This window comes from Microcebus murinus, chromosome 18 (assembly GCF_040939455.1).
Source record: "Microcebus murinus isolate Inina chromosome 18, M.murinus_Inina_mat1.0, whole genome shotgun sequence".
In the NCBI taxonomy this organism is placed as follows: Eukaryota; Metazoa; Chordata; class Mammalia; order Primates; family Cheirogaleidae; genus Microcebus; species Microcebus murinus.
Window position 1 is genome coordinate 56,991,038 of NC_134121.1, and position 122,117 is coordinate 57,113,154.

A 122,117-nucleotide genomic window follows, 5' to 3' on the forward strand; every position below is an offset into this window, starting at 1 on the left:
TGTTTCATGCAATTGTGGGGGCTGAGAAATCCAAGGTCGAGGGGCCGTATCCGGTGGGAGGATTCTTGCTGGGGGACTCTCTGCAGGGCATCACAGGCGAAGGGGCTGAGTGTGACAGCTCAGGTCTCACTTCCTCTTACTGGACAACCACCAGTCCCACTCCCATGGTAACCCACCTTTCCATTAACCCATGAATGGATTAATCCAATCATGGGGGCAGAGCCTGCATGACCCAATTACCTCTTAAAGGACCCACCTCTCCATACCGCCACATGAGAGATTATTTTTCAAAATGAGTTTTAGAGGAGAGAAATAGCCATAGCAAGAACTCAGGACTCAATCATTATGTGCAACAGGTTATGCTCATTGATAGTTCATAAAGTGAGACCTCACGGATAAGGACAGAGCAGCCCTAAGAGACACATCTACACACTGTCACCTGGGTCAAGGGTCAACTTCACTTGGACTCCAAGATCAGTACCATTTCTCTTGATCCCATGCCAGCAGGTGTCAGGGTGGGCTCTCCGGAGCTCCACCATGGTCATGTTAAACATGTGGTCTTCCTGACCAGCCCTGAAGGACACCCTGTACTCCTTCACCTGCTGCTCTGACCCAGGGATCACCACAAGAATCCTACAGCTGCTCCAGTTAGCCCCGGGACACCACCACTTCCTGTAGGTTTCCCACTCTGGGTTCTGCCGGCACTGCATTGTCACTGAGCCCAGCTCCCCGCTGCTCAGTGCTCCTGGGGAGGCGATCAGATTCGAGGCTCCTGGACCGGCGGTTGGATTCATGGCCGTGGAGTAGCCTGGAAAACACAAATCATGTCCTTGTCACCTCCCACCCCAAGGGCAGGGCCACAGCCTCCTGCATTGGGAGTAGCTCCCAAATCCCAGTGTCACATGAGTTCAATAACACTCAAGGAAGAAATACACCTTCCACAGGACAAAGCTTTTGCCCTTCAATGTTCCACTGGGTCAAACCAACCAGGAAAGTCCCTGCACAGCACAGCCACAGACCCCAAAAGAAATAACAGTGGTGATACTGAGCAATAATAGCTTCTCCTAATTTACCCTTCTCTACCTCCCTATGGCCACAAATATACTATTTATAGTATAGTATATAATATATACTAGATATTATTATGTTATATAAATATAATAGTACATAATATATACTATTATACACTATTTCAAGAATTATCCTTTTGCGACTGTGTTTGTATTATACCCTTCTGATGGGAGAAAATCCCAAAAGACCCGTTTCCACAGGAGAATCAGGGCTGCCTTGACTCTGCACTGTCCCTGGAGGTTCTAGTGGTCTCCATGGCTCTGCCGTGGTGAACTCCGAGGGGGAAGCCTTGAAGTCCACGGAAACAGTGATGCCCACTGATCTCCATGTGCTACACGATCTCAGTTTCTCCACAGATTGCAGTAAATTCCAGTTACCAAATTCCTAGTAAGAGCTACCCTTTAAGGCAAAGCAAGTAAAGTTTGGGTATAAACAGGGCGTCACCCCTTCTATGCCCTTTGTGTCTTGTAAGATTTTTCTAAACTCAATGGCGAACATTCCTTTATGAGCCCAGGGATGTGGAACCCACAGACAGGAAGGACTAAGTATATATCAAAATAAACATAAACCTTTTAAATCATAACAGGATACTTTCTAACTCCAGAACTTTATGCCAATATGTTCTCAATAAAATAGTTAACTTTGTGGGAGAATGATAAATAAACTCAAAAAAAAAAAAAAAAAAAAAAAACCAAATAGACCAGTAAACATTGGGGGGGAATTCTAAGTCATGAAATAATTTATCCAAGTAAAGGCTCTGATGGTAGCTAGCATTACAGGTAATTGTGAAGAAACAAAAATTCTTTTCTCTATGTATGTTCTGATTCCAGAGCATAAAAAAAATGAAAATCTGTCAAATTCCTTTTGTGAAACTAATGTAAACCCAATAACAGAACTTGACACAGACGGCACAGGGACAATGACAAGGAAGAGCCGCACTTAGGAACACAGGTGTGGACTTGAGTCCTGACAACGGGTTCAGCCGCAGACAGGTCTGTGGGCCCCACGCCTATGGTGCCAAAATTGCTGTTTTTGTTCCCAACTAAACCCGTGTCTTAATTCAAGAGTCTCCAATCAAATCCAGACTTCTGGCTGCTCTGGAAAAACTGAAAGATCTGAAATGACAGAGCCACTTCTTGCACGAGGACCCTGGGCTGCAGTGGGGGGTGGGGGTGCTGGGTCTCCCCCACATCTCTTACTCCCGATTGCCAAGGTCCTCACTGCTGCTCAGGGTCTCCCTCACACCGAGGTCTCGTGTCAGTTGCCATTTGTCATGCTTCAAGTGTTATTTTTGCTTCAGTAAGGAAAGATTTCCCTGTACGCTGAATCTTTCGAAGGCGAGGAAAGGAAGGAAGAACAGGAAGAACTTATATATTAAGACGATGCTGCTTCACCCTCTGTAACCTGCCTGGAATGGTAGGAGGTACGTTCACAACCTGTAATGCAGATGTGAAAGCTCTGAATTCCACACAGGCGCACGCGCACATGCACACACACACGCAAACTCACCAACACTCATACTCACGCTCTCAGGCAGGGGTGGGGGCGCATCTTCATTGCCTGGGGAAGGGGGAGGGGACTGTGAAACCTCCATCCTCAGCACACTGGTCACATGACCCATGAGGGAAGAGTTCTCCCCTGGGCCAATGGTCCCTTCACCTTGGACCCCCAGGTCACTTCCACATCTCTCAATCCCACACCAATGTGTCAGCGGCGTCTCTCCTGGACTCCTCCATGGTCACAGTGAACAGGTGGCTTTTCTGACTGTCCCTGATGGACACAGGGTCCTTTCTCCCCTTCTGCTCTGACCCAGTGGTCATTACAGGGACCCTACAGTTGCTCCACACAGCCCCTCGACACCACCACTTCCTGGGTCCTCCGTCTTGTGTCATAGCAACACTGCGTGGTCATCATCTCCCCTGTTGGCCACTCCCTGCAGGTGGACACTGACGGAGAAGCAGCTGCAAACACAAGCCTGCGGCGCATCCCTGCCACCCCCAGCCCGGGGCTGCCCTGGGAGTCACTGGTTCCTGAAGGGGCTGAGCCTGCCAGCTGAGGTCTCTTTCTGTCTTCTTATAAAGCCATAAGTCACACTCCAGGATTAACCCACTCATCCCTGAATCCTTGAATGGATTAATCCATTCCTGAGGCCAGAGCCTGCATGACCCAATCACCTCTTAAAGGAACCACCTCTCAATTACACCACATGAGAGATTATGTTTCAACATGAGTTTTAGAGGGCACAAATATCCAATCCATAACAAGACCTCAGGACTCAAGCATCATCTGGGACATCTCATGCCGAGTGACAGTTCACTCCAGTTGGACTGAAGGGACCAGGACAGACGAGAGTCTGAGAAACACACTCACACATCCACACATCCACACCATCTCACCTGGGTCAATGGTCACCTTCACTTGGACCCCAAGGTCAGTTCCACTTCTCTCGATCCCACACCAGTAGGTGTCAGCGTCATCTCTCCTGAGCTCCTCCATGGTCACCGTGAACGTGTGGTTTTTGTGTCTGTCCCTGATGGACACACGGTCCTTCTTCACCTCCTGCTCCGATCCAGTGGTCACAATAAGGATGCTGCAGCTGCTCCACTCAACGCCTCGACACCACCACTTGTTGTAGTTTTCCCAGCCTGGCTCATAACGACACTGCACGGTCAGTGAGCCCCGCTCCCGGCCTCTTGCTGCTCCTGGACCGGTCATTGGATACCCAGCAGTGGAGTAGCCTGGAAAACACAAATCCATGTCCCTGTCACACCCCGCCCCAAGGGCAGCCTCCTGTATTGGGAACAGCTCCCAAATCTCAGTGTCGCCTGGGTTCAATAACACTCGGGGAAGAAATACACCTTCCACATGACAAAGCTTTTGTCCTTCTGTATTCTACTGGGTCAAAGCCACCAGGAAAGTCCCTGCACAGCACAGCCACAGACCCCAAGAGAAACAACAATATTGACACTGAGCAATAATAGCTTCTCCTAATTCACCCTTCTCTACCTCATTATGGCCACAAATATTTATATACTATTTCAAGGAACGTCCTTTTGAGACTGTGTTCGTATATTCCTCGTTTGATGGGGGAAAATACCAAATGACCCATTTCCACAGGAGAATCATGGCTGCCTTGACTCTGCACTGTTCCTGGAGGTTCTAGTAGTCCCCAGTGGCTCTGCCGTGGTGAACCCCCCTGGGGAAGCCTTTGAAGTCCACGTTAACTGTGATGCCCACTGGTCTCCATGTGCTTTGGGATCTCAGTTTCCCCATAAATTGTAGTAAATTCCAGTTCCAAAACTCCTAGCATGAGCTACCCCTTTAAGGTAAAACACATAAAGTTTGGGTATAAACAGGGTGTCACCGGTTCTATGCCCTTTGTGTCCTGTAAGATTTTTACTAAATTCGATTGCAATGATTCAAGCCAGTTAAAGGGAGAGAATGCCACATGCCTAATTAGCTCTTTTACTTTCAAACCATCTGCTTGGGGCATCAATGGTCTATGTGATATTTGCAGCATGATCTTTTGCTTGAAGGATCTCAAAACAGTGGAAATACCTTAAAGAAACCTCTGTCACAAATTTCTTAAATTCAATTGACCTACAGGGAGACCCATTTACAGAAATGATACATTCTGATGATTTATGTACAGGCAATAAACAATAGCTGTGATTGTTGTGGCACAAATATGAGATGGAACTAGAAGGTCTTTAGAGTTTTCACAGTCCCCTTCTCCCTTTCCCTGGGAGCAACTCACATTCGAAAGAGGAGGTGTATTGTCTCATATGCCGAGAGACACCCAATCACAAGTAAGAGGACAGGCTGTGCCAGAGGGCCTGGGTTTGAATCCTGCCTCTATCATCTACAAGCTCTGTGAACTTGGGCAAACCAGGTTCTCTGTGCCTTCATTTCCTATCAGTGGGGATAATAAGTAAAAGGATGGCCTTGCTAATAAACTAACAGGGAAAATAAACTATCCAACTTGCTGTTTTTAAGATTAATCACATGGGTATTAACTTGCAGTCTTTGAAAATCAACCATCTGCAGAGATTGCTTTCGCATCATTTGAGAAGAGCTGAGCAGACAGAAAGGAAGTGTAAATCCTCTTCTTTTACACTTGCCAGACCAACTTGGCCAGACTACATGGATAAGCCAGTCTCCAGGAGAAGAAAAAGGGAAAAACAAACACTCTGACATCTCACAGCTGTCTCCTGCTAATTAGACTGCAACAATAAATTTTTCTTTTTTTCCCCATAAAAGTCCCAAGCCTCTTCTGCTTGGGGCTCTCACTTCCCCTTTCTTTCTTTTGGGTGTCATGCATTTTACCCCTTTCTCTCTTTTCCTTTCTCTCTCTCCCCCTCTCTCAGAGAAAGTAAAATAAACCTTTTACTTCTTTCTATCCTAATCTTTGCATTGAGAATTCTTTCTCTACCCACTCCCTGAGCTCCCTATCCTAACAATAATAGTATTTACCCATGCAGTATATTATATTTGTTATTATTACTGGTACCCTGGATGAATAAGAACATTAGACTTCATCAGAATGTCTTGCAAAGGCAGAGTTTAATCTGGTAAGAGCTGAAGCCAGTTTCATCTCATGATCAAACGAATGCCTACCGGGAACAGAAATTGGGCTACACACACTCACATTTGCTTTCTATGACATGTGAAGGGAACTAAGAAAACTACACGTATCCCTTTGAGGAAAGATGAGTTTTTGAGGTTTCCTTTGTTAACTATAAGAAAAATTTCTGTAACACAAAAGAAAGACAATAAACCTTAAGGTAAATATATTTAAAGAAAAAAACACATCTAAAATTATTTAGCAGAAATAAAAATATATCCAAAAATTGTTTACAGAAAATAAAGCTTAAAGTTGGAAAGAAAACTTCCTTATCAAAGCTGGTCTGATTACAGATAATATGAAGAACACGTCGACTCATTACATTTTTTAACAAAAATGAAAACATTACATATCAAAACTTGTTGATATGGTCAAAGCTGTATTTGCTAGGGAAAAGTGGCAATTAAAGTTAAATACAGAGTTGCCACATGACCCAGCAATTATATTCCTAGGTATAGCCAAGAGAACTGAAAACATCATCTCCGCACAAAAACACACTACAAAGGTTCACACTGCATTATTGCCAATAAACAAAAGGTGGAAACAGCTCTAAGGTCCATGAACACATGGATGGAGAAACAAAACGCTGTGTATCCACTCTGAAATATTATTTAGCCACAAAAAAGAATGAAGTTCTGATACACGCTACCAAATCGATGAAACTTGAAAACATCACGCTACGTGAAAGAAGCCAGACACAAAGATCATGTATTGTATGATTCCATTCACATGAAATTTCTACAATAACCAAATCCATAGAGACAAGAAGGTGGATTAGTGGATGCCAAGGGCAGGGGGTGTCACATTGCTATGGGGTTTCCTTTTCAGGCGATGAAAATGTTCTGGAAGTGTTAGAAGTGATGTCTGTAAAACTTTGTGAATATACTACAAGTAACTGAGTTATATACATTAAAAGAGTGAATTTTAAGCTGTGTGAATTGTGTCTCAATTGTTTAAGGTAGACAAAAGTGAACTCTTAGCCTTAAACATGCGCTAATGTTGGAAATGAAGAAAATTATCAGAGTGTTTAACTTAGAAAAGATAACAAGTAGTAATGCTAAAGAGATAATAAGAAGAAATTATACATATAAGAAGTAAATAATTAGTAAATAAAGATAGTAACACTAACTGACTAAATCTCAGAACTGATTAGTTTAATGTAGGAAAACAGAAGGGCTTGGGGGCAGAGAGGAGAAGCAACAATAATGTAGAAAATCTTGAGGCCCGCGTAATCAAAATGAGCACCGCTGCCCCCCCATATCTGAGGGGGTTGGTTCCAGTATCTCCCACGGACACCAAACTGCAGATACTCAAGTCCCTTACGTAAAATGGGGCGGTATTTGCGTATGGCCTGCCCACATCCTCCCAATTGCCTGACACCATCGCTGGGTTACTTACAATACCTAATCCCATGTAAACACTACGTACATACTTGTTACACTGGATTGTTTAGGGAGTGATGACAAGAACAAAAAGCACGTACATGGTCGGTACAGGCGCAATGTTTCCGTATACTTTCCACCCATTGCAGGGTGGATCTGAGGATTTGCAAACCACAAACAGGTAGGGCCGACTGCATATCCCATGAGATATAAAAATTTTTAATTGTAATAGAATACATTATAACTCCAGAACTTTATACTAATGTAGACTAACATGTACTCCATAAAATAGTTAACTTCACCTGAAAGGAATGATAAATAGACTCAAAAGCAAGTAAAAAGCCTGAACGGATCTTGCAGCAAAAATTCTAAGTTATCAAACAATTCATCCTAATAGAAAGGCTCTGTTGGCAGCTAGCATTATTGGTAACTTTTTAAAATTCTAAAGAAATAAAAATTCCTTTGCTGTACTTATGTTACACAGCATAAAAAAATGGAAATCCATCAAATTCCTTTTGTGAAACTAACGGAAACCTGATGATAAGAAACCTTGACACAGACAGCACAGGGACAGGGAAGAGCCACAGTTAGGAACACAGATATACGGACTTGAGTCCTGACAGCGGTTCAGCCGCAGACGGGTCTGTGGGCCCCACACCCACGGCTGTCGCTGCTGCTGCTGCTTTTGTTCCCCAAAAAGAAGACAGGGTCTTATATTTATTTTTCCTCAAGAAGACACCCTAGGGCTTATTTTCAGGGGCTGTGTTATTTTTTTTAAGTACGGCACAACAATCTACAATTATTCAAATATAGTTAAGTCATCTTCTTCTGGAACATCATCATAACTCTCCAAACTCCAAATTCCAACCAGAATTTCTTGCAACTATATTTCCTTTAGAACCATTGCCCCAATCTCTCCTGTCGAGCAATAGAGCTCTCATGGGGCAGATGAGAAGGGCTGCTCGTCTTCTTTACCACTCCGCAACGAAATGCTCGGGTCGTGCAGACACGCTGTGTAGCTGCGCCCATCACTGGGTCTTATTTTCGGGGTAGGGCTTATATTGCACAAATGCTTAGAAATCCTGCTAGGGCTTATTTTATGGGTAGGTCTTATTTTCCGGGAAACACGGTAAGCCCGAGTCTTAACTTTGAACGTCTCCACTGAAATCCAGACTTCTGGCTGCTCCAGAAAAACTGAAAGATCTGAAATGACAGAGCCACTTCTTGCACGAGGACCGTGGGCTGCAGTGAGGCGGGCTGGGTCTCCCCGGTATCTCTTGCTCCCGATTGCCAGGGTCTCCCCGACACCGAGCCCTCCTGTCAGTAGTCATTTGCCGTGCTTCAAGTGTTATTTTTGCTTCAGTAAGGAAAGATTTCCCTGTATGCTGAATTTTGCAAAGGTGAGGAAAGGAAGGAAGAACAGGAATAACTTACTGGTTAAGACAATGCTGCTTCACCCTCTGTAACCTGCCTGGAATGGTAGGAGGTACATTCACAACCTCTACTGCAGATGTGACAGCTCTAAATTACACACACACACACACAAATACACACACACTAACACTCACACACAGGATCTCAGGCAGGGGTGGGGGCGCATCTTCATTGCCTGGGGAAGGAGACTGTGAAACCTCCATCCTCGACACACTGGTCACATGAGGGAAGAGTTCTCCCCTGGGTCATTGGTCCCTTCACCTTGGACCCCCGGGGTCAGTTCCACGTCACTCAATCCCACATCAGTGTGTCAGCGTCGTCTCTCCTGAGCTCCTCCATGGTCACAGTGAACATGTGGCTTTTCTGACTGTCCCTGATGGACACACGGTCCTTTCTCCCCTCCTGCTCTGACCCAGTGGTTACAACAGGGACCCCACAGTTGCTCCACACAGCCTCTTGACACCACTACTTCCTGGGTCCTCTGTCTTGTTTCTCAGCAACACTGCGTGGTCATCATCTCCCCTGTTGGCCACTCCCTGCAGGTGGACACTGACGGAGAAGCAGCTGCAAACACAAGCCTGCAGCGCATCCCTGCCACCCCGAGCCCAGGGCTGCCCTGGGACCCACTGGTTCCTGCAGGACCCAGACAGACTCCTGGGGTTGGGCCACGAGTATCCTCCTCTCCAGAGCCTGCTTGTTCTCCCTGATCCCCACACCCGCTGGCTCCTTGAGGATTCCAGCCATGTCCAGATTCTACATGGAGGTGATGAGGGTGGGGCCCTCACAGTGGGATTAGTGCCCTGATGAGAGACTCCGGGGAGCTGCTCTCTCTCTACCCGCCCAGGTGCACACACAGAGGTCAGTGAGGACACAGGGAGCAGGCAGCCGCCCGCAAGCCGGGAAGGGAGCCCTCGCCAGCACCTGCTCTGTGGGCGCCTTGACCTCAGACTTCCCAGCCCCCACACCTGTGAGAAATGCACGTCTGTCTCTCTGTTGTGGCGGCCTGAGGTGACCCTTACACATATGTGCCCCTTCTATCTGCATTAACTTTGAAATTTTGACGATAATCATGTGTGTGTCTGCTCAGCAAACGTTCTGCATGCAAATCTCCCTGTCGGAGTTTTTCCTCCTACATATTTGATAAGTCAGTGGATAAGTAACTGTGGTCATTTTACTTCCCGTGGAACCTCCTTCCCTGAGTAGCTGCGCTCCTTAAAATTTTGTAGAAAATGAACTCGTTCATTAGCTCATTCACCTGTTTATGTGAACGGCCAGGGGTGAGAAACTATTCTAGAAAGGAAGCATTTTTCTTTGTTTTGGTTTTGCCTGTTTCCACAGCACCTAACAGAGAGCCTGTGAGACAAGGAAAACCTGACTGTGGTTTGACGGACAGGGGCAGAGGTGAGTGACTCGGGCCGGCCCTTCTCTCTCAATGTCTCCGTCTCCCAGGCTGGAGCCTCTCTGTCTCCTGCCCAGCACCTGGCATCCCAGCGTCTAAAGCCCCCATGCACTCACCTGAGAGGATGACCAGGAGCAGAGCAGGGCACAGCCACATGGTCCTGGTTCCTCTCCTCGCCTGGGTGCTCACAGGTGCTCAACGCCCTTCAGGGACCTGAAGCCAAGCTGGGAAGAGAATCCCCCAAGCCTGCTCCAATGTGCTTCGAGTCTCCCTTATCACGTCCTTCTATATCTGCAGCCATTTCCCCATTTTCCATATTAGGAAGAAAGGGGTGTCATGCTTTGGAAAGAATGAGTCACACTGTGGCACTAGCTGCATTGACACTTGTGCACCTGGAAAAGAAGAAGTCCCAGTCATGATGGGGTTTGCCCCAGGGGCAAGGATGGGAGCTGGGGGAATCCCAGGCAGGAGACGCAGGATAGGGGCGAGAAGGCCCCAGATGGAGACGTGCTGATTTGCACTTTGGGAAGAAGGCAGCACCCACAGCTGACACCGGCCTCCCTCGCAGGCCCCCCCTGGTGCCAGCCTCCTCTGGGGTCCCGAGACACTCTCAAGCTGAGGCCTGTGCTGGGAGTGGCAGGAAGGGACCTGGCCCTTTCTCTTTGGCTTCATTTGGCTCTGGCTGCTTCCTTCCCACCTGTCTACCTGTCTCCTGCTGCCTGCTTGACCCTGCTTGTTCTGCTGTCCTCCCAAGTGGCCTTCACAGCCTCTCCCGCCCCCGGTCACGCTCCTCCCCTCTCTCCCTGAGACATTCTTTTTGTCTCTTCTTTTTCCTTTTATATGTTTCATATACCTGGGGTGTGTTCTACATTTGGGGAGGCTCTTATAGTGCATTATTTTATGCTTTTATTTTCTCTTCCAACCCTTGTTTCAAATATTGATTTTAGAAATTATATGTTTATTTCCAAAGCTCTCTTTGGGTTCTCCATTGCCGATGTGTTTCAAGCTCTCTTCTCTTCCCTGACTTATGTATCTTTTCACCCTGTGGCCATGTCTCTGTTGTGTTGTTTTGTATTATCAGGTCCTTCTCTTCTAAATTATGGGCCTTCCTCAGACTCCTGATAACTCTCAGATATCTGGTCAGAGTTGGGAATAAGCCAGTACAGAGCCGACTGAGACCTTCACGCAGGCGGGAGTGTGGAGTATGTACGACGGTTCCGTGTCTTCATGCCAAACTCCATGAGCCTTTCATCCCTTCTGGACTTGTAGGCTATGCCTAAGGTGTGCGGACATGGTGGGATTTTCTCAATCCAGACTGAGGAGGATTGAGGTGGGCTCAGCATCGCCTGCACCTGCTAAGGTTTCCCCAGATGTGATATTAAGCCGAAAAACGAGCTGCTCTCTCGCCTAGGAGTCAGCGCCTGCCTGCAGCCGTGCGTGCCCGTGGTTGGGGGCGCGTGTGGGTGGGAGGGCTGCTCACGAACACAGCCCCAAGCCTCACCTGCGACCCCCACGCCTCATCACGCCTCTGCCTCTGGGTTCAGAGGCTCCCCTGAGTTCTACTGGGCAGGGCGGGGAGAATGAATGTGAAATTTTCCATGAATATGAAATATTTTTGGATTCGCTGTCTTGGCCACAGCAGAGGGGCAACATCAGAGGCTGTCTCGGGTGCGGCACTGACTCCACTGAACAACGGTCTTGTCTCTGGCTCATCCAGAGCAGAGATTCAGGCAGGCCGATGTGCAGGCCTGAGCGACATTCCAGAGAGCTGTCACTTCAGTCACACCTTGTCCCACTGCCTGTCTTCCTCCCTGTGCCCCGAGCTCCTTGGAGGAGAGGTTTTCAATTCTAGGTACAAGTCAAGACCAGCTGTGGAGGCTTTTAACCCATCCAGACACCTCCGCCCTGCCAGGAAGGAGTGGGTGTGGGCTGGGGGCTGAGTCCCGTGCTGAGTCCTGAAGTTCCACGGGGATTCGTGCATTTGAGAGAGAGTGTGTGTACGTGTCTGTGTGCGTGTGTGTGTGTGTGTGTGCGCATGTGCACGTGTGTTACGTGTTGGGTAAGCATCTGCCTATTTGTCTATCCACTCACCTATCCATCTCCGTACCTCTCACATATCCTCCGTCTGTCTGTCCCCGTCTCTCTCATATCGTCATTGTCTATCTCTATGTGCCCCTCTCTCTGCCTGCCAAGGTAGAGAAAAGACACTGTCCTAGAACACAGATACCATTTATGTTATCTTTATATTTTCCCCCAACACCCCACCTAGTAACTGTTGGATAATAAAACCTTTCTTCGCCCCCTCCCCGGGGCCGCTGGCTTCACGCCTGGGAAGCAGGCGGTGCTCAGGCCCACAGCTGGAGAATCTGCCGCACCCCAGACTCCTTCCAGGCGCCCCCACCACAGGGCGCCTCCTGCCTTGGCTGTCGTCCCTCCCAGAGCCTGACCCACTGGCCCTCCCCTCTGACGGCCTCCCCTGGGGTCCCGAGTCACTCTGAACCCCAGCCTGTGGTGGGGGTGTCAGGAAGGGAAGTTGCCTTTTCTCTTTGGCTTTACTTTTGTCCCAGTTTCTTTCCCCATCGCTTTGCATGTCTGTCCCTGGCTGTGGACTGTGGGCCATCTCACTGCACCAAAACTGCTTATTCTACTGACTCCAAAGTCACCTTCCAGCCTGTCCCCTCTACCTTCCGATGGGCCTCTCTGCCCGGCACCAGCTGCCTCTCCCCCTCTTCTCTCTTCCTTGCTGAAGCCCCTCCATGCTCTCACCCCCTCTCCTGGCATCTCCTGGAGTCTGTCCTGATGCTCTTCCCTCAGGGGGTTGTCCCTGCTCTGCAGTCTAAAGTTACCTTCCTGCACAGGACTGTCACACGGGCCTCTTGCCTGTCACCCGATTTCCTGGCTCAGAGCTCGGCTTTCATATCCGATGCTACTGCCAATCTCTATGCACCAGCCAGTAGCATAAAGTGTTCTGGTGGCCAGGAAGGGGCTGACCTGAGCCTTCAGGGATGAGCATGAGGCTCTGATTTCTTCAAACAGAGAAGAGAAAATCTTCTGGGCAGAGGGAACAGCTTGTACAAACGATGGAGAAAAGGGAGCTCCCAGCCAGCACAGCTGCCATCAACCGCTCTGGGCTTGAGCTGCTCTTTGCGCTTTCTTCCTCCAGAGCTGCGTGTGCGACAGCAAGCCCAGGGCGCCCGCCCTTCACGCCTCCCTTCCTCCAGCTCACTCTCAACGGGGTAACCCTGTGCGCCTTTTTCTCTCTTAATTTGCAAAAGCATATATATTTTCTCTTGATCGAGTTGTCATTATTTCTCTCTTTTACTGACATTCTTTCTGTACTCTGCTCATTTTTTTCACTGTATTTTATTTTGAACTATTTTTTTTTTTGAATCATTATCTCTCTTTTCTTAAGGCCTTTGTTAGGAGAGACCGCGTCATCTGTAATTTCCCCAAGACTGAGCCGAATGATCCATCCGAAACTCCTCCTCTGTCCCTTAGCATTTATTTCCTCGCCACCTGCAAACGGGGCTAGTTCCCTCGTGCTGGCAACTGCCCCGAGATTGCCCAAGAGCAGCGGGAGGAGCCTCGGAGGGTGTGGGGGGGGGGTTGCTGGTGCCCCGGACAGCACTGCCGGGAACACCGCCCCACCCCACGGCCTGACTCAGTCTCCAGCGTCGGCATACTGCTGATCACAGCACAAGAGCCACAACTTCCCCAGCACGTGACATCACAGAGGAGCTACGAGCAGCAGCAGCAATCAACTGTGTTCACAGCCCCCGTCTGTGCAGCAGAGCCATGCTCATCCCTCCTAGGCATCTTCCCTCCCCCTAGAACTGACTGAGCTGGAATATTCTAGTTGTCTGTTGCTTACATTTTACTTTACGGCGTGAAACAACAATTATTTCGTTACATCGGAGATTGTCTGTGGTCAGGAATTTGGACAGAGTGCAGCAGAGGTGGCCTGTCCCTCACCCACGACGTCTGGGTCGGTGTCAGCTAATAAGAGGTGGAGGGCTGGGTGCTGTCATCGCCTGGAGGCTTCTCCCCCACATGCCTGGAGCAGGGGCTGGGTGACCCAAGACTGACCTCAGGTGAGACTGTTGCCCAGAGACCCTACACGTGGCTTTCCTATGTGGCAGCTGGGTTCTAAGAGGCCACGTGCCCAGAGCTCAGTGGTTCAAGGGACTGAGGGAGGAGCTGCAGGTCTCTCCTGAGCTGGCTCTGGAAGCCACGCGGTGGCACTTTCCCCATGCTCGAGCCACGCATGCCCAAAAAGGGCACATGTTGGTTCTCGAAAGGGGAAAACAATGATACTCTTTTTAGTTATGAAACACAAAGATAGAAAGATGCACATTAAATCTTTGGTATTAAAATTTCATAAGGGGAGGTTTTTAGGGGGAAAAATACCTAAACAGGCTCTGGAGGAGGATGACAATGGGACAAAGGCGGAGAAATGCTGCTCCGGCCCACGGGCTGAAGCATTAATAGCCCACCCAGACTCGGGGGGAGGGCACGTAAGCCCCACGCTAAGGGAAGAAGCATCGAGGCATTTGCAGCCATGGCTTGAAACTGCCTCCTGGGAGCATTGCAACCTAGAGCCTGCATAGCGCGTGTAAGAACGACAAGACCTGAGGGGTGACGCCACCTGGTCCCCCGTCACTGGCCAGGGAGCAGAGCTGGACCTGCGGCCTCCCTGCAGGCCCGTCTGTGCACTTGGAAAGGTCAGTCCCCACGCCTGCTGGGGCACCATATGGCCCCAGGCAGAACTACGGGGCTCTGAAATTTCTGTCCTGTCCTCAGACGTCACAGGCGAGTGTCCATAACTCACACGGACTTGCGGACATGTTTTGTTTTGGTCACAATATTTTCCAGTGGAGTTGGTTGCCTACGTGTGAACATGAAGACATTTCACTTCCGGCTTGTCTTTTGAAAGTGGGAAAATGCCTGAGGACAGCGGGCCTGCAACGCCGCGTGGGGACAGCTGGCCGATCGCTGCCCCTTGGAGGGAGCACGTGGGCTCCAGCTCACCACAGTACCTGCCTCCCCCAACTGTGCTATGTCTTGACGTCACCTGTCGGGCACCTGTGTGCGTTTGAGATGCCACCCCTGCTCCATATGCCGAGGCTTATATGAAAGCAAGAGAAAGTCTCCTCCCTCTCTACCCCCGGCTTCTGCAAAAGCTTTCCCTTCCACCACGCCCCGACTATTTCCCAAACACTTCGTCTGTCTTTAGAGAAGGGACCTTTTGCTTCCTGCCCCTTCCCCTGCAGGTCCAGGTTCCCAGGCTGCAGCCCACTCACCTGGGAGGCCAGGAAGGAGAGCGCCGGGAGCAGCCGCGTGGTCGTGCCCTCTCCCCCACAGCCAGCTCCTGTCCTCTCACGCTCAGATTCCTGGCTCAGATTCAGCACCAAACACAGAGGACTCTGGGCTTTTCTTGACAGCATACACTTTAAACTTCTAATCTACTTCCTTTCAGCCTTCAAGAATTAGGTGGAAAGAGTATGGGGGTTTAGGTGGGTTCTTGGGTCAGCCCCGTGGGGGAGAAGGGGAGAAAGCAGAGGTGAGCAGAGCCCACCAGGCGCGGGGGCATTTGGAGGCTGCCTCTCTCTCCGCTCAGCTCCTTAAACCAAGGTCAGGGACATGGACTTCTCTTCTCTTAGGACAACGTTTTGTCCATCAAGCCCCTTCTCCTCTCATGCAAGCAAAGATCCAGAGACTCCAGCCCACCCTCTTGCCACACTCTGGCACATCCATATTTTCAAGGGAGGATTCAGTTTAGATTTTTAACGTTGGAGCCCTGAACTGCAGTATTCTTGGGAGAACCACTCAGGCAGGCAGGAGTGAGAACTCTGGGTGGCAATCCATCTCCAGGCACAGGTGGGCAACGGGAGCCTTTCCTGGAAATCCCGCCCTCATCCCATTCACAAGACTGCTGCATGGACAGCTTCCTCATTTGCCAGGACCAACTCCTGGGCTGGGGGTCACAGTGGGATCTCCCTGGAGGGGAGACAGACAGACGGAGGAACAGGCTTCAGGACAAGAAGCTGGTATCAAGAAGTGGACCCAAGCTCTGCTGTGGAAGAGCTCTAGCTTAAAGCCATCACTCCCTCCCTAGAGAAACAGGGAGAGAGGGAAGGAGGGAAGGAGGAAACGAGAGGGAAGGAGAGGAAGAAGGAAAAACAGCTCAGATCTGATCAAGTAGCCCGATCGCATGCTTAACAGCATGGTGTTTTAGGACCAGCAGAAACTGGAGCAACTCCTTTTTTCAGGGTTGAGCTTAATTTTCATTCTTTTAAAATAGGTGATAAGAAATATCAAGTCACCAGTGAGCAGATATCACCTTGACAACTTGGAAAAATGAATGCATAAAATCCTGGTTCGTATCATCCCTGCAGTCTACTTCTTACTCCTGCCCCGTTGCTCCTCCTCCCTGCATGACCTCCTCCGTGCTACTGAACTATGGCACTGATGTCTCATTGCTGCTGTTAGGGTCCAATCCTCCCCATGGTCATCAGAATGTTTAAAACCTTCCAGGGGCTCCCTATGGCATCCAAGACACCATTCAAACATACAGATTGCAAAGGAAGAAAGAAAACTATCCCTGTTTGCAGAAGCCATTATTGTCTACATAGAAAACTCCCAAGGAATACACACAAAAACTCCTCCTAGAACTAATAAATTTGTTCAGCAAGGTCACAGAATTCATAGTCAATACACCAAAAAAATCATATTTCTATATACTAGCAACAAGCATGTAGAAACCAAAATGAAAAACACAGTATTATTTACAACCACTCCAAAAAAATTAAATACCTGGGTATAAATCTACCTAGATATGTACAGCATCTATACACTAAAAATTACAAAACACTGATGATAGAAATCAAAGAATATCTAAATAAATTGTGATATGTACTGTGTTTGAGGATTGGAAAACTCAACATAATAAAGATGTCAGTTCTCTCCAAACTGATTTATAAATTTAATACAGTTCTTATCAAAATCCTAGCAATATTTTTTGTGAATAAAAACAAGCTTATTCTAAAATTTATATGAAAACACAAAGGAACTAGAATAACTAAAACAATTTTGAAAAAGAATAAAGTAGGAAGATGTTACCTGATGTTAAGACGTATTATATAGCTATAATAAAGACAGTATAATGTTAGCCGAAGGATAGACACACAGATCAAGAAGAAAATAGAGAACCCAGAACCCCCGTCCCTAATTGGGAATATGCTAGTTGCTCTGTCCTTGGTCCTGAACTCTTCCCTTGAAGATTTCACCTCTCCCTGAGGTCTAGCTAACTTCTCCACACATCTTCTCACACAAATATGCTCAGCTTATTTTTGACAAAGGGGTAAAAATAACCCAATGAAGAAAGGATACTGTTTTAAACAAATGCTGTGGAAACAATTGGACATCCATGGGTTTAAAAAACTGAATCCCTAACTGAACTGCACCTTATACATGAATAATCCAAAATGGATCATGGTGCATAAATTTAAATGTAAAACATAAAAACTATAAATCTCTTAGAATAAAACAACATAGTAATAAATGCTAGGCACCTTAGGATGGGTGAAGATCTCTTAAACATGACACCAAAATCACTATCCTTACAAGAAAAAAAAAACCTAACAAATTGTACTCTATCAAAATTCAAAACTTTTGCACCATGAAAGATCCTGTGAAGAGGATCAGAAGATGAGCCACAGATTGGGAGAAAATATTGGCAAAGGATTTTTATCTAGAATATCTAAAGAACTCTCAAAACTCAACAGTAAAAAAAGAAAAATCAATTAGAGAACAGGTAACTGATGTGAACAGACAGTTCACCAAAGAGGATATACAAGTATAAAATAAGCACACTATCATAATTGCAAGGCTGTGGAAACAGCCCAAGTGCCCATCAATCCAAGAATGGATTAATAAAATGTGGTATATGTATACCATGGAGTACTATTCAGCTCTAAGAAACAATGGTGATATAGCACATCTTATATTTTCCTGGTTAGAGCTGGAACCCATACTACTAAGTGAAGTATCCCAAGAATGGAAAAACAAGCACCAGATATATTCTCCAGCAAACTGGTATTAACTGAGCAGCACCTAAGTGGACACATAGGTACTACAGTAATAGGGTATTGGGCAGGTGGGAGGGGGGAGGGGGCGGGTATATATATATACATAAGGAGTGAGATGTGCACCATCTGGGGGATGGCCATGCTGGAAACTCGGACTTGTGGGGGGGGGCATTTATTGAAACCTTAAAATCTGTTCCCCCATAATATGTCGAAATAAAAATAAATAAATAAAAATTAAAAAATAAAATGAAAAAAAAATAAGCACGCTAAATGATATTCAACATCATTAGCCATTAGAAAAACTCAAAACCACATTGAGCTACACTACACAGCTATTAGGATGTCTGAAATTTTTTTAAAAAATAGTGATAATACCAAATGCTCTTGAAGGAGGAAAAATAAATCTCTGGCTCTAACCTTATCTCCTCTTTAGGGAGAATCCACACATGCTGGGAGGAAGGGCTGTGTCCAGAGGAAGCACTAGTAGGTTTCTTAACACATGTTTGGGACACAAGCTGACACTCTCCCATGCAGTCCCCTGGGCTTGGGTGTCAGCTGTCACCATGCACACAGAGGAAAGAGAAGACCTTCTCTGTGACTGGGCGAGAGGATTTTGGACCTGGGGGAGGTGGGGATTGGAATCTGGGAGCAAAAGATGCGAAGGTGCTATGGAAGAAAAGAGGAGGAAGAAGGAGTGCTGGGGGCGGCAGGCAGGGAACGAGGCTCTCTAACGAATGTTCCAGAAACAACATAAGCACTTCTGTGACGCTTCTGTGCCTGGCCCTTAAAGCCATCCCATGCACTTAACACGTCCAGGAAGATAAAGTAGACAGACCTTCCCTATCCCTCCCGCTAGGTACAACTAGCCCGGACGTTACACATGAAACAAATGTAAGAAGATTCTGAGAGGCAGAGAGAGGGCTGAGCCCCAGGAGCCACGTGGTCGTGAGTCCTCTGGGTTTCTTCTGCTCCGTATACCCAGACTCGGAGACAGCACTGGACGGGAGAGGCCAGCAGCCCAGAAATACTAACAGGCACAGAAATGACAACAACAACAACAGCTCTCGCTAGCCTGGGCTTTCTCTCCAAAGAAGCAAGAAAGGAAGAGCACAGTGAGACAGCAATCTTAGACAACGGCTTCTCTACCCCAGCCAGACACCACAGGAGAAACGGGGGCCCCACCCACCAGCCAGCAAAGGCAGAGTGGGGGACCCCGACTTCCACCTCCGCCTGTAACAGGCACCTCAACCCCTGCCTGAGAAGCAGAAAAGGCTGAGCGGGAAACCTGCACTTCCACCCGCTCAGCAGCGGTGGGAAGCCCGACTCCCTCCCACTGGGCATGTCAGTCAAGGCCACGTGGGGAGCAGTGAGCAAGAAAAGAAACTTCACATCTGAGCAATGTGAGCCCCTTTAAATTATCAGGCGCAAGAGGCATTAAAATGTGACAGCAGTCACATCTCACTCCCCCCTTGAGCTAAACCATTACCTCTTGAAGCCACCCACCGTGGGGGCTCTAGACTGACTCTAAGTAGCCATAAAATGATTTACCCCGGACACCGTGACTCATACTCTACAGGTTAACCACGTACAGCCAGTCACTAACCCAGGTCATGTCTGTAAGCCAGCCAGAATTCCTGCAAAATGACTTTGTGTCAGCCACTCCTTGTCCCATTTTGCCTTTAAAAACCTACTTGTAACAAAGGCTGGGTGGAGCCCACCCCAAGGCAAAGTGGAAGTGTTTTCCTGGGCAGCTGCCCTCTCTTTGGCTCAAGTAAACTCCTTAGAACTGTAAGTTGTGTCTCAGCCACTTCCTTTAGGTAGACGGTAGTTACAAGGCCCTCCGGCCTCTCTCGCCAGGGACACATCCACAGGTCCAGGGAGGTGGAATTACTCACACCCTCACCTGCCCACTGGGGCCCACAAAGCCCCCTGAGCACACACACACCCCCGAGGCTGGGTCAGGGCCCCTTCCGTGCATTTCCACGGTCCCCACCCATTTCTACCGTGCGACACGCTGTCTCGTGTTGCCGCTGCCCCTGTCTGCGGCCAGCAGCGGAGCAGACTGGGGCAGCTCTAGCACCTGCTGCTCCGTGGGACTCATGAGTACATGCTGAGGGAGGGGGGCACAGAACAGCCTGGAAATGGCTTTGGGGAGGTAAAACAATGCTCTGCCAATGTGCTAGACTGTTTGGGACAACCATTAAAATTAAAGGAGACTAGAAAGTAGGGACCAATGAGCAATTTCAAATCTCAGACAGTGACAATGCAAAAGACCTCTCTGCAGACTCAGCTCAGCACTGTCAGGCCCTCACACGAGGAAGAAAGCCCCCAAGGGCAGACTTCAGGTGTGCGAGCCTAGTCCACACATAAACTGGAACAGATCCTTCCCTCCCGGCCCTCGGAAGGAACCAGGCGTCGCTGAGGCCTTGAGCTCAGATTTCCAGACCTCAGACCTATGAGAGCGCAGTTTCCGCTGGTAGCAGCCCAGTCCCCGGAGCTTTGTTGTGGCAGCCCCGGCAAAGTCACGCACGTGTCCACACACAAAGCAGAAGGAACGTCCTCACGCTCTAGAATCAAGCTCCCGCCCCACGTGGCCCCGACACGGAGACCCGCCACGGCCTTGTCCTCAGGAAACGAGCTCAGGAAAACAAAACGTTGTTGCACGCCATCAAATGGGGCAGTGAGCAAGTGACAGCAGATGTGGCACTTCAGATGAAGAGGCCGAGGGTGGGGACGCCTGGAAAACTCTAAGCCAGGCCTGAGCTTCCAACTGCAGCCAAGCGGGGCATTTCCTTCTCCCACACAGACGTGAGCTGGAGCTCAGCCACTGGCCTCACGCAGGAAGGCCTAGGTCGCCTCAAGTGTCCTGGAAGAGGCACACGCACGCAGGCCCTGACTGTCGCTTCGGGCGGGAGGTCCTCTTGCCTGCTCTTGCTGGATCTCCCTGTCTCCATAATTAGACAAGGGAGAAACTTGTCCCCGTTGCGAGATGAGACCAAAGTTACAACTGGACCTCACGATGGCTAGAAGTCGCATTTGAGTTCCCTATGAATCTCTGTGCCAGGAAAAAAATGGTTACTACAAAATAGGAGAGAGGTCAGAACACCCCTTTCCCCTGCTGGATCGGGGCTCCAAGACAGGCAGAAAGCAGAAATCCGCTCTCATTCCCATCTGACTCGGTCTCCAGGGAAGCCTGGCCCGCTCTGGGGCTCCAGGCACAGCAATCCCAGAAGATTCTCGCCTCGGAGCAGAGGACAAAAATGACTATGCCAGTGTTGTCCAAACTGGGAGCTGCAACAATCTGTGGGTGTTGAGCAGACATTTTTCTCATAAACAGGACACGCTGGGATAGACCATCTCGGGTAGTGATGGCAACACTGGAGCTTTATTGCTGTCTCCTGCATGTGCACACAGGACTGCCGATGTAAATCCGATTTCTTTCTGTGCATCATAGTCAAAAACTGTTGAAAGCCAAGACCGAGATCGGGTCTGGGCATTTTACTACAGTGGGGAGCAGAGAGCCAGGGAAACCTCCACCGCCCTGCCTCTTGGGCGCAGAGTCTCCAGCAAGCTCATCTTGGTCCAAAAGGGAGAAGAGGCGCCCGCCCGGCTCACCCTGCGTCTCAGCCCATCCAAGCTGCTGCAACGAACATACCACAGACTGGGCGGCTTAACCAAGCATTGATTTCTCGAAGTTCTGGAAGCCGGAAGCCGAGTGTCAACATGGTGAGGTTCTGGCAAGGGCTCTCCTCTAAGTAGCAAAAAAAGGGTCTACAGAGCTCTCTCTGGCCCCTTTTACAAGGACACTGGTCCCATTCGTGAGGACTCCACCCTCATGACCCGTTCACCTCCCAATCTCCTAATACCATCAGCGTGGTGTCAGCATTTCGACATGCCTGGGGGGGGGGACATAAACATCCAGTCAACTGCCCCTAGAACATGCAGCTAACGCCTGCGTTTCCTTCATTAGTATGATGGACTTCACAATATGCAAGTGTCTGGCAGGGATATGAAACAAGAAGTCTCCTGTGGTTACCGCCCAAATCATCTGTTCACATCAATCTATTTTTCTTTAATAATCCCAGCAGAGCCCAGGTTGAGAATGGAGTGCTGGCATCAGGAAGGGGCAGCTGAGCAGAGGGACGAAGGGCCCAGCGTGAACGGCTACATGGGTGGCGGGTCCCAATGCCCCCACCCCACCCCCCACCCCACCCTGCCACTTCCTCCATTACTCGCCCTCAGCTGACTCATTTGCCTTCATCCATGCAAATGACTTCATCATAGCTCTCGTTTGTCATTTCCTTCTCTTCCCGTTATTTTAAGCTACCTACGGACACAACAGTGACATGGCTAAGCAGAGCCCAGAATGGGAGAGAGGGCTCTGCAGAAAAGATCTGGAAAGTTAGAGTTAGAGATGAGCAATGCCACCGTTATAGGCCTGAAGGTCCAAGGGACAGTGGCCCACGGGTCCAGCACTAAGCAGCCAAGGCCTCTCCTCCCCCTTCATATCCACACCAGTAAGGGCTGGTGAGAGAATTCTGGGGGCTTCAAGGTGAAAAGAGAGCCCCTAGGCCAGTGTTCTTAACTTTGAGGGTGGCAGGTCTTGAGATTATAACAAAAGCTATGGGTCCATGCCCCAGAAAAACACACACACACTAAATTTTGCATGATATTAAACAAAGCTACAGACTTCCTCTATATATCCCAGGTTAAGAAGCCCCACCCTATGCCTGGAGAGTCTTATATAAAAATGCCCCAGTTCCCTGACTTCTCATTTAACCAACATTTATGGTACATCCCACAGGTATAAAGCCCAACAACAATAAAGCTTGCAGTGCTCATAACAGCTTCACAGTTTACAGTTAAAGAACTTGCCCAGATGCTGTCTTGGCAGTTACCATATGATTTGACAAGGTGGACAAGGATGGCCACGTCCACTTTACAGATTGGAAAATGGAGCAAAGCCTTGAGACGTTGAGACATTTTTCTCCAAAAGGCAAAAGCCAGAACTTTCCAGATCAAGATAGAACAGAGCTCCCTAAACACCCCAGATGGGGCTCTGGGCGCTGCCCCAAGCTGCCCTGGTGCTGGCTGCAGTGGCAGTGGCCACGGATGACAAATGGCAATAGATGGTGCATTTAGGAATTTTCCAGGTGGGTTAGCCGATTGACTGCTGAATGCCGGCAGCTGTTCCAGTAGCAGCGTTCCAGCCACTGATCTGAGTGGACCACCTGTCACTGATCATCCGACTCCCACAGCACTAGAGAATGTACACAATTATCATCCCTCCTCCGCAACTGAGGATTAAGTGCCAGCAGGTGTCTTCCCTGGGGTCACGTGGCTCGCAGGTATCAGAGCCAGGCTTCACCTCCAGGTCTGCGGGGCTCCACAAGGCGCTGCTCAGTCGCAGGCTCACACCCCAAGCGACAACCACAAGGATGTCAGTTCCTCATATAGAAAACATTCCCTTGACCACCGGGACTTTTCACGGGATGTTTCCTGAGCCTGGAACGCTGCCTTCCTCTCTTTGCTTGGCTAACACATCGACTGCCACTAGAAAAACTTTTATTCCCTGGGGCCACCGTGTTTTATTAAAACAAAACGATCCCTTTCAATTTGTTATTTTTTATTGTTTTCTGGGTGTGAGTTATATGCAATGCAATCCATGTTTTTAGAATTAAATTGTCAGTATTAATTGTAACAATAAGAACATCAACAAGTAAGATTTTCACAAACCAACTACAGGGTTTTGCTTGACGAGGCCCCGGGGTTAAAACTAGCCTGAGTTAAATACAACTCACATGGCAGCCAGTGTGTTAATTCATACTCTTCCTTCAAATCTCAAATTATTATTCATTCATTTAACAAAATGTTTATTAAACATCTACTACATGCCAAGTACTGTCCTAGGTGCTGGGATACAGCAACAAACAAACAAACAAAAAAATTAAGTTTCTGGCCTCGTGAAACCACATTCTCCTGGTGGGAGGGGGAGAGGAGAAAATAAACAATGTGAAGTGCACCAGGTGGTCCTAAGTGCCCCCAAGAAAAAGAGGGTGGAGGAGGGTGGAAAGGGAGGCAAGCAATACCGTATATCAAGGAAGGTCTCACCTGGTCAGGTGAAATCTCGTTCCAGCAGGGACCTGACAGAGTGAGGGAGCCGGGCTGCCAGCTGGCGGTAAAGAGTTCAAGGCAGAGAGCACAGCAGTGCAAGGGTCCTAGGGCAGGAGCAAAGCGGCCGGCACGGCTGGGGGAGAGGGAAGGAGGGCGAGAGTGGAAGGAGATGAGATCAGAGAGGAAACAGAAAGTTATCATTTAAGGACCCCTAGGCCCCCACAGGGAGTTTGGGTTTCACTCTGAGTGATGCGGGAGCCACCGGAGAATGACATGATCTGACTTACTTTAAGAGGATCACACTGGCCGTTGTGAGGAAACACAGCAGTTGGAGGCCAGGGTGGAAACTGAGAGGCCGTGACGAAGCGATTGCAGCCTTCCAGGTGTGGGAGGACGGTGGCCAGCCCAGGTGGGGGCAATCGAGAGGGTGAGAAGTGGTTGGACCCCATTGATTTATGCACATTTGATTAATGTCTGACTCCCCCTACTGGGCTGCAAGCCTCAAAAAGGCAAGAAATGGGGTTTCTCTGCTCACCATCGCATCTCCTACACCCAGTGCCGGTAAGAGATGCTCTGTAGTTTTGTTGAATGAATGAACAAATACCAAAAAAATACAAACACGCAACTTGCTAAATCAGCCTGGGAAACACAGCCTTCCCTGTTCTCTTGAGGCTCTGCTAGAAGCACACAGTGTCCACTCTGTGCCCAGCACCACCCAGCACAATATTAAAGAACGGCACAACAGGACAGCATGACATTGCCACCTGGGCTCAGGTCTGGGGTCTGCCAGCCACGGCCAGAGACATAATAATTGCTAACAATTTCTGTGTTTACTTTGGGCCGGAGACCACTCTAAACGCTTTCTGGTGGTGCCTTATTTAATTACCATGCAAGTCTAATAAAGCAGTTATTATCATCACCCTTGTTTTTCAAATGTGTAAACTGAGGCCCAGAGAGCCTTATGGCTTTCCCATGACCTCACAGCTGGTCAGAGAGAGGCAGGGGGTCCAAATCTCTCATGGCAGGGTGTGGGCGTCTTCCCAGGTGTCCTAAGCTTCCAGCTCTCTCCCTCCCAGTGTCATTTCCACTGAGCCTTCAACCTACAGAAGCCTCCGTCCCTGGAACCTTCCACCATCTCCCAGTCTCCACTTCCTCCTGGCCTCTCCTTCTTCCTACCTAGTCCGTGTGAACATGTCCTGGACAGTCTACTTCTCCCCCTAAATATGGCACCATGGAACATTCCTATGGCCTCCTGGGAGGGCCACCACTGTTCTGAAATTCCTTTCTCAACCTAAAGCTAGATCTCCAATTCCTCTGAAAACTCACCCACACGCGGGGCAGTTAGAGAGAGAAGCTTCAGCACACCCCAAACCTGAGTCTCTCCCAGCCACCTTCCCATGGCCAAGCGTCAGCCTCCCAGGGCCCCCCACGAGGCACCTGAGTCCAGGTCCAGAGTTCACGGGCCGGTAGGAGTCACAGGGATGTGGGGGACCACGGTCCCCTCTCAGAAGCCCCAAACCAGAGAGAGGCCCCCCGCAAAGTCCTGCCTGACAGCTCCAACCTGCTGCCTGCAGCGGTATGGGAAGCTGTGGAAAGAGCCTGGGACAGACCCCTTATCTTATCTGCCCTACAAATCCAGGGCTGCGCGCCAGCCGGGAGCCAGAGCCCCGATTCTGAGCCTGGTTAGTGTCCTGGCCCAGGCCAGACCCTGGCCGTCAGGAGATGAAGTAGTGGCCATCATCCTTGATTCGATTGCATGTTTGAGGACTAAAACGCCAGGACCTAGGGCGGCAGGAGAGACGGCGCTCTGCAGACGGTGCACGCGAAGCCAGCGGGGACTTTTCCGTGCCAGATCCCACCCTACGCGGAGGGGCTGGGAGCGCGCGCCCCCTAGCGGCGCCCTAGTGACAAGCAGTGGGGTGGGGAAGGCAGAGAGGAGGGGCGGAAAGGGGAGAGGGGAGGGGAGGAGAGCGTGGGTACCGCTCTCTGGGGCCTAGGGGAGGGGAGGAAAGGGGAGACAGGAAGGGAGCCGAGGAGGGGGGGCATCCATAGCCTGGCCTGAAGCCCAGTGTCCTGTGGGTGATTGCACCCCGGCGCGTGGCATTTGCCAGAGAGGGGAAGTTGACGTGTGTCCCCTCTGATCAATTAGAGGTGAGCCAGGCAAGGGGAGGAGGAGTGACCTGGCAAGGGGAGGAGGAGTGAGGACAGTTGTAGGCTGAGCCCGGGCTTGCTGGGCCACGTGAGTGACGGGGGAAGGGGAGCGAGGGTGGGCGCAGGTGTGCCGCCTCCCGAAGCTCCTGTCTGAGCTGCTCCAGAGCTCGTATCCGCAGAGACAGAATAACCCTGTCTCCAGCGGACTCTGCCCGCTCAGAGTGGGAAACCGTCCCGGGCGGACTGGCCAGCCATGCCAAGAGTCCTCTGCTGAACCTGGCAGCGTTCTACGTCCCTAAGGGGCACGGGGCGTCCAAGGAACCTGGTCTTTGCGGTTGGAGTCTCTGGCAGCAGTCAGCTCCCATCTGACCCAGCAGCAGCCGGAAACCCTCTCTCAACCCCACGTGACCCAAGAGCCCTCCTTGGGGCTGCCAGGCCACCAAGCGACCAGGCTGAACTTCAGGCAGCCCCAGCCCTCTCTCCCCCTTCCCTGCCATCCGCCATCTGCCAAAATACAACCTCACTCTGTAAGGACAGACCCTGGAAAATGGTGAATACGGAAAATCAAGCTAAAAGGAAAGTATCACTGGTTCTACCCCTCAAGCTGAGAGCATGGAGGAGTGTAAGGAGGGAGGAAAACAAGAAGGAAACTTGGCTGGAGAGAGGCAGTGACCCAGGAACAGCTGGGCAAGATTTTTGCTTGTTTTCTGAGGCGGTCCGCTCTGTCCCCCCGACTGGAGAGCAGTGACAGGATCACAGCTCACTGCAGCCTCCAACTCCTGGGCTCAACCCATCCTCCCGCCTCAGCCTCCCGAGTAGGTGGGACTACAGATGCACGCCATCACTCCAGTCTAATTTTTTATATTTTTTATAGATGCAGGATCTCACTATGTTGCCCAGGCTGGTCTCAAACTCCTAGACTCAAGCGATCCTCCCGCCTCAGCCTCCCCAGTGCTAGGATTACAGGTTCCAGCCACTGCGCCAGCGTTGGACAGGATTTTGGAAGAATTAGATTCTAATTAGTCCTACTTTACTACTCACCTTGGGCCTTCCCACCTGCAGAAGGCAGTTAGTTACCAGACCTCACTGCTCTCACCTGAGGTCCTGGCCCCCACAGGGGCTGTCTCTAGGTGCTGGAGGGGGAAACAGAGGCAGCCGGCCTCCGGTGTACCCCACATCAATTAAGGCAACGTCCAGATTACATTTTATTTAAACAAGAGGTTCTGCAACCAAAAAAAAAAAACCAGAGTATTAAATATTTTCCACAAAGAGCATATACAACCTATAAGTAAGTCATACAGAATAATAATAAAATGCACACCTATGTGCTCCCCCACCTAGCTTAAGAAAGAGAATAACTTTAATTTAAAAAAAAAATTATTTCCTGATTTAAATGTAACATTTATTCCCCATAGAAAGTTTGCAAGATCCAGAAGACAGAAAACAACTGTCACCACAATCGCATCACCTTACTGCTAACATTCTGGGGACAGCACTGCCCTGTTTATTCTGGGTTATATTCTTTTTGTGAAATTAAAATCCTGTTATACAAATTGTCCCCTTTTTTCATTACGACCATCTTTCTTGGACCAGCCAATTTCTTAGTATTCTCATACTTCCAAGACTCCAAGAAAACAATCCCCAAATATGCTTACTATTTGAACTGAGAGTTGGTTTTCCAAAAAGAAGCAGAAGCAGGAATGGATAGACTGGGGGAAAGCTCTCATGCCTGGCTTCTGCCTAAAACGTAAGCTAGATTAGGAGGTTGATAAGGTGCATCCTGTCGTGCCTGGCCCCGGGCGGATCTGGGAGTGAACGTTGATTGATGTCTGCGTCTCCTGAGGCTAAAAGCACAAGGCAGCGCTGGGGATGAGAGGGGAAACGAAAGCCAGTGCTTTCGTGATTGAACAGACTGCCCTAGAAGCCTTCTCTACAGCCCAAGCCAAGTGCTGGGCCCATGGCAGACTCTCAACACATGACAAGCGTGTTTGCTGCCTGTGCCCTCACCATTGTGTCTGCTCAGTCATCATTTGCCCAGAAGATGAGGCGCAGTTCCAAGTGCTTTGAAGCAGCTGGTGTGGGTACCGCCCTCTGGGGTTTAGCGATCTAGTGGCGGAGGTAGGATATGCAGACAAAGATGCCAGGTAGACGCCCCTTTGCAGCCCAGCTTCCTGTGCACAGCGACAGCAGACTCCCAGAGCCTCACTGGCCCTGGAGGGGAGAGAGGGCTGAGGACACTCTACTGCACAGTGGCAGAAGGATCGGGAGCTTTACCCCTGGAAGGAAGAAACGCTAGCACAAGTGCTATCTCTTGCTCTTACCACTTGGGAACAATAATATGTGTCTCCTTTCATATCATGAGGTGTGAACTTGAGGCTTGGGATCTGGCGGCCTGAGGGTCACTGCTGACCTACCCAACTGCCCTATCATTGGAGAGGCAGGAGGGGAGACCAGCTGAAGATGAGGAAACGCAAACTGTGAGCGTGGTTCTTGAGGAACGTAGACAGGGACGGGGTGGAGGCAGTGGTGGGAGATGGAGTGCGAGAGGCGGGGGGCCAGGGGACAGTCCCCTCCACTTTAGCCACGTGGGTTTATGGGTCAGACCTTCCTTGACGCTGAGCCTTTTGCATGCAATCTCCCTAGATACAACCAAACGTCACATCAATGGCTCGTGCTGTGCAAAACAAGAAACTATTTCTAATAATAATGGCTGATATTTCTTGTCATAAATCACACGGATCTGACTCAAGCTCACGTTCTCACCTATCCTTCCACTCCTTCCCCGCTGGACCACTAAAATAAAGGTGAGATTTTTGCAGCCTTCCCCAAGGAAAAATGACCTCTCCTCTTATGTCTGTCTCCGTTCCACCAACACCCTCTCCCAGCTCTCTGAAAGAAACAAGCCCTAGTTGAGTGACGTTTGGGGGGCATAACCATTAGGTCTGGATTAAGCAGCGATTCTGGACACCTGCAGCCTTCATTCTGCTGCCTGCTACCCCACAAGCCCTCCCAGGAGCCGGATCTCCCCTTCTCTGTGCTTCGTGCTGTAGGAACTGCAGGGCTGGCAATGAATGAGGTCACAACACGCGGGTGTATAAAAGACAGAGTGCTAGACTCTGGGAGCCTATTTTAGGCTGGCTTTATTTAGTGTGTCTCACAGCCCCTAATAACCTGGTAGACCAGGATGCCATAGCTGATAAGACAGCACAATGCAGCTATGACACCCGTGGGGTGGCCTTCTAGAGATGGGACCCAAAGCCCATCCTGAGACTTTGCCTTAAAAGTAGGTTCCCCTCTCAGACTTTTGGGGGGAGGGGGGGAAATGGGCATTTATTGAAACCTTAAAATCTGTACCCCCATAATATGCCAAAATAAAAAAAAATTGTTTAAAAAAAAAAAAAGTAGGTTCCCCTCTTCTCGAATGTTCTCACTCGTCTGTGGGAGCTAAATATTAAAAACAGTTGATCTCATGGAGACAGAAAGTAGAATGATGGTTACTAAAGGCTAGGAAGGGTGGCAGGGAAGGGGGGATAAAGGGATGGTTAATGGGCACAAAATATATTAATTAGATAGCTAGACAGAATGAACAATATGTGATAGCACAATAAAGTGACTATAATTAACAATAACTTAGGGTGCACTTTAAAATAACTAAAAGCGTGAAATTGGAATGTTCCTAACATTGAACAAAGAAATGTTAAATGCCTGACGTGATGGATACCCCGATTACTCTGATTTGATTAATTCACATTGTGTGCCTGTATCAAAACATCACATATGCCCTATAAACATTTACATCTATTGTGTAGCCATAATAATTTAAAAAAAAATTTTTTTAAAGTAGGTTCCCCTCTAGCTTAGCCCCACCAACCTCCCAGGGACCTCAGCCCGCAGAGGGCTGTGAGCATCGCTGACGCTGACGTTCACCTGACTGTCACAAGTCCCCGTCCTGTGTCCCATTCTCCCTGCCCGTGCCTGGTCCTTACAGCAGGCAGATGAAATCAGACCTTGCATCTGTGCCCACATCTGACCTGTCAGGTGTAAAGGAGTGTTCCCCCTGCGCCATGAACTCGCTGTGATGAACTTGACCGTGGCTCTTTGCTTCTTTCCCTCTTTGTCTCTTCCTCTTCTCCTCTAACTCCATTCCACGCAGGCCACGCCCTCTCTCCGCTCTCTCTCTCTGTGACCCCACCCGCTTCTTCAGTCCCTGTCCCCCCATTACCCTCCTTTGCGTGGACACAGCGGAGCAACAGCAGTACCCGGGGCACAGCAGTTAAGGAGACATCGTTGGCGACCCTGGGCAGCTTGCCTGCCACACTCACACCTGGCCCTGCCCCCTCCTTTCTTAGAATCCCTCTTGGCCGGGCGCGGTGGCTCACACCTGTAATCCTAGCACTCTGGGAGGCCGAAGCGGGCGGATTGCTCGAGGTCAGGAGTTCGAAACCAGCCTGAGCAAGAGCTAGACCCCGTCTCTACTATAAATAGAAAGAAATTAATTGGCCAACTAAAAACATATAGAAAAAATTAGCCAGGCATTGTGGCACATGCCTATAGTCCCAGCTACATGGGAGGCTGAGGCAGCAGGATTGCTTGAGCCCAGGAGTTTGAGGTTGCTGTGAGCTAGGCTGATGCCACGGCACTCACTCTATCTAGCCTGGGCAACAAAGTGAGACTCTGTCTCAAAAAAAAAAAAGAATCCGTCTTTACATCATACAAACAAGGATTTTCTCCCATCATTCCCTATTCTTTGCTCTTTTGACTTCCTGGTAGAATGTTTATTCTTTATACACATAGTAACAATATTATTTAGAAAATTCGTTCCGTTGCCATATTAAAAGCCAGCTTAAGTCTGCACAGGGAAATATTACTATGTTAATTAATGTGTTCAATTAACAGTAGTGTGCCCGATCTCCTTTTGGAATCTCCTCTGCAGTGTTCCCACACAGGGAGCACTCCGCCCATGTCAGGAGCTCACGCCGTCCCAAGTCTACAGTAGCAGCTCACGCAGACCGAGCGGCCCAGACGCCAGGGCAAGGGGTTATGGATAGGCCCACTTGATCTGCACGGGAACCCCCAGAGCTCAGTACCATCAGCACCCCCACAGGGAAACAGACTCCAACAGTGAAGCATGTGCCTCTGGTCATTAGCTGTCACAGTAAGCAGAGTGTGCTGGTGCCCGTGAACCCGCGTGCTGGCTCTGAAGGTGAGTGCTCACCTGCCACGCGGCTCTGCCTCCCGGGCTGCAGGCATTGTCCCCAGCTGTGCTTTGAGACCTCTTCGTTCCATATATATTATTCTTAATCCCCAAAGACATCACACATTCCTCTAATTTGAGAATTGCCTATCTTATTCCTCTGTTTCTAGGTATAATAATGTAATAACATTGCATAACATTGCATAAGTTATATATAGCATAGTACAATAATAATGGTGACATCCGGGTTCAGTATAAATGAAGAAGAAAAGCATGCGTGTATATTGAGCACTTACTTCATGTTAGGGGTCTCTCACCGCGTCTATCCCTCACACCCCTGCAAGGTGGGTATTATTACTCCCTATTTTTAAAATGAGAAAACTGGGACCCAAAGAAGTCAAGAAAGTGGTCCAAGTCCCTACCTTGTAAGTGGTGCAGCTGGACCTCAAATCATGTGTGTCAGAACCAAAATCCCAGGTTCATTTCCGCACGTCCTGCAGCTTCCCGGCGAGTGCCCTGCAGCCTCGTGTCCCCAGAAACGTTTGACATATGCATGAGGCAGCACGTGCAGTGGACTTGGAACAAACACTTCTAAGATGGAGAAATAAAGAGAAACTCTTGCACGTGACAACAGCAAACGTGTATATGGACATTCACAACAGTGCCGCTCACGACAGGTAAAAGCCAGGAAGAGCCCATGCATCCTTCATTGGAAGAACAGAAGAAAAAGTGTCCTCTGCACACTCAACAGAACATTGCACAGCAGAAAGCAAGACACTACGGCAGCGTGCCAAAATACAGAAGAATCCAAGCAATATAATCTTGAGTCAAAAAAGCAACTAAAGGCCGGGCGCAGTGGCTCACGCTTATAATCCTAGCACTCTGGGAGGCCGAGGCGGGCGGATTGCTCGAGGTCAGGAGTTCGAAACCAGCCTGAGCAAGAGCGAGACCCCATCTCTACTATAAATAGAAAGAAATCAATTGGCCAACTAATACATATATAGAAAAAATTAGCCGGGCATGGTGGCACATGCCTATAGTCCCAGCTACTCGGTAAGCTGAGGCAGGAGGATCGCTTGAGCCCAGGAGATTGAGGTTGCTGTGAGCTAGGCTGACGGCACGGCACTCACTCTAGCCTGGGCAACAAAGTGAGACTGTGTCTCAAAAAAAAAAAAAAGCAACTAAAATAAAAAATATATATTTTTAGGAATGCATATATTAATAGATGCAATTAAACTACCTAAAAAGGAAAACAAGGGAATGTGGCCCCAGGAATCAGGCTGATTATTACCGCAGGACCGTAGGGGGAGCACATGGTTAAATGTAGGTTATTGCCAAGGTCCTGGCTTTTACTTTGAGTTTACAGGTTCTCGTTACATTGGAATGAATGAATGGATAAATGAGTGCATGAATGAAAGTGGGCCATTCATGGGTGAATGATGAGTGTGTCAGAATTCAATGATTATGACCAACCCAATTCTGCACACCCTGAGATCCAATTTAAAGATAAACTAGGTTAATAGATGAATAAATGATTTGACATTTTGCATTAACAGCTCTAGGAAGGAGGGAGTAAATCCTCCTCTTCCCATTTGATGCTCACCTGTGTGCCGTGAGAAAAAAAAATCACCCAGGATAGCAGAAGGGGCCCAGAGTAAGTTCTGCCTCTTCTGGAAAATGCCTGAAATTAAACCCACTGATCCCTGCAAGCAGATGCCAGGTGGTGTAAGAGGGCCTGCCATGGCCAAGTGAAGTGTGGTTTCAGCAAGGAAAGGCCCTCAAAAAAATATGACTCCTCCCACAAAGAAATGCACACACACACACACACACACACACACACACACACACACACACATGCATGAACACACACCTGCTGCCGCCTATGGAAAAAACCATCTGTAATACCCACAGTCAGTGATGAAACCTAAAGAAAAAATATTTGCCCAAAGGTGCTATGTGCATTTAAGATCATAGTAAGATGTAAACAACAGGCATCTTCTCTCCTAAAAGTATATCTCTTATGTGGAAAGAGGGCTAAGCTGCACATAAGAGAAGAAATAGAACAGAAAGGCGGCTGAGAGCAGTGCAAGTGAACTTTGCTGACTTTTATCATTTTGTCTGATCCTCCCTGAATATTGGGCAGAAGAAGTACCCCTTCTCCTGGGTCTGTTGAGCTTATCGGTTCTCCGATGGCACAGTCACCAGGTTCTGAGACCCTGCTGAGGACGAACGTCCACAAGGAGGAGGCAGTGAGTTGCAAAGAGCTTGGCGCTCCGTAGAGGAGCCTGCCTGGTTGCTCGGTTTCCCCGAGTCTGCAGCTGCTGGACTGTGTGGTACAAGAGGGAGCTGCCATGCTGAGACCATTATAAGGACACCCGACCTGGGGGGTCCCAAGGGTTGTCCTGATGCCACAGTTTCCAGGTAAAAGTGGCTGCTTTCTGTGCCCGGCATAGGAACACTGCTCTGTGCACTGTGACATTCCCATGTTTGTCCTGGAAATGAAGGTATGAGGGCAGATGTGGTGATGTTGCCAGCCACTTCTTGTACACCTCCGGAGGGGCAGACCCCCTTAGCTTCTCCTCCACCTGTCCCTGACCGAGCTGCTGCAAAGGCTGGAACTTAGTGCCAAAGAAGTCCTGTGAGCCTGGGAGTCATTCCAACTATGGAGCTAAAAGCACCGCACGAATCTGCCCAGTCCCTTCCTGAACCTCAGTCCTTGGTTGACGGGTCTCTGCAAGGAGGCAGCTGAGGGAGGGTGGAAAGCATCGACTTGGGGCCAGACTGCTGGGGACTGAGTCTGGGCTGTGCCTGCCATCTGTATGGTCTTGGGGAGTCACTTAATGTCCTGAACCTTGCTTTCATCGCCTAGACATCGGGAAGAATGGCATCCTCCTCCCAGAGGAGTGAGATTAAATTAGATGATACATGCGAAAGAGTCTGACACATTTGTGTCAGAGCAAAGGTTCATTCATTCGTTATTCCTCCTGTATCTCCCAGAAAGCGCCCATGGAAGAAGGCAGGAAAAAACATGGCGGCAGAAACCTGGTGTCACAGGAAGGTGACCAGGCAGCCGCATAGAGACTCTCTTCTGGAGGCTGCTTCTCAATGGACAGAAATGTGGCCCACTAGGGTGCTGGGACAGGGGAAGATATCATTTGGGGTCCTTTCTCGGGAAGGAATAGTTGGTGCTTGGTGGCCACTTCCTGCGGAAGCCCTCCCTGACCCCCACCTTCCTCCTCGCCTCTAGGCAGAGCGAGAGGGTCACCCTTTCCTCCAAACTCGTAGCACACCCCTTTCATATTATTTGCAATAACAGCTCCTGCATGGAGCACTCGGTATACACCAGGCTCTGGGCTCAGTACTCACCACGCGTTCCTTCATTTAACCCTCACGACCGCCCTATGAAAGAGGAAAGTGAAGATTAGCAACGTGACATACTAGACCACATTGCACACGTGAGTCACGGCAGAGCCAGGACTCAGACCCAAGTCCTCCGGGGCCTAGGCTTGAGTTTCAGCCACGGCACTATACTTTCTCTCTTATATGCCATCATGGCCCTTATCCCATGATGTGTGGTATTTCTGTACCTGTTAGTCACAAGTGGTCCTCAGCGTCAAAAACTATGGCTCTTTTGCCTGTTTATCCTGAGTGCTTAGCATAGTGTCCAGCTAAGAATGAATGCATCAGTGAGCAAAAGATCTTCGCCAAACCCCCAAGGAAGGAGACAGCACCATTGTTCCTCCTAGATCAATGCAACTCATAACTGCAACTCAATCTCTGCCGTGGTATGGGGGTTGGGGCAGGGACTGGTGGCTGCGTGTAGCAGCTGTCCCTCCCCTACAGTGTACCCCTCGCTCATTTCAAGAGTCTAGAGCTTAGCTGTGGGACCTGTACCGAGCCCTTCACTAAGGGAGAGATGTTGCTGGTTCTTTAAAGCTAGAAAGGCCATCCTATCTCCCCTTTTCACAACTTTGGGAGGCCGAGGCAGGAGGATCACTTGAGGTCAGGAGTTCAAAACTAGCCTGAGCAAGAGGGAGACCCTGTCTCTACAAAAAAAGAAAAATTAGCTGGGCATGGCAGCACACAACTGTAGTCCCAGCTCCTCGGGAGGCTGAGGCAGGAGGATCACTTGAGGGCCGCAATTTAAGGTTGCTGTGAGCTACAATAAGGCCACTGCACTTCCAGCCTGAGCAATGGAACATGATCTTGTCTCATGAAGTTGTTATTTGAGTACATTCTTAAATAACTTCCTCAAATACTTATTCAAGAGGAGTAAACCAAGAAAATTCAACCAAGTTCATGAGAGAGTAAACTAAGACAGAGGAACAAATGAGCCATGGGAAATACTGAATCCATACAAGAATGGGACTAAAGGAAAATGTCAGTTGCAGCCACACAGCAGGCCCAGAAAACAGCCAGTGTCTGGAGATAGAATACTGTAGCAGCGAGGTTTGTGACATAGCAGAGAGGAGAGCTTGGAAAATGAGCCTTGAACGTATGTTGAAATCTAGAATTCAATTTTTTTAAAAGCACTTAGAAACTCAGGGGGAAGGAAATATAAGAAAGTCATTATCTAAGGTACTTGCACTACACATGAAGCAGGAATGGTGTTATTTGGAGATAGATTTAGTTTAGTTTTTAAATTATACTGTAAACTCCAGAACAACGACTTATAAATTTTTAAGAAGGGCCAGGTGTGGTGGCTCACACCTATAATCCCAGCACTCTGGGAAGCTGAGGTGGGAGGATCACTTGAGGTCAGGAGTTTGAGACCAGCCTGAACAAGAGTGAGACCCCATCTCTATTAAAAAAATAGAAAGAAATTAGCCAGGCGTGGTGGTGCACACCTGTAGTCCCAGCTACTCTGGAGGCTGAGGCAGGAGGATCGCTTTGGCCCAGGAGTCTGAGGTTGCTGCGAGCCAAGCTGATACCATGGCACTATAACACCACTGCACTCCAGCCTGAATGACAGAGCAAGACCTGCCTCAAAAAAAAAAAAAAAAATCATCAAATATCTATTACACCATGTAGAGATTCCAGTAACAATAACACCTTGTAAATGAATTTGCTTTATAGTTTAAGAGAAAAGAAAGATTTTTTACATACATTGTTTCATTTATTCTTCACAAAAACCCAGTGAGGTATACATAGATGCCTGTACCTATTTTACAGATGAGAAAACATAAGTAAACTCAGAAAACATAAGTGATTTGTCTAAAAAGAAATTGAAACCCAGGAGTAAAATGCACCCTTTTAACCCGAAGCCTGGCTCTTTCCTTCCATGTTGACATTGACTTCAAGTGCCACTGGCACTAGGACTGGTCCCTGCTGAGGGGGCCACCTGCTAAGGACAAGGGTCATCATAAAAGGCTGACCCCTGAGACCACAATCCCAGCCCCCAATTCCCACAGTGGTCAGCCTCATGCTGTCCTGCCAGATGGTGATGCAACCCCACCAATCAAAGGTCCCAGCAGCAGGACCCCCCTGGTGTTTAGGGGCTGTAGCCGGAGCTCCCCACCTCCTGCCCAGAGAGCATGATAGCTCACATTATTGAGTTCTTAGTACAGGCTAGGCACTCTTGTAGGCTCTTTACATGAATTAACTCAGTAAATCCTCAGAACAACACCATGAGGCAAGTACAGTTATTATCTCCACTTTCTGGACACTTAGGAGAGATTAGGTCATTTGCCCAGGATTGCATAACCAATGATTTTCAAAGCCAAGATATGCATTCTGGGAGTCTGTGCTCTTAACAAAACCACCATTCTGCCTCTCCTGAGCCAGTCGTTTTTTACTTCTTGGGGTCATTTGTATCATACAGAGTGCAATGAAATCTCTGGACCCTCTCCCTATCAAAATGCAGTTTTGCAGAATGTTGCATATCTCAGAACTTCAGGGACCCCTGAGGCCCATCGTGTACCAACTTCGGACTTGGAATCACGATTTATCTCGTACATACTGGAGGGAATTTTCCAGGGACGAAAAGGGAAGCGCCACAAGCGCTCCCAGCGCTGCGGGACTTCGCCTCTGCAGACGGGGAGGAGAGCTGCGCTGGGCTGCGCAGTGACGGAGGTGCCAGTTCTCTGAGACTCAGGAACAGTGAGCACTGGGACCACAGTGCCCTGGGACCGCAGTGCCCTGAGAACGCAGCCGCCGGTCGCTGAGCCTCCGGAGTCCAATAGCTGAATGAGATACGCACGGACCAGCAGCTAGACTCAAATCCTGAGTCCCTGCCAGCATCCTGGAGTCACGAGACAGAGGATTGGGAGCAGACGGGATCTCGGAACTCTGGTCCCAGGCGCGCAGGGGCGGCACCGCTGTTCGTGGTGCTGAAACGCCGCGGTCACGGGAGAGCGCGGCCGCCTGCCCTCCTGGTACCGCGCCGCGGTCACTGCGGGAACTGTCCGGTGCTGAACGCGGATGCGGCCCGGCCCGCGGGGCTTAGATCGGAGCCTGCCGCGCCCACCGGAGCAAGAACCCGGCTCCTGCGAGCGCTGACGCAGAGCGTGGGGAGAGCGCAGCAGCGAGCTCCCGGCATGGACCTGCAGAGACCCGACTCCTACCAGGGGGGAGCTGGCCCTGACTTCGATGAGCATGTCCTGCATAAGGTAAAAATCTCCCCCATTCCCCTATCCCAACGCTTCCCCTATCCCAGGAGCGCTTTCTGTTCCCCCGACTTTGCTTTGGGACTTAAAGAGAAAGTAGCTCGCATCCGCGAGCCTGGGGAACCTTTTCGGTCTGATCCTGTTCGGTCTGATCCTGTTCGCTGCTCAAAACAGAGATCCGTGAGCGTTTGGGGAGGGGCTGCTGCCCCAGGCTCAGATCGTCAGGAGCTTGTTCCTTCACTTAAATCACCTGTGTCCCTTTCTCCCTCCCCTCACCCGTTTGAGTGCACACCTAGCACCACCACTCACCCAAACCCTTGTGGGAGGTTGCTTTTGACCCTGTTAGATCTGTTGGCAGTGGCCAACGATCTGAATTCCTGGTCAACTCGACAGAAAGTAGAGAAACCGTCTGCAGCAGGGATAAACTGCTGTTTTCAAACCAGACTCCCCTGTGGCTCCAGAAAGCTCCCCTCCAGCAGTGACTCATTCACGGCTGCCTGTAAGTGTATACTGGCTTCAAAGCCGTAACACAGCCACTGCTTCCCCTACCCCAGTTTCTGATGCAGCTCAATTTTCAGCAATGCAGGTTTCCTCCCTGAAGTGGTTGTTGGGGAAAAGTAGCAGCCTCTCTCCAGGTAACAGTTTTCATCCCAAATCCATCACTTTAAAAGAACCAAAGCCTTCTGTTCACCATAAGGAATTATTACGGCTCCTCTTCCCTTTCTCGGACTTGACCATGCGCTCTGCTCTAGCCTTTATTAATATTTCCTACTTTGCTAATGCCAGTTTATCTGTTAGTCCCCCAAAAGGCTGTATGAGATCCTATACGTGGAGATATTTTAATCAAAATGTCACTCTGAAGAGTTCATGAATGCAAGCTTTGAAATAACCCGCTCCATCCTCCTCCTCTATTACACAGTTTACATTTGAGGAAACTAAAGTGCAGAGAGGCAAAGTGGTTTGTCCAAGAAAACAAGCTGGTAAATGGCAAGGCTGGTATCAAAAGCCAAGAATGATGACTCCACGTCTGGTATTCTTTCCTCTGTAGCCTTACTAAACTTCTCATCAAAGTGTGGTCCATGGACCAGCAGCACAGGCATTGCCTGGGGGCTTGTTAGAAAGTAGAATCTCCACTCCCACCCCACGCTGGCTGAATCTGAGTCTGCATTTTAATGAGATCCCTAGTAAATAAATATGCACAATAAAGTTTTAGACACATAGCTCTGTGCCTGCTGATACAAATGAAAGAAAATCAGCTATCGAATGAAGCAGGTCTGTAGATATGATAGTCCATGTGTCTTCTCCCTCCAGGTCTCTGAACCCTTAGGGTATAGAGAAAGATAAAAATTGATAACTGCCCCAATCTGGAAGTTTTAAAGCCATCCCAGTTTGAAGTAAACTAGAATAAGGTCTGTGTTCTTTGAGGTTGTGAATCTAGCCCCAGAAGAAAATGCATGCAAGCAAAAGAACATAATTACAAGTCAATTGCAAAATCGTCCTGGTGACTAGATATATGGGTCACTTCAAGTTTACACCACCTTATAAATATATAAATATTCATTTTGAAAGATTTAAAACTTTTCAAAATATTGATCTGGTGTGGTCTTTCCCACATCAATTACCCACATACGGAATGTACGATGTAGCCTATGAAAACATTCACTTCCTTCGCATTTATTGATCACCAAACTGAGAGAAAGAGCCTGTTGCAGCAAGTACCAATATATTTGCAGACAGATGTCTATTCACTACAAGTAAATACCTGTTCTCTTCAGCTTGGTTGTGAGCATCCTGAGGGCAGGAATTAGACTTAAACTCTTTGTGGTGCCCAGCAAAGTGATATATGTGTGTAAGGAAAGGTTTTTTCCTTTTTATATAGTGCTGATGACCTCCTCCTAATATTATTTTATGATCATGCTTGACTTTTTATTGTGATCCGCTTAAAAGTCTTTTTGTAAATGGGCAGGGCATTGACATATTTGTATTATTTTTAAGTTTGCTGTACAGTAGAATCCAAGGAATTTCTATTGCTTAAGTTAGAACATATTGCCCATGAGAAGAGGGGCTCCCCTCCAACATTAGTTGCTAGGAAGAATCATTTAAATAAACTTTTTACTGAAATATAACAACACCCCTCAAATGGCCTGCCTCTTGTGAGCACACCTTGATGGATTATCACAAGGTAAAGGCACTTGTGCAGCCACCATCAGGATGAAAAAATAGAACCTTGCCAGCTTCCCAGAGCCCCCCATATTCCCCCCGCTTCCCCTCCTCAGAGGCGACCATTATAGAGGAATAAGTATCATCTAATGCTTTGACAGGACAGCCAGATGTTATGTAGGATAGTCCTAGAAACTTGCCAGAGAAGAGGTATCACTGTGTGATAAAAACAAAAAAAAACAGAACTACTCCAGGCTTGGAATAAGTCAAATGTGGATGTGACTTTGACATCTGTAAGCCTTGTTTTTCTTTTTGGTTTGTTTGTTTGTTTGTTTTTGAGTCAGAGTCTCACTCTCTTGCCCAGGCTAGAGTGCTGTGGCATCAGCCTAGCTCACAGCAACCTCAAACTCCTGGGCTTAAGTGATCCTACTGCATCAGCCTCCCAAGTAGCTGGGACTACAGGCATGCGCCACCATGCCCAGCTAATTTTTTCTATATATTTTTAGCTGTCCTATTAATTTCTTTTTATTTTTAGTAGAGACAGGGTCTCACTCTTGCTCAGGCTGGTTTCGAGCTCCTGACCTTGAGCGATCCTCCCGCCTCGGCCTCCCAGAGTGCTAGGATTACAGGCGTGAGTCACTTCACCCTGCCAGCCTTACTTTTCTTAGCTATAATAAAATAGGAATGATAATACCTGACATTGTGTTTGAGTAAGGGTGTGAGATAACATAATATAAAGCAGGTGTGTGATCTCTCAAATATAGGAAGCATTCAATGAACGGTGGCTGTTACTAGGGCTCACATCTTGGGCTCCAAAGCAACTAACTGCAATGGGTGTCATATTCGGTTCACCTAAAATAATGATGCTTTATGAGAAGAGCAGCAGCAGCATATACAGAGAACCTCAGAAACACACACACACACATTTCACAGGCATGAGCCCATGGAAATACTCTCACTCAACCTGCATATACAAAAAGCATGACATCTGTGTAAACGTCCCAGTCCTGATTTCCCAATCTCCTTTCTCTGGAAGGGGAAGTATGGGACACGATGAAACATCTCAGAAAAATTCACTTATATGAAAAACGTATGCCAAGTATCACCCTTGGCATTGGATGGCACTTGCACTTCAGCTAGTCCCGAGAGCTGGAGGCTGACCCAGACAAGCTTGAGTAACTCTTAGAAGATTCCTGAAGTGTGTGGGCTGGAAGCTGGGAACTGCCTGGAAACATTGAGTTCATCCATCACATGCTAGGGGTTTTTAAATAGAGTTGCTCTTCTCATAAATCTGAATATTTGATGCAACTAAATAATTTAACACATGGGAACAACCTTGCTGCTCTTTTCTGCAGAGAACTCTCAGTCCTCTCTTGCTACCGGTGCCGTCTCCAGAGCCACCCAGGGCCATGATACGAGTTAGGGGCTCAGGAAAAGCCCACGGATTGGGTCCCTGCTGCGCCAGGGCCTGACCTTGAGCTCTAAGAAAATAAAAAAGATTTTCGTTTCATTTTCACAGAGAGGGGCAAGCTTTTGCCCCAGATACCGGCAGATCAGGACAAAAGACTTCTGTTCAAGCGCTCACTTCCTAAGTCACCGTCGCCTGCTCTCTGATCTACACCCACACACCAGTCTTGTTTCAAGAGGGACAAGCGACAACTAAGCCAAAGTCAGTCTCCTCTGCAGACTCTCAGAAAGATTGGGGGCAGAAAGCCATTCATGCAGGGCTTGGTCCTTGTTGCATAAAAAGGGATTACCAGGGAGATTAGGACAAAAAGTCCGTGTCCTCAAAGTGTTTCCATTCCCTCTGACTGTGCTGTGACACCTCTTCTTGGTGACGGGCAAAAGCAGGTAACCTCTGCCACACCCCCCGCTCTCCTGCACTCACCCTGCACCTGCACCTTCCGCTGCTCAGCTTGTGATTTCCACGTCTCTCCATGGTCCACAGGCCCCATCTAGTCACTTAGCAAACACGTATTGGTCATGTCCAAAGCATAAGGACAAGGCCGGGCATTATAGAGAACACACCAAAAACTGGCTCCCGCCTCCGATAAGCTTGCAGCCTGTCGGGCACGCACGTACATTGCTGCAATATCGTACAGTCTCAGAAGTGTCCGGAGAAAGGGAGGGGAAGATGCAGACAAATGACCCAGGAAGAAGGGGTCCCTTCTGACCTCAATTTGAAGTTACGGGTTCTCACTTACGGCCTCTGATTAAAGTTGACATCCAAGAGAGACAGAGTTCCACACCCAGCCACGGGGCTGTCACCCCTGACCCTAGCGGAGTACAGCAGCATCGTCCTTCCCTGCCAGAAAATTCCACCAGGGAAAGACAAATAAACCATCCAAAGACCACACCCACCTACTCTGTTTTCCTCCCATTCTTTATCCCACAAGGGGCTTTTCCTCCCCGATTAAACAGGCTAATGTACACAAATCCACAGGAAAATCCATGCCTTGTAGGTGAAGAGATTTTCTTTCTGTCCTGAGCTCAGAAACAAACAAGAGAGCCAAGCAAAGCTAGCTGCTCCGTGTAATGTTTCCATTTGCTTGTTTTCCTCTCTTGCCTGCCCTGAAGGCTGGTGGATAAATAACGAAGTGTGTGCTGCGTCACTGAACGCTGGGGCCGCCTGGGACTCCTGTGGCTCATTGGCTGGCCCTGCCCAGAGCAGGCAGCTGGCGTGGGAGTGGTCCTGGCTGGTTCTCGAGGATATAACTTCAGCAGGAAATGACGGTGACTCAGCTCAAGGTCTGAAAGTCACTTTGCAAACTCTTCAGGCTTTCCTCTCCTAAGCATCTTCCCTTTAATTTGGAGTCCCTGGGTCTGTTGCAAGAAAATGTCTGAGTCTTGCTAGCGTTGGTGCGCTCATGTTTTCTCCCATAAGCTGTTCTGGGAAGGGGCTCCGTTCATTTTCCAGGGCAGGAAACCCAGATTTTCTGGAAAGGAACAGCCAGAGGTGAGCACCAGGCTGGGGAGTGGTTGAAGTGGACGCTTGAAGTGGCTCTAAAATTATCCCACATGATCCCGGCTTCCTTCCTCCCCTTCTCAGGCAAGAGAAGCAGTCCCTAAAGACGGCAAGTGAGAATGGAGATGGCAGCTCCTAACTTGCTCAGGCCACACGCTTCCCCAGCTGGGAGCAGCCCAGGACCCTCCTCCCATCCCAGCCAGAGGAGGTTTCCCGAGGCCAAGGGGGAGAGCTCCAGCCAAACAACCGGAAGTCTTAACCCCTAACTGACCGCACTGGACATCACGCTGCTCCCGAAGGCAGCAAGCTCGTAAGTGGTGCAGTGCAAAGAACACAACTGTTGGGACAAGCAGGGCTCCAGAATTTCCCTAGCAAGTGGCTCCTGTTTCCCTGATCTTGATGCCAAAGGCTGCTCCCTCCCTTCTTATTTGCCTTTCTGCTTATTAATGGACAGTTTTACCGATCAACATGAGGGTGTTATTTAATAATTTGTGTTTCCGCAAATGCCATTTTTGGTGTGCTTTTAGGTATCTTGAACCAAGCTGTCTTTAAGCTCAAATTTCCTCTTGCTTGCTAAGTCCTCTGCCCCAGCCGCCACACACGTGTGCACACTCACGCTCACACACACACACACACACACACACACACACACACGCGTGCACATACACGCCTCTCCCCTTATAAGCTGTAGGCAGGGTTGGTGATAATCTGTTTTTGTTCTCTGTGTCCCTTATCTTTTGTTATGGGCCTCTTAAAAGCAAAGCAAACATTTTCCGTTTGAATTTTGCATCCACATCACACCCTAGCAACTGTTTATTAAAAATCAGTTCTGCTGTTTCTCACAGCAATACCCCCAGGGGACAGTCAGGCACTGGTAGCACCTTCCCCAAGCTCATGTTGAGAAGCTGTGTAACCTTTGGAAAGGAAAAAAGCTGTGCAGTGGCTCACGCTTATAATCCTAACACTTAGGGGAGCCAAAGTGGGAGGATTGCTTGAGGCCAGGAGTTTGAGACCAGCTTGAGCAACATAGCGAGACCCCATCTCTACAAAAAAGTGGAAAAATTAGCCAGGCATGGTGGCACGTGCCTGTAGTCCCAGCTACTTGAGAGGCTGAGGCAGGAGGATCCCTTGACCCCAGGAGTTGGAGGCTGTAGTACGCTATGATGACACTACTGTACTCCAGCCTGGGCAACAGAGTGAGACCTTGTCTCAAAAAAAAAAAAAAAAAACTGTTGGTACAAAGTCCTCATGAGGCAGAGCCCCCCTCCAATCCCTCGGGAACCCCTCCCCTCTGTGGGGGACAGTCCCAAACCTTCATCTTTACCCAGGTTCTTTCTCTTTCTCTGGGTCCCATCTTAGATTTCATTAGATCATAAACTGAGAAGTATTAAAATCATCTCTGCATTGTAACCTAGAGGGACCTAGTAAGACCAATAATTATTTATAATAAATGATCAAAATAAACACATGGTTCACTTGTGCAGCATTTTACAGTTTACAAAGAAACTTACGCTATGATACTTTACACATACCACATGCTTTATCCAGTAGGTATTATCATTAATTTTACATTATAGGTAGGGAAACAGAGGCCAGATGGAAAAAGTGAAATTACTTGCTCAAGGTCACGGCTGGCATTGTGGAAATCCGAATCATTACAAGAGACCATTTCATAGAACTTACGCGCCGTGTGCTCTCCAAGCACTTTACGTCTATTAACTGACCCAATCCTACGACAACCCTATTTTAATCCCATTTTGCAGATGGGTAAACTGAGGCACAGGGACATTAAGGAACTTGCCTGCAGTCCAATCCAAGCAAGATGGAGATGCAGAGGGATAGAGTCAGGAGAGGAGAAGGGGTCACAGACTGTCACTACTTCAGGGTATGGACAGCAGTCCAATGTGCAAGGGTCAGTTTTGTTCACTCGCCCAAGAGCAGCTCCGTCTCTCCAGGCAGGCTGGTGTTAATCAGACTCACGAGACTCCTGTGTTGCCCTAGATGCCAAGCCACATTACAGTCAGGAGACTGTTTGCTAAGCCTGAAATCCAGGCAACAACGAGACTTGGCATTCCAGTCTTTGATGCTGTCAGGCTGATACGGCTTGGTGCTGGGCTACGCTGTGAGGACGGCATCGACCTGCACCCCCTTCCTGCAGCCCCTTCTCCCCCTGGGACTTCCCCCAGCCTGGCCACTGCTTCCCTCGACTGTGTTGAGCCGCGCCTTGGGTCGGGCAGGCGTTCTCTTCTCTCCAGGTCTACGCTTCCTGCAGTCCTTTAGGAACCACTTGCCTTTGAGCTTGAGAGTGGCCTGGCCTTGACCTGGTTATGGGGAGGAAAGGGGAGGGGATGCTTCCTCTTCAGCAGCAGCACCAGGCATCCCACAGTTGTCAGCTCGAGTTTCTGCCTCTGACTCACTCAGCGCCTATGTCAGGGCCGTAGGGATTTGGGTTTCGGAGGCAAGAACCACGCAAGAGAGAAAGGCTGATTGGGACCATTTCCTTATATCCATCCTCCACCCCTCTCCACACACACCCCCGCCTTGAAACTGGACATTTCTGCCTGAGAACCCTGAGAATTGATCCAATAGACATTTGCTAGGCACCATGTGTCGGACCCCAAGAAACTGAGGCTAGGAGGCTGGGTAGATCAGCGGGGTGGCACAGAAAGAGATGACTCGGGCCACATCTGACTTCAGCCCAACACGACACATGGACCTTGGTGCCCAAGAAGACTCCTTAAAGCTCAGGGACCTCTGGTGTCACGTGGTGGGAAGCTGAGCCCTTAGGGACCAGAGCAAATGTTTGCAGCTCTGCAAGGTCTGGGTCCCAGCTGAGGGACTGATCTATAAAACCCACAGGCCTGGTCGGGACAGGGCCCCACCTCTGAAGGTCAGATGGCTCTGGGCCCCCAACATAGGGATCCTCTCAAGCCCATGTCCAAGAAAGGAAGGGGTTCCCCCGTGCACTTCTGAGAAACGCCGCAGCAAAGACCCAGGGCCCGAGCTTGGCGGAATCCACACGTGGACGCAAAGCCGGCTCCTCTTTCTGAACATCTCCAAAGATCTGAGCTGAAAAACGTCCAACCAAACTCAAAAACACAAGGGCTCTGACCCCTTGGGATGACAGGGGGACACATGAAGAGAGGCTTGAGAAAGACACAAGTAGGGCCAGGTGAGCTCCGTAATCCCGCCCTCCGAACCTTTCCCTCCTCCGTGCCCTGAAGCCAGGTCTCCTCCAGACACACACACATGAGGAGGCGACATAGCATAGCCCCTGGCCACCGCTGCCCTGCTCACTGGGGTATAGCAGGAAACAGCTCATTAGCTAAAACAAAAAGAGAATTGGACTTTGAGTGTCAAAAAAAAACAGGCTTTAGCCCTGGCTCTGCCACTAGCAAACCGTACATCCTTGGTTGTTCCGTTTAGAATCTGCAGGACTCGTGCACACAAATCGTCCCGGTTGATTTCCAATGCTACTAGTGACTGCAAAAGGGGAACTCTGAGGTCAAGGCCCTTTTGATTGCCAGGGACAAAACCCGGCTCAAACCGGCTTAAGCCAAAAAGAGGATCACTGGCTCCTGTGCTGAGAAGCCTGGGGCGCTGCGGGCGTCCAGCTCGGCCAGAGCGAGACTCACGAGGACGTCGGTCCCTCTCTGTGTCTCAACATCTTTCCCTCTGGCTCGGTTGCTCCTCGTGGGGTCCCATGACTGCCAGCAGCTCCTGGGTCACACGCTCACAGCACCAATGCTCACTGGAGACTGAAACGGTCACATGCCCACCCCTGAACCAATCACTGTGGCCGGAGGGAATATGACGAATGGCTTAAGCATGGGTCACAGGCTCACCTGGAAGGCGGAGTCAGTCCCACCCAAGCCCTGAGGACCAAAAGGAAAGAGAGTAGTTTCCAAGGAAACGGGGTGGTGTCTGCTGGAGGCTGGTCGAGCAACACGTGGCCCGTGGTAGTCCTGGGTGGGGCTGGGTCCCCACATTTCTAAATCATTAATGAGAAGTGACTGAAAAAGAAATGAACTGAACTTGTCATTGTCCCATCTGGACTGGGCTATCTTTGCCTCACACATGGCATCATTTAAGACAGAATAACCGGACTTAGTTTATTAACGACCAGACTTAGGAAATGAACTGCTGTCACCCTATAAAGCAATTGGCTCCCTGGGGCCGTGGATGCAGACCTCGCTGTGTGGGTGGAAGTAGAATTTCCTCTGAAGGAAACAAATGATCCAACTGTCGGCCATCCAGGAAAGAAGTCAATGTGGGGGCGGGGGATGAGGACCCAGGAGCTGAAGCTCAGGCGGGAGTGAAGGGAAGCTCTCCCTCCTCTCTTTGGGACCAGGGTCAGTGATCCGGAGACAACTAGGTCTTTCCAGTGGGGGGTAGGGCACGACAGCCCAGGTCTGCCGGAAGGCAGATGAGAAGCGAGGCTCTGGCTCTGTGTTTTGAGCTACTCTCAGGGGTGACTCTGCCTGCTGTTGGCCTCACACCACCCCTGGTTTCAGCTGCGCCTTGAGTAACCAGGGAAGGGTTATCTTATGCCTTAGGCCAAATGGCAAAGGGGCGAATAGTTGTCCCCCAGGGCTAGGACCGTGTCCACAGTGGTGTTCACTAGCAAGGCATAGTCACTCGGCAAGTGACAAGACCAAATGCCAGCATGAGGCTCTGACTCCAGGCCCTGGCTCTTCCCACTACTGCACTTGTGCGTCCCTCCCTAGATTCCCGGGGCTCTTTGGGAAAGGAAGGCTTGGACTGGAGGCTCCCCCAGGTCCCTTCTGTTAGTGACCTCCCTGAATTCTAGTGAAACCCTGGTGACAATCACAGTCCGGCCCAGGACAAACACTAAAGTGAAACCAAAGCCAATGGGAGACATTCAGATTCAATACTTTGCCTCCAGAACTGGTCAGAAGAAGCAGGCCCAAATGCAATGAAGTCACCATTAATTGGGTCCCAGGAGCAGAGGAGCCAAACAGCAGTGTCCTCTGGGGACTTGCCTCCAACAAAACCCAACTGTAAGATAAGAAGCCCAAAAAAGCCGGCCGAGAAGTGCCGACGCCAACACTGCTCCTGGGTGGGGGCCCCTTCACTTCACCCACGAGTCCTCTTGTGTCGCTACCCCTCCACTGGCTCTACTTTCACTTGCCACTTGCCAGATGGCAGGGTGTTTCAGTGTGCACAAGGTCTCTGGGGCTTAGCCCTTCTGCTTTTGTGGCTGATTAATTTTGAAAGGGCCGTGTGAGGTTTTGCAATGAGTGCACCGTCTGAACATTGCAGCCCCTTCCAGTGACCAGAGTGCTCTGGCACACAAGGGTTCAGAATGTCTCTTCTGTATTTCTGACCCTCGGGGACAGTCTCTCCTCTCCCTTAATTCTGAGCCCAACCTCAGAGGTACCTTTAGCAAAACAAATGAGCCGGTCACCCTTTCCTGGAGCAAGGAAGTCCTGGTGCAAGGACTGCAGACTCTCCGCACTGGGCCACGTGAGGATGTGGTCACATGTGAGGAGGTGGCTACTTTGGGGAAGGAACTTGTGCTGGGGCAGAGGGGAATCTGACTGTTGGGAGGAGCCTTTTTTTGTAACCGCTGGAGGCCCTCGGGGAAGCCAAGCTACATCAGCGGGGTCATAGAGAAGATTCATGTCAGAAACTAGCATGAGCCAGATCAATGGCTGCCCATTCCTAGTCCACGCGACATTACCAGCCCTTGGCAGAGTATCCATCAATTTGTAGGAAACTACACACATGCAACATAAATAGATGTCGGCGTGCAGTTACCGTTTCTTTTTTGGGAAATGTCATCTATTACACTGAGACATGGGGTGTTCGAATGTCCTTTCTTTGATGAAGTTATAGTGATGACGGATGACTTAGTGGGAACTTTCTTCACCAATCCCTCGCTTAACCAACTTCTGCTGGTGGAGCACACTGACTTCGTGCCTGAGACGCGGCAAGCGCGCACGACTGGCGGGCTCCTCTCTGGAAGGCCCACTCCCTTCTGCTCTCGCCCACTGAGGTGCCTGGGTAGCAAGGTCTGCTGCGTTTGGGTCTGAACTCGTTTGCACTGGTCAAGCGCGTGAACTATAATGATGCAATTGAATGAATTCATTCATAAACCAAAAAATTAAGAGCATAAACAGAAAGAACATTGACCTATGAAATCAGAGTGTAAACAAAAAGAGAACTATTATTTCTACAAAAACTAAATCGAATGCTTTGGAAAGACTCTATAGAAGTCTGTCGTTCGAAAAAAGAAAAATGCCGTCACATTGGGAATGGGTGAGAGAACTGTAAATATTGGGAGGAAAAGATACAAATGAAGATGGGTTTTACAATCTGATGGCTTCGCAAGCGTCTAGAATTTCTTGCTCCAGGTTAAAGAAACTAGGAGCCAGAACTCCAGGACATTACAATGTGTTTGGTTTGTGCAGCAAACGTGGCAGTTAGGGCCATAAGCAAAGGACAGACTTCTACATCAAAATTACTCGCAAGTAAATACACATTTAGATATTTTAGGTCCAAAGAAAACACTTAAAGAAAGAGTACAGTATTATCTCTTTTATGATTTCCTGGTTTAACCAACTTTTTCAGTGAACCAGACAAATACCAAATCCAATTACACCAGATAAGACGGCACCTACTTGGTAAAATAAAAGGCGGATCACTGTATCTGTCCCTCTCAATCTAAATAACTATTGCTACATGAAATCAACCCATTCCAGCAGTCAACCCTTCCAAAGCTATGAACTGTTTTCCAAGGTTATCAAGTAAAAGTAGCCTTTAGCATCACTTTAAGGCAACTTTTATCTCAATTATCTATCTTGGAAGTTACCAGACCAGTATTTTTTTTTCTCCCTCAACTGACTCTTATAGGAGCCAAGGATATACACATAGTTCTCAAAAGGAGACTATCCAAACCCTACAATTTTATCAAGTGAAATCTTTAAATATTAATAATTCAAAAACCAAAGGAGGGAAACCCCAGCAACTTTAGACGGGCTATAAATAATCAGGCACTCAATCAGAACGGAGTGCTTAAGGATCTTGGACTTTGTTTCAACAGAATGTGCTTTCCTGGAAACCACACAGCAAGGGAGTAAATGCCACCCTCACTGAGACCAGAGGAGCCGTATCTGCACACTCCCTTGCGGTAAAGGTGCTGGCCGGCCACCCAAATCTGCCTTAGCCAAGTCATCATGGCGCAGCTGGCTACGGCTGAGACAATGCCCAGACACAAACCTGGAAACATTATGAAACAATTTCCTCTCCAGCCTCTTGAATGTGCTAGCCTCCCTGCCCTCGCCCTGGCTACTCCCCCAGCACTCTCCAAACTCCAGCTCAGGCTTGAACAAATCAGGCCGGATTAGAGGCTGACTCCTGTGGTCAAAACCCAACACAGAAAGAGCCTAGACTCTTCCCAGCAGGACCACCGGTCAGAATCTGGTCCGTCCAGCTACGGAATTGACTGGACTGGTTCATGAATGCCAGGGATGAGTCAACGCCATCTCCGAGGATATAAAGTCCCTTTTCAGAGAGCTATACAGATGGCTCAAATCCAGATGGCTGGAATTTTGGATAAAAACATTATATCCCAGTAATATATCCATCTTGTAGACTTTCTTTTTTCCAAAGCTTAAGGTACTTAAAAGTGATCAGAGCTGGGCGAGGTGCCCCACAGCCTGTAATCCTAACACTCTGGGAGGCTAAGGCAGGTGGATCGCTCAAGGTCAGGAGTTCGAAACAAGCCTAAGGGAGACCTCGTCTCTACTAAAAGTAGAAAGAAACTAATTGACCAACTAAAACTATATATACAAAAAATTAGCCGGGCATGGTGGCGCATGCCTGTAGTCCCAGCTACTCGGGAGGCTGAGGCAGGAGGATCCCTTGAGCCCAGGAGATTGAGGTTGCTGTGAGCTAGGCTGATGCCACGGCACTCACTCTAGCCTGAGCAACAAAGTGAGACTCTGTCTCAAAAAAAAAAAAAAAAAAAAAAAAGTGATCCGGGTGGATCCACCTTTCTATGCTGATTCACCATGCAACTCAGCCAAGCCACAACCTTCCACTTCCAGCCCGGGTCCACCGTCCAGGTAAAGGTGGAAGCAGCCAGATTCCTCCAGCCAAGCCAACTAAGCTAAATTCTAATCTTTTCTGTGTTTCTATTAGTAGATTTATGTCAGAAGTTTCACAGCAATAATCTTCACTGCGATCTGGGATTGTACATTACCAGAAGAGATGAATTCCTTACTATCCAACATAAGCATGTACTTGTACATTCTGTTTGGTGCTGGCTGTTTTAAATAAAGCCATTGTACATCCAATGGTTGAAAGGGTGCAGAGATGCCCTGGAAGTCAAAGGGCTTCCATTGACTTTTATTCTTAGACTTTGACTCACTCTAATTTTGCTCTTCTTTGAACTTTTTCATTTTAAGATCTCTCTGTAGGCACTTCTTGCTCAGTAAATCTTAAAACAGCCTGCGTCAAAAACAGTCTCACTCTGACCTGACCAGCTTAAGGGATTAGCTCGAGAACAGTCAAGCTTGCTTGGGCTCTGCGAGTCCCCCCAGGATGGAAACGCTCTTGAGGTTCTAGGGAATCATCTTTGGTGCAATGGGAGCAGGATCCACCCACCAACCTCACCAGTGCCAGATCCATGTGGGGTGTCCACAGCCGTGAGAAGTCAGGCAAACCCCAGGAAACACTAACAATGGCCTGCCACACACATCTGCAGCCCCTGGACCCGCTGGGTCACTGGCTCAGCATGGCTTCCCAAGCCTGTCCCTGACGCTTTATCCCCGGCCTCATCCAAATCAGCTTCAGTGAAGTGACAGGCCTTTGTCCTCCAGCCAGAGGACATCATAGCCTCTCCCCTCTCCCGATTCTCAAGAAGGGAGAAAGCGGTCTCTCCACGTCATGCTTCTGGGCAGTGAATCCTGAAATTCCTTCAGTTGCTTGGCCCGTGACTTCCTTTCCAGAACGACGAGCACTGCTATCTCTGCCACTGAGAGCTTTCCTTGTGTTCTCTAGTCTGAATCAACCACATTATTTATTCATTGAGTCAATCAACAAACCTTCAAGAGCCCACCACGTGCCAGACACAAACTAGGCATTCACAGGAGTGAATGAGACGAAGTCCCCACCTTCAGACAGCTACAGCTTTGTGGAGAAGGGGAAGCAATGAACCCAGATACCAAAAAAATAAATAAGTAAATGCTAAGAGGGAAATAAAATAGGGGAAGGAGACAGAGAAATTGGAGGTGGGTCACAAGTCGCAGGGGCTGCTGCCCTTAGGTGGCCAGGGAAGGCCTCTCTGAGAGGTGACATTTGAGCTGAGATGTGATGATAAAAAGAGAAGCTAACTAGTCACAGATCTGAGGAAAAGCATTCCAGAAAGAACAGCAAGTGCCAATGCCCAGAGAAGGGAGCAGGCCTCCTCTTATTAGAAGGACAGAAAAAAGGCCGGGGTGGACAGAGCAGAGCAAGTGAGAGGGGACGAGGAGGGAGATGGGGTCCAAGCGCACGCAGGGGCCGTGGATCCCCTGGGAAAGAAGCCACCGGAAGCTTATAAGCAGGGACTGTTCAGGTCTGTGCTTTGAAATGATCCCTCTGGTTGCTGGGAGGAGAATGGACCCAGGGGCAGAGAATGAAAGAGGGAGTCCAGGCAGGAATCGGGCAGTTGCCAGGTTGCTGGGACTGGGCTGGTAACCATGGAGACGATGAGACACCATGGAATTCAGGATATACGCTGGAGGGAGAGCTGCCAAGACTCTAGAATGAAGACAATAAGTGCAGTGCCCATGCATACTCGCTAACTATCCCTGTGCGAGCAGCTGTGTACACACACGTATGCACACGAGCATGCGTGCACGTGCACATGAGCGCACACACGCTAACTCCTTATACAAACAGTCCAGGGTCAGGGCAGGGACTCCAGACTCTGGAGCCAACATGCCTGGGTCAATTTCCGACTCACCTGCTCACCAGCCATAAAGCGGGGTTCACGTCACTGAACCCCTCCATTCCTCAGGTTCCTCGTCTGCAAAACGGGAACAATAATAGAAGTGCCTCGCGGGGTTGTGAGGATTAAATCAGTCACTCCATGTGAAGCATTTAGGGAAAAGCACTTGCCACATAGCGCGGGAGTTTCCCTTTGCTGCCGTGACAAATGACCGCAAATGTACCGGCTTACGACAAACGACACACATTTATTGTCCTGCAGTTCTGAAGGCCAGAAGTACAAAATCAGTTTCATGGGGCTCAGGTCAAGGAGCTCCTTTCTGGTTCCCTCTGGAGGCCCCGGGGAGAAGCCTCTGCCAGCTGCGGGAGGCTCCGGCACCCCCAAGCCCTGCCTTCTCTTCTGACCTCCCCGCCTCCTTCCTCCGAGGACCCTGGTGATTCTATTCTGGGTCCATGTGGATCATCCAGAACGGTCTCCCCGTCACTCGGACACATCTGCACAGTCCCCTTGGTGACATTCACAGGTTCTGGGGATTAGGACACAGATATCTTGGGGGCAATAAATAAAGGTCAATTACTATTGTAATCTTTATCATCAGGGCACATCCCCAGACCCCTCCCCAGCTCTGCAGGAGAGCAGGAGGGGGGTGCAGAAAGACCACCCATAACTCCCAGAAGCCCCCCGAGACTAGGCCCCAGGGCTGGCGACTCCGCTGGCTGATCAGGCGGAGGCCGCTGCCAGCAGCTGTCCTGGTGAGGGGGGCGGGGACAGAAGGCAGATGAGGCAGGACACGGCTCACGGGCCTCGTGGGGCCCCGCGCTAAGGACTCCTGAGGGTGCTGTACTCCGTGGGGTCCTCGTGGCTCGCGCCGGGGATGTGGGTGGTGAGCTGGCCGGTGTTGCTGTAGGTCGCCTCCTGATCCAAGTCGCCCAGAGTCAGAGATGCGTAGGAAACTTCCTCCCTCGGAAAGGGGGCCTGCAAGGGAGATGGCCACGAGGTCGGAGAGGCCGGCAGGAAGCTGTGGCCGTGGACAGAGGAGCTCTCGGATGAGGCTGGCGGGAGCAGACCCCTGAGAGCTTCTGACGTCCACTCCCACATCCTCAGTGTCCCTCCGCTCTGCCAGGCTGCAGCCAGGACAGGGCAGATCCTCAGCTGTGCACCAGGGCAGCGCGTTTCCTATGGAATCCCCGGTCGCTCAGCCCCTCCCTCCGCTCCCTCCTGCCCTGCGAGACGACCGTGTTTGACGGTCCCCGCGTCCATCTCGGCTGTGCCCGCGCCAGCCAGCGGGAGAAAGCCCACACGCCAAGGGGGAACAATGGCAGGCCTGCCCCCCACCAGCATCACTGCAGCCCCCACAAAAGACACACCATGGTGACATATTCCACTTCCTCCTGGGCAGAGGAGGAGGGCTCTGTGCAGGCCTTTTTCCCGGAGGAGCTGCGGGAGGTTCCTGTCCTCTGCAGGGTCAGGTTTGCATAGCAGAGTTCATCCTCCAGGGGCTGTGACACCTGGGAAAGGGAACACAGGCCGAGGAGTCACAAGCCCCGGGTGTGGGCACAGGTTCCTCTTCCGCAGGGCTTCAGGGGCCTCTCTGCTCCCCTAAGTGCTTCCTCCCAGTCCCTCTGCGCCCCACTTCTCAGGCTCCCATGCTGCCAGCCCTGCTGCCCCCCGCTGTTTCCAGCCCCCCATCTTCCCAGGCCCCACAGGGGCCCATGAGTATGTGGCTACTTGACACATGGCTTATCTGATGCTTTTGGAGCTTCTGGGAGAGGGAAAATGAGGAAGGGGGAGAGGAGCTGCCTGATCTCTCTGGTCCGACCCTGGGGACTCTCTTACCTGCTCTGGAGGTAACCCAGATGCTAGAAAACAAAAACAATCTAGAATTAGAAAGCCCATCCTCGAGGTTCACAGGAGCCCCCAGGTCTGGGGAAGAGAAACATGGAAGAAAAGGATTGAATTAAGCTCTAGGCTCAGAGATGGAGACCTGGTTCTAATGCTGACTCTTCAGATGACACATGCTGTGGCAGTGGTCACGTCGCCCCTCTGAGCTTCCATTTCTCCACCTGAAAGGGGGGACACCTCTGCCCCCTGTTCCCCAATCATGGAACTGTGCGATCAGCTGATCAGGTGGCCCTGCCAGCCAGCAGCTCTCCTGGGATTAAGTTTCCTTCTCCAGAATCCCGGGCTCAGCCTGTCACTTCTGCTGGAAATTCTACCTGTGACTCCACCACTTCTCTACGGGATTCATCTTCAGGGTTCAATTCAGTGCCACCCTACCTTCCGCCCCCGCCCAGGCCGTCTAACCTTGTGTCCCGCTCCCAGGGCACCTGCTCTATGTCTGTGTCACCTCCTTCAGCCCACTGAACTCGGGGTGGCCCGGCTGTCCCTGTCTCGCATCCCCAGTGCCAGCAGTGGGTGCTCAGTCGGCAATAATCGTCTGCAGAGGCGGGATTGCTCCAGGCCACTCCCCGAGCAGAGCACATGAGCTGGGGGACCTGTTTTCAGGTGGCTGCCAGGCCTGTCTTCTTTGTGTCCCTTGGCCCTTCCCCGCCACCACCCCATCCTCCCTGCTCTAAGGACAACAAAGAAGCAAGGGGGTTTCCACTGGTTTTTTGCTTCAAAAGACTAGATGCCCAGGAACACAGAAAGTCCTTAGAACTTAGGCCATGGACAACACATCCTCCCAGACGAAGCTCCCCAGGCTGTGGGAGGGACAGGCGTGGGAGAGAGGCTGGGCGGGAGCTTGGGACCCCGCGGTTCCGAGAAGGGTGCAATCGCTGAGAATGTGGAAGTGAAGCCAGACAGGAAAAGGGCTCGGCTGAGGCCAGATCTCGTGATCTGTGAGTGCAGGCTCCTGAGCAAAGAGGCTGTTCCCTGAAGAGCAGATTCACATGCAGCAAGTGGGTCAGCCCAGGGGAGGTCAGCCTGGAGAGGGTCAGCCCAGGAAGGGTCAGCCCGGGAAAGGCTCAGCCCGGGGAAGGCTGGTGGGCAAGGGAGCAGCAGGAGTGCAGGCCACTCCAAACTTTCTGATTAGACCCAGAGGATTGTTGTGTGAGCACACATGCACGTGTGAGTGGGGGGGGTGTGCACACACATGCACTATGTATATACATGCACCATGTGTGCATCTGTTCAGGGCTCTCTGTGTGTGTGTGTGTGTCCCCCTTCCCTCCTGTCAGCTTAGTACCTCCTTGGTGACCACACAGACCTGACTTGACTCGGTGTCTAGTCTAGGCACCCTATACTGGGCTGCCCACCTAAGCCAATGTCTTCCTCTGCCACCAACAGCCAAACCAGGAAACAAGAGGGGGACGTGAGTCAGAGAGAAAAGAAGGACAGGGACAGATATACAAGGCAAGCAGCTAATGCCAAAACCCCCTGGGCCTCACCTGCAAGCTCCAGGCCCCCTAGGCCCTTAGACTGCACCTGTCAGTGGCCTTTGGGACAGTGCTCTCTCTAGACTGTGTGGGTAATCCCTTGGACCACACAGCTTGGGTGACAACACTGGCCAGCAGCCCCACACCCTTCCGCCCTGCCCAGCCGCAGCCCAGCCTCGGCCAGGTCTTCTTACCGTTCTTCCTGCGTTTCACCATCCTCCAAGCCAGGAGCGAGACGGCCACCAAGAGAAGCAGCAATATGGCAAAGATGAGGGGAAGGAGGACGCTGAGCTTCATGATGCCGGGCCTAGGGACAACAGGAAGAGGCCCATGCACCCCAGGCTCGCCTCCTGCCTCTGAGCCCGATCCCACCCACAGCGTAGCAGGGTCGGGGCCACACACCTCGTGACCTGAAGGTCTGTGGTTTGCGGCCTGGGAACCTTCACTCCTGGGGGCTCTCAAAGATGGTTTAAAAAAAAAAAAAAAAAAGGAAAGGTGGTTTCAATCTGTCTAGAAGCCTAACAAAGATTGCATGGCAACGGCTCCTAAAATGTCTCCCTGCCCCCATGCTTGCCTTCCCTACTGGGCTGATAGCATCCTCCCCACAAATCTGTGTCCTCTCAGGACCTGTGAATGCGATGTGACCAAGTTAAGACGAGGTCATACTGGGATAGAGTGGGCCCTAATCCAGCGAGTGGTGTCCTCAGAAGGAAGAGACGTGAGCACACAGGCACACAGAGAGAAGGCCCTGTGACAACAGAGGCAGAGATTGGGCTGAGGCTGCCCCAAACCGAGGAACGCCGAGAACTGCCAGCAACGGCAGAAAGCTAGGAGGGCGGCATGCGACGGGCCCCCAAGAAGGAGCCAGCCCTGCCGACACCTTGACTGCAGGTGCCTGGCCTGCTTAGCTGTGAGAGAGCCCGCCCCTGTTGTTTTAATCCCCCCGGTGTGTGGTATTTTGTGACAGCAGCCACAGGACACCCCATTGCGGCTCCCCAAAGCTACCCCCCTGCTCAGACCATGGCGATGACCCCTTGCTCAACGCCTGGCCTCCGGCGTGCCCCTCAGACTGCAGCCAAGACTCTTCTGGATGAAACCCAAGCTCCTGGAGCCTTTATACAAGGCCCCTTGAGACCTGGGACCCCGCCAGCCTCGTAGCCTCGTTTCCTGTCGTTTCCCTAAACCAGCCGCCCCTCGCTGGGACTCCGGGCTCCATCTCAGTGACCGGCTGCAAACTCCTCGGATCCCAGGCCTTGGCCCCTGCCGCTGCCCCACCGGAGCTCTCCTCTCCGGCTCCTCTGCCCGCTCTTTCTCTCTCCCCACTTCGCCCAGCAACCTCCGCCTCACCCCTGCAGGAAGCATCCCCCGGCCTGCTCTGTCTGACGTAGGGGTGTCCTGACCTCCCTGGATTCGCCCTGTCTCTGTGCCCGTCTCTGCCAGAGTCGCCTAAATGCTCGAGCACCTCCCTCTGCTCTGTAATCTCCTTGAGCGTGAAAACTGTGAGGCGCCGGACCGTGTCCCCTAAAATCCATATGCTGAGGTCCCAACCCTAATACCTCAGAATGCGACTGCATTTGGAGATGGGGTCTTTACAGGGGTAATGAAGGTTAAGTGAGGTCCCTAGGGTGAGCCCTAGTCTAGTGAGACTGCTGTCACTGAAGAAGAGGATATTAGGGCAGAGACACACACACAGCGATGACAACCACGTGAGGACGCAGGGAGAAGGCAGCCGTTCTGCAAGCCCAGGAGAGAAACCTCCGGAGAAACCAGCCCTGCTGACACCTTGATCTTGGGCTTCCAGCCTCCAGAATTATGAGAAAATAAATTTCTGTTGTTGAAACCACCCAGGCTGTGGTACTTTGTTAAGGCAGCCCAAACAGACAATGCAGGGACTAACTAATTCCTCACCGGAGCCATAGAAATTCAAGGAATGAAGTCATCAACCAATGAATTAGATCAACTCTATGTGGTTACATTAATTGCCTCTAGATTATAAGTACCCCAAGGCAGACACCTCGATTCTTTTGTTCATTCCCATATCCCTTCGTACGCCCTAGAACAATGACGGGCATGATAGGTGCTCGGTCGTTATTTGTTGAATAAATGAGTGGCTTGCCCGTCTCATGCTAACCAAAGGCCCTGATTGGTCCTTACGTATGGCTTTGATTAATAAAATAAGTAAATGCTTCAGCTATCACTTATAAAAGCCAGTTTGGGGCCGGGCACAGTGGCTCAGGCCTGTAATCCTAGCTCTTGGGAGGCCGAGGCGGGCGGATTGCTCAAGGTCAGGAGTTCAAAACCAGCCTGAGCAAGAGCGAGACCCCGTCTCTACTATAAATAGAAAGAAATTAATTGGCCAACTGATATATATATAAAAAAATTAGCCGGGCATGGTGGCGCATGCCTATAGTCCCAGCTACCCGGGAGGCTGAGGCAGAAGGATCACTCAAGCCCAGGAGTTTGAGGTTGCTGTGAGCTAGGCTGACGCCACGGCATTCACTCTAGCCTGGACAACAAAGTGAGACTCTGTCTCAAAAAAAAAAAAAAAAAAAAAAAGCCAGTTTGGTAGGGAAAAAAAACCTTTCAGACCAGAGAGAGCAAGTGGGAGAGCAGGAGTAGAAGGGGTCCCCCGCGGTAGAAAGTTTGGGGACCTCCCACAGGAGTTTTGTGGCAAGGTCCCAGCAATAGGAGACCTTGGCAGACCCAGAAATAAAGTCAAGAGGGCCAAACAGAGTAAAAGGAGGAAACGAAAGGGGACTTTTCTGCTTCTAGAAAGCCCGTTTGTCTGCAGATGGCTGGGCAGGGCACTAAGAGGCACACACGGAGCTCTGGGTGTAGAGTCCAGAGACTTCCATCCAAGCTCCAGAGCCACCCCTCACAGAGGAAGGGACCGAGGCTCAGTTTCTTCTTCTGTAAAATGGGAACATTCGTATCTGCCCACTCCTGCAAACGCAGTAGTGGTCCTGGCCAGGGTCAAAGGAAACAAAACAATGGATGGGAAAGCCTTCTGGGAGCTGCCGGGCGCTGTGGAGACATGGGGACTATCAATGTCATTGTTTCCCTGCCACAGCAGTAATTAGAGGAGCGTTTAGGGAAACAGGACATCCCAAAGGCCCCCTGTCCTCCCAGAAGTTGGGCCAAGAACCATCCTGCAGCCCCACGACCCTGTGCCCACACTCACGCTGGCCACACTGCCCTCACTGACAGCCACTCGTCTGTCCCACAGTAAGCTCTGGGCTGCACAGGGGACAGTCCACGTCTTTGTCCTCAGAGCTCGCGGCCATGCAGAGGCTAGCTCAGTAAAAGTGCAATGAATGAATGAACGAACCAACAAACCTACAAACTGCACTGAGCTTCAGGTCGAAGGCGCCGTGGGGGCTGGAAGGACACTGTGTGGCCTGAGAGCAAGTGGCAAGGTCCCCCAGCATCTCCACGCTCGCCGAGGAGGCTGCAGGTCCAGGGCAAGCTCTGGCTGGGACCGAGACTCCAAAGGGCTCCCCCATTGGAGGAGTTCGGGCCAAGTGGGCCACAGGGAACAGCGGCGTTGGAACTGGCTTACCTGTTACCAGACTGATAGCTGGTCACCATCGGGGAGCTGGCAGTCTTTTCCAGGGTGACCAGTGCTGTAAACGTGTTGGTGGTGGGGGCGGCGGTCGACACTGTAGTTGTTGCTGGCATACAAACCAGATTACACACCGCTCTGCCCACGGGCCCCCCCCACAGCCCAGCTCGAGGATCTGAGCCTGCAGACCTCCGAGTCAGGTGGGGCGGGGGACAGGTCCAGGGAGGCTAGAGGGGGCCTGGGAGGAGCCTGAGGACAGGGACACCTGGAGCCAGCCGAACTTGAAACAATCCTGCTGCTCATGCCAATGCCTCAGCCAATCCTCCCCCACCTCACTGACCCGGCAAAGACAGGAGCAGACTGGGGACTTGCAGAGCAGCTGACATATACCCTAGACCTGGGGCATCAACGGTCAGAATCTGCCCTGAACAAAATCCTAATGTTCAGGAAGAACCTTGACTCCTGGCAAGTTGTGAAGCTTCAATGATGAGGATACCTACTTCCCAGGGGTGTTGTGAGGTTCAGTGAGACAATATATGCTCTGCACTTTGCAAACAAGACCATGCCCCAGAGGTCCCGGGTGCTGCGTGTGGCCCTGAGGACTGCAGTGCTGACCCCATGCCACAGGGCCCTCGAGCTGGTACCAGCTGCCTGAGGGGAGCAGAAGCCCAGCCCAACACACAGACTCATGCAAACCAAGCCCCTGGGGCCGAGGAGCTGAGCCCCCCAGGAGTGTCTGCATTCTACAAGGACGTGGGAAGACAACCTCATTAAGCCCAAATGCGTAACTGGAGCTTGGTGGGACTCAGCCCCAGGAACGCAGCTGTTTGACTGTGAAGGCCTTTATGGACCTCAGGAATCACACCCAGCACCCCGACGACACTGGGCCTCTCTTCCCCCAGCGTGGATGTGGGATGGGGGTGGCAACAGCGGCTGGGAAGCCCCAGGCCAGACTCCACTGAGAGCAGGGAGCACCTGGGAACCTGATGTCCTAGGAAGGCACTGGCAGGCTGGGGTCTCTGGGTGCCATGGAAGGGGGAATCTTTGGCCCGTGGGCTGCAGCTAGGACCATCATCGTGACCCCTGTGAGCAACAGACATGGACACTGAGCTGTTCAGAGGGAAAAATGTGCCTGGAAAGGCTTGACCCATCCTGGGAGCACGGGGCACAGAGAAGCCCTGCCCTCCGACACCAAGTGGCCAGTCAGGCTCTAGGAGACCTCAGGACTGAACCCTCCTCTGCGACGGCTGACACTCAGTGACAGTTACCTCCCTGGACTGTGAATTCAAGGACCAGGGCAGGGCAGTCCCTGAGAGACCTCGCACCCTCTTACCTGGGTCAATGGTCACCTCAACTCGGACCCCAGGGTCAATTCCGGTTCTCTCCATCCCACACCAGTAAGTGTCAGCGTCATCTCTCCTGAGCTCCTCCATGGTCACCGTGAACGTGTGGTTTTTGTGTCTGTCCCTGATGGACACACGGTCCTTCTTCACCTCCTGCTCCGATCCAGTGGTCATGACAAGGATCCTGCAGCTGCGAAAATGAGCGCCTCGACACCACCACTTCCTGTAGTTTTCCCAGCCTGGCTCATAACGACACTGCACGGTCAGTGAGCCCCGCTCCGGGCCTCTTGCTGCTCCTGGACCAGTGAGTCGATTCTCAGCAGTGGAGTAGCCTGGAAAACACAAATCCATGTCCCTGTCACCTCCCACCCCAAGGGCAGAGCCACAGCCTCCTGCATTGGGAATAGCTCCCAAATCCCAGTGTCGCCTGAGTTCAATGACACTCAAGGAAGAAATACACCTCCTACATGACAAACCTTTTACCCTTCAAAGTTCCACTAGGTCAAAGCCACCAGGAAAGTCCCTGCACAGCACAGCCACAGACCCCAAAAGAAACAACAATGTTGACACTGAGCAATAATAGTTTCTCCTAATTCACCCCTCTCCTCCTGCTCATGGCCAATGTAATCTGCATCTTTCAAGGTCTGTCCTTTTGCAAACACCTTTGTGTTATACCGGTCTAGAGGGGAAGAAACACCAGAAGACCCATTTCCACAGAAGAATCACAGCTGCTTGACTCTCGACTGTTCCTGGTGGTTCTAGTGGTTTCCAGTGGCTCTGCCCTGGTGAGCCACCCCGGGGGAAGCCTTTGAAGTCCACGGAAACAGTGATGCCCACTGGTCTCCATGTGCAGTGGGATACGTATCACACAGATCCCGTCTTCTTCATGGAAGTGCTTTGGCCCCTTGTCAAGTAGCAAATTTGTGATTATTTATAGATTTCCCATTCTGTTCCATTGATCTATTTGCCCATCTGTATGCCAGTCCCTCACTGTCCTGATTACTACAGCTAATAGTAAGGCAAGTAGTATAGACAGTAAGGCAGCATTTTCTTAAAATATGTATTTGTCTCATTCTTTCTCTCATTTGCTCATCTTTGAAAGATTCAGGATACAGGGAAATGTTTCTTTACTGTAAGAAAAACGGCACTTCAAGCATGACAACAAATGGCAAATGACACAAGGCATCTGTGTCAGAGAGACGCTGGCAAACAGTGGGGACCACGGCAATCTGAGAGCAAAGGACCTCATTCCACTCCAGCGCATTGTCCTCGTACAAGAAATGGGAGGCCCGGCGCGGTGGCTCACGCCTGTAATCCTAGCTCTCTGGGAGGCCGAGGTGGGCGGATTGCTCAAGGTCAGGAGTTCAAAACCAGCCTGAGCAAGAGCGAGACCCCGTCTCTACTATAAATAGAAAGAAATTAATTGGCCAACTAATATATATAGAAAAAATTAGCCAGGCATGATGGCACATGCCTGTAGTCCCAGCTACTCGGGAGGCTGAGGCAGAAGGATCGCTTGAGCCCAGGAGTTTGAGGGTGCTGTGAGCTAGGCTGACACCACAGCACTCACTCTAGCCTGGGCAACAAAGTGAGACTCTGTCTCAAAAAAAAAAAAAAAGAAAAAGAAAAAGAAATGGGCTCTGTGACAAGAACACACAGTGGGGCAAGGTCAGTCCCTTCAATAAACAGTGTTCGGAAAACTGGACAACCACATGCGGAAGAATGAAATCGGACCCTTATGTTACCCCATACACAAAAATCAATTCAAAACAGGTAAAACACTTAAATGTTAAACCTGAAACTGTATAAGTATTAGAAGAAAAAAATAAGGAAAATGCCCCATGACATTGTCTGGGCAATGATTTCTTGGATATGACCCCCAAAACACAGGCAACAGAAGCAGACGTGGACAAATGGGATTGCATCAAACTAAAAAGCTTCTACACAGCAAAGGAAACAATTCACAGAGTGAAGACACAACTCACAGATTGGGAAAAAATATTTGCAAACCATACATCTGATAAGGGGCTAATACTCAAAATATGTAAGGAATTCAAATAACTCAATAGCAAGAAAACATATAGCCCAAGTAAAAAATGAGCAAACGAGGCCGGGCGCAGTGGCTCACGCCTGTAATCCTAGCACTCTGGGAGGCCGAGGCGAGCGGATTGCTCAAGGTCAGGAGTTCGAAACCACCCTGAGCAAGAGCGAGACCCCATCTCTACTATAAATAGAAACAAATTAATTGGCCAACTAATATATATATATATAGAAAATATTAGCCGGGCGTGGTGGCACATGCCTGTAGTCCCAGCTACTCAGGAGGCTGAGGCAGGAGGATCACTTGAGCCCAGGAGTTTGAGGTTGCTGTGAGCTAGGCTGACGCCACGGCACTCACTCTAGCCTGGGCAACAAAGCAAGACTCTGTCTCAAAAAAAAAAAAAAAAAAATGAGCAAACGACCTGAACAGACATTTCTCAAGAGAAGGGATACAAATGGCCAACAGATATATGAAAAAATGATCAACATCACTAATCATCAGGGAAATGCAAATTACAACCACCGTGAGATATCACCTAATACCTGTGAGAATAGCTATTACTAAAAAGACAAATGACAAGCGTTGGCAAGGATGCGGAGACGCGGGAACCTTATATGCTGTTGGTAGGAATTTAAATCAGTACAGCTGTTTTAAAAAACAGTTACCATCTGATCCAGCAATGCCACTTCTGGGTGTCTGTCTAAAGGACCTGAAATCGGTACGTTGAAGAGATATTTGCACTCCCATGGCATTATTCACAACAGCCAAGATATGGAAGCAAAAGCAACCTAAATATTTATCAGCTCATGAATGGATAAAGAAAATGTGGTGTATACATACAATGAAATACTAGTTAGTCTTTTTTTTTTTTTTTTTTTTTTTTGAGACAGAGTCTTGCTTTGTTGCCCAGGCTAGAGTGAGTGCCGTGGCATCAGCCTAGCTCACAGCAACCTCAAACTCCTGGGCTCAAGCGATCCTCCTGCCTCAGCCTCCCGAGTAGCTGGGACTATAGGCATGTGCCACCATGCCTGGCTGATTATTTTCTATATGTATTAGTCGGCCAATTAATTTCTTTCTTTTTATAGTAGAGACGGGGTCTCACTCTTGCTCAGGCTGGTTTCGAACTCCTGACCTCGAGCAATCCACCCACCTCGGCCTCCCAGAATGCTAGGATTACAGGCGTGAGCCTCTGCGCCCAGCCTATATAGTCTTTTCAAAGAAGAAAATTCTGTCATTCATGACAACACGGATGGAACTGGAGGACATTATGTTAAGTGAAATAAGCCAAGCACAGAAAGACAAGTATCGAATGATCTCACATATGTAGGATCTTAAAAAGTCGATCTCTTTAGAGATCAATTAGAAAGGAGGTTACCAGACACCAGTAGGGGTTGGGGGTGGAGAAGAAAGAATAGGGAGGGGGAGATGTTGATCAAAGGGTACAAAGTTTCAGTTAAGCTGGAGGAATAAGCTTTAGTAATCATTCGCACTGCATGGTGACCACAGTGCATTATAATGTTTTTTTTATTTCAAAATTGCTTAAATAAGGCCGGGCGCGGTGGCTCACGCCTGTAATCCTAGCACTCTGGGAGGCCGAGGCGGGCGGATTGCTCAAGGTCAGGAGTTCAAAACCAGCCTGAGCGAGACCCCATCTCTACCATAAAAATAGAAAGAAATTAATTGGCCAACTAATATATATAATATAAAAATCAGCCGGGCATGGTGGCTCGTGCCTGTAGTCCCAGCTACTCGGGAGGCTGAGGCAGGAGGATCGCTTGAGCCCAGGAGTTTGAGGTTGCTGTGAGCTAGGCTGACGCCACGGCACTCACTCTAGCCTAGGCAAGAAAGCGAGACTCTGTCTCAAAAAAAAAAAAAAAAAAAAACAAAATTGCTTAAATAGATTTTTTTTTTTTTTTTGAGACAGAGTCTCACTTTGCTGCCCAGGCTAGAGTGAGTGCCGTGGCGTCAGCCTAGCTCACAGCAACCTCAAACTCCTGGGCTCAAGCAATCCTCCTGCCTCAGCCTCCCGAGTAGCTGGGACTACAGGCATGCGCCACCATGCCCGGCTGATTTTTTCTATATATATTAGTTGGCCAATTAATTTCTTTCTATTTATAGAAGAGACGGGATCTTGCTCTTGCTCAGGCTGGTCTAGAACTCCTGACCTCAAGCAATCCGCCCTCCTCGGCCTCCCAGAGTGCTAGGATTACAGGCGTAAGCCACCGCGCCCAGCCTCTTAAATAGATTTTTAAAGTTCTCACCACACACACAAAAAGATAAATTAGTAAGGTAATGGGTACGTCCATTAGCTTCGTTGATTCTTTCCATAATGTATGCATAGATCAAATCACGTTGTGCCCCATAAATATACACAATTATTATTTGTCAATTAAAAAATTTTAAAAAGAAGTGGTCTCTGTGATTTCATATCTTTTCATTTTTCTGGAGTAGCCAGAAATCTGGATTTTGTGTGAAACCTCTCAATTTTTAAACACTGGCTTAATTGGAAAGAACAGCAAGATACAGCGGGTGCCACACAAACCCCGTCTGCTGGCTGGAACCTGGCTGTGGGGACTCAACTCAGATCTCTGTCCAAAAGTCAGGCTCTTTTCTACAACTTTTTGTCAAGGTTTGACATTAGACATAGGCCAGTTTCACAAAGTGAATCTGGCAGGTTTTCATCTTTTTATGCTCTGGAATCAGTACATAAACATAACATAGGGATTTTTGTTTCTTTATCATCTTTTTAAAAAGTATCTATAAAGCTTTCTGGCAACAGAGCCTTATTTGGGGCAAATTCTTCAAAACTTCATTTTTTGTTCCATTATTATTTGGTCTACTAGAATTTGTTGCTTGTTCTTGAATCAATTTTATTAGTTTGGGGTTTTTTTCCCAAAAAAATTTATCCATTTTTCAGAGTTTGGATTAGAATAAAGTTTTGCTATCATAAAGTAGCTTTTTATAGCCGGGCGCGGTGGCTCACGCCTGTAATCCTAGCATTCTGGGAGGCCGAGGCGAGCGGATTGCTCGAGGTCAGGAGTTCGAAACCAGCCTGAGCAAGAGCGAGACCCTGTCTCTACTATAAATAGAAAGAAATTAATTGGCCAACTAATATATATAGAAAAAATTAGCCGGGCATGGTGGCGCATGCCTGTAGTCCCAGCTACTCGGGAGGCTGAGGCAGGAGGATCACTTGAGCCCAGGAGTTTGAGGTTGCTGTGAGCTAGGCTGACGCCACGGCACTCACTCTAGCCTGGGCAACAAGCGAGACTCTGTCTCAAAAAAAAAGTAGCTTTTTATAATTAAATTTTTCAGAGCTATTATAATTATGCATTTGTAGTACATGTGCTATTTCTTTTTGTTGATTACATTTGCCATAAGATTTTCTACCTTATTGTTGCGTCTCTTCCTTTGTCCTGCATTTGAGCCAGTTTTGAGATTTAGTTGGTAATTATTACTGGAGTGTGTGTGCATGTGCATGTGTGTGTGTGTGTGTGTGTGTGTGTGGTTTTTTGTTTTGTTTTTTGCTTTTTTTTAGAGAGAGAGTGTCTCACTCTGTGCCCCAGGCTAGAGTGTAGTGACACAATCATAGCCCACTACAGCCTCGAACTCCTGGACTCAAGTGATCCTCCTGCCTCAGCCTCCCAAAGTGTTGGAATTACAGGCATAAGCCGCCATGCCAGCCTAATTTCTAAATCATTAATGTATCATAGGTATAATTTTCTTCCCTTATTTCTCTGAAATTACTACTTCTTGTGTTTTTTCAATCTGCTACATTAAAGACTACGATAATTTTCTTCTTTTCTAAAATCGATCAAGCATGTTTAAGGCTCAGGATTGGCTTATGTCCACTCTTGAAATTGAGATATAATTCACACACCATAAATTTTACTCTTTTACTGTGTATAATTCAGTAGTTTTTAGCATATCCATGAAGCTGTGCAACCATCTATCTAATCCCAGAATATTTTCATCACCTCAAAAAGAAACCGTATATCCATAAGCAGTGACACCATTCCCTCCCCTTCCCTGACGTCATTGGCAACAGCTAATTCAATTTCTGTCTGTGCATTTGCCTCTTCTGGACATTTCATATGGATGGAACCATGCAAAGTATGGTTGTTTTCTGCCTGGCTTCTTTCACTTAGCATGATGTTTTTAAGGTTCATCCATGTCGTAGCATACGCTGCTATCTCGTTCCTTTTATGACTGAATGATATTCCAGTGTGTGGACAGGCCACATTTTATTTACCCACCCATCAGTTGACGACATTTGGGTTGTTGCATTTTTTGGCTATGAAATGTAGTACTGCCGTGAACATTCATGTACTAGTGTTTGTGCGGAACAGGTTTTCAGCTTTCTTGGGTGTATACCTAGGGGTGGAATTACTGCGTCTGATGATGACTCTATGTTTAACTCTTTGGGGAACAGCCAAACTTCTTCCTAACATTTTATTTTTGAATACAACTTTTGTCATATTGCACAAGTTTTGATATGTAATGTTTTCATTTTTGTTGAAATATGTTTATATATATATATGTTTATATTGTCTATAATCGAATCAAGTTTTTAAGGGACTTCCATCTCAAATTTTAATCCTTTCATCTCAAATTTATTTTCCGTAACAATTTTCAGATGTATTTGTGTCCTGTGAATAGTTTTCACGTGTATTCTTTTGTTTGAATATTTAGCTTAATGCTATGTTTCCTTTGTTATGCAGAAACGTTTTTCATAGTTAACAAAAGAAAGCTTGCAAACTTATCTTTCCTGGAGAGGTTGTGTGTATTTTTCTTAGTTCCCATCATATTTCATAGACAGCAGATTTGTGGGTGGAGCCCAGTTTCCTGGCGGGCATTCATCTGGTTGTGGGGCTCTGCCTATTTGTGATAAAACTGTCTCCGGCTCTTACCACATTGAACTCTGGTTTTCTAAGAGATTATGATGCAATCTAGAGTTTTCATGCACAATATATAAATATCTGAAAAAAGGCACGTCCAGACTATACGAAGAACTCCCACAACTCAATAATAAAAACAAAGCAATCCAATTTTTTTAAATGCAAAAGACTTGAACAGATACTTCATAAAGGAAGATATCCAATGACCAATGACATATAAAAAGTGTTCAACATCATTAATCATCAAGAAATGCAAATTAAAACTCCAGGCAGGATGTGATGGCTCATGCCTATAATCCCAGCACTCTGGGAGGCCGAGGCAGGAGAATCACTTGAGGCCAGGCATTCAAGACCAGCCTGGGCAACATAGCAAGACCCTGTCCCTGCAAAAATTTTTTAATTAGCCAGGCATGGTTGTGCACACCTGTAGTCCTAGCTACTTAGGAGGCTGAGGCAGGAGGATCCCTTGAGCCCAGGAGTTTGAGGCTGCAGTGACCTATGATTGTGCCACTGCACTCCAGCCTGGGCAACAGAGCAAGACTCCATCTCTAAAAAGAAAGAAAAACAATAATCCAATAAGATACCACCTAAAACCAACTAGATGGCTAAAGTTTGAAAGTCTAACAATATAAAAGTTGGAGAAAATGTGACACAACTGGAACTTTCATACATTGCTGGTGGGAGTGTAAAATGATTCAACCACTATTGAACACTTTGGAAAAGTGTTTTTCAATTTCTTATAAAGGTAAACATGACTCTACCCTATTACCTAGCAATCCCATTTTTAAGTATTTATCTAAGAGATGAAAACAAATATACACAAAATGAATTTTCATAGCAGCTGTATTCATAATAACCGCAAATTAGAAATAGCTCAATGTCCAACAGGAAAATGGATAAATAAATAGTGTATATTTATAATACTGGCACACTTCAGAATAATAAGAGGCACAAACTACTGACATACAAAACAACATGGGTGAATTTTAAAAACACGCTGCATGAAAAACAGACACAGAAGACAATATATTTTATGATCCATTTATGTGAAGTCCTACAACAGGCAGATTAATCTATAGTGATAGAAATCACAATAGTGATTTATAAATGGGAGAAAGATTAACTGGATAGGGTACTAAGAACTTTCTGGATGTTCTATACAGATCAGGTGTAGAAAAAAAGGAAAAAAGATGTGAAAATAACTTTTAATTAAAAAAAAAATAGGCCGGGCGAGGTGGCTCATGCCTATAATCCTAGCACTCTGGGAGGCCAAGGCGGGTGGATTGCTCGAGGTCAGGAGTTCGAAACCAGCCTGAGCAAGAGCGAGACCCCGTCTCTACTATAAAATAGAAAGAAATTAATTGGCCAACTAATATATATAGAAACACATAAGATATAGAAAACCTGAATAGTCCCACGTCTATTTAAATGAATCATATCCATTGTTTAAAACTTCCCCAAAAGAAAACTCCAGGCCTATACAGCTCAATGGAAAAATTCACCAGACATTTCAGGAAGCAATAATGTCTGTGTTACACAAAATGTTCCAGAACATAGGAAAAGAGGACACAATCCCAGACCCATTTAATGAGAACAGCATAATCTTGATGCCAAAACCTGACAAGGGCAGAGCAAGAAAGTATTATAGGCAAATACCACTCATGAACATAAATGCAAAAGTTTCCAGCCTGAGCAAGAGCGAGACCCCGTCTCTATTAAAAATAGAAAAATTAGCCAGGCATGGTGGCACATGCCTGTAGTCCCAGCTACTTGGGAGGCTGAGGCTGGGGGATCCCTTGAGCCCTAGAGTTTAAGGCTGCAGTGAGCTAGGATGACGCCACCAAACTCTACCCCGGGTGACAAAGCAAGACTCTGTCTCCAAAAAATAATAATAATAATGAAATAAAATAAAATCAATAAATGCAAAAGTTTGAAACAAAAAAATCAGCAAACTGAATCCAGCAATAAATATTTATAAAAAGATAATACATCATCGCCAAGTTGGATTTATGCCAAAAATGTGAGATGGCTTTAATATCAGAAAATCAGTGATGATAATATGCCACGTTAACAGAATAAAGGAGAAAAATCATATGCTCATCTCAAAAGACGCAGAGAAAAGCATTTGGTAGAAATGAACACCCCGGGACTGCAAATTAGCACAACCTCTATGGAAAACAGTAAGGAGATTCCTCAAAGACCTAAAAGTAGACCTATTGTTTGATCCAGCAATCCCACTACTGGGTATTTGCCCAAAGGAAAAGAAGTTGTTTTATTAACAAGATACCCACATGTGAATGTTTATTGCTGCACAAGTCCCAATTGCAAAGATGTGGAATCAACCTAAGTGCCCATCAATCATGAGTGGATTAACAAAATGTGGTACATGAATACTTTGGAATATTACACAGCCATAAAGAAGGATGAATTAAGGCCTTTTGCAACAATTTGGATGAAACTAGAGACCATAATCCTAAGTGAAGTATCTAAAGAATGGGGGAAAAAAACACCACATGTACTTGCTATTAAACTGAAACTAACCGATGAGCACACATATGCACAGGAGGGAGTAAAACTCCGCAGAAATCAAGCAGCAGGTGGGAAGAGGAGGGGATGGGCAAAAAGCTACCTAACGGGTACAATGAACACTGTCTGGCTGATGGACACACTTATAACCCTGACTCAAGTATAATAAAATTGATACACGTAGCCAAAAACATTTGCAACCCTGTAATATTTTGAAATAAAAAAAAAAAAGAAATCAATATACATTCATGACTTTCAAAAAACTCTTAGCAAAATAAGAGAACTGCCTTTATCTGATAAAGATTATCTATCAAAGATCTCAGCAAACACAACACTTAATGTGAGACATTGGTATTTACTTTCTAATAATTTGTTAACCTGGACCCTGATGTTTTATGCACTTTTCTGTACATGTGTTATTTTCTACAAAGACTTTTAAGAATACCATAAACCAACAGCCAAATTATTTTTAACTGTGAAATACTATAGGCATTCCAATTGAAATTATAAATAAAACATGGGTTTCCAACATGAGTTTCCAATATATAATATATAATAACATGATTCTGGAAGTTATGATCAATGTAGCAAGATAAGGAAAGACATAAAATTTATAATTATTGAAAATGATAACATTTAGAGAAAATTTTTAAATTGTAAATTAAAAAAAATTTAACTCATAATTTAATAGAGTAGCCAACTATACAATAAAAATATAAAAATAAATGGCTTTCCTATAAACCAGTAATAAACAATTGGAAAATAAAGTGGTAACGTGCTCATTTACATTAGCAATAAAAGTGTATTAAATTTCTAGGAATAACTGTAACAGAAACAATAAAGATTTGTAGGAGAAAAGAAAGCACAATGAAATTTTACTGAAAGACATAAAAAGTTTAAATAAAAGAAGAGTTATATTATGATATTAAAGGAAATGTTCTATGTTGTAAAGTGTCTTCTCCTTCCCAAATGAATTTATAGATTTTACTTGAAAACCCCCAGAACATTTTTATGACATATGTATTTTTTCAGATAATTTCTAGTATATGTACATATATATTCAGATCCCCTCTAGTATGTGTGTATATGTGTGTGTGTGTGTGTACACTAGAGACGATCTAAATAAATGAACAGATGAGAATTTTTTAACACTTTAAATATTAGTAAGGACTATCCCCTGCCAGATATTAAAACCTAATCTAGCCATAATATGGAAATCAGCTTGGAAATAAAGCAAGAATAGATAAACCTATCAATAGAACAGAGCAAATAGCCTAAAAATAGGGCTCGTTTATTTAAGAATTTAATATATCCTGTAGAAGTCTTCAGAGACAGGCGGGGAAGGAAGGGTTAGTGCAGGCACTGAGGGGTTTGTCATCTCTCAGCACGTAAGTAAACTCAGGGCAGAGGAAGGAGAGAAACATAAAACAGCAAATCATTTTTTAAATAAAGAAAACAGAGGCCGGGCGCGGTGGCTCACGCCTGTAATCCTAGCTCTCTGGGAGGCTGAGGCAGGCGGATTGCTCGAGGTCAGGAGTTGGAAACCAGCCTGAGCAAGAGCGAGACCCCGTCTCTACTATAAATAGAAAGAAATTAATTGGCCAACTAATATATATAGAAAAAAAAAATTAGCCGGGCATGGTGATGCATGCCTGTAGTCCCAGCTACTCGGGAGGCTGAGGCAGGAGGATCGCTTGAGCCCAGGAGTTTGAGGTTGCTGTGAGCTAGGCTGACGCCACGGCACTCACTCTAGCCTGAGCAACAAAGTGAGACTCTGTCTCAAAAAAAAAAAAAAAAAGAAAGAAAAGAAAAGAAAACAGAAGTGAATCTTTATAAAATCTCTGGATGAAAGGGAGAACTTCCTACACTTAACATTATTAGAAGACATCACATAAGAAAAAGTCAATAAAACACAGCACGATGTGTTAGCTAAAAAAAGAGAAGAAAAAAGAAAGTCAATAAATTTGACTATATACCAATATGACACTCGGACATTACAAGAAAAAAGGCTGAAAAGGCAAAGAACAAATGGGAAGAAATATTTAGAACAAACAACACAGAAAAATATTAATATGCTTAATATTATGCTTAATAATATATGCTGAATATTAATATGCTTAATATTTAAAAATATTAATATGTTAATTTCTCTTAACAAAGATTATATACAAGAAAAACATCAAGACCTCCCATTGGAAAATTGATCAAAAACAAGAAGAAACAAGTCACAAAGAGGAAATTTAAGTGAATAACAAAATTTGAAACATTCAGTTTGAATAATCTAGCAGCAAATAAAAACATTTTTTTTTTTTAGAGACAGGGTCTTGCTCTGTTGCCCAGGGTAGAGTACAGTGGCACAATCATAGCTCACTGCAACCTTGAACTCCTGGGCTGGAGCAATCCTCCTGCCTCAGCCTCCCAAGTAGCTGGGACTACAGGCACGCACCACCACACCTGGCTAATTTTTACTGTTTTTAGTAGAGACAGCTCTTGCTCAGGCTTGTCTTGAACTCCTGAGCTCCAGCCATCCTCCCCCCTCGGCCTCCCAGAGTGCTAGGATTACAGGCGTAAGCCACCCAGGAAAATTGGGTTTTTAAAAATCTCATCTATTGTATAATCCCAACTAATCTTTAAGACAGTCATAGAAAAAAAGATTAAAAGGAAATAAACCAAAAAGTTAACGACTGGTTGCCTTGGGCATCAGGATTACGGGCAGAAGAGGTTTTCCCCCCACTAACTCTTCATTTGTTTTCTGGACTTTCCTAAGTGTCTACAGTGAGCGTGTATTAGGTCTGAAATCTTGGGAAAACCTAGTGCCTGGAACAGGCTGTCTGACGGTATGGTGGGCAGAGAAATGACTCCGTACGGATGTCCACTTCCTGGTCCCCAGAACCTGAGAATGTGTCCTTCACGTGGCCAAAGGGACTTTGGTCATTAAGGACCTTGAGATGGGGGAGTGTCCTGGATCATGGGGGGGCCTTACTGTAAGCACAGGCATCCTTACGGGAGGGAGACAGGGGGTCAGAGCCAGAGAAGAAGATGTGGGGACAAGCAAGAGTGAGGTGGGGCCACAAGACAAAACACGCTGGAAGCCTCTGGAAGCTGGAAAAGTCTAGGAAATGGATTCTACCCCTAGAGTCTCCAGAAGGAACGCAACCCTGCCAACACCTTGATTTTATTAATAGAACTCCCCATCGACCTCCGGAACCGTAACATAGTAACTGGTGCCGGGATACTTTGTCACAGCAGCAAGAAGAAACTAATACAGACGCACCCCACACACACACCCCTGGTGGCATCGTTGGCCCATGTCGCCTCCCGAGTGAGTCCCCTGGCCTCTCGCCTGAACCTTGGGATTGGGCCCGACCTTTGACCCTTCCGCCCCACTCACTGCTTGGAGCCCTCTGTCCCTGGCACCCGCGCCCCATCCAACGTGGGCAGAGCCCCAGTCCCGCTGGCCAAACCCTCCTGACACAGGTGGCAGCGCTCAGGCGGTTACCCCCAGCCCGGACCCCGCGGGATTACCCCAGAGCAGGAGGAATCGGGGCCCCAGACAGGAGTGACTTGTGCACAGTCAGGGCGTGACAGGGTCAGGCCTGGCCCGTCTCTGGCTGGGCACAGGACATCAGCTGGTCTCCACTCTGGGTCAGCACCCCAGGGGCCTCGTCCGTCTCCGCCACCACCTGCGATGTGGCTGAAGTTGGACGCAGCAGCTCATTTTCCTCTGAAAAAAATAGGATCATCAAAAATCTCTTCCTGTCTTGCAGATGCACTTCTTCGAATGCAAAAAAAAACAAAAAAAAACCAAAGTAACTCTTCCTTTCTCACAGAAAATGAACTTTCTGGTCGGTATTTTTTTTTTCCTTGAGTATTTTAGAACAACGAACTCTTTAGAAGAGGGAAGTAGCGCTGGGTGAATTTGCTGCTTGCAATCGGAGTTCGCATGGGGACAGGCTGGTGGGAACCGGGGCACAGGGGTTCCCAAGATCGTGCGGTTCCGCGTTAGCACAGGCAGCTGCACCTGCTGGCTTCTCTGCCACTTCCCGTAGGACCTCCAGCCTGCCTCAGTCGCACACCCAGCCACACACACCCCAGCGCGACTCTAGCTCCTCTGTTTCCAGACGTCGGGAGCAAACAGTCCTGGCTGCACGTTCCCTGCCCGGACGACGCATCTCAGAGCCTCTCACCCAAAGTCTGTCTCCTCCGTCTCTACACTGGCACCCGGGGACGAGTGTCCAAAAACCACTCCTCACTCTGCCTTCATCCCCCTTGCGTTCCTGGGCAGGTCACTTTCCTCCCTTGTGACCTGTTTCCCGCAGGAGATGATGATATGCCCGTGACCGGCCCCACCAGGCTGCTCTGAAGCATGTGACAAGCCATGCTGACCTCTCTGTTCCTCAAACGTGCCGGCCAAGCTCATCACCAGCGCCCTTTACCCTCTCTGTCCCCTGTGCCTGGAAAGCGGCCCTGCTCCCCAGTGCCTGCCCCTTCCCCTCCCTCCTCTTCCGGGTCTCAGCCCAGAGAGACGTCCCAGACCCTTCTCAGAGGGGTCCTTTCCGTCCCCCCACCCCAATCCCACTGTGTCACGTCATCTTGTTCTGTTTTCCTGACAGTACTTACCAATTCTTGAAATCATCTTTTTCATTTCTGTGACCGATGGATCACATGAGACCACATGAAAGTGTCACGAACCATGAAGGGCCGTCCAGTTGCCACGAGCGCCCCTCTGCAGAGCCTCGGGTCTACACGCCTGCCACGTGCTGCCCCCGGGAGCACTCTGCTGCTCCCCTTCTCTCTGCTCTCCAGTTACTTTTTTATTGCAGTATAATTCACCCTTTTAAAATGTACAACTCTGTGGTTTTTAGGACATTCACAAAATTGCACCACCAGCACCACTGTTTAGTTCCAGAATATTTTCATCACCCCCACCCCAGAAAAAAACCCACACTCATTAGCAGTCACTCCCCTGACCCCTGCCCCAGCACCTGGAAACCACTGTCTACTTTCCATCTCTGTACATTTGCGTCTTCCGGACATTTCATGTGAAGGGACTCATACAGTGGACGGCCTTAGTGTCTGGCTTCTCTCACTTGGCATGACGTTTCAGGCTCCATCCGTGCTGTAGCGCGGATCAGCGTTCCCTTCCTTTTTATGGCTGAATAATATTCCATTGTATGGAGATGCCACATTGCATTTATCCACTCACCAACTGATGGACATTCAGGTTGTTTCCACATTTTGGATATTATGAATAATGTTGTCATGAACACTTAGGCACAAGTTTTTACACAGACATGTGTTTTCAGCTCTCCTAGGTATATATGTAGAAGTGGACTTATTGCTGTAATCATGTTGTAATTCTATCTTTAACACTTTAAGGAACCGCCAAATTATTTCACAAGTGGCTGCACCCTTGTACATTCCCATCAGCAATGTATGTCCTCTCCAATCAATTTTAAGAGTTTTAATTGTTCAGTTCCATGAAAGTAGGAAGAGAAAGATTGGGGAAGGAACGTTATGGCAATCATATTATTCCCTCTCTACTGGACATATTCACTTATTCAACAAATAACTTATTATTTGTCTAATGAGTACCTAGTATGCTTATAAGCACAAAAATCACTGCCCTCTTTTTTTTTTTTTTTTTTTTTTTTGAGACAGAGTCTCACTTTGTTGCCCAGGCTAGAGTGAGTGCCGTGGCGTCAGCCTACCTCACAGCAACCTCAAACTCCTGGGCTCAAGCGATCCTCCTACCTCAGCCTCCCAGGTAGCTGGGACTACAGGCATGCGCCACCATGCCCGGCTAATTATTTTGTGTATATATATATATTTTTTTTTTAAGTTGGTCAATTAATTTCTTTCTGTTTATAGTAGAGATAGGGTCTCGCTCTTTCTCAGGCTGGTTTCAAACTCCTGACCTCGAGCAATCCTTCCGCCTCAGCCTCCCAGAGTGCTAGGATTACAGGCGTGAGCCACCACGCTTGGCCAATCCCTGCCCTCTTGAAGCTTACAGTCTATCAAAATAGGGGAAGGGGCCAGGTGCAGTGGCTCATGCCTATAATCCTAGCACTCTGGGAGGCCGAGGCAGGTGGATAGTTTGAGCTCAGGAGTTCAAGACCAGCCTGAGCAAGAGCGAGACCCCGTCACTACTAAAAATAGAAAGAAATTAATTGGTCAACTATATATATATATTAGCCGGGCATGGTGGCGCATGCCTGTAGTCCCAGCTACTTGGGAGGCTGAGGCAGGAGGATCTCTTGAGCCCAGGAGTTTGAGGTTGTTGTGAGCTAGGCTGATGCCACGGCACTCACTCTAGCCTGGGCAACAGAGTGAGACTCCGTCTCAAAAAGAAAAAAAAAAAATAGGGGAAGGGAAGAGACAAACAATGAAGAAAAATAATGCAAGGGAATTAGGATTTTAATCAGGGCCACCAATGAAGGCCTTAATGAGAAGCAAAGACGTGGAGGACGTGAGGGACTGGAGATTGTGGCTCTCTGGGGAAGAACATTCTGGGCAGAAAGAACAGCAAGTGCAAAGGCCCTGAGGCCACAGTGTGCCTAGCTCATTCAAAGAACATCTAAGAGGCCAGCATGGCTGGAGTATTTTGAGCAGGAAGGAGAAGGGTAGAAGAAGATACCAGGGAGGTGACACGACAGGGGGACCAGATTGTGAGCACCTTGTAGCCTCTGTGAGGACTTTGCATTCCCACTCTGAATAGGCTGGGAGGTCACTGGAGGGTTCTGACCAGAGGAGAGACGTGATCTGGCTCACATTTTCCAAGGGTCAGCACGTGGTATGACAGATAGAGATGGATGTCCCAGGTTTTGCTGGGCACTGAGTAAGATGGAGTTGCCAAACACAAATATGGGGAAGACTGGGGGAGGAAAGAGATTCAAGGGTGAAGTCCTGGCCAGGTCCCATTTGAAATGTCAACACCTGAGCACAGATGCTGAGCAGGCAGCTGGATGTGAGATTCTGGAGTCCTGGGAGCCGTGTCCAGGCTGGGGGTGCTAAACCGCAGGTCACCTGCACAGAGATGGCCTTTCAAGCCAAGAGAGCAGACGAGCTCAACAAGGGAGGGACTCCAGTGAAGCAGCCGTGGATGAGTCCTGGAGCCCCCAACATTTAAAAGTCAAGAAAACCCCCTTTTTTTTTTTTAAATCAGAATGGTCTCCACCAATTTAAGGCTTCTCTAGCCCTCAGATGTGGGTCCCTCTGCAACTTTTACCCTTCCCTCCTGCCCCAAATGTCTAGAATCGCCTCCCCCTACCCTCCTGGCAAACCCTCTCTGTCCTTCCTTCAGAGCCCCTCCACCCTCACTTCTACCCCGAAGCCTTCCCCCGCTCATGACCCATTCACGAAGGTGACAGTCCTGTCCAGGATCGGGCATCCACCTGCTCTCCTGAGCGACCCGGGCTCCTCTGCTTTTCCCTGCCCGGGTGTATGGGGAGTGTGGGGACCCATCGGTCTGTGTATTTTATGTCATCAGCTCCTGGGGGTGGCCAGGAGTCACGCCTTGTGCTGGGTGTATCATAAAGGCCACGCTCCCTGTTCCTGCCCCAGCAGCCGTAGGTGCTGAGACACCGGGTGAGGGCCCGTGCGGGTGGCTGAAATACACAAGGCTCGTCGTGTCTCCTCCCTCTGACACCACCTCCTCCGATGGCTAAGCTGTGCCCGAGACGGCGCAGGCCCGCTCACCTGAGAGCCAGAAGAGGAGGAGGAAGAGGGTCGGCAGGTGCATTTTCTCTCCGCACTGGTCCCCTCGGTTGAGGCGGTCAGCAGGAGCTCGCTACTGGCTCAGCGCCTTCATCTGCCACCTTCTGCTCTTGCTCACTCTCGCCCTGGCACTTCCTCCTTCGGTCACTTCCCACTGTGAATGAGACTAAAAGAGGAAGGAGGTGGAATGGGTGAAATTTCAAGGCAGTTAGCAATGCAAGGCGTCGGAGTGAGCATGAACAACCTTTTGAGAAATACCTCCCTGCCCGGAGCTACCACGGGTTCTCTAAAAAGGGAACTTTGGGCTCCTTCTCTGTCTTTGGGAAATCTGCAGACACAGCCCACCGGGTCTGGCCGGCCCTTACCCTTCCTTCTCCACGGTGGGCAGGCTGGGGCCTGGTGAGCCAAGCCTGATGGGCAGAATGCCCTAAACCTGGGAGTTCCAGGTGTAGCCAGGTTCCCGGGAGCCCAGAAGGCCAGGAGTTCATCAGGATTGAGGGGGCTGCAGGCCAAAGCCAGAGGAGAGATTCCCAGGCTGAGATTGGAACGAGGGGGGATGAGGAGGCTGCAGGTGCATCAAAACCAGACTGCAAAGGGAGGGTCTCCAAGAGCAGCAAGATGCAGGCAGGGCCCTAGTGGCCCAGGGGCAAGAGGGGCTTCGTCCAGAGAATGTCAGAAACTCTTATACTGCCCCCCACACGTACCAGGTGAGAGCCCACGGACACCTACACTAGCCTGAGCCTCCAGAAACATGTCAATTGTACCAGGGACTCCTCTGGGAAGAACCAGCTCGTTGCTTGTGAATATCACCCCCTCAGTGCCACCCCCACCTTATAACAGCTATTTATTGAGGTAAGAAAGAAAGGAAACGAGAGAGGAAGCCCTAGTTTTGCCTGCCTCACTCCCTTCTGACAACCATGCCCACCTTCCCTCTCCCCCCTCAGCAGGATCCCAGAGAGCCCTCAGGGAAGAGCACAGGGGTTACAAAAGCACTGGGCCTTTCTCATATTCTGCACCTGGAGCTAGTGTCACCAAGTGGCCCACACACCCTGGGACATCTTGACAAGACAGTCAGTCCTGAGGAGGAACACAACCCTCGCACCCTAATCAGGAATGAGTAAGAGTGCAGGGAGGTTATTTGCACAGAAAAACACAGCAGATGACAAGCTGTGGCTTTTCCAGGATGTGGCCAGAGGTGGCCTCTCACTTTACATATCTGCAGCCATAAAGTAATGTCAACAGTCGGAGGGTTGGGTTTGGTCAGCCCTCTGGTCTCCACTGCTTGCCCACAGGCCCTCTGCCCAGGGCATGGGTGGGGACACTGACACGCATCAGCCCTCTGCAGCAGGGAAGCCTCCGGCTTCCAGAGAAATGACCAGGAACTAAGCACAGTGGGGGCTGGCCCGATGGCTCATGCCTGTAATCCTAGCACTCTGGGAGGTCGAGACAGGCGGATCGCTCAAGGTCAGGAGTTCAAAACCAGCCTGAGCAAGTGTGAGACCCCCATCTCTACTATACATAGAAAGAAATTAATTGACCAAGTAAAAATATATAGAAAAAATTTAGCCAGGCATGGTGGCACATGCCTGTAGTCCCAGCTATCCGAGAGGCTGAGGCAGAAGGATTGCTTGAGCCCAGGAGTTTGAGGTTGCTGTGAGCTAAGCTGATGCCACAGCACTCTAGTCTGGGCAACAGAGTGAGAATCTGTCTAAAAAAAAAAAAAAAAAAAAAAAACTAAAAAATAAGAAAAGCATAGTGGGGCAGCCCTGAGGAACAAGGGTCAAGGGATAACATTTCCTCTCCTGGGCACAGGCAGCAAGGGGTGAAGAGAATGGACTACCAGAAGTCCTGCCTGTAGCCCCATCCTCATCCTCCGTCCTGGCCCCTCCCAGACACGGCCCCCCAGGGAGGATTCCCCTTTGAATCAAGGACAGAGAATTATGTGCCTGTGGGGATACAGGAGAGTTGGCTGTTCTGGGGGCCCTGTGTCCTCAAAAACCCATCTGAGGCCCTAATCCTGGCTTGGGCATTGACCTATGCCTGAGACAGTTCCCTCCCAGAGCTCCCGGGTTCCTGTCTGTGAAAGAAGGGGATCAGGCAGGTCATCTGATGCTCTTCCTGCCCTAAAGCACCCATGCATGTATGTGTATGTGTATACATGCATGTGTACGCATGTTTTGTGCATGCCCGTGTTTGTGAGAACAAGCTGTGTGTACACATGTCTGTATTGCACGTGTGTATGCTAGTGGTGTGTGTGTGCATGCGTGTGCCTGTGGATATTCAAGTACTGTAGTGCGTGGGTGTGTGTGTTGATGCATTTGTTGGGTTCTCTTGGTTACAAAGACAGAGACTTGTAAAGCAACTTCACTTGGTCACTTTGGCCTTGCAAACTACAGATGACTTTTTCAGAACCCAACCTGCTCCCAAGTGGAGAGGTTCCTGTACTGAAAGGCCAGCCGGCCTCCCCCACTCTGCAACAGAAGTTCCCCAGGAAGCTTGTTGCACGGCCCACTCGAGAATCACAAAACCAGGTGGAACCGAAGGAAGCCAAAGAACTAAAACGCCTCCCAATAGAGAAGCAACAGGAGACAGCGGCAGCCAGACTTCACAGGGACCTGGGCAGACGGTCGCTCGGAACTCAGGCCCTCGGGCTGGAGTGGCTTCACTGAGGGCTTCGCTCCGGGCTCTGCCACCAGCACCACTGGGGCTGCACTGTGCTCCCCTCCTGGGCTGCACTCAGCTTCTAGGGATTGCCCTGAAGCTGATGGAGCTTAAGCAGCACCCCTCACTTAATTAGCATCCATGCAAGACCCTGTACTGAATTTTGTATCCCTTACTTGGGGAATCCTTTTGCTTCAAAAGGGCCCCCAGACTTGTATGAGCTCCAGGCCGTGGTAGATTGATTAGCGATGCCTCCTTGGATACACACCCTTTGACTTCATAGTCCTTCTCCCGAAAACGATGGGTCTATTTCCCCACCCCTTGCACCTCTGCTTTTGCCCGGACAACACGCCCAGGCCGGCCTGCTGGACGGACTCACAGACACATGGGCAGAGCCGCGCTGCCCCAGCTGACAGCCACCAGTCCTCGAGGGCTGGGCCAGCAGCGGCTAGGTCTGCATTTGGCATGCAGTCGGTGCTCAGTAAATACTGACAGAGAATGAATAAACAAATACACCATTTTTGTTGCATTATCGTTCTGCCCCTGGCCCTGTATGCTCTGCTGAGAGACTCTGTCTAGCACAGCACCCAAAAGCAAGTCTCTGTTCTTATAAACCATAACTGTTCTCTCCGACTGCTTCTGAACCCTTCAGTTGCCCTTGAACCCAACTGTACTACATCTTTTCTACCCACTTGTGCTATGCTCCATATTTTGCATAGTTATCACATTGAATCCTCACTGCTAATCCAGAGGAAAGGTGACATTATTTCCATTTTTCAGATGAAGACATTGAGGCTCAGAGAGCAAGTAACTTGTCCAAGGTCACACAGCTAGTAAAGGGCAGAGCCAGGGTCCAAACCCGCGTCTGGCTAGTGTGAGCAAGCCATGCTGCCTCCCGCAGAGGTTGGGGCAGCCGGGGGGGGGGGGGCCGAGAACAGCTGCCCTCAGATCCAGTTCAGTGCCGACAGTGGAGAAGGAAGCCGACATCAAAGAGTTAATAAAACAGAATCCCGAAGCTGTTGTCATCAGGGTGTCCACCCCAACCAAGGTTGTTTTTAAAACAAGTTCTCCCAAAGTGAAAGAATGTTTTTATCACGAACTGAAAACTTAACGAGGCAAGTAACTGATGCCACCAACCCGGCACATTTCCCAGATCTAACGGCCCTTTTCTGCTGTCTATGGAAGGGGAAACTGGGTCTCAGCTAAGGTCTTGCCAGGAATTCAGGCAGAGGTAAAGCTTATTTCTGAGAAAAGCAGGGGTCTCCAAAGAGTGGGTGGTATTGTCTGAATGCTTGCGTCCCCCCAAAATTCGTGCACTGAACCTAATCCTCAATGTGATAGTGTTAGGAGGTGGCCTGTGGGGGGTGATTAGGTCTTGAGCCATCGTGGTGGGATTAATGCCCCTTATAAAAGAGGCGCCAGAGAGCTGCCTTGCCCCCTCCAACAAGTGAGGACACAGCGAGAAGAATCTGCCAGTGCCTTGATCTTGGACTTCCCAGCCCCCAAAACCGTGAGAAATGAATTTCTGTTGTTTATACGTTGCCCAGTCTATGGTATCTTGTTATAGAAGCTCAGATGCACTAGACCCACGGGGGGGTTAGCCCCCTGCAAGGGTGAGAAGACAAAAGGGCACTTCAATTTTCACAACAAAGCATCTGTCATCTTTGCCACCTGCTCCTCGGGTATCCAGGCACGCGATACTTGCTGAAATTAACAAAGCGGAAGAGCTGCAGTTCAGGCTCCCTCTGCCCAGAAAGTGGGATGTTTTTTTAAGCACCAATTAATGACCTAGATTTGTTTGGAGAAACAAAGCAAGCATTTGTCCAGCAACAGTTAGGTAAACACAGCATCCCTCTCCGGTTTTCCCAGAATCTCCTGGCACAATGTGCCTCCCCAGCACACATACGGGCTTTTTTCCCATAACGAAAGTAATGTATGATCATTATAGAAAAATTAAAAAATACAGATGAACACAAAGAATGCAGTTTAAATCACTTCCAGTCCTACCACACTGAGATGACTGCTGTTAAATATATGTATTCATGACCGATCTGTTGCTCTTCTGTAGAAAAGCAATTTACTCCAGGTGAAATGAATGATCACCCATGTATAAATTTACTTGACCAAATGAATTAATACACTTATTAAGGCTTTTTTTTCTTTTTGAGACAGAGTCTTGCTCTGCCACTCAGGCTGGATTGCAGTGGTGCGGTCATAGCTCACTGCAGCCTTGACCTCCTGGTCTCAAGCGATCCTCCTGCCTCAGCCTCCCAAGTAGCTGGAAATTCCTGCACATGTCACTGTGCTTGGTTTTTTATTTTTTATTTTTTGTAGACATGGGGTCTTGCTGTGTCACCCAGCCTGGTCTCAAACTCCTGGCCCCAGGTAATCATCCCCCGTCAGCCTGTCAAAGTGCTGGGATTACAGGCGTGAGCCACCACACCCAGCCTATTAGGGCTGTTTAATAAAGGAAAAATTAAAAAAGAAAAGCTGGAGGTGGGAGCCGTTGATAACGCTGGAGAGTGTGCGTGTGTGGGTGTGGGCAGGGGATTTATGGGAAATCCCTATACCTTCTGCCCAATATTGATCTGAACCGAAAACTGCTCTAAAAACTAAAGTCTATTTTTATGAAAAAAAGAAGAAAACATAGTCAATAATGCCAGCTCCGTAATACTCGCGATTATTACTTTATTTAAAAAGGTAATACAGGTCGGGCGCGGTGGCTCACGCCTCTAATCCTAGCACTCTGGGAGGCCGAGGCGGGCAGATTGCTCAAGGTCAGGAGTTCGAAACCAGCCTGAGCAAGAGCGAGACCCCGTCTCTACTATAAATAGAAAGAAATTAATTGGCCAACTAATATATATAGAAAAATTAGCCGGGCATGGTGGCGCATGCCTGTAGTCCCAGCTACCCGGGAGGCTGAGGCAGGAGGATCGCTTGAGCCCAGGAGTTTGAGGTTGCTGTGAGCTAGGCTGACACCATTGCACTCATTCTAGCCTGGGCAACAAAGTGAGACTCTGTCTCAAAAAAATAAAAAAAGGTAATACAAGTAAATGTTTTTAAAAAAAGGCAAAAAGATAAAACAAAAAGTCAAAGTCTTCACTCCGTCCCCCACCTACCCCAGAGCCTCTAAGGTAACCCTGTCGGCCTCCGTTGCTCCCCTGAGAAGAGTTTATCACACTCCAGCACACACACCTAAGTAAGGTGCACACAGGTCATCAGAGCAAGTACGTCACTCCGCCCGGCTTCTTTCACTTAATAATATAGTTTTCCCCCAAACAGTACATATAGATACACACCATTCTTTTATCATTCCTGCAGCACTGCACTCTGTGGAGAGTCTAAAATTTAGTTAACCAGCCTCTTTTTTTTTTTTTTTTGCATTCTTTGGAATTATTTGGTCACAGGAAGTTAACCAATCTCTATTGCTGAATTATCTTCTCTTGCACACACTACAGCGAGCATCCTCACACACGTGACTCGGTGCCCTTTCACAAGGAAACCATGGAATTGCTGAGTCAAAGGAATTTGCACTCGAAACCTTGATAGATGTTGTCAATCACTCGCTCAAAGGTTGTCCCGATGTATACTTCCACCAATGCTGTGTGTATGCGTGCCTGCTTCCCCAAATCTGAGCCAATATTGAGCTCATCAGCCTTTTATATAACCATTATATATTATATTATTACATCGTATCAGTCAGGGCTCTCCAGAGAGACAGAAACAGCGCAGAGGAGAGAGAGAGAGAGAGAGAGAAAGTTTGTAGGAAGGAATTGCCTTACACAACTTTAAACAACTGTGGGCTGGGAAGTCCACAATCTGTAGGGCCAGCCAGAAGGCTGGAAACTGAGGCAGGGGCTGATACTGTGCTCTTGAGGCAGAATTTCTTCATCTGTTTACTCAGGGAGACCTCAGTTTTGCTCTTAAAACCTGGGTGGGTGAGGCCCACCCAGATTACTGAAGACTTAACTGTAGATGTTAACCATGTCTACAAAATGCCTTCACAGCAACATCTAGATTAGTGTTTAATTGAGTAACTGGACTCTAGCCCAGCCGAGTTGACACATAAAACTAACCATATACACACACACCCCCAAAAAAATGCCTCTTCACATCTTTTATTCATTTTTCTATTGACGTTTTCTTCTGGGAGCTCTTTATATTACAAGGGATGTTAATCTTTGGTCTGTCATGTCTTGCAAATATTTTTCCTGTGTCATTTCTTTTTTGATTTTGTTTCTGGAACCTTCCATCAACCAAAGCATTATTATTATTTCCATGCAGCAGATCGGTCAATCTTTTTCTTTATAGCATCTGAATTTCCCGTCTTGTTAAGAAGGTCACTCAGAGCCACTTTAGGAGCCATGGTAACCACCCCATTCATCTAGGTTTTCTAAATGCTGCCCCTGAATGATGGTGTCATGGGAAAGCAGGGTACTTAGACAGCATTAGCCTGGCTCCCGCCAAGAGGCCTGCATGAAGTGTGATTTAATGTTAGGCCCCTGCTTTTATCCAGGGTCGATACAACAGCCGTAGGAAAAGCTTCACATCTTCTGCAAAATTGCAATTGCCCATTTTGTTATTCAGCGGCCCTTGCAGAAGAATCCACGTTAACAGATTCCTTGTAACGGCACATGCCAGGAGAAACACTCGTGGATGCAAAGGACTCAGGCAAAAAGTCAGACAAAAAAGCACCACACACCCCCTGGCTTCCCACTCTGTCTTTTTTTTTTTTTTTTTTTTTTGAGACAGAGTCTAGCTTTCTTGCCTAGGCTAGAGTGAGTGCCGTGGCGTCAGCCTAGCTCACAGCAACCTCAAACTCCTGGGCTCAAGCCATCCTCCTGCCTCAGCCTCCCAAGTAGCTGGGACTACAGGCACAAGCCACCATGCCCGGCTGATTTATATATATATATATTAGTTGGCCAATTAATTTCTTTCTATTTTTATGGTAGAGACGGGGTCTCGCTCAGGCTGGTTTTGAACTCCTGACCTTGAGCAATCCACCCACCTCGGCCTCCCAGAGTGCTAGGATTACAGGCGTGAGCCACCGCGCCCGGCCCCCACTCTGTCTTGACTGCCAGGAAACCTAGAACTCCACGCATGCTCGAGTGAGACAATGACCCAGTCTCGCTCTGGGGTGGGAGATTTGCCGCCCCAGCCCCGGCACGCACACACCTCCCTTTGTGCCTTTTCTCACGCATGACCTTTAAGTGCCCGCTTGCAGGTGTGGGTTTTGCTGTCCCTTTGGAAGTGGATGAGGCACAAATACAGACATGAACAAAATGACTGAAGAAGAGAGAACGAAGACGCTTGTCTAAATGTGGTTCTGTCGGAACCACAATTTATTAACGTGTTTGTAAATGCCGAGGGAAACATGAAGAGGGAAGGCACGGTGAAAAATGTGGACCTGAGATTGACATCTGGCTTCTCCAAGCAGTGAAACTGGGAGCCAAGCTAGAGGAATTTCAGGAAAAGTCCCGGCAGTTGTTGAGTGCAGAGAGACACTCTATGGCGTATCTAAGGCAATGATTTTATGCAGATCCATCCCGGACATTTGGGGGTCAGAACGAGCTTATGAATGGAGGCCCACATACCATGTGTTGCAATATCTTAACATTCCAAATCAAGCTGGAAAAAAAAAAACCTATTAAATCAAGTGTGTCTGATCTTCCCACCTGGATAAAATATCTTCCTACCAACCTGGAAGCCAGATTAGAATGTGGGATTCTCAGAAGTTCCACACCAAAATGTGTTAATAGCAGCCTAAGGGACAGCCAGCCTCCTGTCCGCAGACCCCTGTCCACAAGCTGCTCCCCTTCTCCCCACCGTCCTGCACAGCCCAATCCCCAAGGCTCTCCGGAGAACGCACGTGGGCACCTCAGGCTTCACATCCAAGCTCTGTCCACAGCCCCTGAGCACGGCCACCCCTTGGCCACGCCTCTGACCTGGGTATGAGACACTGACAGTGAGCTTGGAGCAAGTGTAGTCCATTGGGGGGATGGCCTTTAGCCGTGTGGACCCCTTGCTTCACGGGCCCAAACAGAGGAGGGGCAGGGCTAACGGAGGTCGTAGATTTGGGGGCAATAATTCAGCAATACTTGTAAATCGATCAGCTCTGAGCTCTCCGTCACGGCCCAGACAAAAAGCCCTCGGAGTCTTTGCCAACAGATTCCTGATTCTCCTGCCCCTGCCTGGAGCCAGGCTGCAGCTGAGTCCGAAACGCTGACCCCTGTGTGCACCCCTGGGCCAGTCCCCGCCGAACCAGCAAAGGGTCCCAGGAAGACAGACTGTTTCCTATGATGAGAGGAGAAAGGGATGGGAACTCTTCGCCCTAGAAGGAAAAAGGATAGAAAGGAAAATATTTAAAATCTGTCATATCCTTTAGGAAATGAATGAGGTGAACACGGCTGAACTACCCCTCACATTCTGGAATATTCTCTCTAGGAAGCACTGCTTAAAGCCTGAGGAAGTTAGATTAGAGATATAAATTATCAAAGCCACTGCACATAACAAACAAATGGAGCTCTTTAGCCCTGGAGGAAATAAAAGCTGAATAGCATTTGGTTCTGGAGGTGGGGGTGGGGTAGCCACAGTCAGGGGACGTCCAAAGTCAACATCAGGGACAAGCTCATGTTCAACACGCTCTGATACCGATTCCCGTCAATGCCGCTGTCAGAGCCGAACAGTGGCTGGGGCTAAGGCCCTGCCAATCTCTACGCTTTTATGTTTTGGTTTGTTGTTTGTTTTCTTTTACGTCTTATGTTTTTGCAAGTCCAGCTGAAGTTTGTGCCTCCAACAACCTTGAATGCTTGTCTTTGGAAAGTGGCTGCTGTCTACTTTGAAACTCAGGCATTTAACCACTCATCCATCCATCCATCCGTTCGTTCATCCGTTCGTTCATCCACTCATTGAGGGTACCAGCCTCTGGATACATGTAGAGTTCTTCTTTGTTGTTTATGATTTTCTTTCAACTATTTCACCTGAACTTCCAGGCTGACTCTCACCCCTACTTGCTCCCAGGACAGACGTCCTAGAGGAAAGTGGCCTTCCCCTCTTTCCAAAAATCTACTTGTCTTTGAAATGCTGTCCTCCCCAGGGCCTCGTCCCAAGGCCAAGTGTGAATGTTCTGCCAGATATCCTGATTTTGTTTTATTCTGTAGACTGGTTTTTGTGGACTTTCCCACACAGAAGATCTATGGACATCATGTTAGTCCTGTTCTTCCAAGGAGTAGATGTCAAAAGGGAATTAAATGTGCAAAGATTTTATTGGGGGAAAATATCTATGAGAGAAAGGGGGTGGGAGCCAGGGAGGCCATCGGACCATGATGCAGAGCGGACCTCACGTGAAGGAGAGAGGGCAGGAACGTTGAGTGGAATTGTCCTAGATCACCATGTGATCTCTGGAAAGTTCCACAAGGCTATAAGGGAGTTCTCAAGCTGAAGTTCACTGCCAGAGGGGTCCTGTGTCTCCGAGCCTGCCTCAGTGTCCCTGCCACATGCTGCCTTTGGTTGGGAATTGCCCGTGGGAAGCATGGCCTCGGAGCAAACACAATAATGGATTTCTAGGCCAGGCGTGGCGGCTCACGCCTGTAATCCTAGCACTCTGGGAGGCTGAGGCATGAGGATCGCTTGAGGTCAGGAGTTCAAGACCAGCCTGAGCAAGAGCAAGACCTTACTTATCTATACTAAAAATAAAACAGCCAGGCGTCATGGCAAGCACCTGTAGTCCCAGCTCCTGAGGCAGGAGGATGGCTTGAGCCCAGGAGTTAAAGGTTACAGTGAGCTGAGATGACCCCACCGCACTCTACCCAGGGCAACAGAATGAGACTCTTAATTAAATAAACAATGGCTTTCAGAGCATAGCAGTGGGGACCCTCAGTCACTTACACCCCGTGGTTGGAAATCTGTGAGGCACAGTCTCATGGTCACCTCAGACATTCATTGACTTGGGTTGGAACAAGACTTCCTCTGTGCCATCGCACCTTTTCAGTGACTTCAGTAGAAAATCAAGAGTTTGGTGTGTTTGTGTGTCTGTATGTGTGTCTATGTCTGAGCCTGACTTTGAGTGTAGGTGTGTTTGTATGTATATGTGTGTATATGTCTCTGTGTCTATGTATATGTGTGTGTACATGTGTTTGTCTGTGAGTATATGTGTGTCTGTGTACATGTGCACACATGTGCTTAGAAAGGACCCACGCAGGGACATCCCACCGTGGGGCTCACCCCTCTCCCTCTGCTCCCTTGCAGACCATCCTGGTGGGCGACAGTGGCGTGGGGAAGACATCTCTGCTGGTTCAGTTCGACCAGGGCAAGTTCATCCCGGGCTCCTTCTCGGCCACCGTGGGCATCGGATTCACAGTAAGCACCCGCTGGCAGTGCCAGCCCTGGGCCCGGCCCTGGCATGCCTCTGTCAGGAAGGAAACAGGTGGACGTTCACACTGGCTCATTCAAGGCGCTTCGGCGAGCCCATTCCCCAAGGTGTGGGAGAATGGTGCAGTGCCCTGGGTGGTGCAGGGGCTCCGTCCGCCTCTGACCTGAACAGGAGAGGGAGGGCAGCAGCGCCAGAACCCAGGCACGAGGAGGGATACTGGATGCACCCCCTGGCAGAAGCTATGTGTGTCTTTCAGTGGAGGAACAGCAGCCCATGGAAGCCCCCAGGGAGGCAGCCAGGGGAACAAATCCCCACCCCACCTCACTCTCCTGCCCCCCATCTCCTTCTGGGGCTCCCCACAGGCTAGACACAACTGGAAGCTAGAAAACAAAGCAATGTCTTTTTTTTTTTTTTTTTTTTTTGAGACAGAGTCTTGCTTTGTTGCCCAGGCTAGAGTGAGTGCCGTGGCGTCAGCCTAGCTCACAGCAACCTCAGACTCCTGGGCTCAAGTGATCCTGCCTCAGCCTCCCGAGTAGCTGGGACTACAGGCATGCGCCACCATGCCCGGCTAATTTTTTTTCTATATATATTAGTTGGCCAATTAATTTCTTTCTATTTATAGTAGAGATGGGGTCTCACTCTTGCTCAGGCTGGTTTCGAACTCCTGACCTCGAGCAATCCACCTGCCTTGGCCTCCCAGAGTGCTAGGATTACAGGCGTGAGCCACCGTGCCAGGCCAGTAAAGCAATTTCTTGACACAGATTGTTTGGGTCAGCCCTCCAAGGCTGGAAGAACCTGGGAGGACAAAGGGATGACAACGTTTTAAGCACAGTCCAAACTTAGGGTTGTCACATGGGTCCTCCCTAGGGAGCTGGCAGGCTGAGGGTGAAAGTTTGTTTCCAGCCCCGGCCCAGCACAGCGGATGACTCGGGTTGAGGAAGCAGAGTGTCCCCAAGCTGGTCCTGCCCACAGCCCCCGTGCTGCCCAAGGAGTCCCTGCTCTGCACACCTCCCGTCTCCCTCCACTGTCACCGAGTCTGAGGCTGCTCTCCACTGCCCTTGAGTTGTGGGAAGACCCCAGGGGAGGGCTTTGTTCCTCTCTCGGACCATGACAAGAGGAGAGGGGCCTTCCGTTGGGTCTCCAGAATCCTGGCATCCGGATATGAGCAACATGGTGTCTGCGAGCCCCTGGGACTCGGAGCACAGGGCCTGTGAGATCACACTCGGGGCCGGGGCACAGCAGTGCCACACTGGTGAGAAGACAGAGAAGGAAACCCAGAGATTGGGCTTTTTCATGGGGTCACAGCAAGGAACGCAGGGTCCGGGACGGACATGGCTTCTGGGTGACTGTCTAGGAGGTGAATCAGAAGTGCCAGCTTGGCTGGGGTGTGTTCCAGGGCTTCTCCCCCGACTGGGACCAACGGGGCTCCCAGGGAGTGCCGGTGTGGGGCAGGTCTGAGTCCCAGGAGGCTAAGGCTGCCCTGCAAATCCGTGAGGTCTTGGACCAGGCTGCTGGGATGTGAACCCGGATGTCCTGGTGTCAGGCATCACCTCCTCCCCAAGCCCAGGCCCAGCCTGACCCTCACGGTCCCACCACGGCTCCTCACGCATCCATCCTTCCACCTGCCTGGTGTGGAGGCAGAGAGTGGGCTGCGTTTGGGTGTCAAACTCTGAGTCACACTGCACAGACCACAGGGCTGGGATCTGCAAAGTTTGCCACTTGCTGGGCAAAATCTCTGAGAAAAAAGAAAGTGTAGTGTCAAACTGAGCGCCCAACACAGCCTGAGACAGGACAGGCTGGGCTCTCCCGCCGTGCTTGGGATGGGCCTTCCAGAAGCTCAGCTGCCTGCTCGGCACCTGTCAGTACCCCGAGACCCAGCTGCAAAACGCTTACCAATCTGTCCTTCACACAGAGGTTTGAAATACCACACCTAGCCGACAACTGGCAGTGCCCTGTGGCTGGCCCTGTCTGTGGCCCGAACTCCTGTGCGATGTGCACTGAAGCAGAAGGGGCTCAGGGACGGAGCCAGAGGCGAGTGTGGGACTGCCTGGGTGTGCCCTCACCCCAGAAACCACCAGGCCCATTGCCTTCTGGAAGCAGGGCCTGCCCGAGTCCTATGTAGACGCCTCTCAAATCAAGGTCTTCCCCAAATTCTCCATCACCAGCACATCGATTCAGTTTACCGGGGCACTGGCTGGTCCACACTGCAATCTGCCCAGCCGGCCCCTCCCTTCCTGGTTCAGGTCACCTTGTTACGTCTTACCTCCATTTCCCCCAAATTCTCCAGTCTTGCCTAAATACTGCTGCAAAGTTCATCTTCCAAAAGCCTTGCTCTGCTCACACCTGCCTGCAACCTTCGGTGTCTCGGCATTGCTCTCCAAATAACGTCTAATGCTTTCACCTGCTGGTCAAGGGGTCGCACAGTTTAGGCCAGTAGTTTTCAAACGCTCGTTCAGTGCACATAAGAGCGTCGGGGGGAGCTTGTCTGAAATGCGGACTCTGAGCGCACTCACGCACATGCCACTTCATGCAGCTGGGCTGGGGACCCAGAATCTGCGATCTGACACGTACCTGGGGGCTCTGACGCAGGTGGCCCACACGCTGCATTTTCTGAACCTAAGTTTAGGCCTCATCCCTCCAGCCTCTGTCCTAGTCTCCCCTCCATCCCTTGCCCCTGCCCCACTGCAGCCCAGCTCTGGGGTTTCCTTCCAGCCACCGGGATGACAGGGACATCTCCTGGGCAGCATGCAAGGGCCCTCCACCGAGTAAGCATGAGGGTTTCATGTGGCACTCAGTGCTCCCCCGTCAGCACGGCGTGTGATGTGTGCGTGTGGTCTGTGCTCGGGAGCACCGGGGTATCTTCTGGGGGCGATGCGGAGCCTGTGTGCATTTCAGATTTGGGGGTGACAAGAGGTACTGGTGTAATTTACGGGATGATGTGTACATTTGGTGACGGTGTGAGGTGTGGGGTCACTTTGAGGGGCATGTGTTTGTGCAGGGATGTGACATGTGTGTGTCGATGGAGGGATGAGAACTGTCTGTAACTGTGATGTTAGTGACAAGTGCGTGTACATTTGGGCTGGAGTGAGGTGTGTATGTTTGGGGGTTGTGTACGACATTGGGTGTGCGGTAGGATGTAAGGCATGTGTGTATTTGTGGCATGAGGTGTGTGCCTGTGGCATAATATGAGGTGTGTGATCCCACAGCCCGCCCCTCTCCTGCACGGCCCCAACTCCGACCATCCCTGACCCCCCACTCGCTTCTGACTCACCCAAGGCTGCCCTTGAGCACACCGCAGGACATTACAGTGGCCGTGGGGACAGCGTGTGCACACTTTGTGTATGACACTGCCCACACGCTGCAGACCCAGCGGGCCAGACAGGCGTGGCCCAGAGGAAAGCCCGCCACGCCAATCCCCGTGATCATGGACTTCCTCCCCCAGCCAGATGAGTCCCCCCAGACTCAGCACACGAAGCAGCGCAGCCGGAGTGCTTTTATTCCTCTGCTAGTGCGAAGAGGGTCTTGGTGGCGCCAATGACATAAACCACAGTAGAGGACAGAAGTCTGGAATCAAGTTAGCAAGGCCACGCTCTCTCCAAAGGCAATCCTCGGCACTCCTCAGCTTGGAGACGCGTTGCTCCCGTCTCTGTCTTCACTCACCTGTCCTCTCCCTCTGGGTCTCTCTTCTCTTGTTATGACATTGTCATATTGAGATAAGGACCCACCCTACTCCAGTATGACCTCATCTTAATGACATCTGCAATGTCCTTTCTAAATAAGGAACATTCTGAGGATTGGCGGTTAGGACTGCAACATATCTTTCGAGGGACATGATTTAACCCACAACTCCATGGTTTACAGCAGAAAGCAAGCAAAGGGCATGTGACTGTCCCTCTCTCGTTTGTCCCCTGCCACTGCCTTCTTGCACTGAAAACCTTCAGCCCTGCAGGGATCCCGTGTTAGCCCTCTGGAGCCCGGGAGCCCAGGGCACTGAGCAGCCCAGGGTGTCATTTGCAGCAAGAGCCCCTGGCACCCAGATAGCAACCTACAACCTGCATCTGCAAGGCGCTGCGCAGCTTCCACACTCCCGTCTGTGCTCCCTGTGTGAGTCCCACCCTGTGCTCACCCACCAGAAGACGTGACCCCATCTCCTTGCTCTATGAGAAGTCACCTCTGTCCCCACTCTTGGCTCTTCTCCCAGCTGCCAGAAAATAGCTCCAGCTGATGCCAGAAAATCCAGGGCTTTGTGTACACAAAGTCAGCCTGGTGTACACAAAGTCAGTCTCCACGAGGCCACACCTGCCCCGTGCCCCTCACCCTCACACCTGGAAGTGCAGGTGCCCCTTCCCTCCCCTCCCTACACACCCCTGAAACAGTCCCTTTGCAACCTACCCCTAGACCCCCATTCCTTTATAACCTGGAGGTGCTTGTATGGAATGTTGAGATTGGGGTAACTGAATGGTTGGCCCAGGCCACAGAGCCCCGAAACTCTGTTACCAGCAACCCCAGACACACGGAAGGTGGGGAGCACCTTCCGTTGCCAGGAGCTGCAGGGTTCCTGGGGTATCCGGCGGCACCTTTGCTCAAATGATCCACAGCCTCATGAATTCACTGGGCACCTACTCCCTGCCAGGGTGAGGGCCACAAGTGAATAAGGCTGGCCCTGCCTTCCGCAGCCCTCGATTGGGAGGTGTGTGCTGCGAAGCCCACCTGTGAGTGAAGGCTCTCGCATGGTGGGACATTTTGGGCGCAGCCCACCAGGTCAGGGAGAAATGAACTGAAGGGTCAAAGTCCCAGCACCAACCAGAGGCCACGAAAACAACCCAGTGCAAATGCGCCGCACAGTATCAGTTGGCAAACAAAACTATATTGAGACGAGCGTGGGCTGGGGTGCATTAGCAAAAGCGAAACTGCCTGGCCGCCGCTGCGCAGAATGCACGCCTTGTCTCTAACCGCCGCGCCCCAGGGGCGTCCCTGCTCCGGGCCGGGGCCACCTGTTGCGGCCAGCTGCCCGGAGCTCGGGCGCCGCCTGCCGGCCACACTGCGCACGGCAGCGGGAACCCTGCAACCCGGCGGGGCCTCCCGGGCCCGCACCCCCCGATGGGCACCTAAGCCAGCGGCTGGCAACCCTGGGGGGCAGGTCCCGGGTTGGATTTGGCCCATGCCCTAAGAGCGCGGAGCCGGGCCAGCATTGCTCAGGGAGTGCGCCCTCCCCCGGCGCGGGCCCTACGGTTCTGCGCGCCCTCGCGGGACATCTCTCTCCAGGCCGCGTCGTCGAGGGGTTGGCGGGACAGAGGGAGGAGCCTGTGCGGGCCCGGGTCGGCGGCGGGGAGGAGGGAGTGGGTGGAGCCCGGGGCGGGGCGCTTGCCGCGCGCTCCCTCGCCGGCCCGCGGGCCCAGCTCACCTCTCGTCCAGGGACATGACGGGCACGCCTGGCGCCGCGGCCGCCCGGGATGGCGAGGCCCCCTTGTGCTCCCCGCCCTGCTGTCCGAGCTATGATCTCACGGGCAAGGTGGGTCCAGCGCCGGTGACACCCGCGCCGGCTCCGAATGTCACCCCTCCCCGCGTCCCTTTCCGTGAGACCCCGGCTCGCGCCCTCTCCTGGCTGCGTCTGGGTGGGCTCAGCCCTTCCCCCAGGCAGCCGGGTCTCTCCCAGGAGGGAGGGAGGGAGGGTGAGGACATCAGACCCTGGGCCGGTCCCAACCTCTGGGGACCTGGATGGCTCAGTGGGGGCGGGGCGAGGAATATCGGAAAGACTGAGCGACACCCACCCCGCGGACCCCAACTTAGCTTTCTTCTGCCACGCTCTGGCCAGTCCGCGCCCCCGGGACCCCCAGGCTTCGTGGTTAGGGTTAAGTGCACAATCCCCCTGGGCACAGGCTAGGACAGTGCTAGGAAATGGGGCTGCCTGGAGACGCAGGGAGGACGCCCCCGGCGGCGCACAACTCCGGGTTAATGCCCTTTTCCGAGCTACGCTGAGCTCTGACATCGTTTTAAGGCCTTAGGTACCCCCAGCTGCCCCCAATCCTACCCCTTCCCTCTCCACCCCCTCCAAGCACTGCCTCCCAGCAACACCTTCCTCCCAGGGAGCCCCTCCTTCCAGAAGGATGCTGCTAGCTGGCATGCAGGCCCACCTGGGAATTTTTAGAACCTGAGAAAGATCTCAGCGATTAGTCACAACATCCTGCACCTGGAAAAACTGTAAGGCGGCTCTCTGGGGCTTGTCCCCTCTGCCCTGTAGGGAAGCAGGTGGGGGCGGCAGTGCACACTGGTCCTTCTCTTTCCACCTGTGCCCCTGCAGTGAGCAGGTACCAGAAACTCTGAAAGAGACGCTGAGGGGCCCAGAGCTTCCACTATTCCTCAGAGTGGAGGAGCCAGGGTTGGCCTGGATCTTGCTGCATGGCCTCTTTCTGTGCCTTGGTTTCCTCCCCCACCCAAGGGGTCACTCTTGCTGGGAGCCTTGTCCTCCACCCCACTGTTTCAGGGGAAGCCACTCTGCAAGTCACCCGCCCAGAGCCAGAGCCGTTGAGATAAGCCTCCTGTGTGGGCTTGTGGCAGGAAATAGTCCCCTGCGCCATCAGGGGAGGGGGAGCTGCTGATGGCCAGCCCCCTGGCCGATGGGGATGGCCTGACCTTGTTGCCCTGCAAACCAGCTGGGCTGTTTGCCTAGGAGGCGGTGAGGCTGGCCAGGGCTGTTTGTTTGTGTTTGGTGGAATTGCACCAGCATCGTTTGCTCAAGGCAGCTGTGATCTGTAAAGTACACAGGCATTGGCTCTCCCTCCCTCCTTTCCCCCCTGGGGCTGGGACCCAGGAACCAGAGAGGAGTGCAGCCTTCAGAGGGCTCCCTGTCCCCCACCCCTTCATCTGTCCCTTGGCCAAGCAGCATTATAGGAGAGCTGGCCCCTAGGTCTGCCCCTAGGGCAGTCTGAGAGGAGTCTGGTGGGAGCTACTTGGACCAGACTGGGGGGATGGGGGCCACAGGCAGGCAGTACCCACCCCTGGGCCACTCTTCCCTGAGTCTTAGGTGGTTCACGGCAACATTATTAGCCCTAGCCATTAACGGATCTAGAAAGGCCTCCAAGAAATTGTCCCTGGGCCCTTCTACTTTCTGTGGAAACCATGCCCCAGACAGGTTAAGGAATATTCCCAGAGTCACACAGTAGGCCATTTACAAACCAGGACCCTCCAAACACCTTCTGCTCAGCCCCTTGCCTCTCCACCAAAGTTAGCAAAGCCCAGTACCCCATGCCCACAGCAGGAAAGCCTTTGAGCTCCATTGTCAAGTTAAGAACCTCAAAAAGAATTCAAACCTAGTCCCTGCTCAAAATTCCAGCAATAGGTCTAGACCCCTCTTCCCAAAACTTGGGGAATGGCTGGACAAAGGGCTCTTCTCCACCATTCCTGCATGTTCCCTAGAGAAGATGAACAGACCCTAGCCAGATGATGGGGAGGACCCTACCCCACCTCCACATGTGGCCTCCTGGGGATGACAATCTGCAGTCCTTTGTCCCACTTGGGGGGGTTCTACTGAAAGAACTTCAGGCTAAACATCTCCCCACTTCAGTACAGATTTCAACCTTCCCTAATTCATGCAGCCCTGTTATAAACATAAAATGTCATTAGAAACGTCCAAATAAATGTCCTGACACCCCAAACAAAACAAATAATAGTAATTCTAGATATACAAATGACAGTGCTCCGCCCCAGCAAATGCTGAGAGACTCCCCTGGGTGGGAATCCCTGTCTAAGGTCTAATGCTCCCCTTTCCGGTCAGCCCAGCCCACACGTGTCCATGAGGGGCACGCACACACAGGGACGCCATCCTTGCACAGTGGGCAAATGTGCCCGGAGGCTAGACCACACAAATGTGCTGGTTCTCTGGTGCCACAGAGCATACCTGGGGACTCACTCATGGTGAGGTCTCAACTAGAGCTTCCAGGAAATTGGATGCGGACAGGGGTGCAGAGGGAAAGCCTGGGAGGCCGAGCCAGGCGGCGTGGAGAGGAGAGGCAGGGGGGAGGCGGCGGTAGGCTTTCTGCAAGCAGAGCCCCTGGTGCCATCAGCATCCTTCCCCAGCCCTCTGTCCCCCTCTGGTCCTCTTTCCAGGTGTCTCTCCCTGGAATCCCAGAAGCTCCCCCATCCCCATTAACTGCCTCTGCCCCATCTCCTAGGTGATGCTTCTGGGAGACTCGGGCGTCGGCAAAACCTGTTTCCTGATCCAATTCAAAGACGGGGCCTTCCTGTCCGGGACCTTCATAGCCACCGTCGGCATTGACTTCAGGGTGAGGTGGCTGCAGGCTCCTCCTTCAGGCAGCGAGCCAGGGCGGTGGCTCAGGCACAGGGGCTGCCCTCTCCTGGCCCACCCTGGCTCCTGAGGACTCCTGTGGCTCACTGCCTGGGGGGTACCAGGGGTGCTCCCCCTGAGACCACAGAGGTGGCCAGAAGGAATCTGGGCAGGTCTGGCTCCTTGCCCACCTGCAGGATGCAAAAAATGAGACTAAGTCTTCCTTTTCCTCCATCCTGGGGTATTGCCCCCGAGCAGGGCAGCCACCTCCACAGCATAGCTGAGCTTCTTGGCCCTCAGAGCCCCTTGCCCATTGCCCCCTGAGCCGGGCGTCTTTGGCAAGGCCTCAATCAGTATTTCTAGAGTTCCCGGGAGGCACGGCACTGCTCTGGGTTTATGAGCTGGGCTGGCCACGTGGGGAGAGAGCAGCTGACCAGGGTCCCTCCATCTCACCTTAGTGGCTCCATCTCACAAGTCCGCATCAGGGTTGCCAAGCGCTGCACACCCAAAGGGGCCAGGAGAGAGCGGGTCTAACCCTAGCAGAGCGGCTATGTGGCTTCCAGTGGGTGGAGGTGAAGCTTCTTTGCTGAGAGAGTTGGCGGCTACAAGATAGGTGATCCTGCAGACCTGGTCTCCGCGGCCCCCAGCACCTCACCTCTAAGGACATGGTCACAGGCCCGAGGCTGAGCTCTGGGAGAGGAAGGCCAAAGCCAGGAAGGGCAGGGCCCTGTGCTGCCTGCTGAGCCCTGGAGAGAGCCAGGAAGTTTCTCGGGCTCCCCTTGCCCTGCCGTGCTGTGAGAAGAGCAGATGCAGTCCCCAGGAGAGACACCCCCACGCTGGAAGCGTCTGGGGACAGGGTCCCTGGTGGCCTGGTGGGGTGATCTGGCTGGAGACGTCTCTGGGGCATGCTGCACCCCCTCTAGGCCTGGAGAGGGACCTGCACTGCCTGGGATGTTTGCAGAGCTCTGGAGCCAAGCCTCTCCTGCCCTCCCCACTCTGCCTTTTTCTCTTTCAGAACAAGGTGGTGACCGTGGATGGCATGAGGGTGAAGCTGCAGGTGAGACCAGAGGGTGAGACAGGGGCCGGGGTGGAGGCTCCTCACCCCGAGCCACAGGAGGCCTGCAGCCCTGCCCTCGGCCTGGGGTAATTTCCTGTGGGGCCCTCAAGAGAGGAAATGGCTTTTGTTTGATGTCTGCAGAAAAGGCAGTTCCCAGGCACCCTCTCTTTTATCAAAGGCAGCTCAAAATGCCTTCAGACAAGCTTAGCCCCCCTCCACCTCCTCTGCAGTTTCCGCAGAGGGCCGCCTCTGCTCTAGGAGGCTGGACACCCTCAACCCCTGGGCTCTGACCGAGCTTGAGAACAGCGTCCGAGAGGTCTTCGGGCGCTCAGCAGCCCATGAGAACTTAAAGAAGGAAACAGCCCCACCTTCCCACAGGCATCTCATACAACAACATGGGTACCCTCCACCCAGCACAGTCCCTGCACCCTGCCTCCTTCCAACTATCTCTCCATCCCTTCTCAGATCTGGGACACCGCCGGGCAGGAGCGGTTCCGCAGCGTCACCCATGCTTATTACAGAGACGCCCAGGGTAAGTCCCTCACGCCCGCCAACCCCTACTGCGGCCCCCTAGTGGCATCCATGCTGCTGCCTAAGTCCCCTCTGATCCCTCTGCCCCTCCAGCCTTGCTCCTGCTCTACGACATCACCAACAAAGCTTCCTTTGACAACATCAGGGTAGGTCCTCCCTTCCCCTGGCTCCTGCCCACTCACAGCCCAGGCAGGGCCTGTGCCGGCTGGGATTGCTTCCCGCTCTGTGGGGAGGAGGAGGAGCGTAGAATCCTGCCACCTTCTTAAAAACACCTAGCTGTGACTCACAGTCATATCCGCTGCTGAGTGTTTGATGGCCACGTGGGCACCAAGGCCAAGCAGGCTGTTGTGACCTATGGCACCTGCATAGCCCTGTGATTCAGGAGTGTGTTTCACGTCAAGGTGTTCAGAACAGCCTCAGCTCTACCCTGGACAGCTACCCACAGAGACCAAGGGCAGAGACCAACCAGAAAAGTCTACACGTGCATCCAGCACAAGCTTCAAAAAAGTAACTTGGGCAGACGTAGAGTGAGTGGCTGCATCCTCACAAGAAAACTATTAGAGAGTAGATACAATAATTGAATGAATTCAAGCACCAACTTTGTGTACAACATTGTATAGGTTCCGTGTGCTCCCTAACCTCAGGGACAGTTTTCTGGGGGAATAAGACACATAGCTATAAAAAGGATGGAAAATCCATGGCGCTCTTACTGCCGATTCCAACCCCTTACTCACAGCAGACATCACGAATCAATCACTGTACTTTTGATTGCTGAACCCTTCTGCAGTGTTAGAATCCTTGGCAGGGCACTTCAGGGTGACACTGGTAACACACCGACTGATTTGTGACGTAAAGTCTCCATGCCATCTCTATCTGCCATAAAATTGGGAGTTGTGCTGATTGGAGTAGGGCGATAATCAAGGAAGGACACCCAGGACTGGAGAGGGCACACGAAGGCACAGATGAGAGAATGCACAGGGCATCTTGTTCAGGGGTAGTGAGTAGCTGAGCAGAATCAAACAGGCCAGAAGAAGAAAGAGGGAGAGGGAGAAGAATGGCGGCCCTGTCCTCAGCCTCGGCCTGGCTCAGCACGCCTCTCCTGCAGGCCTGGCTCACTGAGATCCATGAGTGTGCCCAGAGGGACGTGGTGATCATGCTGCTAGGCAACAAGGTGAGTGGCTCCACAGCAGGGCCAGCCCAGCCCTGCACCTCCTCTCCCTTGGCCACAACATCAGCACCACCCAGCCCCAAAGCCATCCAAGAGCAGTCATGTGGACCTCTTTCCCCCACGCCCATCCTCCAGTCTCCAGTTTGGGGGCAGACATATCCAGCAGCTTCTGTCCACCCCATCTGCCCTCTTACAGCTTTGGACCAATGGCCTCTTCCAGGGAAAGGCCAAGCTGCTGCCTGAGACATCCAGGGGTGTGCAGCTGTCGGCCCCCATTAGAGCATAGTGAACAGTGTTCTGGGCCAGGGGCTACGACTGCAAAGGGTTAGCTCCAACTGCTGTCACCCCTCTGGGGCTGGATCACCACACTCTTTGCCATGGAGAGTTACCCACTTCCCCAGCCAGGGGTGAGATCCGTGGACTAGGCAGAAACCCTGGCTCTGGACTCCTCACACCTGCCTGCAGTCCCTCAGGCCACCGGCAGAGGGCGGGCAGGGCCTGCTCCTAAAAGATGGGGCAGCTGGGGTCAAGGTTTCCTTCCCCAGAATAACCCATATGGCCTTGACAGGCGGATGTGAGCAATGAAAGGGTGATCAGCTCAGAGGACGGAGAAACCCTGGCCAGGGTAAGTGACTGCCCGTCGGGCAGGGTGAGAGGTGGGGCAGCCTGAGGCTGGCCCTGAGGACACTCTCTCCTGGGCAGGAGTACGGCGTTCCCTTCATGGAGACCAGCGCTAAGACGGGCATGAACGTGGAGTTGGCCTTTCTGGCCATTGCCAAGTGAGAGCTGGGCAGGGAAGGGAACCCTGCGGGGCAGGGCGTGCCATCCAGGAATCCAGTGTGGCCTGGCCCCAGCCTGGCCCTGGGGCCACCTGCATCTTGCAGGGGAGGTCCCTTTGCCCCAGGCCATGGGGGTGGGGGTGGGGGTGGGATGGGGGGGTGGGCAGAGGGCTGCTCTGTGCCTCACTCCCAGCCCAACCCATTGCCTCTTCCTCTTCAAGAGAGCTGAAATACCGGGCAGGGCGGCAGGCCAATGAGCCCAGCTTCCAGCTCCGAGACTACGTGGAGTCCCAGAAGAAGCGCCCCAGCTGCTGCTCCTTTCTGTAAAGCCCAAGGGGTAGAGAAGAAGCTCCAGAGACCCACAGGGATGCAGCTGTCTCCCCCAGACCTGGCTTATTGGGAGTGGCAGAGCCGATGGGGAGAAAGTCAGGAGACCCAGTACATAGCCCCTTCCCGAGGGGAGCATACTCCAGCTCCCACCCTAGTTCCTGTAGCTTCCCTGCATCCCAAAAGGGGGTAAAATACTTATATTTTATTTTAATGCTATATAATTTAATACCAAGGAAAAAAAGGCACCAAGTTGCCCAGAAAACCAAGGTAGGGACCTGATGGCCCTTCCAGGTTGCCTTCTAGGATTTGGGACTAGGACTTAGGGGGCTGGGCCTGTCTCCTAGCCCTGACAAGGGCGGTATTGCTCCAGCTCTCGGCACCAGGGGGCATTGATGCACTTCAGGGGTGCAAGGGCACGTAGTGACCCTGTCAGCACCCTATCTTCAGCTAGAGAGAGTCTGAGCAGGCCTGAGCTTTCACTCCCTCCTGCCCTCCATGAGCTTATCTTCCCCAGTAAGGTGGGCTCTTGCCTGAGACAAAAGCCCCAGGGAAGATGAGAGACGAGATTGGGAAGAGGAAAGCGAGTAGCAGAGATCTCGGTCTGTCTGTCTCGCTACCTCTGGCCTTACTGATGCCCCTTCCTACCGGGTGTGCCCCTTCTCCTCCACACACAAGCACACTGGGGCACCTGGTTCCTGTTCTCTGGACCTCAGGTCCCAGGGGATCCCCTCTCCTCTGAATCCCTGACTTAGCTACCTTTCATCCTGTGCTCCTAGATACCTAGGATGAGAAGTGGGAAAGGATCTTTCTTCTAGTCCAGTCCTTTGGCAGGTGCGCAGCCACACAGGCAACTTCTTCAAGCCGCTGTAGTGCTTATCTCTCCTGGGTTAAGAGCCAGATGAAGAGACAGCCCTGGCTCCTGGAGCAGGTGGGAGGCAGAACTGAGCAAGCCTCACCCCACATGTATCCCCTTAAACTCAAGCTCCGCCTCCTCCCTGACCACCCATGCCCCTTAACTTCTCAGACAGACACCAGGGCCAACACTGCTTTATTTCCCTTCCTACTGGGTCAGGTTAGGGGCTGGGAGGCCGTCCATTTCTGCATTCACCAATGCAATGTGGGTAATTCTGGGGTGGGGAGAGGGGTAGCATGGAGTTCATTTGAACTCCTTGGTCACATGTCTCCCAGAGCCCTGACTCTAGCCATTGGAATTGGAGAGGAGACATGCAGGTCATGACCTCCATGCACCTTTACTCCAGCTCTGCACGTCAGAGGTGGGGGAGAGGGGTGAGAAAGAAGTATGCACTGCATATTTTTGAGGCTACTGCATTTTTGCTCCTAAGGCAGAAATCTTGCTCTCTGAGCAGAGTCAGCAGCTCCAACTTGGGCCCGATAAGAAAGCTCTCCATGGCCTCTCCCATGCGGAGCAGGGAGGAGCCTGACCTTGCCAAGTCTCTTCTGGGGCCCAAGGCAGGTTGCAGGAGATCCAATCGCGTAGACAGCTATGGGCCTCTACCATTTGTGTTTTTCAGAATTAAATTGCAGTATTTTGGAAAGTACACCCTGTCCGCTGTTTCTTTGAGGTGACTGGTATTGCATGTCAAGGGACTGTCACTGACTGCCAGCATCATCTGATCCATCCTTCAAAGTCCTCAAATCATCACCTCACCCTTAACCAACAGCCTCCCAGCCTCTGTGACCACCCTCATCTGGCAAGAGTGAACTAGAAGGCTTATCTTACAGCCCTAATCATTTTTCTTTCTCTGTTGAGAAAAGCCAGGCTCCTTTCCCTGTGGACTGTCCCCAGAGGCTGATTACCTGCCTCTCCCGCCCCACCTGTCTAGCTGAGGCTGCCCAGGCATTGCCCTGGGTGGTCCGCCTTCAGTGGGCGGCGAAATCTCAGGCTCTCTGCTGAGTCCTCCTATAAGCGAGTGCTGGCACAGCGCAAAGTGATTCCACGAACAGGAAAACACGCTTATTCAAACAACTGTTCCGCTGGAGGGGGACGACCTCTGCCTTACTCTCAAGACCGCTGGGCCTTTGCTGCCCGGGAGTGGGAGCGGTTGCCCCGGCAACAGTCGCTCTCCCTCCGTCGGAGCTGGAGACCCGGCTTTGGCTAAAGGCCGTTAAAACCTTAGGGTCCTTTACACGACTGGCACGCCCCAGTCCCCGCCACAGGTGGGCGAAACTGGGACGCAGCCTGCGCGCCCCTCCGCCCAGCGCTGGGAACTCGCCCGGCCCCGCCCCGAACCCCGCACTTGGTAACAAACACTTCCACTTCCTGAGCGCTCCTTCCAGGCCCGCCGCGGGGCGCCGCTCCGCGCTCAGGCCCCGCCCCGCGCGCTCCCATTGGCCGGCGACGTTCACCCGGCCCGAGCGCGCCGGCCCGTGGTCTCTGATTGGCCTGCGGTGGTCCACACCCTCGGAGAGGCCCCGCCCCGGGGGTAAGGCGCCGGGGAGGGATCTGGGGCACTCAGACGCCGCGCGGGGCGGGGATTGGTTCGCGCTACTTTTTCGGCTCCTGGCAGTTCGCGGCAGCCGGCGGTTCCCGGGACACCTGCTAGCTCCGCCCGCCCGGCGGCGCGGGGGTTCCTTGCCGCGCTCCCTCCCGCCACCCGGTTCGCTGGACCGGGAGGAAGGCTGCCCGTCCAGTCCCCGGCCCCCGAAGCGACCCCCAGCGCCGCGCCGCTGAGCCGTAGCAGGGCGAGATGAGCGAGGACGCGGCGGCCGGGGCGCCCCTGCCCCGGCTGTGCTGCCTGGAGAAGGGTCCGAACGGCTACGGCTTCCACCTGCACGGGGAGAAGGGCAAGGTGGGCCAGTTCATCCGGCTGGTGGAGCCCAACTCGCCGGCCGAGAAGGCGGGGCTGCTGGCCGGGGACCGGCTGGTGGAGGTGAATGGCGAGAACGTGGAGAAGGAGACGCACCAGCAGGTGGTGAGCCGCATCCGCGCCGCGCTCAACGCCGTGCGCCTGCTGGTGGTCGACCCCGAGACCGACCAGCAGCTGCAAAAGCTCGGCATCCAGGTCCGGGAGGAGCTGCTCCGCGCCCGGGAGGGGTCGGGGCAGGCCGAGCCGCCGGCCGCCGAAAATGAGCAGCAAGCCGCCTCGCCGGAGCTGGAGAAGAGCCACTCGGAGCGGGTAAGTCGGGCACGGGCTGGAGCGGGGTGGGAGGAGGACCCGGGAGAGACCCCCCGGCGCCCAGGCCATCCAGCCCCAAGCCCGCCGTCTTTCTGAAACTCGAGCCGCGAGAGGGAGACCGCTTCCGCCCGCCGACCGGGCGCCCAGGCTGTAGGAACACAGGCTTGGGACTACGTCCTGCCACCCCATCCCCCTCCCCAGGCTAGGCTGGGAGAGGCTGAGCGTCTTTGCTGCATGCACCTCTTGTCCCCTGGCCTCTGGGAAGGCAGCGCAGCGGGGCTAAGCCCCTTTTTCCTCCGGTCTGTTGGGGTCTGCTCCCGTTCCTCGGAACCCCCCAATCCCGCCCTTTCCCGGGGCCCTTTTGGCCACCCCACCTTGCAGCGGGGCCAGAAAGAGGGCTTCTCCGCCCCAGAGGCGCCAGCTTCCTCCCCGACCCCGACTTCAAAAAGTTAGAGGAATAGCAAACTCTGGTGTGGGAGGCTTGCTCGGCACCTACCCACTCCCCCGCAGCCCGCTGGCGTGTGTCATTAACTTCAGCCTGGCTGGACTTCATCCTCCTGAACTCCAGTGTGACTTCTACAAGAGAGGAAGCCCCACCATCTCTGGGCGATGTGTGGGGGTGGCGTGCGGGAGGAGGGGCAGAGGCATCTCGGGAGTGATGGCTGTGCCACCCAGGAGGATTTACGGTTCTCAGGAATGTGAGGAGTAAGCGCTAGCTCGTATCAGGGAGGGGGAGGGAGGACCTTGGAGAAGGGGGAGGAGAGAGATGGCTGGAGGTAGGGAAAGGAGGGAGTGTAGGGAAGCACGTGGCCATGCAGCCCCAGCAGAGCTCAGTGAGCCGGTGGTCTTGCCCTGGCATTGTCACACTCACTCAGTGCCTGGACAGCAAGCAGGCTGGTTGCTTTTTGCCTATGTTTGGTGTTTCCCCAGACGATCCCAGTTTGGATCTGCTGCAGGAGGGGCAGCTGGCATAACAGGAGTTGTTGTGCTGAGCCTCCTGTCCCCAGAGACTGAAGTGAGGAAGCCTCAGGGTGCAGACTGTGGGGAGCAGGGCCTGGGCACACCAGGGCACCTTCTGCTTGCACCTAGTGGTAGCGTGTGTCAGGGCTGTCTATGGGGCCAGAGAATCCTCTCTGGACAGAGAAAGGGCACCGTTCAGCATTAAGGTAGAAGGTGGAGCCCGAGAGGATCAACTGGTTTGGTGGAAGTGAAGGAAGTGATGTCACCAAGAGCCCTGTCCAGCCAGAGTTGGGTGCCGGGAATGCCAGAGCCGCCAGGCTCCCACTTCCTGCCCCTGCCTAGCTGGCACTGACAAGGGGAGGGACTGGGCCGGAGCACCCCTGGCAGGGGGTTGACACCAGGGAATTGGAACCGAAGACCTCTGGTCCCAGGCAGAAATGCAGTTTGAACTTTGTGCTGAGTCCATCGATTTGCCATTCCTTTTTTTTTTTTTTTGGACTTTGGCACCCACACAAGTAACCCGCCCCCCAAGTTACAGTCATATTCAGCTCCTCCCTTTGTCCTTTTGGTTGTGCTGCTAGTTGCCAGAGGTCCTAGGAGGAGGCTAACTTGGAGACCTGACATGGCTCATGCGCTCAAAGGCAGCAGGCTTGGTCTTCCTGGGTGAGCACAGAATGCCATCCCCCCAGGTGGTTCTGTGACATCTACGTGTGTGTGTGTGTGTGTGTGTGTGTGTGTGTGTGTGTGTGTACACTTCATTAGGAACCACCTCCAGTGAATCCTGGGAACACCATCACCAGGCAAGTCACGGTCCTTCTCTGAGCTTTAGTTTTCCCATCTGTAAATTGGCATTGGTGACACGGTTCCTGCCTTCTCTAGAATCACAGCAATAATAGGAAGCACTCAAGCCGCTGCTACGTGCTAGATTGCACCCCTTTATGTCCAGGCATTTGAATCCCAGCTCTGTGCGACCAACTCCGGCCACCTTATTCATAGCCTGTCAGAACAGTGAAGTCCCTCTGATAGAGAATTGCCATAATCTGATTGGGTGAGCTCGTGGTTGACCGCCTATTGTTGCAAAAAAGTGTTAATGAACATTGTAAGGGTTGGGTTTTTTTCCTAAAACACATCTCTTTCCTATTCAAAACATCTAATTGAGATTTGCTAATTAGCGTTAGCCTGAATTTGTGTGCAAGTGGGTCTGTTCCCTTAGCTTCATTAGTTCCAAGTGGAAAAGAACCGTGCAGAAGGGTGGGCCACCTCTCTGGGAAGCAGCGGAAGGCAGAATGGTACCGGGCGGAGGCTGAGAGTGCCAGTCAGCCTAGGCCTGAGGAGGCAGACTGTCATACTGCCCGCTCTGCCCACCCGCTTTGTTGGGAGCTTTCCCCACATCCACCCATGGGGACACAGGAGCGGCACACCCGCCCTGGTGCTCCGCTGCTTAAAGCCCCCTTCCCCCAAGACCCAAACCCTTGAGCTTGGGCCCTCAGGGCAGGCCTGAGCCAGCTCAGCTGAACTAGCGGCTGCCTTCAGCCAAGTTGCTTCACTTCTGTAAGCCTCCACTTCCTGTTGTGTAAGTTGCGGGTGATAGCTACCCCGGGATTACATGAAGACGCATGTAAAGCAGTAGCTCCGTGCCTGGCACTGACCAGGTGCTCAGTAAACGTTGGTTGTGGTGTTAGCAATTAATAAATATTTCACAGTCATTGTCACATACCCACCCATGGGCAGCTAGCACTCGGTCTGCCTCCCTAGTTGGGCAAGTGCAGCTGTGGCCAAGCCTGACACTCAGTATGTGCCCGATCGATGGTCGCCGCCCATCAGGAATTGTATGTTGTTCCATGGCCCTTCCCAATCTGGCCATCCAATCCCGCCACTGGCCCCTAACTCTCCAAATCATACCGAGTGTCCGAATTCCCCTGTAGCAGGCCACAGCCTCTAAGCCGTCACACCCTAACATTCTCTAGTCTGGAAACCCTCTGTCCCCTTCTTCACACTCTGCAAGACCACTGACCTCCCAGAGCCATTCCCATGGGGCAGAGCTGGCTCTTCCTTGCCTCCTTCTCTTTGTCCTTACGTCTTTTATCTCCCTGAACACACAATATTTTAATCATCTGTTCATGACCTCCTATTCCACTACATGGTAAGCCCCGAGGGCAACAACCGTGGCTTATTTGTGTTTATACTCTCAGTGCTGTGCCCAGCACATGGGAGGGAGCACTCCATAAATACTTTTTGAATTAATGAATGAATATATAACAGCTGTCAGGAACCTTTGTCCTCATTCACCGCAGCCCAGCACACCTTGGCCTATGTGTGTGCCTCCTACACGCCCAGAGTTGGAATTCCAGATAGAACCTACCCACTCTTCTGTTCTGCCTGCTAGCAGCTTCCATTTTAAGATTAGACACGCCTGTAATCTTAGCACTCTGGGAGGCCGAGGCGGGTGGATCGCTCAAGGTCAGGAGTTCAAGACCAGCCTGAGCAAGAGCAAGACCCTGCCTCTACTAAAAATAGAAATTATTTGGACAACTAAAAATATATAGAAAAAATGAGCCGGGCATGATGGCGCATGCCTGTAGTCCCAGCTACTCGGGAGGCAGGAGGATCGCTTGAGCCCAGGAGTTTGAGGTTTCTGTGAGCTAGCCTGACGCCACGGCACTCTACTCTAGCCCAGGCAACAGAGCAAGACTCTGTCTCAAAAAAAAAAAAAAAATTGATTAGAAGCCAAAAGTCTGGCCTTTGGGATTACCCAGATCACTGTTTAAATCCTAGCTCTGCCACTTGCTGGCTCTGGGACCTTAGCAGTTCATTTTAAGCCTCAGCTTCCACCTCTGTGAAATGGGGACACCAACACCTCCCCTCCACAGGGTTGTTGAGAAGATTCGATAGGATGGATAAGATGATAGGTGTGTAAGTGAAAGCGCCTGGCTTGCAGTGGTTCCTGCCAGCCCTGACACCTTGACCCCAGGAGCAGAGACAGTGCAGATAGCAAGGTAGGTGGGTGGGCACAGTTAGCTGGCAGGCTACCAGCCTCTTTCTCAAAGCAGGCAGGCCACTTCACACCCACCAAGTTGGAACTTTGGTAGGGCAGACCACAGTTTGAGCTGCTGGGTGTTTGGATTTGAAATGGACAAGCTATGCGATTGATTGTGTGTTGGTTCCTCCTCTTAAGTCACATATTTGGGATCCTGGCAAAACAGGGCAGCCCCTGGTTCTTACCTTCGGGTAGAGAGGAACTGCCTTTTCAAAGAACCCCGTGTGTCCAGATGATGACCCTTCTCCGCTTCCCCAGACTTCCCACCCAGGGGTCCCTGGGAACATGGGGGAGTACTTAGGGACAAGGAACTCAGCCAAGGTCTTGTCTGTGCCGCAGGCCTCTTTATTGTGAGGAACCAGAGCTCTGGACCCCCACAGTAGGTGTCCTCTGCTTTTGTCACTCTAAGATAGAGTGGTCCTACCTAGAAGGAAACTCAAATTCGCATTGTGCCTACAGTTACTCAGCCTATGCCATAAAGACATCAACACATAATTCATTGATCCCCTCTGACAACCCTGCCAATTAGGTGGTGGTGTCTCCATTATGCAAGCTGATAGTAAGTGTTCAGTATCTGGCAAGTGCTAAGTCCTACACATGCCTTATCTCACTTAATACACATGCCCACCATGAGGCAGACATTGGCCCCATTCTCTGGAGGCTGAGGCTCTGTCAGTGAAGGTGGCCAGCCCTAGGACTCAGCCGGTGACCTTTACTACCACAGAGCAGGGGTGTGTCTTGGAACTCCACTCTCTGACTCCAGTGTCTTAAAGGCCAAACGGGTGGGTTGTGCTTGAAAGCATGATTCTCTGCCAAGTGTTTCTGCCCATCACATTCTGAGCCATACCAGGGCCATCACAGTGGCATGAATTCAGGCTGCTGGAACCAGCTTCCGGCAAAGGTCCAGGTGGCTAGTTTGGCCTAGGGCTTCCAGGCACTGGTGCCTCCAGCAGGGCATCCTTCAAGGCCCGCAGCCCTGATGGGAAGCCTCAGCCCAGAAGAGGCAGCAGGCTCCTGTCCCCACCCCTTCTCACGCTGTGATGGGCGGGGCCAGGAGTCTGGTAACCAAGTCTCTACCCTACCCTCACCCCCACACACCCCAACACACCACCCCTGAGCCTGCCCTTGCTGACACTGCACATAGAGCGCCGCCCTCGGAGGCCGTTTTTGACTGTTGAGCTTCCTTCCCCTCATGGTAGGACAATTCAGCATGTCCCCAGACTCCTAGGCAATGTTTAGGTTCCTGTGTCCTAGAAAAGGACAAGTGGTACACTGGTACAAGGGAATCTGTATTCCCTGAGGTCCAGGTCACCTCCGGATCGTGTGGGAACGGCACAGAGAACATTTGCCACGTTCAAGCCCCACTCACTCCTGCATGACCCAGAGCTCTGCCTCCTCCGAGACAAAGGCTCCAGCCTCTCCCATTTGTTGGAAGGTCGGGGCAGGTTTAGAGGAGCATGTTTGGGGCTGCCTCCAACAGCACAGTGGCTGGGAGTGAGACCTCTGGGTCTGTGCCGGCTGGGGTGGCAGCCACTGGGCGCGCGAGGCTCTTGGGCACTTGAATTGAGCTCGTCCAAATGGAGTGTGCTGTATGCGTAAAATGCACCCCAGGTTGTGAAGACATGGTGCAAATAAAAGGATGTAAGATATCCCAATTTCAAAAAATAGATTACATGATAAATTGATGATATTTTGGACACATTGTGTTAAAATATTAAAATTGATTTCCCTTATGTCTTTTTACTGTTTAATGTGGCTACTAGAAAAATTTAAATTTCACACATGGCTGGCTTTCTGTTTCTGTTGGACAGCACTGCTCTAGATCCGAGTTCAAATCCTGCTTTCTCCTTTCAGCTGTGTGTACTTGGGCAATTCGCTCCATCTTTTTGAACCCGCGTTTCCTCATCTGTGAAATGCAGGCAGTAATACCTCCCTGCATGGTTGTAACTGGGTTTTAATGAGAAAATGCATTTAAAACCCTTAGTGCAGTGGCACGGAGCAGGTGTTCAGCAAATGGTAGCTGTTACAGTCTCACAAGCTGCTTAAAGGTTCTTCCATAGCTTCTTGGGACAGCCTGTAGGAGTTAAATCCAGAGACTTCTGGGAAGAGGGTGAGGGATGAGGAGGGATGGCGGTGGGGTGCCTGCAGGGCAGGAGGAAGGCATGGGGCTGCCAGCCCTGGATGGTGTCCAGCCAGGCGGCAGCCCAGGTACCAGCCTGTGCTCCGTCCCAGGCCTGCCCAGCCCTGGGGAGACCTGAGCCAGACTCTGCCCCCTCCTGCCCCCGTGGGTCTCTGTGGCTGGCACTGGCAGAAGAGATGACTAGCCAGAGGGAAAACCTGGCACAGGGCCCCTGAGTCCTGGGGGTGTTGGAGATGCAGCCCCCACTTTAGGTTATGTCTCCCTCCTGGTTCCTGCCCCGCCAGGCTCCAGGAAAAGCCTTTCCCACTGAGAAATGGGAAGTGCAAGGCCAAGGGCTAGGAGTGGCACCCTTTTTTGCAAATGGAGGTGTCCCAGCATTCCTCAGCCTGTACAGACCTGGAGTATAGAGGGGGAGGGAGAGAGTCCTGTAGGGTAAAATGAGGTGACATCAGGGCCACTGGGCATGGGGTCAGTGGCAGCCAAGCCCACTGCACCTCAGCCTGAAGGTGCTCTGAGCCCCAGTCACTTCCCAGCTGCTTAAAGGACAATGCGGCTATGCTGCCCAGTCACATGCACCCCCAGGCAGGGCCAGCTCTCTCCACGCTGGCTTCCCTGAAGAGCCGGCACCGTGCCCAAACCTGTGTCCTCAGAATCCGTGCAACCAACCGAGCTGCCCCCAGAGCAGCCGTGGCTCTTACTATCCCCCACGGACCCTACCCCCAGCCCCACAGAACAGCCAGACTCTTCTTCCCTGCCCCCACTCCCTCCAGCCTGTTGTTGGGGCTGATTTCCATGTATGGGGCATCAGGGCACAGGTCTTATGTTCTTATTTGCATAGATGAGCCCAGGGCTGGGCTAGGAGGGGCATTCTTGGGAGGTGGGGGTCAGTTCGATTTTTCCCCTAGCCTCCCTGGTGGTTTTCCTGCCCCTCCAGCCCCTCTCCTCTGGGGCCCCGAGCTGGCTGGCCTGCAGGAAGTGGGGAAGCGGCCTGGCTGTTTCTGTGGGGCCCATCACCATGGCATCAGTCTAGGAGGGGCTGGGCCCAGTGGGGCGTTGGCCCCCAGACGCCCCAGAGCCTTCCCCAGTGAGGAGCAGGGAGCGGCCCTGGGCCTGCTCCCCAGAGACAGTCACTGGGATTAGGTATCGCCTTTCCCCAGCTTTCCAGGTGGCTGCTGGTGGCGCCTATTGAATTCCGTGCCCGCCATCCGCTCCCTGGGCTGCGTGGGTGGAGGTGATGGGGCGGCCACTTGGGTGGGGCTGGGCTCCCTGGGGAAAAGGAGCCTGAGCACCTGTGGGGGATGGGGAACCGGGAGAAGGGTCTGGAGGCAGCTCTCCTAGCGGCCACACTGTTGGCAAGTGAGAGACTTGGGCTTGTGTAGCCCAGAGCCACCCCAGCCCAGCTGCACTGCATGGACCACCATTGTCTCATGTTCCCTCCCGTTGGCTGTCTCCTCTCCCAGCAGCAGATCCTGATTTGTCCTTGGGGTTCAATCTGGGCCCTTGTCATCACTAGGGTTCCCACCTTGCCCTCTGGAATATAATTATTGGGAAGCTCTGAACAGACTCCCGGGCCATGTACCCCTGAAGTCCCCTCCCTCCCCCCATGCTATGTAGCTGCACCATGACAAGAGGCCCTTCCTGAGGTTCTGGAGGCCACACACTGAGCCCAAGATGGCCCGGACTTCACTCCCACACGCCCCCTTTCCCCAGAGGCAGAGCCCAGGCCCTGCCCCAGCATGGTGCTTGAGGGTCCTGGAGCAATGGTGGCTGAGCCCCTCCCCACCTCTCCCTGCAAGGCCTCACAGATCCCCAGGGGACTCCTCCTGTTAGCACCCGCCTCCACCCAGGCAGGTGGGGCCTGCTTGACTGCTGACTCAGCAGCGGCAGTGACACCTGGAGACAGCTGGGTGGCTCCTGCTGCGGGAGGGGTGTGGAGAAACAAGGCTGGTCTCCTTGGAAGAGTGGGAAGCCCCCACGGCTCCCTGTGAGAAGGGGGCAGCTCAACAGGGCCCTGTGGTGCCTTGTAGATGTCTGAATGCTGTGGGGAAGCGGGGTGCCTGGGGCTTCCCCTCGCCCTGTGTGCCACCGCAGACTCACACCCAGAGGGCAGTGGAGCGGGTCCCAGTGCAGGGGAAGGGAGCAGTGGGCACCTGAGCCCCTCGGCCTCCTCATGGCTTGGTGCCGGCAGAGGGGGGCAAGGCTCAAAGTAGACCCTGGAGCTTTGGGGACATGTCACCAGGCAAGGGGTGCTGGGGCGAAGCTTGCTGAGCACCAGTAAGGGAAGCTGCAGCACAGAGACCTGGGCTGAAGGGTGGGCTCCCAGGGGCAGCCAGCACAGCCCCGCCCACCAGGGGAGCACCCAGGGCCCCAGCCCCGGCGTGTCTGCTGCCCCCTCAGCCATGCCAAGCTTTATCCTTCAGCTCAGGCCAGAGCCCCGGCTGCGGGAGGCCCTGAGTGCCCGGAAGGAAGGCTGTGGTTTCTCCACCTCTCGGCAGAGGCTGCAGCCAGTACTGGGGGGAGAGCCCATCTGCTCTCCTCCACCCGGCTCCTGCCCTGGCCTCAGCTCCACATGCCTTGCCTAATCTGGACCAGGATCCTCAATGACCGGCCTGCAGTGTGATAGAAGAAACTGTGGGTTCCAAGTCACAGACTGGGTTGGAGTTCTGGCTGTGTGATGTTGGGCAGCGGGCTTGCCATCTCTGAGCCTCAGTTTCCTCTCAACATAGAGCTGACAAGCCCTGGCCAGGTTGCTATGGGAAGGTACTCTGGAGGGGAGGATCCCCTGGGGGGAGGTGGGGAGGAGCAGAGCTTTGGCACTGCCCTTGCCTGTCCCCAAGATCCACCTCCCCTCTTTGTCTGGGTGAAGGCCCAAGTTGTGACTGGCTGAGGCCGAAAGCTGAGCCTGTCCTGGTAGTGGCAACTGGTCAGACCTGTTCCTGCTCACCTGGGCGGCCTGGGGGAGGAGGCTGGGCACTTTGTGGAGGGATTAGCTGGAGGGGAGAAGAGCCTCACTCCCGGAACAAGATCCCCGAGGGCTGTGGGAGCGCAGCCACTGCGGGAGGGGTGGCTGATGTGAGCTGGGAGTGGGCCTGCAGTGAGGCGTGGGATGGGGCCAAGGAGAACTTGGCTGCGTTCGCCCTGGCTTCTGGGTTCCCAAGCCCCTGTGGACTGCTTACTTTTTTACTGCTCACTCAGATGCCTTGGTCATTGTTGGCAGGGAGTGGCCTGAGCCTGGATTTGGGTAATTGGCGCCAGGCAAGGCCCACTGTCACCCCTCCTAACTGTCTTGGCCTCCCCACACTCCCAACAACATCCTGAAGCACAGGCAGGAAAGACCTGCCCAAGCATTTAAAGGAAGGCAAAGCCACCCTCCAGCCACCCCCACCCCAGAGAGCGGAAGGGCTGGGCAAAGGGGATTGAGTCTCCTGCAGGTGGCGGCTGCCTCCTGGGGCTGGCAAGTTGGGGCACAGGCCCCTAAGCCCTCTGCTGCTCCTTCCCACCCTCCCTTGCCTTCTCCACTCCCAGCTGGGGATTTGGGCTTCACAGCTACCTGGCACCTCACCCTCCCCCACAATCTCACTTCTCAGCTTAACAGGACTGTTCATTACTATGAACAACAATGGCAAAGTCTAGGAGCGCAGGCAGGGAATTACAGTGAGAACGAGTTTCCACGTATGTGAATTATCTCACTGAGCCGCACAGCCACCCCGGGAGGCAGGTAGAAGTAAGAATGGTCTGTGAATGAGGAACCCGAGGCTCTGAGAAGGAAATGACCTGCCCCAGTCACACGCTGGTCAGCAGGGGAGCTGGAACCTGGCTCAGGGCCTTGACTGTCCATTGGTCATTGCCTGATGTGCTGGGTGATAACCCAGGGCCTGCAGGCTGGACAGCAGCCAGCAGCCCTCCCCCAGGACCCCAAGAAGTCCTTAGGCTCAGGCACTGGCCACTCACACCCAGATTCCTTCCACTGTGTGCTGTATGTCCTAGGGCGGCTGAGCTGCTTAGTTGGACCAAGCACGTGGAAAACCTTTGTCAGCTGAGCGTCTGAGCGCTCTAAGGAGATCTGCCCCTTGGATAGGTCTCACTCTCCAGGCCGAGACTGTATTGTGCTTCCTTCGACCCATCCCGACAATTCATGGCCCTGTCCCCATTCAGGCCCCTTGAGGATCGACAGGGTCTCTGGGGTCCTGCTGCCACCTTTAGCCTCAGCTGGACCTGGAGCTCCTGAGGATGGCCCTGTCCTGTTTGGGACCCCTTACTGCGCCACCCACCAGATTTCTGGTTGTTTGGCCCCTTCCGGCTGCATTTTGGCTGGGCCACTTGGCTCATTTTGGCTGGGCCACTTGGCTCGGTGGGGGTGAGGAGGAGCTTGCGCAGGTGAGGAAAGGCTTTACTGTAAACATGCTGACCAGCTTTCAGTAAACAGAGAACAGGTGCAAAGGGGCTGGGGTCCCCGGTGATGCCTGAGGCACCCAGCCAGGCTGACAGGGGTGCTCCACTCCCCCGTCAGGGGGGCCAGACTGAGCCCCTGATGGGGATAAGGTCTCAACCAAAACAGCATATGATTGACCTTAGACTGTCAAAAGGCAAAGGGAACCTGGGCGCTAACCTGGTCCCACCCCTCATTTGCCAGAAGAGGAAATGAAGGCAGACAGGGGGCATGTCCTGCCCAGGGACACCAAAGAGGTCACCCCCCTTTGATGCAATGCTGGGTGTCACACAGGTCTTCCAAGTCCTGGGCCCAGAATTCTCTCACATTACATGTATGATGTAAGCAAACTTCCATTATCTGAACCCTTCTTGGTGGGGGAGGCGGGTCAGGCAGAAGGTAGGGAAGGCAGGACCTGGGACGTTGCAGAATGGCACAGATCCTCCTTTATCCCACAGCGCGAGCTTCGGCCTCGGCTCTGTACCATGAAGAAGGGCGCCAACGGCTATGGCTTCAATCTGCACAGCGACAAGTCCAAGCCTGGCCAGTTCATCAGAGCGGTGGACCCAGACTCCCCAGCTGAGGCTTCCGGGCTCCGGGCCCAGGACCGCATTGTAGAGGTGATGCTCCTAGACCTCTTCCCCAGGTTCTTCCCTCCTGACCTGACACCTCTCTGCAGATACGCACGAACTTAGGCTGCCCGGTTGGCCCCCAGGGCATAGCCAGCCGGAGATGCTGGATGGATGGGAGGACGGGGAGGGAGGAGTGGTGGGTGGTGGGTGGATGGATGGACGACTCCTTCCTCACCCCCACTGTCTCCCGGGCAGACACTCAGCAGCCCACGATTCACCAGTCAACCCAGGGAGACGGTTGAGGCCACCCCCAGAGCCTCCCTGCTGCCAGGCACAGGGGTGAGGGTGCTTGCGATGAAACCCCTCTCCCGAGTTAGGGTTTTAGCCACACTCATTCTGTACTCTTGTGCTGTGCTCACGAGGGAGGAAATGTGAACCAAATGCTTGGGCAGGTCCCAGAATCAGAGTCTTAGAGCCGGAGATCAGCTCTCCCAAGACCTCTCAACTTACATGTGAGAAAACCAAGGCCCAGAGAGGGAAGCCAGGCAGCAAGTACATAGAAAGGCCAGGGCCCTACCCGGGCCTCCTTCCGAATCGCTCCCATGCCATTTCTCACAGCTGTGTTTGTTTAGTCTTGTCCCAGTATTTTCTTTGGCTTCTCCCACGTGTCCTGCTTCCCCAGCTGACTGTCAAGTGGGAAGACCACGGGCCTAGTTCAGGACTCCACCGACAAGGGGGCTCAGTACCCCCAGATTGCAAACTGGCTGAGAACACAGAGGACCATTGGACCTCCTCCACCTACCCGCCCCAGAACCGGGGTTGTGCCGGTAACCCCTGCCCCTGCCCCTGCCCCGCAGGTGAACGGGGTCTGCATGGAGGGCAAGCAGCATGGGGACGTGGTGTCTGCCATCAAGGCTGGTGGAGACGAGGCCAAGCTGCTGGTGGTAGACAGGGAAACGGACGAATTCTTCAAGAAATGCAAAGTGATCCCATCTCAGGAGCACCTGAATGGTAAGTGGGGGGCAAGGGGCAGTGGGTTGTCCTAGGGCAGGGAGTCCCCAAGTCAGGGCTGTGCCCAGTGCTCAAGACGGTGCTGTGTCCCAGTTGAGGCTTAGGATGCTCCCTCCTTCTCCTTCGGGGCACCCAGAGGTGTGGGCCAGGGGAGCATGGGGCCTAGTGTGGGGACAGGGAGTAGGCATTGGCTGCAGGTTTCTGAGGATGGCAAGTGACAGGGCTAAGCTGGCATGAGGGATGGGGAGAGAGACAGGACCGCTGATCCCGGTGGAAGCTGCAGCACCAAAGGGAGGTCTGAGCTCCCAGCCAGTCACCGGGGCAGAGAACTGACCCAGGTTCTCAGGGCAGTGCTGACATGAGGAAAGGGTTAACTCCGGGGAGGCCTCCAGCCTTTGCCTGGTCAGATCAGAGTCCAGTGACAGGGGCCCAGTGCCTCCGGCTCCCTTCTCTTAGGTTGTCTTGGAAACTAGCCTCGCTGGCTCTATAGAGTAGTGGGTCCCCCTTCGGTCCCTGGGCCTCTGCCCTCCCCACCCCCCACCATTACTCTGCCAAGCCTGCCACCTCCCCCTGCCGAAGGCCAAGCCAAACAGGGCAGGGCTGCTACACCAGGGCAGGGAGGGGTTAAGCAGCCCTCTGCCCCGGTTTGGACTTTCTCCCTGGGGAGATGACTCGCTAAAGAAGGTGGGGGCTGCTCACTGGGCCACTCTGAGGGTAGAATCTCTTGGGACTTAGCAATGGGTGAGGCCTCCCCGGGGGCCTAGGCTGTATGTGCAGGAAGGGTTCACACAAAGCACAGACTCAGATCCTAGCTGGAAGCGCCCACTGGGGAGGCATCAAGCTCCAGGGTCCTGGGGCCTCCTAGAGGAGAGGATGGCTCCTCGAAGTCCCTGGCAGACCCTGGGCATGGGAGGTAGGGCTCCACATTACCCATTTCCCAAGTCCATGGAAACCAGATAACTCGGATAATCCCCTTCCTCAGTGCAGGGAGACTAAGGCCCAGAGAAGCCTCAGCCTTGCCCTTGGGGACCTGGCATAGGGAAGACACAGCTGAACCGTCCCCCTGCCTCCACCAGCATCCTTCCCCACTCCTTCACCCCCAGGTATTCGGCCCTCGGGCACTCCTCCCTCTTGTCTCTGGCCAGATGACCTGCAGAGGGAGAAGCCTGGGTCAGCGTCCCTTGTGGGTCTCCAGGATGGTGTCCTGAATGCCCCCCTCTCAGGGGCAGCCAGGGCTCCACCATGACCACTGGGAGACAGCCTGGAGCTGATGGGGAAGGGGCTGGCTCAGGTGGGGTGGGGGAGCGTGTCCCTGGGTCCCAGCCACCTATACCTGGCTGTCCCCAGGGCTCAGGGACAAGGGAAAAGATGCCCGTGAATTTTAAGCTGAGCATTCAGAAGAAACCCACCTTGGCTGACCAGTCCTTGGAGATGGGACAGCCGCCCGTGAAGCCACATGGGGCCTCTACCCAGAGCCCAGTGCGGGTGACCCCAGGCCTATCTTCTCTCCCTTTGGCCTCTCCTGCCACTGGCTTGGGGAGGGAACACCCAGAACATTGCCCTCGAGCCTTCTTGGCCCCATTTCCAGATTGGCAAGTGGGAGTTGGGATTGTTCTCTCTTCCAGCTGAGGCAGGTACTAACCACAACCTGGGGTGTGGTTCCAATTCCAGTGTCCTATCATAACCATTTTTAAGTGAAATTAAACAGAAAATCTCAAAGAGCATTGCACTGTAGTAAGGGTAAATATTGTTGTGTGAAACTTTTGTTACACAATCTGTGCTGCGTCATCAGAACGGCAGTTGCACTCACAGTGGTTGCAGTCAAAAAAGCTCGAGATCCAGGAACAGATTCTGGACTCACCTGTGCTCTGTCCCTTACCTAGGTCCCCTGCCTGAGCCCTTCACCAATGGAGAGATACAGAAGGTAAGGGCGGATCCCCTGCCTGCTCCTCCAGCGCTCAATCCTGGGATTCAGAGACGGGTCAGAAGTGGGGGTGGTTGGGAGGACAGCTGTCCAGCGCAGGCTGAAATTTTGGGGGCCCCAGTTCCAGCTCTAAGCTATTTAACCGCCTATGTACCCCATGGCCCCTGCCTAGGACCAACGCTGTCAGGAGGGAGAGGGCTGGCTGGGTCCCTCTGCAGCCCGCCATCCTGGGTGACAAGCCCCCGCCTCCAACTCCCCACCGTACAGAAGGGGCCATTCTTCCCCCCAAGAACAGAGCTTCAGTGTCTGGCCGCGGGCTGCTGGGCCCCTGCTACTTCCAGGGTTGGAAGAACAAAGCCCCTCCCCTCCTCCCTGGACAGAGGGAAGGGGGTGAGACCGGGGAAGAGATGATGGGGCTGGGCGCCAGCTAAAGCCACGGAGGAACCCAGGAAGGGGCTGAGTGCCAAGCTGATGCCCCAGCCAAAGGCTTCACTCTGGGACAAGCCAACTCAGGCCGCAGAGCAGCAGCTCTCTGCAGGATCTGCTGGAAGGTTTCCCTTCCCCAGGAGCTCCTACCAGAAGACCCGGCAAGGCGGGGAGGGTCTCTGAATCTTTTGTCACCCCATCTTTGGGTGTATGCTCTCCATCCACCTTGTTCCTTCAAGGGCCTGCTTGGCTGCTTTGGAGTTATTTTCAAGAATCCTGGGGTGAAGTCTAGGCACAGGCTGGTGGGCAGATTTTGGGAGTATCACCGTGTTCCCCATGCCAAGCAGAGAGGCCCCTGGTGTCCCCAACTCCAAGAAGCCTCTCCTTGGTCACTGGCCCAAAAGGCTCTACTCAGTGCTTGGAGGCCACATTGGGGAACACAGGGGAGAGGGAGCAATTTCAGCTAATCCCACAATGGTCTGGGTCCCTGCTGTTGGGGTAGTGGAACCAGGCTGCCCCCTGATCCTTTAAGGAATGTAAAACAAATCTGGTGAGGAGCCCTGACAGACTCAGGCACCAGGGATTTGGGGTAGATGCCACGGCAAGTGGTACTTCTCAGACTGGACCAACCCCCTGCCTCGTGAGCTCCCTCTCTGAATAGGACTTCCCTGCCCCATCCCCTGCCAACCCACACCCCTCTTCTCTGTGCCAGGAGAACAGTCGTGAAACCCTGGCAGAGGCAGCCTCCGAGAGCCCCAGGCCAGCCCTGGCGAGATCCAACTCCAGCGATACCAGTGAGGAGGTAGGCTGGCTGGGCAGGGGGTGGTGACCAGTTACAGGAAGCTGATTCCCAGGCCCCTGTGTTCCTGGCACACCAGCCTGCCTTTGAAGTCACATGCTGAGCTGCATTCTGTTCTTGTGACCTGGCTTCCCTGGGCACAGCACCAGGGGAGCCACCTCACTGAGACTGAGGACCAGAGAGCCTCACCATGGACTGGCCCCCACCTCCTGCCTCCTCCTCCTCTTTACAGGCGAATTCCCAAGACAGCCCCAAGAAACATGACTCCACGGCGACCTCATCCACCTCCTCCGACCCCATTCTGGACTTCAACATCCCCCTGGCTGTGGCCAAAGAGCGGGCCCACCAGAAGCGCAGCAGCAAACGGGCCCCGCAGATGGACTGGAGCAAGAAAAACGAACTCTTCAGCAACCTCTGAGTGCCCTTCCGCCAGCCACCCACCCCGTCTCTTTCCCTCCTCCCCAGTCACCCCCCCGAATCGACGTAAGAATCAGCACCAGCATCTCCTTTCTTGACAACGAATCTGATTTTTCTAGAGAACTATGTTTTTCCCTTGCCTCACAGAAGGCAAATGTTTTTCTGTCCTGCCCCAATCAGAAAGCAGACTCTGTTCCCCTCCTCCTCACTGAGTGCTTGGTCCTACCAGGTGTGCCCTTGCCACCCTGCCTGGGACATCACTGGGACCTGCACCAAGCAAGGATCTCAGGACCAGGCGAGAGGGAAACTTCCCTCGTGAGCCCACATGATGGCTGGGTCCAGGGCTGATCAAGGAACTGATTGCAGCAACCATAGTGGACAGGGTGTCCATCATCCTGAGGGCTGTGGCTTAGGCATCTTATTTTCATTCATTTGATTTTTTTTTTTAAAGAGTGCAGTTTTACAGCATCTAGACGGATTTTTGTTTCCTAGATTAACATGATTTTCCTCATTGTTGCATCCAGGGCATAGCAGTGGCCTCAGCCTTAAACTTTTGTTTCTACTCCCACTCTCAGAGACTTTGGCAGCCCGGGGACAGTTTGGCTTCCCCCTGCCCATCCCTGAGCCAGGCACCACCATTGTAAAGAAACTCCTTCCGAAATGCAACTGGTTCCTCCAAACTGCGTTAGCCTCTGTGTCTTCCTTTGGAGCTTTGTTCTCTGGCATTGGACCCCTTCTAGGTGGAAAGTGAGAAAGGCAAAGGACGTGTTCCTAGGTCGCCTTTGACTAGGAAGGTGGGGTGTGGCTGGAGGGAGGACTAAGGTTTCCTGTGACCCCAAGCCCAGACAGCTTCAACATAGGCCCTGGAATGTGTAGCTGTGCAGGAACCAGTCCTGTGGCAGAGCAGGGACCCCCCCCCAGCCCTGTGACATCGGGCTGCAAGCACTGATATGGGCACAGGGGCCCCTTATGCAATAGTAGGGACATTTCCTGAGCCAAGTGGGAAGTGAGAGCTGAGACCCAGTGCTCTAATTCCAGGAGCGTGAATCTGGATTTGGAAGGTGAGGACTTGGCTTTGCTCTTTCCACCTGTAGCCACCAAGGTACAGGATTGGCTGAGCTGGCGCCAGATACCCTATCTTATCTGGCCACTGACCTGATTGGAGGGCAGCTTGTCCAGTGCTAGGAGAAAACAAGCCTGTCCCCCGAGCCCCAGGATATCCAGTGCAGTCAGGTGGGGTGGAGGGCATTTTACAAGGGCAAAATGTCCTGCCCCTCTAAAAGAGACCCAAGACCCTCATACCTCTGCACCTGAGGCCACATCTTGGAGATCTGCCAGGGTGGCAAGAGCTAAGGCTGCAGGGCCTGGGGGTTCTAGGCTGGTGCTCATCAGGAAGGGAAATTGGCCCTGGGCTCCTTACTCTCCACCCACCCCACAGGGAGACCACTCAGAAGACTGGTTCCTAGACTGGGGGCAA

General features: G+C 51.3%; 3 protein-coding genes across 11 annotated transcripts; 2 read left to right on the forward strand and 1 right to left on the reverse strand.

Annotated features, from left to right (window-relative positions):
• Positions 1-343: 343 nt before the first annotated feature.
• LOC105878908 (CMRF35-like molecule 1) lies at positions 344-78,772 on the reverse strand. Of its 8 annotated transcripts, none has more exons than XM_075994725.1 (7): positions 78,590-78,767; positions 61,417-61,758; positions 56,924-56,978; positions 56,716-56,828; positions 54,981-55,003; positions 54,512-54,652; positions 53,372-54,119 (listed from the first exon to the last, which is right to left on the reverse strand). In XM_075994725.1, exons 1-7 carry the CDS (start codon positions 78,630-78,632, stop codon positions 53,964-53,966), a joined length of 873 nt encoding a protein of 290 aa, XP_075850840.1. In that variant the 5' UTR covers positions 78,633-78,767; the 3' UTR covers positions 53,372-53,963. The 8 variants fall into 8 exon arrangements, with proteins under 8 accessions (XP_075850841.1, XP_075850842.1, XP_075850840.1 ...); XM_012778737.2 differs by lacking the exon at positions 56,924-56,978 and adding an exon at positions 60,081-60,144; XM_075994723.1 differs by lacking the exon at positions 56,924-56,978 and adding an exon at positions 60,081-60,192 and having other exon boundaries at positions 78,590-78,766.
• On the forward strand, positions 37,213-103,347 carry RAB37 (RAB37, member RAS oncogene family). 2 transcript variants are annotated; one of them, XM_020281286.2, is made up of 9 exons: positions 37,213-38,064; positions 89,516-89,626; positions 98,939-98,980; positions 99,446-99,512; positions 99,605-99,657; positions 100,617-100,682; positions 101,248-101,304; positions 101,382-101,458; positions 101,680-103,347. In XM_020281286.2, exons 1-9 carry the CDS (start codon positions 37,993-37,995, stop codon positions 101,783-101,785), a joined length of 651 nt encoding a protein of 216 aa, XP_020136875.1. In that variant the 5' UTR covers positions 37,213-37,992; the 3' UTR covers positions 101,786-103,347. The 2 variants fall into 2 exon arrangements, with proteins under 2 accessions (XP_020136875.1, XP_012634192.1); XM_012778738.3 differs by lacking the exons at positions 37,213-38,064; positions 89,516-89,626 and adding exons at positions 95,010-95,151; positions 97,811-97,921.
• Positions 103,348-104,258: 911 nt separating this feature from the next.
• Positions 104,259-121,320, forward strand: NHERF1 (NHERF family PDZ scaffold protein 1). Its single transcript, XM_012778736.3, has 6 exons — positions 104,259-104,925; positions 115,950-116,111; positions 116,921-117,074; positions 118,958-118,998; positions 120,137-120,226; positions 120,456-121,320. The coding sequence occupies exons 1-6, from the start codon at positions 104,497-104,499 to the stop codon at positions 120,639-120,641; spliced, it is 1,062 nt and encodes a 353-aa protein (XP_012634190.2). The 5' UTR covers positions 104,259-104,496; the 3' UTR covers positions 120,642-121,320.
• The last annotated feature ends 797 nt before the right edge of the window (positions 121,321-122,117 follow it).

Coding starts and splice junctions, on each gene's coding strand:
- RAB37 (XM_012778738.3), top strand. CDS start 95,059: ATGACGGGCACGCCTGGCGCCGCGGCCGCCCGGGATGGCGAGGCCCCC. Junction 100,683..101,247: donor TCATGCTGCTAGGCAACAAG/GTGAGTGGCTCC, acceptor TGGCCTTGACAG/GCGGATGTGAGCAATGAAAG. Junction 101,305..101,381: donor ACGGAGAAACCCTGGCCAGG/GTAAGTGACTGC, acceptor TCTCCTGGGCAG/GAGTACGGCGTTCCCTTCAT.
- NHERF1 (XM_012778736.3), top strand. CDS start 104,497: ATGAGCGAGGACGCGGCGGCCGGGGCGCCCCTGCCCCGGCTGTGCTGC. Junction 116,112..116,920: donor CCCAGGACCGCATTGTAGAG/GTGATGCTCCTA, acceptor CCTGCCCCGCAG/GTGAACGGGGTCTGCATGGA. Junction 117,075..118,957: donor ATCTCAGGAGCACCTGAATG/GTAAGTGGGGGG, acceptor TCCCTTACCTAG/GTCCCCTGCCTGAGCCCTTC.
- LOC105878908 (XM_075994723.1), bottom strand. CDS start 78,632: ATGCACCTGCCGACCCTCTTCCTCCTCCTCTTCTGGCTCTCAG. Junction 61,759..78,589: donor CCTCCTCTTCTGGCTCTCAG/GTGAGCGGGCCT, acceptor TGTGTTTTCCAG/GCTACTCCACTGCTGAGAAT. Junction 54,120..54,511: donor AAGTGGAATATGTCACCATG/GTGTGTCTTTTG, acceptor TCTCCCTTGCAG/GCCCCCTTTCCGAGGGAGGA.